Consider the following 144,179-nt stretch of genomic DNA (forward strand, 5'->3'; position numbering starts at 1 on the left):
TAATGCCCAAGAGTGATAGACACAAATACTAGCTAAAGTTCTGTGTGAAGAAGACAAGGCTAAATTTGGTTTCTTATTCGGCCAGTTTCTCATTCAGAGGATTTTTTCTTTTTCCTGTTTTAGCTATTATTCTTACAGAAAATTGATAATTTTCATAACCTGCTGTAAGTGGGCTGCCCTGAGGGAACTGGTGATAAACATGGCCAAAATGACCCCACGGTTGGCATAAACTGTGGGCATCAAACTACAAACACAAAATTATGATTTAAAAATAAAATTGACTTTGGGCCACTGATCTCACACTGACAACACACAGACAGGGATGCCCCACATCAAATCCAAGGGAATCCAGACTGGCCCAAAGTGGTTCTGGGTTTAAAAGCTGGCTTCAAAGCAGGCAGATGGGCATTTTTTCCTAATTTGAATAAGTAACAGGTGTTTTCAAAGGGTTAAATTAGTTGGGGCACTGATCTCACACTGATAATATGGAGAAAGGAATGTCCCTCATCACATCAAGAGAGACAAGAGAGTCCAGCCTGGCCCAAAGTGGTTCTGGGTATAAAAACTGGCATTAAAGAGGGGAGACGGGCATTTTTCATGATTTGAATAAGTATCAGGTGTTTTCAAAGGGTTAAATGATTTCGGCCACTGATCTCACACTGATAGAAGCTCCAGTGCTCCTGAAGCGTCTTACCGTACAGTGGAGCAAATGCCAAACTGCAGCATAACAGCATCGAGGATGAAGATAAGAGAAATACCTTCATCTATGGTGTCTCCCCTGCAATAGAGACATATCAGCAGGTTAGATTACTCTCAACTCCAGATAGTTCCCCTTTAAGGCCAGTTCACAAGGAGTAAAATGGGCAGAATTCTGCGTCGGAACTCTCCGCTGCGGAATACCACCTGCCTCAGTGACATACAGTCTGTCTATGGGAGGGATTAAGCACCTCTGCTCTCTGTGTCTCTCTGCTCAAAGATTCTTTGAACTGAGAGATGCTGAGAACGGAGGTGCTCGATCCCTCCCCGAGAGTTCCGACGCAGAATTCTGCCGATTGGAACTGGCCTTAAAGGGGAACTATCTGGAGGTGAGAGAAATCTAACTCGCTGATATGTCTCTATTGCAGCGGAGTCGCCATAGATGAAGGTGTGTCTCTTATCTTCAACCTCCATGCTGTTGTGCTGCAGTTTGGCATTTGCTCCACTGTACGGTAAGACCTTTAGGAGCACTGGAGCTACTCTCTGTGTATTATCAGTGTGAGATCAGTGGCCCCAACTCATTTAACCTTTTAAAAACACCTGTTACTTATTCAAATCATGAAAAATGCTCACCTGCCTACTTTGATGCCAGTTTTTATACCCCAAACCACTTTGGGCCAGGCTGGACTCTCTTTGATGTGATGCGGGGCATCCCTTTCTCCGTATTACCAGTGTGAGATCAGTGGCCCAAACTCATTTAACCCTTTGAAAACACCTGTTACTTATTCCAATCATGAAAAAATGCCCGTCTGCCCACTTTGATGCCAGTTTTTATACCCAGAACCACTTTGGGCCAGGCTGGACTCTCTTGGATGTGATGCGGGGCATCCCTCTCTGTGTAGTATCAGTGTGAGATCAGTGGCCCAAAGTCAATTTTATTTTTAACCTTTTAAGGACGGAGCCCAAAATGGCCTTAAGGACCGGAGCAAATTTCAGGAATATGACCTGTGTCACTTTATTCATTAATAACTTCGGGATGCTTTTACCTATCTGGCTGATTCTGGGAATGTTTTCTCGTGACATGTTATACTTTATATTTCTGGAAAAATTGAGTCGATACTTACAGCCTATCTTTATGAAAAACCCCAAAATAATGTGAAAAATGTAGAAAAATTGCATTTATCTGTGCTTGTAAGGAAAATGGTTATGCCACATAAATTATATATGAAATAGCATTAGCAACATGTCTACTTTATGTAGGCAGCATTTATTAAACTTTCGTTCAATTGTTTAAGACAATAGAAAGCTTCAAAGTTTAGCAGCATTTTTTCAAATTTTCACAAGAATTTAAAAATCTGATTTTTCAAGGGACCAGTTCACGTTTGAAGTGTATTTGAGGGGGCTGTATATTATGAAGTCCCACAAAGCACCCCATTTCAGAAACTGCACCCCCAAACTGTTCAAAATCAATTCCAGAAAGTTTTTAACCCTTTAGGCGAGTCACAGAAATAAAAGCTAAGAGTGTGAGAAAATTGAAAATTTCAATTTTCTTTGTAGAAATTATATTGTGATCCAATATCTCTCATAATAGAAAACCTATTTCCAGAGAAATGCACCCCAATTTTTATTGCCCCATTTCTGCAGTTTATAGAAATCTATATGTGGCCCTATTGCGCTATTTGACGCAACCACAAGCCACAGATGTAAAGGAGTGCCTAGTGAATTTTGAAGCCTCCTTACAATTGGCCAATTTTCAAAGTACCACTTCTGGTTGGCAGAGTCTCAGGGGTGCCAAAACCTAACAAACACCCCTAAAGGGATACCATTTAGGAAACTAAACCCCTTAAGGAATGTAACAAGGGGTATAGTGAGCACATGGACCCCACTGGTGACAGACACATTGTGCCGTGAAATTTAAAAAATATATTTTTTTACACTAAAACTTGGTCTAGCCTTAAATTTTTCAGGTTCACAAGGGGTTAAAAGAAAAAAAAACATCAAACTTGTAGAGAAGTTTCCCCCGAGTACAAAAATACCCCACATGGGGACATAATGTATCATGCGGGTGCAAGACACGCCTCCAAAAGGAAGGAGCACCATTTGGCTTTTAGAAGCTGAATTTGGCCAGAAAGGAGGATGGAGGCCATGTCGGGTTTACAAAGCCTCCGTGCTGCCAAAGCAGTGGAAACCCCCCACAAAAGACCCCATTATGGAAACTACACCCCTCAAGGAATGTAAGAAGAAGTATATTGGGCATATGGACCCCAATGGTGACAGACACTAATGTGGAACAATGTGCCGTGAAAATGAAAAATTTTATTTTTTACACTAAAACAGTGGTGTAACTTTGTATTTTTTATGTTCACAAGGGGTTAAAAGAAAAAATAAACCACTAATCATGTAAAGCAATCTCCCCCGATAACAGAAATACCCCACATGTGGACACATAGTGCAAAGCCGGCGCACAGAAAGCCTCCAAAGGGAAGGAGCGCAATTTGGATTTTGGAAGCTGGATTTGGCCAGAATGGAGGACGAAGGCCATGTCGGGTTCGCAGAGCCCCTGTGCTGTCAAAACAGTGGAAACACCCCACAAGTGATCCCATTATGGAAACTACACCCCTCAAAGAATGTAACAAGGTGTATAGTGGGCACATGGACCCCACTGGTGACAGACACAAATGTGGAACAATGTGTGGTGAAAATGAAAAATTAAATTTTTTACACTAAAACGTTGGTGTAACTTTGAATTTTTCATGTTCACAAGGGGTTAAAAGAAAAAATAAACCACTAATCATGTAAAGCAATCTCCCCCGATAACAGAAATACCCCACATGTGGACACAAAGTGCAAAGCCGGCGCACAGAAAGCCTCCAAAGGGAAGGAGCGCAATTTGGATTTTGGAAGCTGGATTTGGCCAGAATAAAGGAATAAAGCCCCCGTGCTGCCAAAACATTGGAAACCCCCCACAAGTGACCCCACCAAACTCAGGAATCTGTGGTTCATACGGGGTGGGGTCACTTGAGGAAGCTTGTGGGGCTTCCTGGGGCGGCGCCTTAAGGGGTTATCATCACTAAATGATGACGACGATAAGGAAGAAGAGGGAACGAGGGATCTATCTCTTCTCCCTCACTGGTTTTCTCAGTATCGGAGGCAATCCAGGCGAATGCCTCTTCAGCTGAGAACAACCTGTGGGCCATTTTTTAGTTTTTTTTCTTTAGGATGCCTTCACACACACCAGATCCGCACACTGGGGATCCAGCGTCAGTGAATCCCTATGATTGACATCCCGCTGCGTATATGTAAGTTACCAACTGCTGACTGGAGCATACTTTACCTCCTCCCCGCTCCGGCTTGCTTTGGGGCTTCCGGCGTCTGCTCATCCCGCGCAGTCAATTAGTGTGCTGCCCTGCCGCAGCCACTGATTGGCTAAGCTGGACGTCCTGCTGAGAACCCCCGAAGCAAACCAGAGCGGGAAGGAGGTGAGGTATGCTCCAGCCAGCAGGGGGTTAACTTACACGCAGTGGGATGTCATTCCCGCTGCGTGTATGTATTGTCATAGGGATGCACTGGCGCTGCACATGCAGCGGATTTCGCTGCGAATCCGCAGCGTGAAATCCCCTGCAGATCCGATGTGTGTGAAGCCATCGTTAGAGGGGGGTGTAAGTGTTATGCTTTTACACGAGTGTTAGTGTTTTATGTACAGTTTTTACATTTTATTCGTGTGTGTTTTTTAAGAGGGGAGGGTGGCAGTGGAGAGGGTAAGAGGAGAGAGTGGCAGGACAGAGGGGAGATTGTAAGAGGAGAGGGTGGCAGGGGAGGGGAGAGGGGCGGCAGGACGGAGGGGAGAGGAGAGAGGGTAAGAGGAAAGGGTGGCAGGGGAGAGAGGGTAAGAGGGGAGGGTGGCAGGACGGAGGGGAGAGGAGAGAGGTTAAGAGGAGAGGGTGGCAGGACGGAGGGGTGAGGGTAAGAGGAGAGGGTGGGAGGAGAGAGGGGGTGGCAGGATCGAAGGAGGGTGGCAGGATGGAAGGAAGAGGGTAAGAGGAGAGGGTGGCAGGACGGAGGGTGGTGGGCTGGCAGGACGGAGGGGGGGGGGGCTGGCAGGATGAAGGGGGGGTGGGCTGACAGGACGGAGGGGGGTGGCAGGACAGAGGGGGAGGAGGACGCCAGAGCAGGAGGTATCCCAAGGGGGGGATTGGGGGAGGCGATGCAGCACGGGGGGAGGAGGAAGCACCCGGTGCGGTCCTGGAGTGTGCCGGGTGCCTCCTCCCCCCGAGCTGCCTCCTCCTCCGGTAACAGGGAGATAGATGATTATCTCCCTGTTACTGGAGGAGGAGGCAGCAAGAGGGAAGGAGGCACCCGGCGCCCGGCACACTCCAGAACCGCACCGGGCACAGGACTCACCACCCCCATCATCACCTTCTCTGCTGCAGATTCTTAGCAAGCAGAGAAGGTGATGATGAGAGTAGTAGTATGGATTGCCAGTGATTGGCCGGCTGGCGGCAGCTGGCCAATCACGGGCGATCAGGGGCCGGCACCCACGGGCAGGTGATGCCCGGGCACTGCTGTGGTTGGTGCTGTCTCGGACACAACCAATCAAAGCTCTGTGCCGGGATCCAGTCCTGGAAACACAGCAAATCGCTGTGATTGGCCGATGACAAGTCATCGGCCAATCACGGAGATCGTCGTCAGGGCCTGCGTACAGTTACGTCATGGGTCCATAAGAGCTTAAATCATAATTTTGTGTTTTTACTTTGATGCCCATTTTTATGCCAACCGTGGGGTCCTTTTGGCCATTTTATCACCAGTCCCCTCAGGGCTCCTCATTTACAGCAGGTTATGAATATTATTAATTTTTTGTAAGAATAATAGCTAAAACAGGAAAAAGAAAAATCCTCTGAATAAGAAACCAACTTCAGCCCCGAATAAGAAACCAACTTCAACCTGGTGTGAAGAAGCCCATTCTTCTGGGGTCAGCTGGGAATACAAGTGCAGTGAGAAGTTTTACTGCAGTCACACTATCAGCACTTCACTGAAATGGAGTCACACTATCAGCACTAGGAATTGCAGTGCTCCTATATACCATGTTTTACGATAATAGCCAGGACTAGTTAGTTCCAGGCTTCAGAATGTGCCAGGAAGATCATAGGGTGACACCTACATGTAAGACTAAAGAATGTCAACTCTTAACCCCTTCAGGTCCATTCACCCACTGTTAACCCCTTCAGATCCACAACTGTTTAATTCCCCCACTGTTATCCCCTTCACATCCACTACAATCTAATTCATCCACTGTTAACCCCTTTAGATCCACAACACTTCAATTCATCCACTTTTAACCCCTACACATCCACCACAGTTTAATTCATATATTGTTAACCCCTTCAGCTCCAGGAATATTTAATTTTTTTCTAACTATATGTAATTTTTAACACCTGAAAACCAGACTCATTTAAATTTATTTCTCTTATTTGTCTTAGATATAGAAGAATCATTTTTACTGTAGGGATTTGGAGTAATGTGATGGTAAAGTGTCTATTTGGGGCTATATGTCGCACTATTTGAAGTCCAATAAAACCAAAGAATCAAGTTGTTATCCAATCACACTACCATATCCTAAAAGAGCGCTTACTCTTGTACAGATTCTGTGATTTTCAGACATTTTTTACTGTATGGATTCGGAGTGATGTGATGGTAAAGTGTCTATTTGGGGCTATATGTCGCCTATTTAAAGTCCAATAAAATCACGAAATCAAATTGTTATCCAATCTCCCTACCATATCCTACAAGAGCGCTTACTCTCGTACAGGTTCTGTGATTTTCAGACATTTTTACTGTAGGGATTCGGAGTAATGTGATGGGAAAATGTCTATTTGGGGCTATATGTCCCACTATTTGAAGTCCAATAAAATCACGAAATCAAATTGTTATCCAATCTAGCTACCATATCCTAGAAGAGCGCTTACTCTTGTACAGGTTCTGTGATTTTCAGACATTTTTACTGTACGGATTCGGAGTAATATGATGGTAAATTGTCTTTTTGGGGCTATATGTCCCACTATTTGAAGTCCAATAAAATCACAAAATCAAATTGTTATCCAATCACTTTACCATATCCTAGAAGAGCGCTTACTCTCGTACAGGTTCTGTGATTTTCAGACATTTTTACTGTAGGGATTCAGAGTAATGTGATGGTAAACTGTCTATTTGGGGCTATATGTCGCACTATTTGAAGTCCAATAAAATCACGAAATCAAGTTGTTATCCAATCACTTTACCATATCCTAGAAGAGCGCTTACTCTCGTACAGGTTCTGTGTTTTTCAGACATTTTTACTGTACGGATTCGGAGTAAGGTGATGGTAAAGTGTCTATTTGGGGCTACATGTCCCACTATTTTGAAGTCCAATAAAATCACGAAATCAAATTGTTATCCAATCTCGCTACCTTATCCTAGAAGAGAGCTTACTCTCGTACAGGTTCAGTGATTTTCAGACATTTTTACTGTAGGGATTTGGAGTAATGTGATGGGAAAATGTCTATTTGGGGCTATATGTCCCACTAATTGAAGTCCAATAAAATCACAAAATCAAATTGTTATCCAATCACTTTACCATATCCTAGAAGAGCGCTTACTCTCGTCCAGTTTCTGTGATTTTCAGACATTTTTACTGTAGGGATTCGGAGTAATGTAATGCTAAAGTGTCTATTTGGGGCTATATGTCCCACTATTTGAAGTCCAATAAAATCACGAAATCAAATTGTTATCCAATCACACTACCATATCCTAGAAGAGCGCTTACTCTCTTACAGGTTCTGTGATTTTCAGACATTTTTACTGTAGGGATTCGGAGTAATGTGATGGTAAAGTGTCTATTTGGGGCTATATGTCCCACTATTTGAAGTCCAATAAAACCAAAGAATCAAATTGTTATCCAATCACACTACCAAATCTTAGAAGAGCGCTTACTTTTGTACAGGTTCTGATATTTTTAGACATTTTTACTTTAGGGATTTAGAGTAATTTGATGGTAAAGTGTGAATTTGGGGCTATATGTCGCACTATTTGAAGTCCAATAAAATCATGAAATCAAATTGTTATCAAATCACGTTACCATATCCTAGAAGAGCGCTTACTCTTGTACAGGTTCTGTCATTTTCAGACATTTTTACTGTAGGGAATTGGAGTAATGTGATGGTAAAGTGTCTATTTGGGGCTATGCACCTGATAATTTGAAGTCCAATAAAATTACGAAATCAAATAGTTCTCCATATTGTTATTGTTGTTGGAGTGCTCTTGGTAGACTACTTCCAATCCCAGGAGGGACCAGTTTCATGGCTGATGGAGGATAACCATTAAGAGACTTTTTTCAGGACTGTTCTTCTATTCTAGTTTAATAAGTTTATGTTCCTTTTTTTAGGTTAGGGACTCGCAAGAGAATGAGGACCCTTGATGTGGGTTGCAAGCTTACGATATTTCTTGTATCCCTCAGTGTCCCCCTGCCATCATCCTCTCCGGCAGCCACAGCACGCACAGCTCTGGGAGTCGGGTCGTGACATCACCATGTTATCCAGGAAGTGACATCACCATATTATCCAGGAAGTGACATCACCATGTTACCCAGGAAGGGACATCACCTTGTTATCCAGGAAGTGACCTCACCTTGTTATTCAGGAAGTGAAGCCTTGATGCAGTAGTAAGTGCAGAGAAAAAAGCGCTTTATAAGCATTTCCCGTAATAGGTGTATATTGGGGATTTGTATAACTTTTGGGTGACAATACAATAACAATACAAAAATGTTTTAGCCAGACTTCTTCTATAAAAGCATAGAAGTCGGCACGGGGGAGGGGCATCAGCAGGCGCCAGAAGCTCACACAGGCCCCTCAGCACTCTTTATTAGGTGGCAGAGACAAGACCGCTAGGGCGGTAAGTAGCTGTCAGTCAGTGGCAGCTGCATGGCCCTATAATGCACTGGGGAAGATTTGCAGAAAAGTAAGGGTGCTTTCACACATTGCGGATTTGATGCAGATTTTCTACAGCAGATTTGAAACTTCAGGTTGACTTTGGTTTGGCAACAGACAATCTGCTGCAGAAAATCTGCCTAAAATCTGCAGCATGTGAAAGCAGCTTTAGTCTAGTGGGGCTCCTTGATGGCTCGATGTCCAATCTTCAATGAGGTATTAGTAGATATCTTTTACCGTTGAAAACTAGAAGAAAAAAATAGGCAAGAAATATCGTAAGCTCACAACCCACATCAAGGGTCCTCATTCTCTTGCGAGTCCTTAACCTAAACTTAAAAGGAACATAGACATTAAACTAGAATAGAAGAACAGTCCTGAAAAAAGTCTCTTAATGGTTATCCTCCATCAGCCATGAAACTGGTCCCTCCTGGGATTGGAAGTAGTCTACCAAGAGCGTCCAACAACAAGAACAATATGGAGAACTATTTGATTTCGTAATTTTATTGGACTTCAAAGTATCAGGTGTATAGCCCCAAATAGACACTTTACCATCACATTACTCCGAATCCCTACAGTAAAAAGGTCTGAAAATCACAGAAACTGTACGACAGTAAGCGCTCTTCTAGGATATGGTAAAGTGATTGGATAACAATTTGATTTCGTGATTTTATTGGACTTCAAATAGTGTGACATATAGCCCCAAATACACACTTTACCATCACATTACTAGAAGCGCTCTTCTAGGATAAGGTAGCGTGATTGGATAACAATTTGATTTCGTGATTTTATTGGACTACAAAATGTGCGACATATAGCCCCAAATAGACATTTTCCCATCACATTAATCCAAATCCCTATAGTAAAATTGTCTGAAAATCACAGAACCTGTACAAGAGTAAGCGCTCTTCTAGGATATGGTAGCGAGATTGGATAACAATTTGATTTCGTGATTTTATTGGACTTCAAAATGTGCGACATATAGCCCCAAATAGACACTTTACCATCACATTACTCCAAATCCGTACAGTAAAAATGTCTGAAAATCACAGAATCTGTACAAGAGTAAGCGCTCTTCTAGGATATGGTAGTGTGATTGGATAACAACTTGATTCTTTGGTTTTATTGGACTTCAAATAGTGCGACATATAGCCCCAAATAGACACTTTACCATCACATTACTCCAAATCCCTACAGTAAAAATGATTCTTCTATATCTAAGACAAATAAGAGAAATAAATTTAAATGAGCCTGGTTTTCAAGTGTTAAAAATTACACTCACCGGCCACTTTATTAGGTACACCTGTCCAACTGCACGTTACCACTTAATTTCTAATCAGCCAATCATATGGCGGCAACTCAGTGCATTTAGGCATGTAGACATGGTCAAGACAATCTTCTGCAGTTCAAACCAAGCATCAGTATGGGGAAGAAAGGTGATTTGAGTGCCTTTGAACGTGGCATGGTTGTTGGTGCCAGAAGGGCTGGTCTGAGTATTTCAGAAACTGCTGATCTAATGGGATTTTCACGCACAACCATCTCTAGGGTTTACAGAGAATGGTCCGAAAAAGAAAAAACATCCAGTGAGCGGCAGTTCTGTGGGCGGAAATGCCTTGTTGATGCCAGAGGTCAGAGGAGAATGGGCAGACTGGTCTGAGCTGATAGAAAGGCAACAGTGACTCAAATAGCCAACCGTTACAACCAAGGTAGGCAGAAGAGCATCTCTGAACGCACAGTACGTCCAACTTTGAGGCAGATGGGCTACAGCAGCAGAAGACCACCCGTTACTAGCATGGTGTACCTAATAAAGTGGCCGGTGAGTGTACATATAGTTAGAAAAAAATAAAATATTCCTGGAGCTGAAGGGGTTAACAGTATATGAATTAAACTGTGGTGGATGTGTAGGGGTTAAAAGTGGATGAATTGAAGTGTTGTGGATCTAAAGGGGTTAACAGTGGATTAATTAGATTGTAGTGGATGTGTAGGGGTTAACAGTGGGGGAATTGAACAGTTGTGGATCTGAAGGGGTTAACAGTGGGTGAATGGACCTGAAGGGGTTAAGAGTTGACCTTCTTTAGTTAGTCTTACATGTAGATGTCACCCTATGATCTTCCTGGCACATTCTGAAGCCTGGAACTAACTAGTCCTGGCTATTACCGTAAAACATGGTATATAGGAGCACTGTAATTCCTAGTGCGGATAGTGTGACTCCATTTCAGTGAAGTGCTGATAGCAGTGAAATATTGCCCTAACAGGTGCCCCACCTTGTACTGTAAAGAGCAATCCCTCAAACAGCTGAATAAACAAAAAAAAAAAAAAAAGTAGTAAAAACTGTGGGGAAAAGTAGAAATACCCATATAAACTTACTAAGAAAACCTCTTTAACCACCCTTGTACAGTAATGTTCATAGCATTACAGCATACAGCATGCACACTGCACATGGATTTAGTGGGTTCACATTACACACACCTCTACTGTTTGCTCCCCTCAGTGTACATGACAACCACACCTCTACTGTGCACACACAACCCTGCTGCACGCTTCCTGTACAGTCACCAATGTTATAAACAAACACACCCCACAGGCTGACACCTCCCACACGTGACTAATCACATGATCGTGACATAATCAAAGGTCCTGGTAGCTCGCTGGTGTGTGGATCTTCCCGTGTTGTGCCTGTAGCTTCTGCTCCCAGCCTTCCCTGTAAGGGAACATCCGGCGTCCTCGCTGCTGCCGCCGTTCGGCAGGTGAGTGTCCCTCTACTGCTGTACATGTCATGTGACCACTGGCTGCCTGGTAGCTGTAGCGCCGGGCTGTATAGAGCGCCCCTTTAATTCTGCCCATATCCCTGAGCATCGCCTGCACTGTGGAGAGCGTGCCTGGTGTACGGGGCTGTTTTATGTGTCTGCTGTTATAGGAATTGTTATCTATTGAAGAAGACTAGTTTATATTACACGAAGGGTTAATTTAAAGTGGCAGCCTATAGCTCTGTGCAGGCTGGATTTCACTGAAGTGACTTATACTGTTGACCTGTGACCTTCAGCTGCTGCAGAACTACAACTCCCAGCATGTTCTATCTGCTCCATCCGTCCAAATATAGCCTGAGACAGGCCAGGCATGAGCAGTGCTGCATCTGGGAGCCACAGCTGTCAGACATACCCTGTGTATAGGAGATAGATGGCAGTGGAGACTGTATATGTCACCCAAAAAAAATTTCATGTGTTTTTTTTTTTTTTTTTTCCTTTTTTTTTTTTCCTTTTTTTTTTTTATCAGTTATGATCTGTGTGTTCAGACTGCGCCTGATCAGGAGAATGAGCTGGGTGAGATACGGCTTGCCACATGCCTCTGTCCCTGCTCTGTGCCTATGGGAGATAGATGGCCCCATAGACATTATAGGGCCTTCTTGGTTACATTACACAGAGCTGAGAGAGGGGGTGACGCACATGGACATCTCCCTGCTTGTTCTCCTCATTGGTCATAGTCTAAACTACAGGTGTCAAACTGCGCTTCTTCAGCTGTTGAAAACTACAATTCTCATCATGCCTGAACAGCCAAAGCTACAGCTGGAGGGCTGTCAGTTTGATATCCCCTAGTCTAAACACTTAGCATCAAGAACATCAAGCTCTGCGCCTAGTGCAAACCAGAAAGAAGTTGCACATTTTTGCACAAGGATCCCCCCCCCCCCCTTGCACTAAAAAGTTGCGCAACTTTTTGCTGGTTTGTCACGTGGGTGGAGAGGGGGCATGGCATTTAGCAACATTTTGGCCGGCGGTAGGCAAAAATTGGGCTACAGACATTGTAGCCTGCTGCACAGAAGCCTCTGATGTGCTGGATTTATTAGGAGGCGTGCGCTTCTTGATAAATCCAGCCACACAAACCTAGAGAAAACGAAAATTAGGATGGTGGCCCCATAGACCCTAATCAAAATGTTTGGTATATATCTATTACTCCAAACTGTTTCTAATGTGACAGAGGCCATTTACAGCTTTGTTCCCACATTGCAGTACTATGGCGGTACTGCATTATTTCAGTGACACCACTGTAGTACTGCAACATGTGACAACACAGCTTGAAGTCAAGCAAGGAATATTCGGCTTATTGCACTGTTTTGTGTCTTGTGTTTTTTTCTTCCCTTTTGTGATCCGTCTGGTTCACAATCTGCACAACACCACAGCCTTATGCTGCGTTTTTTAAAATGATCGGCGTTTAGACGGAACAATATTTCATTTGGAAAAATCGTTATTGCGATTGTCTTAAGATCGCTTAAAGTGACTGTACCACCAGGCTGAAGCACTGGAGGCGGGCCGACCCACCCTTAGTGGGAAGAAACCCCCGCCCCTCTATGATAGGGTTCCATTGATTCTAATGAGTGAAGTCATGGAGGGGCTGGGGTTTCTTCCCACTGAGGGTGGGTCGCCCACCTCCAGTGCTTCAGCCTGGGCCTGGTGGTACAGTCACTTTAAGCCCATCTCACACATAGGGTGAATCTTTGAAAGACTGTTTACACGAAGCAATCTGCGAATTTTTAACGAACGACCACGACAATTGGAGAACTTGTTGAAAGATCAAAATGAACGATTTCTCGCTCGTCACTATTTACACGAGCTCAAATTGCTCAAATGCGATCGTTATTGCGAAAATTCGAACAATAATCGTTCTGTGTAAATGCAGCATGAGTCATGTGACTTGACGTTGGACACCATTAAAGGGAACCTGTCACCCCTCCCCCCCCCCCGTGCCGGGGTGACAGGCTCCCGACCCCCCTTTAGAGCACCCTATACTCACCTAATCCCGCCCGGTCCCGCTTCTGGAGATGGTCGGGTCACGGAGATATCGGCGCCCGGCGCGCGCGCTCCTCAGATGAGTCCAACGCTCATAGAGAATGACGGAGCGCTGAGGAGCGCGCCGGGCTTCGGGCACCGATATCTCTGTGACCCGACCATCTCCAGAAGCGGGACCCGGCGGGATTAGTATAGGGTGCTCTAACGGGATCGGGAGCCTGTCACCCCGTCACCGGGGGGGACAGGTCCTCTTTAAGTACAATCTGCAAACTAGAAGCTTATAATCAATATGGTTAGTATATAGCAGCTTATGCTCCTCCAACTCTGTATATTGTTTTGTATAAAGTTGTGTGTTTGTCTGCCATAAAATTTAGTGTAAGATATGAGAACGAGTATCTTGGAGCGCTTCCCTCACTTGTACAGTGGAGGCATGTGCCCCCTTATTGTGCTTTGTTTTGTCATTGTGTTAGATGTGCTGACTCGGCATAGCACGCACAGTCCTCAGTCTGTCTATTCATGCGGGGCTTCTGTGCCCTGACACTGGTAGGGAGGGGGGATTGTTAGGCCTTTAGCTGTCAAAGATTGCCCCCCCCCCCCCCCCCCCCCCCATCTAAGGGTTACTTTCTTCATTTAAAACATCAGAGGCGCCATCCAGAGTGTTTGACCCCATTGTAAGTGTGAACAAAGCAAGTAAGGATGGTGTGAATGTGCCTTCTGGATAATCCATCAGTATTAGATCAGTGGAGAGTCTAATGCTACGTTTACACGGAACGATTATCGGGCGAATTTTCGCGATAATGATCAAATTCGAACGATAATCGTACGTGTAAACACGGCGAACGATCAATCAATCGTTCATTTTGATCTTTTAACATGTTCTTAAATCGTCGTTCGCAAAAAATTTGCCGATCGTTCCGTGTAAACAGTCGTTCACTGATTTTACCTATGTGTGAGATAGGCTTAACCCTTAGACGACCCAGGGCGTATAGTTACGCCATGAAAGTCTGTCCCCAGACGACCTAGGGCGTAACTATATGTCCTGGGTGTTTCTCCGGCGGAGCGCGCTTCATAGCAGGTGGGGGCCGGCTGCAATCAGCAGCCGGGACCTCACCGGTAATGACACGCTGCAGCGATCGCGCTGCCGCGTGTCGTTAACTCCTTAAACGCCACGACCGCGGCATTTAAGTGTAAGTGACAGGGGGAGTCCCCTGTCACTTACCGATTGGGACCCCCACAGTGTGGCTGCTGGGGTCCCGATCGTTAAAACGGACCGCCGGAGGTCTCTCACCTGCCTCCCTGCGGTCCGATCGGCGATCTGCTGCACTGAGCCTGCACAGGCAGGCTAAATGAGCAGAGCGCCGATAACACTGATCAATGCTATGCCTATGGCGGAGCAATGATCAGTGTAAAAATCAAAGTACTGTATGTAAAAGTCCCCCAAAGGGACTTCAAATGTGTAAAAAAAAGTTAAAAACACCAATACACTACCCCAAAACCCCTCCACCAATAAGTCTAAATCACCCCCCTTTCCCATTATATAAATAAAACATATAAAAATAAATAAACATATAATATACCGTAGCGTGCGTAATTGTCCAATCTATTAAAATATAACAAGCGTCATTGCGAAAGGTGAACGGCGTACACAAAAAGAGGGAAAAAAGTGCGCGGATTACCGATTTAATGTTACATTATATATTAAAAAAAACTAATAAAGTGATCAAAACGTCCGATCTTCACAAATATGGTATTAATAAAAACTAGAGATCATGGCGGAAAAAATGACACCCCATACAGCCTCATAGGTGAAAAAATAAAACTGTTATAAGTGTCACAATAGGGTTATTTTATTTATAATTAATTGCCAAAAAAAAAGGATTTCATTAAAAAAAAATATATATAACATTAGAGAATCTGTGTAAACCTGCATGTGGTTGTGTTGGGACTGACCTATAGAATAATTGTATCATGTCGCTTTTACCATATAGTGCATTACGTAGACACAGGAACCCCCCAAACGTTACCATATTGCATTCTTTTTTACGATTTCACCTATTTATATCTTCATAAATAATATATTTGGGATTCCATCATACATGTGATGGTAAAATAAAAAGACGCCATTACACAGTACAACTACACTTACATGGCTTGTAGATAGAAAACTGAGAGTGCTAGAGCTCTTAGAAAGGGGGGAGGGAAAAACGAAAGCACTAAGATCAAAATTTGCGCGGTCCACTGGTACATTTTGGGCCTGGTCCTCAAAGGGTTAAGCGATCGCAAAACAAATTTTCTGTACGATGTATCGTTCCATCTAAACGCTGATCATTATGAAAAAAAAAACCTTCCTTCTAAATCATTAATCGTACGATCGGGCCAATTATCGCTCCGTGTAAACTTAGCATTAGGGACCTTTTACACAGAAAGATTATCTGCCAAAGATTTGAAGCCAAAGCCAGGAATGGATTTCAAAAGAGGAAAAATCTCAGGCTTTTCTCTATGACTTGATCTCTGTTTATAGTCCGTTCCTGGCTTTGGCTTCAAATCTTTGGCAGATGATCTGTCAGATAATCTTTCTGTGTAAACGGACCCTTAGCGCTGATCGTTATCAAAAACAAATAGTTATTTCGAAATCATTAATCGTACGATCGGGCGATGTATCACTCTGTGTAAACGCAGCATTACACAAAACTATTATCGACCAAACTGGCTGGTAATCGTGTTAGTGCTTCTCATGCACACTCAATATGGCCTCCATCCCATCCAACTTTGTAGCTGCTTCCTCAGGTTTTTCTTGTCACATAATTTTTTTTTTTTCTGCGGAAGGGTATTTTTCTATAGTAATTCTGGTTTCAGTTCTTTCTATACATTATTAGACTCCTGTGAATGTATGACAGGTTGTGTAATAAAGCATGGCTTCTGCCCTGTTCAGGGGAGAGGTCAATGACTGTCAGCTGGTGTTCCTATCTATGTCACACTCTGTTCCTTACAGATTGTCTAGATATATGAAGTCTGTCACTTATTTATGAAAAAGAACTGTAATCTTTATGACCCTATCCCCTTATTAGTACATTTCCTCTCATTCAGTGGTGTTATTCTACACTTCTTAACTAACTTAAACAATTACTTAACTAACTGATAGTTTAGAGTATGTCCACATGTATTCTGGCACTCCTCTGTCAGCAAGCCAGCAGAATGGAGTACCTGCATACGCCATAGCACACCTGTACCACAACCTGTGCATTTCATGGCAAACTAAGGGCCCTTTTACACAGAAAGATTATCTGACAGATTATCTGCCAAAGATTTGAAGCCAAAGCCAGGACTGGATTTGAAAAGGGGAGAAATCTCAGGCTTTAATGTATGACCTATTCTCTGTTTATAGTCTGTTCCTGGTTTTGGCTTCAAATCTTTGGCAGATAATCTGTCAGATAATCTTTCTGTGTAAAAGGGCCCTTAGTGCCCCAATCCTTCTGGATCTATGAGCATTCTTCCATAGTAGACTGTGAGCTCCATGCTGTGAATATGAGCGATTACAGGGGTTAGCATGGACAGTCAGCATGAATGCCATCATATACCCAGCAAGCTGCAATACACTCAGACCTCAGACTTCTTTCTGTAATAGCCAATATTAACCTTTTTAGCAGTTTGTTCTGTGGGTTTAAACCAGATGGACTAACCTGTGCTCCTCTCGTGCATTACCGAGTGTTGGCACTTGCCACCAGTTGCGCTATACAAACAATAGATACATATATAATGCATATCTTATTTCCTACTTTGCTATTTTTAACCATTTATAGTAAAACTATATTTTAATATTTTTTTGTAACAGATGCTGAACACAGAAGATGGGGTCCATAGTGTCTGCCTATACCAGCCATGTGACCTCCTCGAAGCCGGCTAGCAGCACACATGTAGAAGATGATGATGATTTGTTGGATGGGAAGGTTAGAGAAGAAGATATTGCTCAGTTTCCTTATGTTGAGTTTACAGGACGTGACAGTATTACCTGCCCATCTTGCCAGGGAACTGGATGCATTCCAACAGGTGACGCCTAATCTCTGCACATTCTTTCATGTCAAATTTACCTTTTAATTGTTATGAGAGCTGAATCTTTAACCCATTTGTGATGATTAAAGGGGTACTCCAGCAAATTTCTTTTATTTCAAATCAACTGGTGTCATAAAGTGAGATGCTGTATGTCCTGCAAGAATTGATATATTCTGCCCAGTCTGACACAGTGCTCTTTGCTGCCACCTCTGCCCATGATGGGAACTGTCCAGAGCTGTAGCAAATCTCAATAGTAAACCTCTCCTGCTCCCCAGACGTGAAAAAATACACCTACACCTGCAGGACGTACAGGAGCTCATAAGTACTTTCTGGCACCATCTGGTTTGAAAGAATTTTTGTTTTTGCTGGAGTACACCTTTTTTATCTATAAAAAAAAAATATATATATATATATATATATATATAATATTATTTTATTTATTTATTTTTTTTATGCACCCTTGATTCATTTGAGCTGTACATACAATTTGTATGCTAACCCCTTATCGTAACGTGAAATCAAGTCTGAACATCAGTAAAGTAAGTGGCATATTTGTACATAGGGTGGGAGGACCCTGCCCACAAAGGGCTACAGTCTACAAGGTAAAAAATACAATCAGCCATAACATTAAAACCACCTAGCTATGTAGATCTCCTTTGTGTTGTCAAAACAGCTATGACCCATCAAGGCAGGGACCAGATCACTGTAGGTGTCTTGTTGTATCTCACAAGAGGATAGCAGCAGATCTTTTAAAAAAACATGGCATGCTTTCTGTCATAAACAGCACCTTTCCTGTTATCAGTTTGGATATGATTATGCTGCTCTGTTCCAATGTAGTGAATAGAGCTTAATTGCAATTCCGCATATAACCTGAGAACAGGTGCGGTGCTGGTTTTGCAAGGAAATTCTGTTATGGTACTTTTACACGGTGCGATAATTCGCCCGATCGCACGATTAATTTTGAATGAACAATGTTTTTTTTTTTATAACGATCAGCGTTTACACGGAACGAAACATTGTACGGAAAATTCGCTATGCGATCGTTTTGCGATCGTTTAAGCCTATCTCACACATAGGGGAAATCGTTGAAAGACTGTTTACACTGAACGATCTGCGAATTTTTTGCGAACGATCAACGATGATTTGTGAACATGTTGAAAGATCAAAATGAACGATTTTGTGCTCGTCGTTTGATCGTTTGCTGCGTTTACACGTACGATTATCGTGCGAATTCGACCGCTATCGTGCAAAAACGAACGATCAATCGTTCTGTATAAAAGGACCATAAGTTTTGATGTGAGGTTGAATTTCCGAGAGATGATTTATCAGACTGAGATCTAGAAACATTAGATGCCACTTCAACACCTTAAACTCTTTGCCATGTTTCTGTGGACAGGCCATCAATAGTTTTAAACCACAAAAACCCCTTTGATATCGGGACCTATGGTTTCCCACAGAACATTACCCGCAACATCAAACTGACCTGGCCTGCTTGCCTTCTTCTCGGAGTACATTCTAGTGCCATCCCAGACCAGGCCACCTTTCTCCATAGTTCAGTTCTGATGCTGGTGGTAGATTACAGTGCATTGCTGCTTGCTATCATAGTCAACATTTGTTTTTTTGGAGGTTTTGCTACAGTTGCATTTTTGTGGGATCCTTTGTCGCCCACATGCATCAATGAGGCAATCAATGATGCCCATAACAATTTGGCCTTTATCACTCAGTTACATTTGCTAATTTTTCCTGCTTCTAAGACATTAACTTCAAGGGTTGATTGTTCAGATTGCCTAATATATCCCACCCTGTGACAACCGCCACTATAGCTAGATAGTGTTCTTCAGTTCAGCTGTCAGTGAATGTTATTGCTTATCAGTGTATATGCCGAGATGAGATCTCATAATTAAGGGGGTATTCCAGGCATGAGGCGTTTTTCAACTAAGGCAGGGGAGGGGGTAGATAAAAACAATGATGTCTACTTACCTCCATGACTCCAGCACTGAGGCCAACATCTATCCTACTGTTCTGGTCCCCAGTCCCCCCGCCAGTTTCTGACACTGGAATTGAGATGTGATGTTTCAGGTCCGCTCGGCCATTCAGTGCCAGAGGCGGCGCCCTACTACAGCCACTGACTGGATGAGCGGGCCTGAACTGTCATATATTAAGCTCCGTCTCAAACCAGGAAGGGATCAGGGACCGGAGAAGTTAGATGTCAGCCTTGGTACTGGAGTCGGGGAGGTGAGCGGACGTCATTATTGTTTATCCACCCGCTCCTCAGCCATAGTTAAAAAAAACCTCTCATGCCCAGCATACCCCTTTAAGCTTTTCACGCAGTTACAGTAGCGGGTAGTGCAGCATGTAAGGGCACCCAAAATACTTGCAAGAAAAAAATTGCTGTCTTCAGACAGATTATTGTAAATTGCAAGAAAACACTGTTCTAATTGTAAAAGCATAGGTACTTAGCACAGAAGCCTGTAATGCAGTCATATGGTTTCTGCTGCCAAGAAGTGTGTGTGTGTGTGTGTGTTGCAATGCCAGGGACACTCACCATGGGCCACTAAACATTAGATCGTTGTGACACACATAGGTTTTACAAGTATTTATTCTTGTATTTTTTTTGTAATTATTTATTTTATTTGAGTTCTGCATTTATTATTTTCTGCAATAACTGTGTGATGTCTGTGGCACTTATTGGTAATTGGGTGGAAGGGGGGAGATTGGAGTGGGCAATAAATGCTGTACTTTTAATCGATCTTTAACAATTAATCGATCTTTAACAATTAATCGATCTTTAACAATCAAGTCGATCTTTAAATGACTTTTCTTTCAGTAAAAAAATTAATTTTCAATAAAGCATTTTATTTTTAAAAATTACCGTTAATTTGATGTTGACAGAGAAACCTAAAAACACAAGCCATGTCCTCAAATGAAGAACAAAACCAAATGTTCTTCATCCCCTTCTACTCCATGCTTTCATACATGATCTCATTGAACCTGACACTAATACAACCTGCAGTGTTCTCAGCATGGTCCTTCATAGAAGATACTTTTTACTGCTTTTTACTTTTTTACTACTCTTATACTGGTAGTGCTCCACAAAATATTCCTTTATAATGCACTCACAAGGGCCCTAGTAATATGGGAGATGGAATGTTGAAGGAGATTGAAGCTCAGCATAAACTGTATCCGCTGCCCACTAGACTTAAAGGACAACTCCTGTAAAAAGCTTTTTCCCAGTAATTGAAACACATTATACACAACAAAGTTATATAACTTAGTAATATGCTTTAATCACCTATCTGCCCCCCTTCCCTATTTTCCCCCCTCAACCCCCACTAGGAAGTGAAGTAAACTCATTCTTACCTAATGACTGTTGACCCCAGGCTTTTCCGTGGCAGCCATTTTGTGACAATGACATAATCAAGAGGGAGGTGGGTCTAAGCCCTGTTAGGCCAGCCTCCCTTTGTCAGATGGCTGAGCAAGCTGTAAGCCGTCTAGTTCTACAAGTTAGTTAGGCATCACAGGAGACAAAGTGCATCATGGGAAAGCCCAAACCAGGAAGTGAAGAAAAAATGAAGCCACCAACTGGAGCTTCAGTTCAGTTTTTCTTTTTTATTAGCGCTGGAGTTGTCCTTTAAAGGAAATTTGTCACCTTTGAAAATGTGTGGTGTACTGTAATATACAGAGGGTATACATGCTGGTTGGTGTAGTGCAAGTGTGCAACCTTAGGGCTCACCTTTTGTAACCTTCCTGTCACGGTGGGGTCAGAGGGTGCCAGGGCCCTTCTCCTTTCAGCATATTCACAGGGGAATATCTTTACTAAAAATATATATATATATATATCTATCTGCTCAATTCTTCCTGCTCTATAACACAATGTCAATAGATTACATAGCATTGTCTTGGTGACAGATTCTCTTTTAAAAGAAATCTGTCAGCAGTTGTACTGCTATTAAATGCTGTTAAGTTATGGTGGAGTCATGCTTGTTTCTACTACTTCAGAATGCAATTTCTGTTTTCTTTTTTCCATTTTCCTTTCTTTGCTTTGTTTTAGAGCAAGTAAATGAGTTGGTTGCACTAATACCATACAGTGACCAAAGGCTACAGCCCCAGAGAACGTAAGTGACATGGTTGCTCTTCTCTTGACGCTATGTGTTAATGATTGAGTAATAACCTAGTATCAACACATGAAATAATGAATTTTAAAATTTACTAATTTAAAATAAATTTACTTTAAAGTTTAGAGTATATGTCTTGTGGGTAGACAAATTTCATAGGGTGTAAATGATGATGGTTAGTGTGTCATAAGTGGTTGGTAATCTCCTCTATTATAATGGCATATTTATTGAACCAGTCCTTTCGAATAAATGTCTGAATGTGAAGTACTGTAATTGTGCAAAGGTCGGCTGAATGCTTTCAGTAATGTTCCTCCACCCTGGTTTATATAATCCTGGACAACTCCCTAGTGCTGTCAGAGACGCCATTAGTACCAGGAGTGTGGGGAAAAGAGTTGCTGCCAAATTCCGCACTCTTTACATTCTTGTCCTCTTCCTTTGAATAGGCCCAGTGTAAAAAAAAAATTAAAAATAGCATAAAACATGCTCACTGTATGTACATTTTTTTTATGTGGGTTGGTTTACTTTTTTAAAAACTGATAGCTTTCACATTGCTTTATATACACCAATGTAAAATACAGTACTTGCCTATATATCACTTCAAAATCTGCTCTTTTGTTTTGCTTTTACCAGGAAACTCTATGTTGTCCTCTCAGTTGTGCTTTGCCTCTTAATCTGTGGCTTTGTGGTGTTTTTCCTGTTTCCACGCACTGTTCTTGTTGAAGATGGTGGCATCAGGATGGTACAAGTGTGGTTCGATAAGGAAAATAACGTTGTGAACATTGCCATGACGGTATGTCCAGTAAAAGGTGTGATGCCCTTTGACCATCTGAAGATTGTACTGTGACATTCTGATATATTGTGTTTTCTCTTTCTCCATTACAGAGCACCCTACAGATCACCAATTCCAACTTCTATTCAATATCTGTAGACAGTCTTATAAGCCAAGTACAGTACATGAACACAGTCATTGGAACCCAGCAGCAGACCAATGTGTCTGTCATTCAGTCGCTCAGTGAGAAACTGGTACTGTTAGCACATTATTCTATTATCTGGTTGAATTGTTAATTCTGCCTTTTATATATGTGCATAAGTATGACAACTAGTCGCATGTACTTTATGTTCAGTGCTTTGTGTGGTTTGAGAAGCGCTGCTCTAGAGGATTTGAACATGTGGTCCTTTGTACAATACTTCAACACTTCTGTTTTTCTCATAGATCTCACAGAGATAAAAGAGTAGCGTCACTCACCCAGCGGTGCTTGTATTTCCAGCCCCAAAATATAAGCTTATTCCCTGGGCTGCAAAAACCCAACAACGTTCTGCCTGCCAGTCTAAATAGAGTGAGACTTTGCATAAAGGCATAGTGATGTTGGCTAGGAGAGATGGATCTGAATATTTCAGGGCCTTTCCTGCCCAAAGGAATGCTCTGTGAGCTATATCTCCCTGTGAGCTTTATCTCCTTCACTTTAATCAGTAAAAAGCTGCAGACAGGTCCACTGTAATATGACGTATTCCATGTACTAATTCAGCCATGTATCGTATACCTCTAAATGCATGATGAACTCACAGATGTATACATCCCAGAAGACATTATTTTACTGTGTACAGTGTTAAACGTGACTGTGGAGTAAATACAAATAACTTGCGTTTTAGGTGAATTTCACAGTCAAGTTGGAGTTGGGCGGAATCCTATCTTATTTATAGTAAGTATGTGATTTCTTAAAAATCTTTATATAGAAAACAGAACAGGTAATCTCTATAATATAAAATATAATGTGGAGGTAACAACACAGTGGATTGTGTTCTTTCTTAGAATTTGTTGCCTGCATGTCTTAATTGGGTGGCTGCACAGGTAACTTGTCCCTACATCCTGATTTCTACTGTATCAGCTTACAGTCTGAAGTACCTGGGGTCTCCAGACTGTGAATTGATGGGAGATGTTTTAAGGGATTTTCCTTTCTTTAGGTTAGTGCAGCTCAGCTCCCATTTACTTCTGTGGAAGCTGTGCTGAAGTGACCTGGCACAGCCACTACACCAGAGATGTCAAACTATGTCCCATGATGCAGTTAGTTTTGGCCTGAAAAAAAAATATCTGTTACAGCTGGCCTGTCAATACAGCAGCCGCTTTCCATCTTATCCTGCTATGTTCTCTATTGGCTGCCCTCCTAAATGTCACCTGGTTGCTATTCTTCTTTTGCCTGCCTCCTACATTCCATTAGACTGTTTTGATGCATTGCTCCACCCTCCGCTCCCATACACCTAGTAATGTAACTGTACTGCACTATGCCACTATTTTTAGGGATCGAGACATTGTTCTCTTCATACAGTGGGTTGTGACATCCAGGTATTTTCAGAAGCCAGTAGCCATGCTCCAGTACTTAATATTTTATATTGAGAAATGCCACTCCAGCCTGCATACACCACCCCTGCTGGAGGGGTTCACCTTCAGCGGCCATGATGCACACAGGCCACAGGGGGACAGGGAGCCTCCGATGCTAAAATAGGTGTGGAACCCACATCTAGGAGACACTTATGGCATATACCCCTTTAACTTTTTAGATGCTGCAATCAAAACTGTCAGCTGAATTTATATGGCACTGCCACATATTATTAGTTGTCCAGTGGTTCACATCTGGTCACTGAGAGCCGTTCCAATGTCTGTGCAGCCTGAGGCCCCTTCTGTGCCCCTGTGGCTGCCTGACTCTGAAGTTGATTCAGCCTGCCTCCAGCAGGCTGTACTAATAGAGCACCGAGGTAATGGATTAATGACGTAAATAAGTTATTGCTCATAGAAGGAGGACTACATCTATCTATTGAATTGTATCACCGCATGCGGAATTGCTCTGACAGAAAGAAATTCTTAATTATAACAGAATATTAAAGCATATGTTTGTGTTTGGCAACCACGGCCCTGTTATATGGTACCCCCAAATAATGTAGGCAGTCTGACAGATTGCATTTACAGTTCTGTGCATTGATCACTTCCCTATAAATTTTGCTGTGTATACTTCATATGTTGTTATCATTGTAGCAAGGACCTTAAAATGTCCTGCTTTGCCTTTCGTATTGTCCAAGAAAAAGAATAAAGCCCTGTAGACTTTACTTTTCTTTTAGGTCTTCTTGCAGGATCTGCCATTGCTTTAAAGAGGATGTACCACCTGGTACATCCTCTTTAACCTGAACCCACCTATCGAACAGCGCCGGCAAGGGGAAGCCGGTGCCGCAGTCCGTTTTTCGGACCGAGGCCCCGTTCCCGTGCACTGCGCCGCTTTATGCACGGGAACCGGCCGGTGCTCAAGCAAGAGAATTCTCAAGGAAGAGAATTCCCTCCCCTGTATGACACGGCTCCGTTCATTCTAAGGGACCCGCTTCATACAGGGGAGGGAATTCCCTCCCACTGGGGGCGGACGGGCCGGCCTCCAGTGCTCGAGCACCGGACAGTTCCCGTGCATAGAACGGCGCCGTGCATGGGAACGGGGCCTCGGTCCGAAAAACGGGTTCAGGTTAAAGAGGATGTACCAGGTGGTACATCCTCTTTAATGCGGAGATGGAAAAGTTGGGCTTACTGGCCTCCTCTTTTTGCATAACCAGCATTTAAGGGACTTGTTTCTCCTAAATAAAGCTGTTTTCAAGTCCTCTTGTGAGGAAGTAATGTACTTTTTTACTTTAAGACAATTTCTTAAAGGATTGCACTCAGGTAAAGTGGCTTAGTGGAAAAGGAGCTTGTTGTTCAGTCAACATCCACTTAGTAGGCCCAAAATGAGTACATAAGACTCTTGTACAATTTTCAAGAGGTTTTGTGCATATTTCTTGACAGGTACTTGAGTTACAGACCATACGTTTTCCTGACGTTTCGGTATTTAAACCTTTGTTAAGGAGTCTGACAGAATGAATGAGAACAAAATGACTTATCCTGGCTATATGTGAAGATCAGAGAATAACATCACTAGGATCACAGGATCTAAAACTGGAACTAATACTTTTTAGTATAGCTCTGAAAAGTAGCTGTTTTCCAAAAGGAAAGGAACTTACTCTCTGGTACAGCCTTTAAATGTGGTAAAGGATACATCACTTTTACAGTAGGGAAGTCAGTAAACCTATGGGAGCAGGATTAGAGCACTAGACAAGAATTAGATTTCTTTGCCGGTCCTTACAGCAATCTCCTTTGGTTCCCAAGGAGTGTAACTGTTTTGGAGGCAGCTGAGGCTACTGTACATTGTATGATATGGCTAAAATAGTAAAATAGCAGAAGTACTGACTCCTGTCTCCCACACATGATCACTTTCTTCAGCTGTACCTGATCACAGTGGATTTTACATTATTTTTTTTTAGATTTTTGCCTGTAGTGTACAATATAGTAATGTATGGTGAATAATGAAATTTCCATTCCTTTTTTTATTACAGTAATTTCTGCACACTGACCACAGTTAAAGTGCACAACATTGTTGTTTTTGTGAGGTAGGTACAGCTCTTTTGTGTTGTTTATTTTTCATAAGGGTATGTTCACACTGAGGAATTGGCGAGGAAATTAAAGCGGAATCCTTGCCTAATTTTTATTCGGATTCCGCTTAAAATTCCACCAGTGAAATATGTACAGAGCAATGTCCTATTGTGTTCAATCGTATTTCCGCTTGTTCACACAGCGGAATTTAGTGCGGAGCGTTCCGCAATGGAGCCACTTCCTGCCTGAAGAACTGACATGTCTATACTTTGGGGGGATTCCGCTAGAGAAATCCCGTAGAGGTAATTGGGGCTTTTAATTTCCGCATTCCGCTCAAATTTCGTGCCTATTTGGCCAGAGCTAAAAATGAGGAAATTTTTAAATATCAAGCAGAAAGCTTTCCTCTTCAAATCCTTGCCTATTCCTTGGTTTGAACGTACTCTAATAAAGGTATCTGAAGTGAAGCAAGCATTATCCCCCCCATACCTGAGCCTGATTGGGACTCAGATTCCAGGTCTTGATCAAGCACAGTGTGGTGGTGGTGGGGGGGGGGGGTATTGGAGTAAAGATAGGATTCCAGCTTGTAGCTATTCAGAAGCTTGGAAAAGCCTCTTTGACTCTTCGTGCCAGAGAATAAAAGCATGTCTCTACATCCTGGAAGTACAGACAGATATATCAAAGGTACCATGTGTGTCTCTTACCTAACAGCTATATAACAGATTCAGCAGTTTGCAACATGAATTACAGCTGAACGTTTTCTTTTAAGCAACCCTTCCTTTTCATACACGAGGAAAGGAAAGTGAAGACAGCAGATATTTTGGAAATGGTATTCATGTCTCCTATAGTATAGGGATTTTTGGAGCAGATTAAAATTATTTTTTATATAAATATAAAAAAAAATAGTTGGCGTTCAAACATCTTGAAAAGTGCTGCACCTGTCATCAGGTTATGTGTGGTATTACAACTTGTTTCCAGTGACTTCAGTAGTACAGTAGCACTGAGAACAAAGGTCTTGCTGTTTTTTTCTAGTTATAGAAAACCCTTTAATAAAGTTTTTAATTTGTTACTAACTTGTCCTCTCCTTCTTACAGAACATCGGTGAAGTTTTCTTATATTGGACACACCTCACAGAGCTCCCTGGAGACTTACCAATATATTGATTGCGGAGCAAATTCAACAATACTTACCGACCACTATGCTTTATAGACTAGCATAAGGCGTCACCCGCAATATGCTGTCTTGTCCCTATGTGTCACCCACAGAAATAATGAAGTTGCACCAGCTGAGCACACGTGTTTACATGACAAAGTACTGGATTTTGCACTGGCGCTTTCTTTTGAGCATGCAGTGTTTGCATGATCACCGAATATTGAAGAGAACCGATCACTGTTTTCGAGTGGCATTATTTTTATTGCACTGGTGCTTCCCATCCCTTCTCTGTACTATATTTTAACCATTGAGATGTTTTCTAGTCATTAAAGACTGGTATATTCACACCTTTTAAATATTATTAAATTGTACAGTGTATAGCACAATAAATGGCAAGAGGTGCCCCAAGCAGAAAAACAAAATGGCATTAATGGCTGAAGTACTTGTCAGGCAAGGCTACAGGTACTTATTACTGGTACTTGGCTTTGTTTTCATAAGGTTTTGAGTATCTTTTATTTCCGTTATGTTGTGCTGCAGTATTAAATGTTACATTCTTGCTGTAAGTGGAATTAACTGAATCTTCAACATAATAGGAGCGGAAAACACAAAGTACAAATGCAGATTTATGTATTATTTATTAGTTGTTCATTTTATTCTGCAAATATAGGAAATAAGTTTGCAAAACCTAGAATTTAGACTGTAAATGTAAAGAGTTATAAGATTGGGTAAATACCAAGAAAGAATGGCAGTCATTGTATAGTCGAGGCATTTAAAGAGGTACTCCAGCAAATGTTTTTTTTTTTTTTTTGTTTTTGGAAGATTCTTAAATTAAAAGTAAATTACAAATCTATATACCTTTCTGACACTAGTTGGTTTTAAAAGATATTTTTTTCTTTGGAGTACCCCTTTAATTAAATACTTTGTAAAAAAAAAAAAAAAAAAATCTGCTTTTACAACCATACTTTTTATTTTTATTGTTGCATTGCTTACAAAATACAAAAAATTAAAAACTTTACAAAAATCCCTGATTAAATATTTGCTACCATTGTGTCTGTTAATTCACTGGGAGGATCTCTCCCCAATGCTTATACCTAGTTGTTTCCCAATAGCATTAAAAAGAAGCTTTTATTATACCTTATTAAATTATTAAAATATTTGTAACAGAAATCCCAATTGTAGAAAAAAAGGCTATCACAATGTCACCTATTATGTGGCTGATTCGGCAGATCATCACTCTGTGTAATAAAAACAGAGCTCTATATAGTCCTCTAGATCCTGTGCATCTAAATTTCTAGAAACCAGTATTGGACATAATTTCAATTTATAATCAAAAATTAATGCAATTTAATGATAAAAATGAAAATAATTTGTGATTATAATTGAAATGATGTCCAATATTGATTTCCAGTGTGTTAGAAGTACAGGATCTAGAGTATCTATAGTGCGTTGTTTGATATTCTTCGTAATTGTCCTTTTAAAGTTGGGACTATCCCTAGTTAACCTCCGCCCTGTACTTCACCTACTGGGAGCTGCACCAATTTACTAATTTTCAAGGTAAAATGTTACTTTTTAATGCCAGTGGGGAAAAAGGTATAAGTATTGGGGAGAGATCCTCACAGTGAATTAGTCTGAATCAATACCTCCCAGCCACAGTCTGGGATCGATCATCATAACCTTTTTGTGTCTACGGCTTCTTTACAGATCTGTGTTTCCATGGTTACAGGGTACGAACACAGTCATATGGTACGTTTACACGGAGCGATTATTGTTATAACTTTTGCGAATATAACGATCGCATTTCAGCGATAATTGGCTCATGTAAACACTGCGAACGATAAATCGACGAGCGAGAAATCAATCATGATCTTTTAACATGTTCTCAAATCTTCGTTGGTCGTTCGCAAATCTTTGTGTTAACAGTTTGGTACAGATTCATTCTAATGTGTGAGATGGGCTTAAGTGATCTTAAAACGATTGCAATAATGATTTTTTCAAACGATTTATCTCTTTGTCTAAAGGCCAATCGTTATATAAATCCAATCGTGGCTTTAAAATCGATAAACGATCGATTGGGCAAATTATCGCTCCGTGTAAACGTACCAATGCTATATTCCACCTGACACCCCTTTCTTGTTGGCATACATCTGGTGGGCAAAATGATCCAGACTAAGTAAATGGGGGCCAGTCCATGCATGTATACATAATCATTCCATTTTGACAGGTTGTTGATGTATATGTGCATTAGAAGGCACAGTCGCAGTGCCCTCATCTACCCAGGCGTAGCAGTTGTTGGTTACAGACTACAAGAAAGATACATTGAGTTCATAGGAGCTGTAGACACAAAACTGTAGAAAATATTTAACCAAAAATATTAGCAAAATGCACATGGAGCAAATACATAACTTATTTATGATGGTTTAAGAAGTTAAGTTCAAGAAGTGCAGATGAAATGTACCATTATATGTATGAATAAATATGGGTATGTGGGGGAATCTATCAGGGATTCCTGCTCTAGTTATGACAAGTTCAGAACCTTGACAGTTTGGTTAGGGTTGTGGATGCTGTATTCTTTACTTGCTGGTCGCTGGACATGCGTGCTAGTCCTTCTATAAGAACATCTTGGATAGAAATGCTCTCTAGGGCACACAGAGGTAGCATGAAGGAGTTGCTGTCTCTAAATTGTGAATAAAGAATCTATTGCTTTTAACCACTATACAGATTGCTGCCAATGTCTCTTCTATTGTGTTATATTAAAATGCATACAACAATCACTTTTCAGCTGCCTTTAGCTTGAAGGAAACAATACCTGTACTATGCACAAAGCATATCATAGTGTCCACCCCTCTGATGTTTTGTCCTTAGGCCCTGTTTGCGCGTCTGTAATATTTGGTCTGTACCACAGACTCTATACTATGGAGTGGGCATCGGAACTCCTGACATCACTCTTTATGATGCAGTGAACTAAGAAATGCTTAATTCTCCATGCTGCTGTACGGACATGGCTGTGACAGTAGCGCAAGGATTTAATAATAAAGCTCCGGTCTGTAATATACAGTCTGCATGGGACCGTATATTACGGATGTGTGAATAGGGCCTTACTTCCTTTGTTTTGAAGCCACGTGAAATTCTGGTGGTGTTATCAATAGGTCAGTCAATATACCCTATTTTCCGGTGAATAAGATGACTTTTTAACCCTGAAAAATCTGCTGTAAAGTTGGGGGTTATCTTATAAACTGGAGTCGTCTAATGTGCGGATGCCTCATATGGTGGGGAGAGCTCAAGTATGGCCGCAGCCGCATCCCCGCTGTATGCGACGACCATGTGATAGCAGCTCCCGGCTCCTGCCTGCTATCAGCCAGTGTTCAGCTCTGTGGCTAATAATCCATTAAGATGCAGCTGACAGCTGCATTTAAACAGCTATAAAACAAGCCATCCCTGCTTCTTACCCGGCTGGGCCTCATTCTCAAAATGACACTGATCCCAGCTCAGTGATTGATTGCTTCAGGCTCCACAGCCCAGAGCAATCCAGCAATGATCTCATTGATCATAGAAATATGTGTACATTAATTATCTATTTGAGAAATCAGTAAAGTGTATGTTGGCACCCCCTATTGGAGATATCGGAGCTATACAGTAAAAAAAAAAAAGTCTTTTTAATAAAAAAATGCCCTCCCATATTAAAAGTGTAAATCTCCCCCCCCCCTTTCCCATTTTATAAATATGAATAAAAAAAAAAAACATACTTGATACTGCCGCGTGCGGAATCCCCAGAACTATTAAATTATGGCACTCCTGATCTTGCTCGGTAAATGACATAAGCGCGAAAATTGCACTTTTTTTGGTCACAAAAAAAAGCTGAAAAATTGTACTAAAAGGTCGCATATACACAAGCAAGCTACTGATAGAAAGTGTAGAGAGGGGTGGTCTTATACAGCAAGTATATCACAAACTCAATATTTTAATTGGAAAAGCTGGGGGGTGGCATCTTATACACTTGAAAATACAGTAAATCAGATCCAACCTCTTTGCCTTTTTTTTAATTTACATTTATTTTTTTGGTTTTTCAGCTCAGACCTATTTACTTGTATGGGAATTAACTACAATGCCAAAACAACCCATGTTTAGAAAAAAATAATTCCAATGGTCAGCAATTTTTTCAAATATAATATTAGTAAATCAGAGAGGTTGTTGGTGTCCATAATTAAGATGACCCATTTTTATGTGATCTATTGTTTTTTTTGCATTTTAACCCTTTGAGGACCAGGCCCAAAATGACCCAGTGGACCGCGCAAATTTTGATCTTAGTGTTTCTGTTTTTCCCTCCTCCACTTCTAAGAGCTCTAGCACTTTCAGTTTTTTATCTACAAGCCATGTAAGGGCTTATTTGTTACAGGAATAGTTGTACTGTGTAATGGCGTCATTCATTTTACCATAACATGTATAATGGAATTCCAAATATATTATTTATGAAGATATAAATTGGTGAAATCGCAAAAAAGGATGCAATATGGTAACGTTTGGGGGGTTCCTGTATCTACGTAATGCACTATATGGTAACAGCGACATGATACTATTATTCTATAGGTCAGCCCGAACACAACCATATGCAGGTTTACACAGATTCTCTAATGTTATATATTTTTTTTTTATGAAATCCTTTTTTTTGGCAATTAATTATAAATAAAATGGGCCTATTGTGACGCTTATAACGGTTTTATTTTTTCACCTATGGGGCTGTATGGGGTGTCATTTTTTCCGCCATGATCTCTAGTTTTTATTAATACCATATTTGTGAAGATCGGACGTTTTTGATCACTTTTTATTAATTTTTTTTTATATATAATGTAACATAAAATCGGTAATCCGCGCACTTTTTTCCCTCTTTTCGTGTACGCCGTTTACCGTTCGCAATGACGCTTGTTATATTTTAATAGATCGCTACGGTATATTATATGTTTATTTGTTTATTTATTTTTATATGTTTTATTTATATAATGGGAAAGGGGGGTGATTTCAAATTTTATTGGGGGAGGGGTTTTGGGGTAGTGTGTTAGTGTTTTTAACTTTTTTTTTTTTTTTTTACACATTTGAAGTCCCTTTGGGGGACTTTTACATAGATTAGTTTGATTTCTACACTGATGAATGCTATGCCATAGGCATAGCATTGATCAGTGTTATCGGCGATCTGCTCATTGAGCCTGCCTGTGCAGGCTTAGTGTAGCAAATCGCCGATCGGACCGCACGGAGGCAGGTGAGAGACCTCCGGCGGCCCGTTTTACCGATCGGGACTGCGGGGGTCCCGATCGGTAAGTGACAGGGGACTCCCCCTGTCACTTACACTTAAACACCGCGGCGTTTAAGGAGTTAATGACACGCGGCAGCGCGATCGCTGCAGCGTGTCATTGCCGGTGAGGTCCCGGCTGCTGATTGCAGCCGGCCCCCACCTGCTGTGAAGCGTGCTCCGCTCCGGAGCACACTTCATAGCGGGAGAAACACCCAGGGCGTACAGTTACGCCCTAGGTCGTCTGGGGACAGACTTCCATGGCGTAACTATACGCCCTGGGTCGTCTAGGGGTTAATGATATTGAATGCCCTCCCAGCTTTTACTCATAAAATGTATTCTCATTTTCTGGCTATACTGTGTCCTTTAATAGCAAATAAAACCCTTTTAGTTTTAAGTGTTGCTTTGGCAACCCTGCTAAGCAAATATAGGTACTATTGTATACAGTTTACTTAGACTAGCACAAGTTTAATGCTGGTGGTACAAAAGGCAGACAAGCCATCATATTAACAAAAATGTTTTTCAAATATTTCCACCTTAATGTGCACTCCATTAGGCGTTCCTGCACAGCGCTAGATCCATTAGATGTTTTCCTCTTGCAATAGCATTAATAAAATGATGCAGTAGCCTTTGAGAGGTCTCAGTGAGCAGTTGGTGGACTACATCAGTAAAACTTAATGTTTTTTGTGTATATGTGCGATATGTGATTCTCGCAAGGAAAAGAGAACTCAACTTTATTTAGGAGTAGTTTTGTTTTTCAGCCCTTCTTCTTTAAAGGGGTTGGCCACTTTATAGTAAAATAGATCAGTGTATAGTATTAGTAAGTGTACTCCCTGTATATACTGACAGCAGCTCCCTGTGTACCTTAAAGAGCTAAAATCAGACTCTCCATCCTCCAGACTGTGCAGCCCTGCTCTGTGGTGTTTTGGTCCATAAGATTGCTTACATGGAGGAGCATGTGACCATGCCCCGCCCCCCAGTGTCCACCACTGAGCCTGTATATGCCTATGGAGGACACAGGGGACAGGGCATGGTCACATGCTCCTCCATGTCAGCCATTTTGTGGACTGAAACAAAACAGAGCAGGGCAGCCCAGCCTGGAGGAGTGGGGTCTGATTTTAGCTCTATGAGGTACACAGGGAGCTGCTGTCAGTATATACATTGAGTACACTTACTAATACTTTGTACTGACCTATTTTACTATAAAGTGGCCAACCCCTTTAATGGGTTATTTGGACGTATGCTTGAGTGTATGCTAAAGGGAACTTGTTCAAATAAAAATGCAGTCCAGTCTGATGGCATCGTAGAGCAGGAAGAGCAGAGCAGATTGATGTTTAGTTTCATAGGATAAGTTCCAGGATAACTTGTTATATTCATGCAAATCTCTATTCACTCTATTCTCAAGGCTTCCATTCTTATTAGAGCGATGAACGGTATGAAGGGTTAGTTTTAAAATAGCTCTTAATGGAAAACTGACAGCACAGATATCCATATATTCGTGCTGCCATTTTCCAGATGCCTAGCACATGAGCATCGCATACAGACGTTTAGCTGTGTTATGTGATCCGGCATCTTAACTAAAATCAGTGACACGTTCAGCTCCTACTTCACTCTCCTCGGCTACTGCTGTGTCTTCAGGTTGTTCTGCGCCTCCTCCAGAATGATTGACAGCTGGGTTAACTTTGGTTGTGCTCAATTTCAATGTGAGCTGGAATTGAATCATACTGGAGAAGGCGGAGTGGCGGCCTGAAGATATAACACCACCCAGAGAGCAGACTGGTTGCTGACAGTGTCAGCCCCGAATAAAGATAATTTTTACAGAACATGCTGGATTCCACAGCATCACTAAGGGCCCTAATACACTGAAAGATTACTGGGCAAAAAATTGTTATATTCTAACTAACTAACGACTATTTTTCCGTACGTTATGGTGAACAGTGATGATGCTGTTGATAAAGACCAGTTTGGTCGATACACGTGCAGCGTTGATGTAATAAACATCCTTTGAAGCAGTTCCGATGCATCAGTGCGGACACCAGGATGCATCGGGAGCCGGTATAAGAGAGCGGCGGCCAGGCGGGGAGTCAGCAGTGGTATAGGTGTAAAAGGTGTCCCGGAAGAAGGAGGAGGAGGAGGGGGGCGCTCCTATGTACTGAGCGGCTCCCCCCTGCACCCGGCGGCATAAGCAGTGGCATCAGCGGCGGCAGGCAAGTCAGCCATAACCCAGCTACAGCTGTAGTTCAGTGTATATAGTCCGGATCGGTGGGAATGCGGCAGATCGGCAGGCTTACTGTGATATCCTAATATATTGAATGAATACATTTATGCAATACTTTAGGGAGCAAGTACCCTTGCTCCCCAAAGTATTCCATAGATGTATTCATTCAATAAAGCATACTGTACACTACACTACATTACATTACTTTACATAGACATCTATAGACACAATAAAGTCCCATAGACTTCTATATATAGATCGCCCTCTGCTGGACACTCCATAGGAATTACACCTTTGGTCGTGACGTCACTGGATCTGAGAGAATTCTAAGGGGGAGATTTATCAAACATGGCGTAAAGTGAAACTGGCTCAGTTGCCCCTAGCAACCAATCAGATTCCACCTTTCATTCCTCACAGACTCTTTGGAAAATGAAAGGTGAAATCTGATTGGTTGCTAGGGGCAACTGAGCCAGTTTCACTTTACACCATGTTTGATAAATCTCCCCCTAACACTTCCTGATCTACTAAATTAAAGAAGTCTGGCCAAAATTAATTTTTGATATGTTGTTACTTATGAAAAGTTATACAAATTTCTAATGTACATTAATTATGGGAAATGCACATATAGGGCTATTTCCCTTAATTTAGTAGATCAGGAAGTGTTATGGTGCGTTTACACAGACAGATTTATCTGACAGATTTCTAAAGCCAAAACCAGCAACAGACTATAAACAGGGAACAGGTCATTAAGGAAAGACTGATTTCTGCTCTTTTCAGATCCATTCCTGGCTTTGGCTTCAGGAATCTGTTAGATAAATCTGTCTGTGTAAATGCACCATTAGAATTCTCTCAGATCCAGTGACATCACGACGAAAGGTGTAATTCCGATGGAGTGTCCAGCAGGGGGCACTCTCTATATAGAAGTCTATGGGACTTTATTGTTTCTATGGATTTCTATGTAATGTAATGTAGTGTACAGTGCAAGTGTCCCTGCTCCCCAAAGTATTGCATAAATGTATTCATTCAATACATTAGGATATCACAGTAAGCCCGCCGATCCGCGCATTCCCGCCGATTCGCCGCATTCCTGCCGCATTCCCGCCGATCCGGACCATATACACTGAACTACAGCTCCCATCATCTGCTTATAGTATAAACAGGTGATGGGATCTGTAGCTGGGTAATGGATATCACTTGCCTGCGATGCCACTGCTTATGCCGCCAGGCGCAGGGGGGAGCCGCTCAGTACACAGGAGCGCTCCCCCTCCTCCCCCTATAGCACTGCTGACTCCCCGCCTGGCCGTCGCTCTCCGCTCTCATATACTGGATCCCGATGCATCAGCGCGGACACCAGGAAGCACCGGTATATGAGAGCGGCGGCCAGGCGGGGAGTCAGTAGTGCTATAGGGGGAAGGTTCCCAGAAGGAGGAGGAGAGGGGGGAGCGCAGATGATGGGAGCTGTAGTTCAGCATATATGCGGCGGATCGGCGGGCTTACTGTGATATCCTAATGTATTGAATGAATACATTTATGCAATACTTTGGGGAGCAGGGACACTTGCTCCCCAAAGTATTCCATAGATGTATTCATTCAATAAAGCACTGTACACTACACTACATTACATTACATAGAAATCCATAGAAACAATAAAGTTCCATAGACTTCTATATAGAGAGCGCCCCCTGCTGGATACTCCATAGGAATTACACCTTTCGTTGTGATGTCACTGGATCTGAGAGAATTCTAACACTTCCTGATCTACTAAATTAAGGGAAATAGCCCTATATGTGCATTTCCCATAATTAATGTACATTAGAAATTTGTATAACTTTTCATGAGTAACAACATATCAAAAATTAATTTTGGCCGGACTTCTTCTTTAAGGGTACAAACCCACACACCGTATACGCAGCAGATACGCAACAAATACACAGCAGATTTGATGGTGCAGATTTGATGCTGTGTTCAGTTATTCAGATCTAATCTGCTGCGTATTTGCTGCATATCGCACAGTAAATACGCTGCGTTTACGGTGTGTGGGTTTATACCCTAAAAGGCCATAGCACTTGCATTTTTTCACCTAGAGACCCACATGAGCAACTAATTGTACTTTGCAATGACAGGCTTAATGTTTACATAAAGTAAGCTACAAAGCCAAAAAAAATTAAATGTGTGGTGAAATTGAAAAAAAAAATATATATATTTTTTTTCATTTGGGGAGGTTTCGTGTTTATGCCGTTTGCCCTAGGGTAAAACTGACTTGTTATGCATGTTCCTCAAGTTGTTATGATTTCAACGATATTTGTAACTTTAATTTTATTTGATGGCTTTAAAAAAATGAAAACCTTTTTTAAAGAATATATGTTCTTATAGCGCTTTTATCCTTTGGTCTATGGGGCTGTGTGATGTGTAATTTTTTCGCCATGATTTGTTCTTTCTATCGGTACCTTGATTGCGCATATGCAACTTTTTGATCGCTTATTATTACATTTTTTCTGGATTTAATGCGACCAAAAATGCACAATTTTGCACTTTGGATTTTTCTTGCACTTACACCATTTACTGTGAGTGATCAGGAACTAAATAAATTAATAGTTTGGGCGATTATGCACGCTGCAATACCAAACATGTTTATTTATTTATTTATTTATTTATAAAATGGGAAAAAGGTAGGTGATTTAGACTTTTATTAGGGGAGGGGATTTTTTTTTATTAATAAACTTTTTTTTTTTTTAAACACATACTAGAAGTCCCCCTGGGTGACTTCTAGTATTACTACTCTGATCTCTCAGTGAGATCTATACAGTATAGATATACTGCATAGATCCATGAGATCACTGTTCTATTTCTTTCGTCTGCTGCAGCTGAAAGCAATAGAATGCCGAGCCGGGATTCCCCCCGATCACGTTACACTAGAACGCTGGGGACAGGAAAAAAACCTTTTTAAATGCAGCTGTCAATTTTTGACAGCTGCATTTAAAAAGCTAATTAGCGGGCACAGCGATTGGACGCTGCTAATAACTGCGGTCCCTGGCTGCAAAAGCACACAGGATCGCGGTGGTTCAGAGCAGGGTCGCCACACAGCCCCCCTCTGAATGCCCTTAATGACGCATGGGCATACATTTACGTCCTTGGTTGTTATGGGGTTTATGTCTAATATTGATCCATCAGGTATCTATCTGGATCCCCACGTTTTTTTATTGCAAATAGTGCTGCAAACATTGATATTCTTGCCATAAAGCAACACATCAGTGGGAGAGAGGTGTTTATCTGTTGCTTAGTTTTAAGTTTTGATTACACTACTATAATTACTGTCATTATTTACAGTCATAACAGCTATGATTATATCCATTTTCAAACAGTTCCCTTGGAGTTTATGCAATTCCATTGTTTTTAATGTTTTTTTTGTGTGTGTGTTTGAGCTCGGTTACAAAATCTGTTTCAATAGCGGGACCTAAGCAGACAATAAAACCACTGCAAATGTATTTAGTTTTTTCTGTCTGTTCACATCCTGCTGGAAACCGGACAGACCCCATTAAAGGCAATGGGTTCCATTCAGCAAGTCCATTGATACTGTCTGACTCCCCTTTTTCTGCGGTGAATATTCTCTGTCATGGAGGCCCCAAACAGAGTCTCGTAAAATGGGCCAAAAATAACGAACATGCTGGTTCATTTAATATGTGTTAAAAAAAAAAGGAATTGTGAGTTAGTATGCGGCAAAAGTTTATTGGCTGACACCTCCAATCTGTAGTGCTTAGTGAAGGAGGATGACCTTGTTGACGCTCGGTAAATCCTTCCAGTGCCGTGTATCTATATGCTGCCCACGAGACCGACGGACGTTGCTCGGTTATAATGTGCTCTCACACCCTGAGGAGTTGGCAAACCCTAATTTTCATAACAGAAAACTTTGGAACCTATCAAATAGCAAAAGAGATTTTTTGACTTCCTCCATAAGTTAACCACTTGTACATACATCAAGACATCTAAGAGAGCTAAATTAGAGTCACTGCGATGGTCATTGAAAGCGATAAGCACTATCTCCTGATTGAGATTATGAGGCTTAGGTAGGAAACCTGGAATAGTTCTGAGGACCAATGAATGTCCCATTTCCCTTAGGTATGACTCTCGGCTAGAAAGTGCTTGTATTTAACTTACTCTTCTCGCGGAAACAATCGCCACCAGGAAGAGTGTTTTCCAGAATAGGTATTTCACATCTGCACCATCCAAGGGTTCAAATGGTGGTAAGAGGAGATGCTTTAGGACCATGAAGGAATAGACTGATGTACAGTAGGCTGTATGTTTTTGAAAAATCTGGATATCAGATTAAGGGTCTATTCACACGTCAGTATATTTTTCCAATCCGCAAATTTCAGTCAGTATACAATCCGCAAATTCAGTCCGTATTGCATCCGTATTGCATCCGTATTGCATCCGTATTGCTTCAGTAAAATACAGACCCCATAGAGTTGTATTGGATGTGTCAGTTACTGTCCGTACTAGGGTCTGTCCTTTTTTTTTTGCGGAACGGATTGCAGCCCAGTACACAACACGGATGTGTGTATAGGTCCATTGAAATACATTGGTCCTATATTATTGCGGATCCGCAATTAAAGGACATGAACAGGACGTATGAATAGAGCCTAAGGCTGAGTCCTTTTTGAATACCATTTTATAGTACCAAATACTGAATTGTAGTATTTCTTTAAAATAATTTGATAAGGATCCCGATGGGAAGATTTGAATATCCTCCATAATCTTGAGTACATTCTTTTGGTGGAATATTTTCTGGAGTGAGAAACCTCTCTGAAAGGTATCAGTTCATCAACCACACCGTAAGGTGAAGTCTGGCAGGATCCAGATGGTAAAAACCTTTCTGTAACAGGACATGTTGTTGGACAGAGTTAGCAGGAGACTGAACCATGCATGGCGAGGCCAGTATAGTACTATGAGAATGGCCTTGACTTTTCCTCCCTCACTTTTTTGAGAGTCCGATGTTTTAATAGAAAAGGGGGAAAGCATAGACAAATAGAATTTTCCTCTCCTCTCCGCACCATCTGCCTTATGTCCAGAATTGTTAAAGATGAGCCCCCCCAACCCTGAATGGTTTGCGTCCGTGGTTAACACGATTTTCTATTAAACTATCATTGACCTCCCCTTCTCCAGATGAAGTGAAGTAAGCCACCAATGAAGTTCTTGACATGTCTTTTTGAGAGGGAAATATGAGTGTCTAAAAGTCCTTTTAGACGGGTCGATGACGGCCCAATCAATAATGTAGAGGTGCGCCGATCTGCTAGATCAGCTCTCATTTACAGAGCCTATTACACGGCTCGATTATCGTTTAGCAAGGGCTGTACGAACATACTTAGCGATGTCCGTGCAGCCCTTGACCTAAACTGTTATACATCACCTCTCCACACTTCAGGTCTTCTACTGCAGAGGACGTTCACTTCTGGCTCTGTGGCTGCAGCTTCAGAGTGGCCTGTCTGAGCTAATAGGCAACTCAGCCAATCCCTGGCCGGGGCCAGTGCTACACCTGTGGCCCCGAAGGTGAAAGCCCTCTGCAGGAGAAGACCTGGAGCACGAAGAGGTGATGTCTAACAGTTTATTTAATTGTTAGCCATCAGCCGCACATCACTATTACCTACATAGTAACATAGTAAATAAGGTTAAAAGAAGACAAGAGTCCATCAGGTTCAACCTAGGGAAACCCTACTGTGTTAATCCAGGGAAAGACAAAAACCCCTATGAGGCAGACAACAATTGCCCCATAACAGGGAGAAAATTCCTTCCTGACTCCAATGGCAATCAGAATAATGCCTGGATCAACATATCACTGGAAATCTAATGCCCATAACTTGTAATATTATGTTTTTCAAGAAAAGCATCCAGTCCTCCCTTGAACTTATTAATGAATCGCCATGACAACATCATGTGGCAGAGAGTTTCACAGTCTTACCACTCTTACAGTAAAGAACCCGCGTTGATGCTGATGGTGAAATCTTTCCTCTAGATGTAGAGGATGCCCCCTTGTCATGGTTACAGACCTAGGAGTAAAAAGATCACTACAAAGATCTCTGTGCTGTCCATTCATATATTTGTACATTGTTATCAGATCACCCCTAAGATGTCTTTTTTCTACCGTAAATAACTCCAAGCTTGATAACCTGTCCTGGTACTGTAACCCACCCATTCCCTTAATGACCTTTGTTGCCCTCCTCTGCACTCGCTCCAGTTCAGCTGTGTCCTTCTTATATACCGGTGCCCAAAACTGTACACAGTATTCCATATGTGGTCTGACCAGTGATTTATAAAGAGGCAAAACTATGTTCTCATCTTTAGCATCTATACCTCTTTTGATGCATCCCATTATTTTATTAGCCTTGGCAGCTGCTCCCTGGCACTGATCACTAAAGTTGAGTTTACTGTCCACCAATACCCCCAGGTCCTTTTCGGAAGTAATTTTACCCAATGTTTTATTATTTAGCACATAACTGTACTTATTATTTCTATGGCCCAAATGCATAACCTTACATTTATCCACATTAAACTTCATTTGCCATTTCACTGCCCAAGCCTCTAGCTTCTCCAAATCCCTCTGTAATAAGATATTATCCTCCTTTGTGCTGATTACTCTACCCAGTCTAGTATCATCTGCAAAAATGGAGATTCTACTCTGTAGCCCCTCTACAAGATCATTAATAAAAATATTAAAAGAAACCCAACACTGACCCCTGTGGTACCCCACTAGTAACTAAAACCCAATATGAATATGTTCCATCAATAACCACCCTCTGTTTTCTGTCACACAACCAGTTATTTACCCATTTGCATACGTTTTCCCCGAGTCCCAGCATCCTAATTTTTTAGACCAACCTTTTATTACACATAGCGATGCAAGGTTGGCGGATGATGATTTTACATCCGGACCTAAAAACACAATTAGCCGATGACACGATCATCAGCTGAATAATGTCTCTATTACACAGATTAATAATCGGCCGATTCAGCCGACTATCGCTGCGTGTGATAGGGCCCTAAGGAAGAAGTCTTTCTGTTCCAGGCTGTTAAAATCTCCTTTTGTAGAAAGCGAAACCTTGCCCAGGTAGCTGCATCCCCCACGGAGACTAGGCTGCCCAGAACTGTAGAAATAAAATCTCTAAAGCTGCTGTCAGGATGGTATCTTTGTGGAGCGTTATGCGTCCCTCTGCTCGTGCTGTGCGGCCGAGAAGGCGCTGATATTCTCTTATTCTGTTCTGTGTTTTGTTTTGCTGTGTCTGAACACTGGTTTATTTGCTCCCTTTGGGAGACACACCCGACTTCACCTGCTGAGTTCTGTCTGGCCATGTCAGGGTTAATCTGTGTTCTGGTTCTGCTGTGACTGACAGGTCTTCCTGCCAGTGGATCTGTTTTGTTCTCAGCTGTCTGTGCTTGGAGATCAGGGGGATGGTCCAATTACGTTCTGGACCAGAGCCCTGGTCTCCTATATAACAAACCTCAGCCTGTGCACTTATTGCTGGTTATTGACTTAGTCTCTGCCTGCTTGTGGATTCTGTTTCTTTGTATCTCCTGACTACTGCTTTGTACCTCTGACCTCCCTTGCTTGCTGCCTGCCCCTGATCATATTGCCTGTTTTCTGATTACGCCTTTGGATCCTGATTTTGTACTTTTGCTGTCCGACTGTTGTGACCTGGCTTGTAGACTATTCTTCATTGTGTTTGTCTGTCTGTTTTGTATTTGTGTTTCACCTAGCCAGTGCAGGGACTGCCGCCCAGTTGCTCGCCGCCATCTTAGGGCGGATAGTGGCAAGTAGGTAGAGGACAGTGGGTGGGGCTGAGATTAGGGCTCACTGTCTTGTCTTGTCCTGCTGTCCGGTTCCTAACAGAATAACCAGCCCTACTTTTTTTTTTTTTTCCTTCTCTCTCCCCACCTGACTATGGACCCCGTGAAAGCTCTTGTGGAGCAAATGCAAAGTCCCAACCAGCTTGTTCTGGACCTTACGCAACGGGTGCAGCAGGTAGAGTCTTTCCTGGGCCAAAATGCTATGCTATCTGCTGCTGCTCCCCCAGAACCTCCAGTGCAGCTTCCTGATAGGTTCAAAGGTGAGAGAAGGGCCTTTCGAATCTTCAGAGAGGGATGTAAGTTGTTTTTCAGACTTTGTCCCCGGTCCTCTGGGGATGAGAGCCAGAGAGTGGGCATTATTATGTCACTCTTACAAGGACCTCCGCAGGAGTGGGCCTTTTCTTTGCCTCCAGATGCCACTGAGTTATCTTCTGTGGATCAGTTTTTCTCTGCATTGGAGTTACTCTATGATGACCCTGACAGGGCAGCAGCAGCTGAGAGGCAGTTGACAGTTTTGAGACAGGGCAAGCGACCAGTGGAGGAGTATTGTGCTGAGTTCCGCCAGTGGTGCGTTCCATCCGGATGGAATGATCCTGCGCTTAGATGCAAGTTTAAGCAGGGGTTATCTGATGGCATTAAGGATGCCTGGACAGGACACCCAAATCCTTCCACCCTTAAGCAGGCCATGAATTTGGCTATTCGCATAGACCGCAGGCTCCGTGACAGACATAGGGAGAGAGTAGGCTCTGACTCTTCTAAAATATCTGTCTCCTATTCTGTCAAAAACCCTCTTGTTACCCCTACTATTCCTGAGGATGAGCCCATGCAGCTGGGACTATTGGATGCCAGGACCAGGCGAGAACACCGGAGACACAATGGTCTATGTTACTACTGTGGTGACAGTGGCCATTACATCAGTTTCTGCCACAAGCGTCCCAAGCGGCAAGAAAACCTACGCCCAGATCATCAGCGTTCAGGTGACTCCCAGGAAGGTCACTTGGGCGCACAGGTACCCTCCCGCGAAATTAATATTTCTAGTTCTGTTGTACCTAATTTGCCTGTATCTGATGTGAATTTAACATGTTGTTCTGCTCGTCCTGTCAGTAAGCCTGTTCTCCATGCCATGGGCTCTTCTTCTGATGAATGGGAGTCAGATGGCAATCTTCTAAGTGAAGTTGAGTCCTGTGAGGGTCCTGAGGCCCCTCATAAAAGGGGGGGTACTGTCAGGATGGTATCTTTGCGGAGCGTTATGCGCCCCTCTGCTCGTGCTGTGCGGCCAAGAAGGCGCTGATATTCTCTTATTCTGTTCTGTGTTTTGTTTTGCTGTGTCTGAACACTGGTTTATTTGCTCTCTTTGGGAGACACACCCGACTTCACCTGCTGAGTTCTGTCTGGCCATGTCAGGGTTAATCTGTGTTCTGGTTCTGCTGTGACTGACAGGTCTTCCTGCCAGTGGATCTGTTTTGTTCTCAGCTGTCTGTGCTTGGAGATCAGGGGGATGGTCCAATTACGTTCTGGACCAGAGCCCTGGTCTCCTATATAACAAACCTCAGCCTGTGCACTTATTGCTGGTTATTGACTTAGTCTCTGCCTGCTTGTGGATTCTGTTTCTTTGCATCTCCTGACTACTGCTTTGTACCTCTGACCTCCCTTGCTTGCTGCCTGCCCCTGATCATATTGCCTGTTTTCTGATTACGCCTTTGGATCCTGATTTTGTACTTTTGCTGCCCGACTGTTGTGACCCGGCTTGTAGACTATTCTTCATTGTGTTTGTCTGTCTGTTTTGTATTTGTGTTTCACCTAGCCAGTGCAGGGACTGCCGCCCAGTTGCTCGCCGCCATCTTAGGGCGGATAGTGGCAAGTAGGTAGAGGACAGTGGGCGGGGCTGAGCTTAGGGCTCACTGTCTTGTCTTGTCCTGCTGTCCGGTTCCTAACAGCTGCTTTTATTAACCAGTTGTTTAAGTATCCCTTACAGGTGTAGAAAGGCAGCTATGACCACAGCCACTTTGGTGAAACTCCTGGAAGCAGCTGACAGGATGAAGGGGAGACACGTGAATTGGAGATTTGCCAGACTGATGACTCTACTTAAGGAGCTACTCTCAAGAATTTCCTGTGACAAGGAGCAATCGGAATATAGAGATAAGCGTCCATTACAGGTCCATTGATACCATGAAGTCATTGGGCTGTATGACAGAGATCACTGACTTGATATTGTCCATTTTAAATTACTTGTCCTGTAGAAAAGTGTTCAGGTAAGTAAGGCCTAAAGCAAGTCTCCACTTGTTGTCAGGCTTGGGAACTCTAATAATTTTTTAGTATACACCTCGATATCTCTGGGTTACAGGTACTGCTTTTAAGGCCCTTTTTTGAAGAAATTCTTTTACTAAAGGAAGAAGATGAAGGCTTGAGTTGAGAAGAAATTTTTCTTTGGGCCTGTTCAAACTCCAATGTTACCTGAGAACAAGGAGCAAATTCTCTGCCTCAAACTCATGAAAGCTGAGTTCTGGCATCAAATTTCACCTTCAGCATTGTCAGGAAGAGGCTGATGACAGGAATTACACTCTGTAATGCTACGTTTACACGGAGCAATAATCCGCCCGATCATACGATTAACGATTTCAAAGTAACGATTATTTTTTTTTACGATCAGCGTGTAGATGGAACAATATATCGTACAGAAAATTTGTTTTGCGATCGCTTAAGCCTATCTCGCACATAGGTAAAATCGGTGAACGACTGTTTACATGGAACGATCTGCAAATTCTTTGCGATCGACAATTTAATAACATTTTCAAAGATCAAAATGAACGATTTCTCGCTCGTCGTTCGATCGTTTGCTGCGTTTACACGTACGATTATCGTTTGAATTCGATCGCTATCGTGCAAATTTGCAAAATCATTTTGTGTAAACGCAGCATTAGTCTAGATTTTTTGCTCCTTTTACATTTCTCAGGAGACAGGGACATCTGTAAAAGATACACATAATGAATACATGCTTCTGTAAGGATGCTAGAATATAGGCCAAGACAGTTCAATAGACATTAATCAGGATATGATGGCATAATCTTGCAGTCTCCCTCTGGACAGACACTTACTTTGTGTCGGGTATACTGTAGTTCTGCTGCCTGGCAGAGTGCGCAGGGAGATTGAAACTGGTGCACGCTTTAGATAACACCAAGTGCGTCATCTCTGGAGTGCAAGCCGGAAGCATGTCCTGCTCAGCCACATGTCATTTCCAGTGATAACAAGAAGAAGGAGAAATGCAAGGGCACTCACTATTCTGTGCAGTCTTCTTTATTATAGTGTGGACATTAGTTCACATAACTGTAACAGGGGGCGAGGACACCAAACACTTCCAGCAGACAGCTGTTTCGCGTTCTGCCGAAGTGTAGAACGTGAAACGGCTGTCTGCTGGAAGTGTTTGGAGTCCTCGCCACCTGCTACAGTTATGTGAACTAAATTCCACACTGTAATAAAGAAGACTGCACGGAATGGTGAGTGCCCTTACATTTCTTCTTATTCTTGTTTCAAGTGAATACGGTACAACATTTCTAACAAGTGAGCACCATCAGTATAAGTGTGGACTTATAAGTGCAATACTCCACTCATCCTCCTAATCATTTCTACCTGATGGAGGTAGTAGTGCCGGTAGCTGTATATTGTTCGGGTCATTTCCGGTGATGGCAATGCCACAGTGTCCCTGGAACAAAGCAGTGACGTGATGACATCATTGCGTCCTTGAAGCGTGCCCCATCTGTGACAACAGAACCGCAATGAACCCGAAGCAAAGTACTGGGCAGAACATCATGACAGCGTGTTGGGACGAAAAGAAGGAGGCGTGATCAGGAAAAGATTAGAGCTGCTGGCAAATAGGCAGAAGAAGGGGAGCAGACCACAACGTAATGTGTCTGACTGGTACTCACCATGCAGCAGAGTCAGCAAACATGCAGCAGGAATAACTCATCGCTTATAAGCAGAATGCTGGAGTTCCTAACAGAAACTCACTGTATAACTGCACACAGTCTGTAATGTTCTAACAAAGAATTTCCATAATCTTGACCGAGGGAGGCATCTAGTGTCAACAACCTCCTGAAGAAGAAAACTCAGTGTCCCTGTGTTTCCTGTTGACATTTATAGAGGGAAGTGGTTTATTAACCCCTTCAAGACAGAGCCCTTTGATGCACAAAAATTTGGGTCAAATTAATGCAATGTTCCTCCCTGCCTTCTAAGAGCCATAGCGCTACAGGGCTGGTTGGGGAGTAATTTTTTTGCGCCATGATCTCTAGTTTTTAATAATATCATATTGGTGTAACAGAAAAATTTTGATTGCTTTTTATAAATTTTTTTGTGATATATAATTTAATAAAATCAGCAATCCTGGTGCGTTGTTTTTTTTTTTATTCCGTTCACGCCGTTCACCGTGTGGGAACAATAATGTTATATTTTAATAGATCGGACAATTCCGCACGCTACGATATGTAATATGTTTATTTATTTATATTTTTATTTTTATAATGGGCAAGGGGGTCTTTAAAAATTTTATTGGAAGGGGGTTATAAGTTTTTTTTTAATACTTTTATTAAACTTTTTTTTTTTTTTTTACTCTTATCACTAAAATATGCAATCATTAGATTGTATATACTGATCTATGCTATGCCATAGCATAGCATAGATCAGTGTTATCGGCGATCTATGTATAGAGCCTGCCTAAGAGCAGACTCTACACATAGATAAACGATCTGACAGGATGGAGCTTACCCTTGCCTGTCAGCACAGACCTTACCCCCCGCCTGACCCCCGCAGCCATGCACGGCTGCTGGGGTCCTGATCACTCAGTGACAGATGCTTGATCTGTCATTGAGCACCTTAAATGCCATGATCGCTGTAGATCACGTCGTTTAAGGGGTTAATAAGAGTCGGCTGCGGGATCGCAGCTGACCCTCATTACCTCCAGGCAACGTATATATACATTCCTACTGCACAGGGTATGTACTGTAGGAATGTATATATACATGTTACTGACAGGAAGGGGTTAATCAATCTATGCTAATTAAATGTGTCTTCTGCCTTGTTTCTAGGAGGAAACTTTAATAGAGAAGTCCGGCAAAAAATTTTATTAAAGTATTGTATTGCCCTCCAAAAGTTATACAATTCACCAATATACACTTATTACGGGAAATGCTTTTAAAGTACTTTTTTCCCTGATCTTACTACTGCATCAAGTTGGCATGAGACAAGACTGGTGGTAGCGCTCACCTCGTCTTCTCCGAATAAGCTGTTTTCCAGATGTCCCAAACAATCGGAAAGGGTTTCATCAGAGAAAATGACTTTACCCCAGTCCTCAGCAGTCCACTCCCTGTACCTTTTGCAGAATATCAGTCTGTCCCTGATGTTTTTTCTGGAGAGAAGTGGCTACTTTGCTGCCCTCCTTGAGACCAGGCCTTGCTCCAAGAGTCTCCGCCTCACAGTGTGTGCAGATGCACTCACACCTGCCTGCTGCCATTCCTGAGCAAGCTCTCTCCTTGAAGTTCTTGATGATGCGATAGATTGTTGACTGAGGTGCAATCTGTCTAGCTGCGATACTCTTCCCTGTTAGGCCATTTTTGTGCAGTGCAATGATGACTGCACATGTTTTTTTAGATACAACCATGGTTAACAGAAGAGAAACAATGATGCCAAGCACCAGCCTCCTTTTAAAGTGTCCAGTAGTGTCATTCTTACTTAATCATGACAGATTGATCTCCAGCCCTGTCCTCATCAACACCCACACCTGTGTTAATGGAGCAATCACTGAACCGATGTTAGCTGGTCCTTTTAAGGCAGGGCTGCAATGATGTTGAAATGTGTTTTAGGGGATAAAGTTCATTTTCTAGGCAAATATTGACTTTGCAAGTAATTGCTTTTAAGCTGATCACTCTTTATAACATTCTGGAGTATATGCAAATTGCCATTTTAAAAACTAAAGCAGTAGACTTTGTAAAAATTAAAATTTGTATCATTCTCAAAACTTTTGGCCATAACTGTACATTATTCTAGTTTGGGATTACTAACTGGCCTTTGGGTGAGGCTTAATTGAAAACTCCATTGAATTTAATAGTAAAAACAGAGAAAGAATGGTGACAAAAGAAAAACTGTGTGTGAACAACCAATACAAATGTTCACTGTTTGTACAGGATGTCAGAAAATAGTTGTCATGATCATTATTTCGACGTTCATGATGATAACGTCCGTTATTCAATACATTGTGTGCATTTGGCGTTCGTCCTCTCATTGACTGCAATGCATTGCATTGCAGTCAGTTAAATCGCGGCAAAAACAGACGTTATTTTCACAAGCAAAATCGCCCGCCTTTTGTCTATTTTTGACGTTGTGTGAACATAGCCTTACTTATAACAATTGATCAGTAAAACAAGTTTTTAGGTTTTTTAAAATAAAGTATTTTATTTCTCAAATCTTATTGGATGTCTGTTTGTTTTAATCTCACAAAGGTTTGTTCATTTGTTTGGTGCTCTTCATTAAAGGGCAAGTTACTTAGGCCACTCTTTCACGCTGTGGCAAGAGTCTGTGGCTACCCCATTCCTTTAATCATTGCAGCAACACAAAGTTGCCACTTTAAACATTGTAAAGTCTTTAGTAGAAATGAGTGAATCTATAGTAGAAAGGAAGGGAATTGCTTTGTTGCTATCTGCCTTCTGCTCATCTGGCTGCGGGGCTTTAAGATCTGCTCTGTTCTGTGCCGCTCCTCCTCAGGTGCTGGGAAATGCTGGATCCAGTCCTGGGAAACTTTCCCAGGACTGGATCCATCTTTTCCCAGCACCCGGGGAGGAGCAGAGCAGACTTCAAATCCCGCAGCCTGATAAGAAGAATGCAGATAGGATCAAAGTGTTCCTGTAAATTCGCTCATCTCTAATCTTCAGCACAAGTGGTCAGCTGTTAGCGATTCATGCTCAAGATTCCTGAAGCCGCCACCTGGACTTTACACTGTTGAAAGCAGCAACTCTAGGTGTTTGCTGCTATGACTAAATGCGTAGGCCAACGGCAGGCCGTTACGATCAAGAGCCACCTTTTGGCTGCCGTCACACATGCCAGTTTTTTGGGAAACTGCCACTGTCTGCAGCTTTTGAGCCAACACTGTGGGTATGCTTTCTTTAAAGAGAACAGAGAAGCTGAGCAGAATGATGTATGACTTACATTGTTCTGTTCAGTGGTCCAGAGATATCCCCCTGAATAACATGGGCAATAAGTAGTCCTCTCCATTTTAAACACGAGCCCAGTAGTCCTGGATATTCATGAGAAGCAACTTAACTTCTGATTGGCAGTTATCTCACCATATTGTGTATAGGCAGTTAACTGTCAATCAGCGGGGTAGGGGTGTGACAAGAATCCCATTCTCCTGCATATTACAAGAGCGACTGCCCTCATTTAAGGCAACATAAACCTAGTGACAGATTACCTTTAATATATTATGTTTATTTTTAAAAAATTATCTCTGCATGCAGCAAATAACAGGTTTCTGTTTGAAAGGAAATTGATGTCATTATAACCCATCAAATGTTTTTCAAAACTGCACTCTGCATAATTTTAAACATATTTTGTGTTCCATTCAGAATATATGTAACGTCATTGCCATTACTAATACCTCCACTTTTAATAACATCTACACTGTAATATAACTGTTGAGGATAAAAGAAGTTCTTGCACAGCCCGACCATTTGGAAAAACAAACAAAGATGGCATGTGCCTAATCATTTGAAACATAATGTAGTGCTCTTGAAAAATAAAAGCTGTGCTGTGATTGGTTACTATAGGAAATAAACATATTTTCATTTATACGTCTTAGTGTGACATAGTTCAATACATTTTCAATAATAAATATAGATATATTAAAATGTTAAAGGTAAATTGGTAAGTATTTCCTGGGCAAATTAAGTACTGCAAATGTGTCAAAATTTTTGCTGCAATTTATGCTAAAAAAGCTGGTGGTACATGGCTTGCGCCACAGGGATGCCATCACAGAATGCCATCTGTTTTATTCCAGCACAGTTGCATCCATGCATTTTATTACCTTTACTTGGTCATGTGATCACCAGTCTGACCCACAAAAAATCACAGTGCTTAATGTGTCAGAGGAAGTAGTCTGTCCTGGCAGTCCAGCTGACTTCCTGTAAACTACATGACATCATAACCTATTAGAGCGCTTTACATGTTTACAGTTGTTTCTGAGAATCCTAGTATTGAATGTCATTTGTCTGCACTTTGTATCACAGCAAGAGCTTATTGAGAAATAGTTTGCACTGCACCAGGCACATTAGATTAGCAACATCAGCCAGCCATGTGACACATACAAAGCACTACTGCACCAAGCTAGCCTTGCGCTACACCATCTGTTGCACCCTCTTATCAGCTTGGTAAAAGCTTGGTGCCTTGGTTAAACAAAAAGAATTAATTATTTTAACCCCTTAGCGACCCATGACGTACCTGGTACATCATGGTGCCGCGGGGGGTGTTCAGAGCGGGGTCCCGGCGGGACCCCGCTCTGAAGGGCACTGCTCCCGGCTGTGACCTGCAGCCGGGCAGTGCCTCTATTAGCCGGCGCAGGTCCCGTTGCCGCGCTGGCTAATTAAGCACTTCAATGCAGCTGTCAAACCTGACAGCTGCATTAAAGTGCTTTATGCACAACATCCCTGGTGTCTGGTGGGTCGGATCTCCCCCCCCCCACGATGCGATCGCAGGGGGGAAATCCGTTCTTCTGATCCCGGCTCCGCAATAGATTGCTGTGGCCTGCAGCAGGCCACAGCAATCTATCACCGATATGAGAGATCAGTGCTGTCTATATACAAGTCCCCCAGGGGGGCTTCTAGTTTATGTAAAAACAAAAATTAAAAAAGTGTTTTTTATTAATAAAAAATCCCCTCGCCTAATAAAAATCCAAATCGCCCCCCTTTTCCCATTTTATAAATATAAATTATTAAATAAACAAATAAATAAACATATTTAGTATCGCCACGCACGTAATCGCCCGAACTATTAATTAATCACATTTCTGATCGCGCACGGTAAACGGCGTCAGCGCAAAAAAATTCCAAAGTGCAAAATTGCGCATTTTTGGTCGCATCAAATCCAGAAAAAATGTAATAAAAAGTGATCAAAAAGTCGCATATGCGCAATCAAGGTACCGATAGAAAGAACACATCATGGCGCAAAAAATGACACCTGACACAGCCCCATAGACTAAAGGATAAAAGCGTTATAAGCCTGGGAATGGAGCGATTTTAAGGAACATAATATTTGTTAACAATGGTTTGAATTTTTTAAAAGCCATCACATAATATAAAAGTTATACATGTTATATATCATTGTAATCGTAACAACTTGAGGAGCATGCATAACAAGTCAGTTTTACCATAGGGCGAACGGCGTGAATGCAAAACTCCCTGAAATCAAAACAAATTCGTTTTTTTTTTTTTATTATTTGACAGCGCAAATGATTTTTTTCCAGTTTCGCTGCATATTTTATGGAAATATAATGCCTGTCATTGCAAAGTAAAATTTGTTTTGCAAAAAATAAGCGCTCATATAAGTCTCTAGGTGAAAAAATGCACGCGCTATGGGCTTCTAAACATAAAATGGAAAAAGCAAAAGCGCAAAAATGAAAATTGGCTTTGACCTTAAGGGGTTAAAGACAAATTATCAATTATTGATAACAAAGATTAAATGTATTTATGAAGACAAATTAAAAAAAAAAAGAAAACGTAAAACAAAAATGTGCACATTCTTAATATTAAAATTTTTAATAGGCATAACCAAATTGCATAATACTACAAGTGAAGATAAGGAATTTGGTAATCTGTCTTATCAGAAAAAAGTGCCTCTTCCATTTATCAGATTTCTTTTCTCCACCGAGCCCAAAACTCATCATTCATTCTGCAAAAACTGTTTAAATATGTCTCAAGATGAATCAACTTAAGTATCAGTCTACACTACCTATAGAGATCAATGGCGAGTGGAGGCAAGAGGAAGGGGAGTGGCTGGAAAGAGACAAAGGCAAAGAGACACAAAGAGCTTGTAGTGAATGTTATATCCCCCCTCTGTGTATGCAGTGTATGAGAGACATAATAGTAGCTAGTCTCCATCTATCAACTCATTGACAATTGGAAATTAGATCTGGAACCTGCAGAATAGGAAATTGGTGAAAAATGCCATATACATTTTATATAATGGAAAGAAATAGTGAGACATAACAGCTTCATTTTGGGCTTCACAAAAGACATGGTGAAAGATTGATTTTTGTATTGACTATATTGCGATATAAGGGGGAAAAATTGGATGCAACAATATTTACCCACCTTGGCATAAGGACAACAATGTATTATACAAATAGCCACATTGTTTAATAAAGAAAATCCAGGTCAGTCATGTGTATTACCCATTAGTTCTTCATTTTGGCTTCTTATTATTACCTGTTTATCTCTCTTCAACATTTATTAACACAATAGATATGATCATATTGGGAAACAGAATAAACAATGACATGGTTACCTTATGTGTTGTAACATTTAATACTTATTTTACAAACCATATAAAACTATTCTCAGCTTTTTTTATATTAATAATGTGTTTATTAAAACAGTCCCTGTCCTTATACCTGATGAGGGTATAAAGATGAGGCTAATGCTTACCCAATTGGGACTCCTTTTCTATGAACCAAAATAGGCCTTCTCTAGCTCTGGCAGAGGTGGCCTGTGCATGCTTTTTATGGCTTGACATACAAGTGAGCAGCCAGAATTCCCTCGCTCATAACAGCAGGGAATCGGAACCTACAATGAACAGCTGTTTTGTCGAATGTATGCTTTATTTCTCAATTTTTGGGTTAAATAAACAGCTTTCTATCACATGTTGACTGTGGTGCAGGGGGACAGTTTTCTATAGTTAAGGTGTACTCCAGAGAAGAAAAACACTTTGAGGGACATTTACTAAGAAGTCTAATATGTGCAACTATTCTAATGGGGATTGGTGTGTATTTTGTTCCAATATCTTGTGACTGATTTTTTCAACATGTAGCACTGCCATAGTAAATGTATCTAAGTAAAAAGTTGCAAAAAACCTCAAAAATGCAAAAAATTGCGCAAGCATATTCACCTGGTACTGACCAGACGTAAGCCTGCACCTGTTTGTGCAAGTGATAAATTGGGCGCTAATCCCGGAATGTGTGAACTTTTGGGTGAATACCCAATACAATACAGGCAGAAGTTGCATCTAAATATTGCATCTAAAGTTGCATCTAAATATTCGCCTGTCGAATACTGGTTCATAAATAGAACTTAGACCAAAACTGGGTGAAAAATCCAATTATTCACCTAAAAATAGGTGCAAAGCCCTTGATAAATTCCCCCCATTGTTTTTAAATCAACTGGTTTCAGAAAGTTATACAGTTTTGTAAATTACTTTTATATAAAAAAAAAACTCAAGTCTTCCAGTACTTTTCAGATGCTGTATGTCCTGCAGTAGGCGGTGTATTCTTTCCAGTCTGACATATTACTCTCTACTGTCCAAATCAGTATTAAATTCCCACAGAAAAGCTTTCCTGCTTTCGACAGAGGTGGCAGCAGAGAGCACTGTGTCAGAGTGGAAAGAATATACCACTTCCTTCAGGACATTCCTACAGTACTTAATTTCTGAAACCAATTGATTAAAAAAATTCTAAATTTCTCTGAAGTACCCCTTTGAGATACTCATGAGATTTATTCTTCTCTTATGTTAGTAATCTATGTTGCAAGTCTCTAAAGAAAAAAATAAAAAGCCTTGTGAATTATTTTTTAATTAAAATTTTTATTTGTGTTGTTTCGTTCTGTCATGAAATATCCCAGATAAGATTAACATCATTCAACAAAGATTACATCATAGGATGGAATTTAATACAAATAAAAAAAAAATCAAACAAAACGGGTTTTATTTTTATTTTTTTAATAGAAAAAGCTTTCTATCTTTATTGCGGAAAAGTAGGAGGGATGGGAAAATGAGAAAAAAAAGTACAGTAAGACAGTTATTTCACAAGAAAGATTAGTGTTGGTGTTGGACATGTTTACTAGCCTACCATGCTGAAAATCAGTATTGCAAAATAAAAAAAAAAATCTATTTTACATATACAAAATAGTACATATTCTTATTTTAATCCGTTTCGGTCTTGCTTCCCCCTCCCCCCAACCCCCTTTGGCCAAAATGTCTACCTGTTTGTCCCTTGAAGTCAGAAATACTTATATTTTTAGAATAAAAATTCAGGGATCAACAATTTACATACATAATTGGGAAAACAACAAAGATATAATTTTGAATGGCTTTGACCTAAATAGTATATATCATCCACTTGCCCACTACAATACTGATTTTATTGACTCTAGCTGCTAAACTTTGGCATTGTCCACATTCAACCACAAACAGGCAACATTTACGTCACCATATTCTATTCCACTGACTCCTCATGGTCCTTGATCTTTGATCCATCTCTTAGACTTCTACTAAATAGTGAACCCAGAAGCATAAGGGAAGCGCCTTATCTTGATGTAACAAGCCACGATCTCTCCATTCATGTCTGTAGCGTCTACTGTGTGTTTAGTTCAGCTTCAAGATTAGACTTGTGTCTTAGTTGTTTAGTTAGTGTGAGGTAGCTTAAACCCGGGAAGTTTTAGATTTTGCCCTAAACTTCCTTCATCATCTCATACTGGAAATATAAAAACAAAGGGCAGGCGAACTTGAAATCCTGGAATTTTTTTTGTTTTGCTATCTACAGTATAATAAAAAAAATGTAAAAGAACAAAGCTCAGATCGACTTGTACTTTCCAAAAAAGTTATTTTTATATCAGTTGATGTTACAAAATACAAACTTTTTTACAACAATAGCACCATTTCATTCAATGACACACAGTACTTCTGCTGGAATACACTGTGAAGGGGGAAGGGTTGCTTTAAACTGCACTTCGTACATCGGTTAGGAGGGGGGCCTTCAATCATGCCAGTTAGTGTCACACCTTCACCTGACCCATAGGTCTTACAGGAAGACAATAAATAAATAATACCATGATTTTATTCCGCAGACTGCCCAGTTCTGGCCTTGCAATACAAAATAGAATGTCCAAAATGTAAGCGTGTGGATGAATGGAAATTTGGGGTCGGTTCAGCCATTCAGTGCAGAAGTCCTAAAAGTGATTGGAAAGTACTCAGGTCCTTAGGGTTTTTATTTATTTTTATTTACTTTTTTGTTTTTACAAGAAGCAAACTGGGCCAATGTCAACGCCAAATTCCTGATCAGCTCCACCAATATCCATAGGTGCAATATCTACGATGGGCAGGCGAGAAGTTTTCTGTGTCCTGTATTCTATAACTGTCTTGCCCCATTTGCCAGTGTGTTTCTGTAATAAATAAGAAATTATACATTTAATTACAGTTAATGAAGTATTATACTGTATATCAATATAACCTCCCTGACTTCCCTATAATGCAGATTCAATTCAAGTCTGTTTTAGCAAACACTTGTATTCCCCATAAAATAACATTTCCTGAACATCTTTTTTTCCTCTATTTGTCTTACTAGAGATATGAGACTCATTAACCAACTGGGTGTTACCAGTTGGGGGCGTAGCCCTACACAGTCTGGCAGTGTCAGCTCTGATTGGATAGTGTCAGACAGTGTAGTGACACACCCCTAATTGGTAACACCCAGTTGGTTATCGAGTCAAGATTGTTATTGCATAGGACAGTGATGACAGGTCCCCTTTAATAACATGCTAAGAGGTACTCCTGCTGTTTCTTCTATTTCTACTATTGCAAGTGTCTACTTCTGCCAATAGATACATTCTATAATTAGGAGGAATACAGCTTCTATTTACTATGGTACACTTTACATTGGCTTGAAAAATACATATTTTTCTTTTGCTTATCACACATTTATATGGATTCTGTGGTTTATACTACACTCACCGGCCACTTTATTAGGTACACCTGTCCAACTGCACGTTAACACTTAATTTCTAATCAGCCAATCACATGGCGGCAACTCAGTGCATTTAGGCATGTAGACATGGTCAAGACAATCTCCTGCAGTTCAAACCGAGCATCAGTATGGGGAAGAAAGGTGATTTGAGGGCCTTTGAACGTGGCATGGTTGTTGGTGCCAGAAGGGCTGGTCTGAGTATTTCAGAAGCTGCTGATCTACTGGGATTTTCACGCACAACCATCTCTAGGGTTTACAGAGAATGGTCCGAAAAAGAAAAAACATCCAGTGAGCGGCAGTTCTGTGGGCGGAAATGCCTTGTTGATGCCAGAGGTCAGAGGAGAATGGGCAGACTGGTTCGAGCTGATAGAAAGGCAACAGTGACTCAAATAGCCAACCGTTACAACCAAGCTAGGCAGAAGAGCATCTCTGAATGCACAGTACCTCCAACTTTGAGGCAGATGGGCTACAGCAGCAGAAGACACCCGTTACTAGCATGGTGTACCTAATAAAGTGGCCGGTGAGTGTATATCTATATCTGATATAAATGGCTAAGTAATCCTGAATTTTAATTTACCTTGCAACCATCTTCCAAGGCAGTGTATGTAAATCTGCTGTTGCCCTCAGCTCTGATCTCGACGTCATTGGATCCCTGGAGAAGGAGAGCCTTTTTCAGGTTGCCTGAGGCCTCATCCATGAAAGCAATGCTGTTCTTGCAGTGGTAGGTTATGTTCTGTGTTGCATCAGTAGACAGCAGGCGCAGGAAGGTCATCTGAATGCTGGCAGTGTTGGGTGCAGAGCTGTCATCACCATAGCTGAACTGAAGTTACAAAAACAAAAATAAAAGTCAATTAGTGGCCATTCAAGAAATAGGAACTAAAGAGACACTAAAAGGGAAATGTATCCTTTGCGCAATAATTTTTGCACTTGTGCACTTTTCACATGTTGTGTAAAAATCTCTGCTCGATGCACAAAAAGTATTATGAGCACAGGCCTTGAAAAATATTGCACAATTTTGCAGGGTTTTTTGGCTAAAAAAAAGGGTCTGACCAAAGTTCTCCGGCACAATATTTTTTTGCACAAAATGAAAAATCGCACATGGTAAATCTACATTAAAAAGTAGCTAATTTAAATGGTGCCCCTAACACGTCCACTTTGAGAGACACATTTTAAAAATGGCGCAGCCAGTGCAAAATGCTCAAAAATAGCACAAACTGCTTTATGAATGATGCACAAAATGTTACACTGCGCAAAAACACAAAATCTGCCAAAATAATGGCACAAAAATAATGATACATATGCCCCTAAATGTTAGTACTGGTCAATAAACTATTGTACATAAATAAACTTGACATAGATAAAGGATATTTCCATTAAGATTCTATTTATTTAGTGAATTTGTTAGCAGTCATGATTATGCCAAAGATGAAGATAAAACAATACTCACTTGGAAGCCACCGTTGACGGTCTCTCCAAACCAGACGTGCTTCTTGTCCTTTGTCTTGCTTGTCCACCAGTTCTTCTTGGGAATCTTGCTTGGGTTGGGGTATACGCATGTTTCTCCAGTTTCCATGTTACAAAACACTTTAATGGCATCCACAGTGCAACCCTGGTTGGGGTCAATCCAGTAGTCACCTGCAAAGAACGAACATAATATTTTAAAGACATGCTTCTCTTGTGCTTTACATGTGCATTAATATTTGCACAGAAATTCAGCAGAACAAGCAATTATCTAGGAGAACACATGCATGCTAAACCACAAATTATCAATTAAGCCCCTTGGAGATTGTCCTTTGAATGTTAGAGTGGAAATGCTTTAGAAAAAGAGAAGGGAAATGCAAACAAGATTCAGAAAATATATATTTTTTTATACATACCGCTCTTCCAGTCAGGGTGGCACAGTTTCAGGTCACGGCAAGTACGAGCTGGGTTCTTCTTAGTTCCATCTGGGCTACGGATGCTCTCGATTTGGTTGTTCAGTGATTTAAGAGTGGCATCAACCTCTACATCGTGTTGGCGGAGATTGGTAGAAGCCTGGTCAGCACGCATGTAACGGAGAGGATCAGGTCCCTTTTCAGGTTGAGAAAGGCCAGCAAATGCTGACATGTCAATGCCAGGGCCAGGAGGACCAGGAGGACCAGGTGGACCAGGTTGACCAGGAGGACCCTATTAGCACAAACACAAGAGACAGTGAATTATCAGTATCAAACTTAAAACAACTACTTTTATGTAGTTCAGAAAAACATATAAATTCTGCATACTTACAGCAGGACCAGTTTCACCACCACGACCACGTGGACCAGGTGGACCAATTGGACCAGGGAGACCATTAGAGCCATCTTTGCCAGAAGGACCAACAGGGCCAGGAGGACCCTAAATAGGTTAAAAACAAAAATTAAGTCATGTTCAATTGAACCATTTTGTTAATAATGTTTTGGTTTGAGATTCATTCAATACTTACTCTTGGACCACCAGGGCCAGCAGGACCAGTAGCACCTTGATCACCAGCAGGACCCTAAAAGTAATGAAAACAGTAAGAATGAATTATTACTTATATTTTCAGAATTATAGCAATTACTGTATTTCCAATTCAAGTCATGCCAATGCACCAAATGGCAGATATATATTTAGAGCATGTCGCAGCATACACAAATAAGTAATTTTTTTTTATTTAATATTCTGGTGGACAGGGCACTCTGACCAGTCTGTTCCTACACAGCCCTGACCAGCCTTCACTCTAGACACGCATCTGTGATTCTTGGACACCCATAAAACTGTTGCCAGTTCACTAGTTGTCTTTCCCTGAACCACTTTTAGGTATTAACTTATGCCTGCCCGTACCTGGTTCAAAAACTGGCTGTTCACTGGCCCAATATACCTCACCACTTGGCAGCTGCCATTGTAACACGATAATAATCTATTCTTCTCACCTCTGAATAGATTTTTTGTTATGGTTGGTGAGTAAATGATAACTAAGGTTTGTGGCCTGTTGCTTAGAAGAAATGAATGCTAAGATGCTAAGACAACCCTTTGACCTATCCTTTTGAATGGTGTAATTACCGTACAATGTTTTTATAATAGCCCAGCAGTCATCTTTAGCATATCATACTTTGGGGCAGATTTAATATTACAAATTCTCCAGAATTCTGGTATTATTAGTGCCACAAAACTGGTTTACATGACTTTTGTCAGATTTTTTTATGAGGATTAAGAACTTATTAGACACTATTCTCCCATGTCTGGCTAGCGGCATGGCTTCGACAAAAGGGGCATGGCATCAGTACATGGGAGCATGGCTTAGGACGCAACTCTGTGACTCCAAATGTGCTAGAATTGTGGAACAAGATTCCGGCACAGTTTAAGCCAACTAATAGTTGGTCTAAACATAGACTAGACAATCTAAGAATGCAACAGATTCATCAATCACTTTGATAAATGTTGCACTGTCTCAGACCATTCAAAGCTTTTAGTAAATGTCGGCCTATATGTTTCTTATTTGCGCGAGCATTCCAGATTTCTCCAGCAGTATATAAGACTATTATTCTACTTTGAGGAAGAACATGAACCACTTGTAGTGGTAGCATATCACAAAGACATATAAACATTTCCCACAGTTCTACTTACTGGAGGTCCGGGCAGACCCTGAAGACCAGTGAATCCTCTGTGTCCCTTTTGTCCTCTCTCTCCAGCTTCACCAGCCTCACCCTTGTCACCACGTGGACCTTGAGGACCCTTAAATAAAGAACAGAGTTACCAAATCATCAATAAAAGTAAATGGGCCCTGGTGTAATTTATCTTGATCCATTTTGACTCCCAAAGCATACACTTTGGTATTAATCTTTTTAAGATTTACCAATTTTAAAATCATTTTAAGCAAACAGCAAGTATGGAGCCCAGTGCCAATTTACTAAATGTAGCCAAAGCAGTCTTAGCCTAACATTATTATATTTATATCCCAGCAGCGCTGCTATTTCAGTTAATAATGTCTGTATTTACAGTAAATGTTATTTCTAATAAGAAAAATGACAAATAATAGTACTTACAGGCAGACCACGAGCTCCAGCAGGACCAGATGGACCCAAAGGACCTTGAGGACCCTATAAACGAAAACAAAGAGATATTGTTAAAAGGTATTTTAGCGATTTGTGATTCAATGTGGAGAAAGTATTTCACCACTAAATTCCTTTTTTCCTTTTCGATTCAATTAAATATAAGTAAGGATACTTTTTGTTTCTTAAATACTACCTAATGAAGCAAAAATTGAAGGTAATAATCATTTTATCTGTTTTTGTTGTCTATGTGAGAAAACGGAAGGAGGTAGTGGTGGGTAAATGGTCATAATGATGTTGGTGATGATGACTATGTACATGTGCGTTTAAGGGGATCTATAGGTTTTTAAAAAAAGTTACTGACTTTTTTTTCCAAAAACAGATCCACACATGTCCTTAGGTTGGGTGTTGTATTAAAAATTAGCTCCATTCACTTTAATCGAACTGAGCTGCAATACCAAAAACTAACTGAGGACAAGAGTGATGCTGTTTTTAGAAAGAAAGCAGCTATTTCTAGATATGTATAAGATTATGGTTGACTAACTGAATTGTAGGTTAGTCAAAATACTCTGTCAAGTACCTCTTATCTCTTACTTCCCTATGGTTATATATAAGTAGTTTTCCTTATTGTACTTCACATATGTTCCCTTCTTTAGATCTGATAAGCTTATAACATGTCATTTTTATAAAGAAAAACCATGTCAGTGCCATTTTAAAATCATACTTACAGATTCACCTCTGTCTCCTTGTTTTCCAGTTGGGCCAACAGGGCCAGGAGCACCAGGGGCACCAGGAGCGCCAGGAGCACCAACAGGGCCAGTCTCACCACGGTCACCCTGTAGGGTTAATGAAAGTGGTTTTGCATCATTAGAAATTCCAAACATTAAATTTGTTTACGTAGTGTGTATTTTATACTATATCATATACTATGTCAAATGTAAAATAGAATATAAAATGGTTTATTAGAAACATGATATGTATGATAGTAAAGTAGGTATCACGATTGTCAGACTGAAATAAGTATTGCGAGATGAGCTATACTGGTTGTAATCTGACCATGATAAAAACTACAAGGTACTATGTAATAATTCCAAACACATCTCAATCTTACCTTCACACCAGCAGCACCATCACGACCAGGAGGACCATCAGATCCAGGGTTACCCTAAGGAAAAATGATAGTTTGAAGATTAGTGTTATATCTGGTTTACCTCTATATTTACATCTTACTATTTAAATTTACATCCACTTAGTCTAGGTTACTAGATGTTTATAGCACAGAGCTATATAGCCAGGTAAAACAAAGAGATGTTCTTGAACTCATGGTCAGTAGTCCAGGATTTTTTACAGTGTGTCTATAGGCTTGGTGGCCTAAGGGTAAGCATGCCACTCTTTATCATCATGTAAAAATTGCTGCTAAGAATATGGAATAATTTATCTGTTATGGTGGCAATACCAATCCAGTTTCTTGCATGTCATGTTGTATATTGATGGATTTCTGTTATGTGGTTAAGACCACTTGGAATAATTCTATTTGTGTCAGTAGATTTAGAACTGTTACTGTATCCAGTATTTAGCATTATGTTCATACTTCACGTCCAGGCTCTCCAGCAGGGCCAGTCAAACCAGGTGGGCCAACAGGGCCAGGGGGTCCACGGTCACCAGCACCTCCTGGGCTTCCTTGTTTTCCAGGCTCACCCTAAAAAACATTTGATAAATTAAGTTAGATCATTCCGAATAGAAGCAAGTACAGACACAGACAGTGAATATACTGCCTAACATGGCTCAGTATGACTTACAAGACTGCTATTTAGGGTCAAAACTTTCCATACATTTACTGTCATAATATTATTCTTATGTGTTTGATGAATCTATAGAGGTCTTATATTAATAATACAGTTGCACTTCTTTACATGGATATTTATAGTAACTGCAGTCCTAGTGCTGGATTTATCAGTTTAGATTGGAAATGTATTGATGTATTGAGACTTGATTATTACTACCAGGAATACTTTATTCAACATATAGGATATTATTTTAAAATGAGCACATAAATAAAAAATATGTAATACAATTTTGAGCAAATAATGATATATGAAAAATTATCAAGAATCATGTGGCCTAATTGGAAACCAATAGAAATGTCCATGTGCACTGTTAAAATTAATAGATTTGTTGCAAATGCTTGCAAGTTACAGAAGGAGCCCTAATGCGCATGATTATACCTATAGTATATATTTATAGGGGGTGATTTACGTAGTTTTTATGACTCTTGCAAGTTGCAAGTTCACGCTGTGCTGTGCTTGCTAAAATCGTGAGAGATTATACATACAATTTACGCATAATAAAAGGTGTAAGTTATAGCTTAAAACTACACCATCTCAGAGAATGGCTGCTGAAGGGACAGGATCTGGTGTGCCCGATTTACTGACCCAGCACAGGCTTTTACATAAGACTGGTGTATAAGACCAGTATAATTCAATCCTCCCTTAATGTTTAATGTAATTCTAAGCCAGGGAAGGATCACACAGGGCTTAAAGACTGTGGATTTTGCACAGCTGATTTGCTAAGTATTACAGTGGATCTTGTCCGCTGTATAATCTTCAACTGCAGATATCAAATACAATGGCCCAGATTTATCAATTTGCGTAAAGCAAAAACTGGTGTATTTTGCCCACAGCGACCAATCACAGCTCAGCTTTTATATCTTAGTGATCTCTGGTAATGAAAGCTAAGCTTCCTCACCATCTAATACTATATGGTAAAAAGAACACAACATTGGAACAAAGTTGGAAAGTTGTATGACTCGGTATAGCCACATATTACAGCACTTGCACTTTGTAAAATGTATACTTACAGAAGGCCCAGGAAGGCCAGGGAAACCTCTCTCACCACGCTGACCAGGCAAACCAACAATACCACGCTGTCCAGCCAAACCTTGGGGACCAGGAGGACCATCAGGACCCTAAAAAGTGGAATAATATTTAACGTTAGAATGTATCTTGTAAATATTCTATCTGTTTAGTAGCAAGTAGCTACTGACTAAGAGTCTGTTCACTTCACACTGAGCAAAAGAGGAGAATTTTCAAGTTGAGCCCACACCGTGGACACCGCCTGTCCCACTGATTCAATGGGATTTCTCATGTGCCTCCGCTCTGTCAATTCTTTGAGCAGAAAGTGGAGGCGCACAAGAAATCCCATTAAAACAATCGGACAGGCAGAATTTAAAGCGGAATCCACAATGCAGGCTCTGCTTGAAATACTGGCAAGGTATTGGCCAATGGTGCCCAAGATTCATTTGGTTTATGTCAAAAGTAGCATGTAAGTAACCAACACCAAAACCAACATGATAGTCCTGTTTTATGTTTAAGGTTTAGATAAGACCACCACTGGGCCTATTTCGTGGGATCATCAGTGATAGGGTTATACCAGTATATATGTGTATATACTCACAGAAGGACCATCTTCACCAGGCTCTCCCTTCTCCCCAGGAGCACCAGCAGCACCCTGAAGACCTGGGTCACCAGCACGGCCAGGAGGGCCACCATCACCGCGAGCACCCTTGGGTCCATCTTTTCCAGCAGATCCAGGTGGGCCAGGGGGACCAGGGTTACCCTATAAAATATAAATAGTTGTTAGAAAATATATTTACATCTTTGTAATGATAGAAGCATGGTAGCTCAGTGGACAGCATTGTTGCCTTATAGCACTGAGGTTCTGGGTTCAAATCCCACCAAAGACAACATCTGCATGGAGTTTGTATGGAGTTTATGTGGGTTTCCTCCCACACTCCAAAACATACTGATAGGTTAACTTAGCATTTCCATTGTGAGCCCCAATGGGGACTGGGATCCATGTGAATGATGACAATCTCTTGCACAGCACTGTGCATTATGTTAGCACTATATAAACAAATTAAGAATTATTATTATAGAAGTAGCCATGATAGTTTAAGTAAATGGCATCTTTTACATCTAGAAAACTATATAGTGATTATATAGCTCAAGTCCATATAAGTATTGTTACTGAAGTGATCTAAAGGAAAAAGGAACAATTTCTTTGTACTTCAGATTCATCTTTTTAAACCAAGATCTCTCTATATATATAACATAATAAAATGAGTAATAGTACATATAGTGCAAATAGGAATATACAGTATAAGTTATATAACAGTATGCATATTATTCATGACATATAAATAAAAACACATTTCTTACATTGGGGCCAGGGGGGCCAACTCTGCCTGCAGCACCTGGGAATCCAGTAGCACCCTATAAACGAGAAGAAATGTCAATTAAAATCATATCCAGTCTTTATGTGAACATATTGTATCAAAGGTTTAAGTTACACCAGAGAAGAAGACTCTTTTCAGCTTTTCCATCAGAATCTAATTCCTTGTAAAATATACCAAACTTTGTAACTATGTAAAGTTGTAACTAACTTGTAACTACTTGTAACTACCATTATTATTGTTAATATTATTATGCAACAATGGCCGTCTGAGCTCACACTATAAAGCTACCTTTTTTCTATAGCTACAACAATATAGTAGCGAAAATACGGCTCATTGAATTGTATATAACATGTATATATATTTATCAACAAAAAAGACCAATTAAGAATAACAATTATTGTCTGTAAGAAGGGGATATATGACTGGATGAATTAATTTAAGACCTATTTCAAGTATGATCTTATGGCTGAGTGCCATGTCTCTCCTCTGCTGCAGTACCTAGAGTTAGGACTATGCACTACCATGTTTTTCATTACAGATATTTAAGAAATAATCTATCAGTCAGTTTTCCAAGCTATTAAATATACTTACAGCTGGACCTTGGGCACCACGAGCTCCTTTAGGACCAGTAACACCAGTTGGACCCTAGAATGAAGGAAACATTGGCCGTGTTAGAATGTGGAATTGTGTTTGTTCCCTCTGTCTTCTATTCTGTTTGGATGTAGACAACAAATGTTTATGTATAAATAGAAACCCTATGTTATTCTATGATATAATAATAGGTATGAAATCATTATTACTGGTACATAAACATTTCATTTATTAAAACCTTTTAGTATATTTGTAATGGTATAACAGAACAATGTAATCATTCTTAGGTACTATACATTCTTGGTATGTGTAGTTTATATTTATTATTACTAAATTCATTTTCAAGGAATTGAATGAATAATGATTTTTGAAGGACTGACCTGTGGACCAGGAGCGCCAGATGGACCTTGTGGACCAGGAGCACCAGCATCACCCTTCTGACCAGATTCTCCTTGCTCACCCTTAATACCAGGTTGACCATCAGCACCCTGAAACACGAAGGAGAAAGCATGCTAGGTCATATACTAGGAAGGCAAAAAAGTAGAACATTGAGAGGTTACAACAGGTAAAAAGGATTACATGTAAGTTGTTCACCTTTCAACAGCATATGGCATATGTTTGTGTCTTTACATCATAATGTGTATATGTGTTTTTGTTTATCTATGCATACGTGTCCCCATTCCTGGTTATGAACTGCCAATTAGGATCTATAAATAATGTTGGCTTGATATACCCCAGAATCTTTCATGTGTTTAGTAATTCCAAGGGATCAAAGAACCTGCTAATAATTATAAGTAGTATTAGTCAAATTTCACCTGAAATGGGGTTATTCAGGCTTAGAAAAACACTACAATTTTCTTCCATAAACAGCACACTTTTCCTCAGTTTGGGTGTGGTTTTGCAGTTCAGTTTCATTGAAGTGAATGGAGCTGAATTGTAACACCACACACAACCTGAGGACAGGAGAGGTACTGTTTTTGAAAGGAACTAGCTGTGTTTTTTTTTCTCATCCAGGATAACCTCTCTAATAATTAATATATTTTAGTATTGTACTTACAGGTGGGCCAGCAAAACCAGCAGGACCAGGTGGACCAGTCTCACCACGATCGCCCTACGAAAGAGGAAATAGTGTTTTATAAACCTTTTAGCATAAAGTATGGATACATCATAAAAAATATAATTTAAATAATAATGCATTTTGTGGTTTGTTTCTTTTCTATTACGCTGACATATTTGGGTAATTGCTAAATGTTTATAAATCCCAAACCCTTACCACATGGGCCATAGGATACAATAGCCAAGAGATAACCTCATTGACTTCTATTGGCGAATGGTCTAGGCATGCTCTGTGCCCTGTGCAGAGGTCATTGTACAAGAAAGGGGGGGAGGAGAGCTGTCACAATCACCTTTTAGGGGTGGTACAGTCTTTGCTATCTATTTAAATGTACCTGTCTTTGTAATCCAGCCTGAGATGATAAGGAGGTGAATGCTAAAAGGTGACCTCTATAGAACAGGAATTGTCAGCGAAGTCTTAGGCTTAGTGGCCAGAATCAAAATGGCTAAATTTCAGGAACATTTTATAGGATCAGTATAGATAGTAAGAAATTAAAACAAACACTGCATTGCTAATGATGTAATATTCTGTGCAAAATGTACTTACAGGAGCACCACGGGCACCAGCAATACCAGTTGGGCCTGGAGGACCTGATTCTCCCTAAAAGATAAAGAAACATCAGTTTAAATCTTCAGTCAATTTTTGGGGGGTTTTCCAGGACTAGAAAAGTGTAGCTGCTTTCTTTGGGAAACAGCACAAGTCAGTTTGGTATTTCTGCTCAGCTCCATAGGAAGATGTCATCTATGTATCTTTTATTTGGAAGACATGGGTACGGTTTGCAAAACAAGTTAGTTCAGAGAATACAGAATATACAGTTTAAGGCTATGTTCACACAAAGTTTTTAATTGGATGTTTTACAGCCGTCTTTTTGAATGGCTGTTATTTTGAGACACAAATATGGCTGTATTAAGCAACTTTGCATAAAAAAAGCTTTATTTTTGTCTCTAAAAGATGTTAAGTGAACATAGCTTCAATATATGTATTCTATTTTCATCGACTATTGATACTATCAAAGGGGCTGCCGCAGCCTGGTTTAGGAACCCCATTTACCTGGAGGAAACAGAACATCTGTATATAAGTTATTGTTCTCATTTGCATTATCCTTTCTGTCATAAATGAAAACCACAAACAGAGCCAGATCCATCACACAATGGACACTGGCAGTGACCAATGGACCTCATGTACTTATAATGGACTCTTTTGGGTTGTTTGACAGTGACCATTATTTTGGCAGGAGAATCACAAGAGTTGCTTATCAATTCTTTCATAACTTATGGCTGATTGATGGGGATCCCAGCAATGGGACACCCATTGGTCATTTTAGCACTGGGAAAGCCTTCAATGAAAAAAGCATTGTTCAAAATAGATCACTTTAAGAATTTTTTTTTTTACTTGTGTGGAATAACAGTCTAAAGGTGGAAAAAATATGCAGATATAAAGATATAATGATACATACCTTCTCACCGTTAGGACCAGAAGGACCAGGTGGACCAATTGGACCAGTCAAACCCTGCAAAGAAGTACAATAATTTATTATTGTAAGTTATTCAGTGTAAAGGTTCAAGTATCTCTTCCTACAAATGCAGATTCCCAATACTATTTTATTAACTGTATTCCAACATAAAGATCTATACTTATTCAATTCACCTACATTATCAACCCATACAGAAACTAGTTGAGCACTATAGGACATGGTGGTAGAACACTACTATTCCAATCAACATTTCTAAACCTTGACCATAGGTAGAATAAAACTCTACAGTATGCTATTTAGATGTAGGATCCTATACTTAACAAACATAATGCATTCACTGTTAAACAAGCAATTTTAAATTATGTTGCTCTAAACATTTTCTTAACATTGGACACTCTCTCTTTAAGCATAACTTCACTGGAGCACTTGAGACTTATAAAGTCTGACAACTAAGAAATTTTAGTGTTTTGGTGTTTATAATAAACAGATTATAGTGATATTTTATACATACTCTAGCACCATCTTTTCCAGGAGCGCCTTCTGGACCCTTCTCACCAGTGTCACCCTATTTGAAAAGAAAACATAATATTGAATACATTATCAACATTTGTTGACTATTGTTGCAATGCAATCAGTGTAAAAGACCATTTACACAGGATTACGATAACCAATAATTAGCGTCAATCTTAGTGATCGTGGCTCCTTTATTTGGCTGACAATCGCCCTGCTTAAAAGGGTCTTTAGAACTAGTAAGTAAATGGTTGTATGAACCACTTTTTCACAAAGAATTCATTAAGAGTTCTCTTTCTTATTCAATAATAAAAGATACATTCCACAAAAGGCTTGGAATAGTGCAGCCAATTGCAACCTTACACATATGGTGATTGCTATATTATGTTGGCTAGATATCATTTTAACAATATGGAGAGTATAAAAACATTTTCTTCACTTACTCTGTCACCTTTAGCTCCGGGAATACCAGCAGTTCCTCTTTCACCAGGCATACCTTGAAGACCAGGTGGACCTTGTGCACCATTTGGACCAGATGGGCCAGTAGCACCCTACAGAATATATATGGCACATAACCAAATAGCTCAAATATATCACTACTGCTTTCTAGTGATTAATATGGAGATATATTTTAACTTATCCTACCTTAGGGCCATCAGTTCCAGGAGTACCAGGAAGACCACGAGGACCTTGGAGACCTTGAGGACCTGAGGAACCACGTTCTCCTGGGAAACCACGTTCACCCTACAATGAATTGGCAGCAATGGTGAGTTGGTGGATGCTAACTTTATAGAAATACATCATAAAAAATACAAGTGAATAGTCTCTATAGTTTTTGTTTACTTTTATCATTTTTTAATTAAAGAGAGATTAAACTTAGACTAGACAGTCTAAGAATGTGCCAGATTTATAACAGTGACACATTCTGTTTAAAAATATGATGCACCTTTAGGCCAGGTTCAGACTATGTAACTGTGCGGCTGTATTTGCGACTGTAATTGTGCGGCGGTATTTTTGGTGGTTCATGCATACGCTGGAAAGTATAGGATATACGGCTGCACAGTGCACACTATGTATGAATCTACGGCCCTATCGTAAACGGACCCGTAAAAAATGAACAAGACCTTAGATTGTCTAGTCTAAGTCTGCACAGGTAAGCATAGTTTTACACAAAAATGTGCAGAAATTTTTTGGCACTTTTAAGTCAGCCCCCTTTTCAACCAAACCACACCCACATGTCAGTAAGTCCCGCCCCCTCATCACACTAAAAATGGGGTGTAAGTCATTTACTTTTGGTGAAGGCTGTTTTATGTATCATCCCCATAATATCCTGAAGTAAAGTGAGTAAAGAACTAGAGTCATGACTTACTCTTGGGCCAACAAGACCTGGGGCACCAGCTTCTCCAGGAACACCCTAAAAGGGAGAAACTAAAGTTTAGGATTTTTGTAACAGTACAGAACACAGACAACAATGATAGTAAACCTACAAGAAGTGAAGATGCAGACATAGGTAAAAATCTAAAAACATCTGATTATTATAGCTGATAAAAACTACAGTACATTGTTCTAAATCTTGGACTAGTTTGGACAACACACACACATTCTGACAATATTCTATACTCTATTGTAGACAAAAAAAAAGTTACATTTTTTTCCATTTCACTTATCTTTCCTGATAATACTATTCAGTTATATTATAAAGGTAGCCTAGAAAATCATGTTACACATACAGTACATGGAAACTGTGGGTCAATCAGCCAAAAAACAATTCATTGTGTAGTGGTTGTGCTGGGTTACAGCAACTTAACTCCCATTGAAGTGGTAGGAGATTAGCTGCAGTAACTCAGCACAGCCACTACACACAGAATGGAGCTGCCTTCTCCCATCTCTGTTTCTCTGTGTATGCCAATGCCAAGGTTTGGGCAAACAGCTGTTCAACAAAGATGCTGTCCCTGAATATTGTTATAATGTTGCATATAATAATTATGGTGTTTTACTTTGGACTCATAGCTTAATTTTTAAGATGTTCAACACAGTATGCATGACCTCAAACAAAACTAAATACAAAGTGAACTTTACATAACGTTTTATATTGTAAGTAAGGTTTGACCAAGAGATTTCTTGGAAAATTGATGTAATATCATTTATAATAACCATAAGTCAAATTCTTATTTGGTGGTCTACACAAGGAAAGTTAAAGAACTTTTTACTAGATTATAGTTGTTGTCTTTTATTTTGCTTTTACTATGATGTTGTTTAGAACTATAACAGGCTTTGTTAGTAATAATAAGATAAACAGTTGGCTTCAGAAATACACATTTTACTCACCTGGTCACCTGGTTTGCCACCCTCACCAGGAGGACCTGGAGGACCGGGAAGACCCTGGTAAATTAAAAGGAAAATAGTAATTAAATATTATAATACACAAGTCAGTGTCTACTAGAGAATATACATATATCAGCACATGAACTCCATAATGTGCCATAATGCACACACTGTCATACCTGGAAGCCAGATGGACCGGGAGGACCTTGTTCACCTCTCTCACCAGCAGGCCCCTGTAGAGACACAATATTATTATTATTATGAGAAGGTATACAGCAAATCAATAAGACTACAGGAAATATACAGTATAACATTCTTGAATTTCTTCTCTTTAGTTTGCAAACCAGAATATTCAATGTTTAAATATGGAATAAACTACTGCATTGCTTTAAATATTAAGTTAAGACTCCTGAAAACCAGTGATATGAAGTGACTTTGACATATGTCAAGGGCTATGATCAATCGTACAATGTGCTCTCTATTAGAAGCATAGCATGAGCAGAGCACAGTGGATGTGCCCTTTAGTTTCATAGCATTTTCCCGTAGTGAACATCTACCATGGTTTAAGAATTTAGGATTAAAAGCAATAAAAGTGGGAGGACATTTACAAAGACAAAGACATTTACAAAGTTATGTCAGACACCAGTCTTAAGTTATTGGGGTTATCTAGTGCTACAAAAACATGGCCACTTTCTTCAAGAGACAGCACCTCTCTTGTCTCCAGTTCAGATGTGGTTTGCAATTAAGCTCCATTCACTTCAATGGAACTGAGTTACAAAACCTGCACCCCAAATGGACATGAGTGGTGCTGATGTTAATTCGTGTTGGTGTTAGATTTGCCTTTGTCCCGCCACCAAACTGTAAGCTAGTGTAGATTTCGGCTATGATTTACTCCAGTTTACCTAAATCATATTAAATTTGCCAAACACCCCCTGTATACCAGTCTCAGCCTACTTTTTGCTTTTTGTACCTGGATTATAACAATACCCCACCATCACCCAGCCCATCCATGACTTTTAAGATAAATACAATTTACTTACAGCTGGACCATTTGGACCTTGAGCACCAGTTTCACCATCTTTTCCGGGCAGACCCTAAAATAAAGAGATATTGTCTTACTAGTCTTATTCTGATTTATCAATATTAAAATATACCTGTTAAGACTAAACTTCATGATTATATAGATACTCAATGCAATATATTAACTAGTACAATGTGAAACTTAAAAATGTAACTTAAACTTGTAAAATTACTAAAATGTGTGTACCCATTTACCATTTACTATTAGATAATGGAACATACTTATATATTAAACCTTCTAAAGTGAACATATATAGTCAGTATACATGCATTATTAATAAAGATTATTGCAAAGAATGAAAAGTAAAGTGCTTACTCTTAGACCAGGAGCACCAACCAATCCTTTCTCACCAGCTTTGCCAGGTTCACCCTATAATGAATAAAAAAGTATAATGGTCAATGTACATAATTAGGCATTGGTTGACCAAGTATAGTTGTCATATGCAAAGTCTTAAGGTCCCCATACACTTTAAATAACTGATGGATGACGGCCGTCAGTTATGTCTCCCGACCACTGCCCATCCTCCCCATACACAGGAATGTTCGACACAACCAAGTGTCCCTGTATTATCTAGAGGGAGGGGAGTGGTAAGCCATGGTGAGAGAGCTCTTGTTGCAGCTTCTCTTTCCTGAAACAAAGGAGTCTGGAAGTTATTTTCCATTATGCCCGACCCCTATCACCACCTACATCATCTGTCGGTGGACGGTTGGGACAGCCTCTTAGATTGAGGGCTGAACCCACCACAAGCAGAGGGTATGGCTGACTATAGTCTAAGGTATATGAGTCCTTAACTAAATGATAGGCATGGGCATAATATGAAAAGATAATAAAATTTTGAAGTATAACATGTGTAAGATATAAACAATTCAAATTGTTCTGCCACAGTTACTTAAATAGAGTATAAAAAGTCTTCTTGCTGGTCATGCCATCATACCCACCCTTACCATTACCCTCCGGCCATTTCCCTTTACTTGATTACTAATGTTGCTGTAACTATGGAGAGGGGGACTGGTATAGAGGCTCACATATGGTATGGGTAATATGCACCATCTTGGACTTCTGTTTTATAGTTTTTTTGTTTTTGGCTATTCCTTTCTTTCCAAACCCTTGTCTTCCTCAGCAAAATGACTGCACATAATCAAGAGTAAGCTCAGTGAGCAGAGTTTTCATTGCTATCCACTACATAGTGCTTCTGCCGCTAGCCAGATTTACACTTTAAGAATTCTTGTGTGTACAAAATTGGTAGGTAAATGAAGTATCTTACATTGGCACCCTTAGGTCCTGGGAAACCCATGACTCCAGGCTGACCACGGGCACCCTGAGGACCAGGAGGTCCAGGGCGACCATCTTCACCAGCAGCACCCTAAAAGTGAAAAAAAAGGACAAATCTATTAGATTGAAAAGATAACCTTTATATTATATCTATCCACAATGGAGCACTGAGACGTACTCAAATTGTATGAAAATGAAAAAATACTTACAGTTGCACCAACTTTTCCTTGGGGACCAGCATCACCAGGGCGGCCAGTAAGACCCTGAAGAAATAAAAAGGCTAAAGGTAAGAAACTTGAAAAGTCTCATGCAGACAATGTGTCTGTGTTAGTTGTGAAAACATTTTATAAAGTTGTTTTCCATCATGAGATTTTTATGTGTCTAGACATATATAAAAGTCAGAGGCATAACAAATAGCCATTGTGTCCAATAGTAAGATCTGGAATGGACCACCACCACAATCTCACAAAATTAGTTCAGGACACAGAAAGCATATTATTATTTTTGTCTCCACTCTATACATATCTACTTAACTATCTTTGGTCTCCCACAGAACTGCATTAATATTTCCACTGCCCTTCCTATGGCAATCACTAACTGTAACCAACCTTAATAGAGGATGGCCCACTTGGCAGGTGGGCCCAATTTTCATGCAGTATTATGCTAAATTTTATTTTTATTACTTCATTTACCAAAAATGATATGAAAAACATCTCTAAAAAGTGTTGACCACTAGGTGTCTCCCTTCCCAGCAACCTGCTCTCCACTGCGTGTTGTTAGGAGAATTCTGTCTCTAACTACAGCTAGATCAAGAGAGAACACAGGGGGTGGCTGTGCATCATGAGGGAGGAACTCTCAGGGGCTCAATAACAGCAGTGAGAGCCCAAAAATCATCTTGTCAGCACTCTGAAAGGGTTGATGGAACCAAACCATGCAGGTTTCTAAAAATCTTTTCCATTTATGTTAAGTGCTTAATACAGCTAGGTTTTATAGCTCACATATCAATGGAATCAATAAAGGCAATTTAAATATAAATAAATTAGATATTGGATAGGTTACATTTTGGATTTGAGATTCTTTTGCCAAATATCAAATACTGGCAATATACTGTAAGACAAACTTAACTGTATTGTTTAGATCGAGCTATTGTCACAATTAGGGATGGTCCGAACTGAAGCGGGTGGATACAGCGGGAGGACCGCCTGGAAAACTGGCATACAGCCTATGGCTATGGCTGTATCCCAGTTTTCCAGGCGGTCCTTCCACTGGATCCGCCCGTTGCACGGAGCAGGCAGACAGTGGGAATCATTACCGAGAGTTCGGGTTCGTACGAACCCGAACCGAACTCGGTTCGGACCATCCCTAGTCACAATATTTTGGCCTATGTTTGTAAACTGCAAGTTCTATTAAAAGACTTAGAGGATCCCCAGAGACCATTGATCTGTTGTATCTCACTTACTCTGGCACCAGGAAGACCAGGTTCACCAGGACGGCCAGGATCTCCATTAGCTCCCTTTGGACCACCAAGACCAGGGACACCACGGTCACCAGGAGCACCCTAAAAGAAAAAGAATGTAATCATATTACAATTTATGCAATAAATGTTCTTAATATAGTCAATGTTGAGCTGCAGCTATGTGTATTTTTTATATCACCAATTAATTTGATATATCCCTTTTAATGGAATTCAATGTATTATACTTAGGAAGGTAAAATATTTAGCCATATTTAGATAATATCTTTTACATATAGAGAAATGACAAATGAATTAATAATATATGCCAACCAGGCAACATTTCTACTTACTTTTGGACCAGCAAGACCATCTTGACCAGGGAAACCACGGTTACCAGGAGCACCCTGATGGCAGAAGGAAACATTAATATGGTTATTACTTATAATAAGTTGGTACTTATTATTACCTGGAAAGATGCCAACAGCACCACAATAAGTCAATACATCTTCAGTGTGAATATGGTTAAAATATGTAGTGTAATGGCCAAGTAAAATGATTTATAGAGATAAAAGAGGAAAAAGGCCTGTATGTCAAATGTAGTTGCACAATGAAAACCATATAATGGCTCACCTACAGCTTCAAGTGCAGATTAAAGTGAAGCTGTTATTAGACTATGTAGGACGGACAGGTACACTTTCCTATTAACCAAAACTATATAAAAAATATTGTGTTTTTGCCTAATAGGAGCAATAAGATAGGAGTAATTATAACATACAATGGATGCATAGACTATGTACTCATGAGCAGAGATTTCTCCCCAGCCACTTCAAGCCTCTCCCTGCCCTCCTCAACCGTAACTGATGGCTGGCTGAGGGGAGGCAAAGAGAAGTAGGGAGTGGTCCTCTCTCAAATAGTGGATAGGGCAGCATGGTCTGATGACATATCCACCTTTAGTATGGTGTTCTTCTTCTAGAGAGTTATTTTAGAACAAGTTAGAACATCACAGATGCTTAAAAGTCAACATTTAGGGGTAGATTTGCTATTGCAAATTTACCAGAATTCTGTCATTATGTGCACCCAAGGGCTGTATTACACGGGATGATTATCATTCGAAAAAACTCGTTAGATGGTTCACATTTAAACTATAATAATTTTGTGTAAAAGCAAGCAACAATTAAACGAGTAACGAGAATAGTTTGATTGAATCTGGACCTATCGTCATCATTGATCCTTCACAAATCGTTCGAACATTGTTCAGTGTAATAACATGTTGTTTGGTTGTTAGCTGGTCTATCAACCAGGAAAGGTAGAGCGCAAGAACGACCATAAGTATCGATCATCCTCCTATGTAATAGGATAAACGATTTAAGATTGTTCCTCATATCGGTCGTTTGAGATAATTTATCGTTAATCGACGAAAAATCAGCCAGTGTAATACCACCCTTACATGTGTTGAGCCAAATTTGTCACGAGTTTTAGACCAAAAGTTGGTCTAAACTTTGACACTTTCTCTCCTTGCCTGATATCAAACAGCCTGATACACTGTTTGGCACTGTATAAACATAGACAATATTAGTAAATCTACCCATTAGTTGAAATAATAAAGGTATGTATACTTATGGGCTACACTTACATACACATATCTGTGCTGATTTTCTAGTGACTATACTACTAGTAAACATACCTTGGGTCCATGGGTACTTTAAATCGTACCTGTCATTTCAAGAAACTCATGTCCTAGAGATATATCAAAAGTTTTGATTGGTCAGGGCCTGGATGCCCAGACCCCCATCACTTGCTAGAACCAGTGAGGAAAAACAAGTGACTGACTACTTCTCTGACTATCGTCCCATCTTACTGCAGGAACTGGCCTTTAAAGTTACTGAAACCTGTCTCCTGCTACTAGGACAGAGTGGGAAGAGAACACGCCTAGTGGGCGTTTCTCCCCACTAATTCTAAACACTCAGACCCCAATCGATCAAAACTTTTAAAATGTCTAGGACAAGTTTTTTGAAGGACGGTCCCTATTTAAAGGGGTTCTCTGGGCAGATACTTTTCAGATATATGACAGTTAGTGGTTGGGATTAGACTAATTGACTGGATGGGCCTATGATATCACATCCCTGAATCCAGAGGCAGCAGCACAGGGGGGACCAGACCGGCATGATAATGATGTGATGAAGAAGCTACAGAGATGAGCGCATGGGTTTTTTTTTTCACCCCCATCCCTGGGCATATACAAAAAAAAAAGTCCAGCCCGGACAATCACTTTCAGAATGGAAAGTTACTAACTATGTATAGAAAGTACATCATGTCATTCCTAGTTAATTCTTATGTTGTTTTTCAGTATATAATGATCTTTTTAGTGTCATTGGAGAGAGCTAGAAAGTGGTAATAAACATCATAGACGTATTGTGCATGATACAAACAATGAGCAATATAAAACAGGTGATTTGTGTTAATGATGGGAAGCAGATGGAGGATTGCATGAGTGTGTTAACCTGCATGGCACCAGTACTCTTATCCTATTATAAGTATCGTATTGTGATTTTATGTGGCTGGTTCCTTTCATTGAACAGACAGAGTTATACAGAACTTTATATTTAATTTTTAATTAACTTACTCTTTCACCAGGTGGTCCAATTGGGCCAGCAGCACCAGGTTCACCACGGGAACCTCTCTTGCCCTCCTCACCAGCTGGACCAGGAGCTCCCTGAGGACCTGCAGGTCCCTATAAAACATAATGAAATCTGTATCAGTATTATGCAAAAAGCTTAGTCATAGTATAAATGGTAACACCAGTAAAGTGAGTTATGTTATTTTCTTATCACAAACAATAAAACCCTGTAAAAGATAAATGTTTATCACTACAATAAAGGACTATATGAGTAAGGCTTTTATCTTCCATGTTTACAGGAAAAATGCATTGGCCTGCTAACATGATACCAGTCAGTATTAAAGCCAAAATAACTTTGTAATCTGGAATGGATCTGTCAATTGTTTACTAGCAATCTAGTATCATAGTTCCCTGCAAGTAATCTATGGCATACCATCTAATGGCGTCCAATGCCTTCTATGTTGTATAGGACAGTGATTGTAAAATGTAACATAGTAGATGTAGGTTGGCCATTCCTGTATTTACTGCATGGTACTATAGGTGTACTAGAATGGCATTTTAATCAGTACTTACAATTTCACCCTTGGGACCTTGTTCACCCTTAAAACCTGCAACACCAGGGTCACCCTACAGTGAAGACAAAGAACACATTAACAATAAGCAATTGTTGACATTTGTACTATATGAGGTGAGGTACACAATTACAGCTCCAGCTCCTAACTATGGCTTACCTATATCTGCTACTTATAGTGCTAAAATACAAAAAGATACAGCTTCCAGGCTGCCATAGAGCATGGCAACCTCAACTTTACTAGGCCTACCAGCTACAGGTATATTCGAAATATTATATGCACCATATCATATTCTTTCTGCATATTTGGTTGATTTGAGTTGAAAAAAATTATATTACAGAATTATCAGTATAATCTAAGGATCTAGAAAAGACTTACCGATTGACCTTTTGGACCAAGAGGGCCAGTGGCACCCTGTGGCCCAGGTGGACCACGTGGACCAGGGAAACCAGGAGCACCGGCAATACCAGGACCACCCTAGGATGACACAAACAAAGATTATTGTACTGTCTGACTGCATTGGATACTAGGCCACATCATATAAAGCGTGGTAGAATCTGTTGGCGTTATCCAAATAAATATTATTATTTTATATTATATATTATTATAAACTTAAGGGACTTATTGAAAGAGTACATCTAGATAAGAAACCTAATAAAATAAACACTATATAAACAGTGAAGGCCCTAACATGTAGTTATAAAAATACTGTATACTGTAATAATCATAGTGAATTTTTCAATAATTTACCATTTAACACTGCGTAAACTTTTTGTTACTTACAGTTGAACCTTTAGCTCCAGGGATACCATCAGTACCAGGGTTACCCTAAGAAGACAGAAGAAAACAATGAATTAATACAATACATATTGGTTGGTATGGGTATAGCTTTACATTGTCAGAGTGCTTCACAATGATTAAACACAGCTTTCCATGTCATTCAGTTCAAATGATGCGAGTATGTTGATGATTTAGGGCGACAAAGTTATCAGTGTAATGTTTAATGCTGATAAAACATCATAGGGATTATCCAGCTTAGAAACGGATGATCTATCCTCAGCATAGGCCATTAATATTAGATCAGTGGAGTCCAACTCCCAGCACCCCCACCAATCAGCTGTTTGAATGGGCCACATGGCATGGTTAGTGCCACAAGCTCTTCAGTGTTTGTTTCTACACCTGCATCGCTGTTCTATTGGTGGAAATGCATAAGGTACTACAGTGTTGTTCACTTTAATAGGACAATGCTGCGGTAGCTTGTACCGCTGCTACAAATACTATGGAGACTCAAGGAGTGCACTGGTAAACAATGAGATGGCTGGAGAGCTCCCAGGAGCCCCTTCATCCAGCAGCTGATCAATGGGGCTCTCAGGAGCTGGACCCCAGGTAATCTAATGTTGATGAACATTCTGTGAGGATAGGCAGGCAGTTTTAAAAGCACAGATATCCCCCCCGGTGGAGCCACTTATGCTTTCCCCCCTCTCCAAGTCCCAGTTTTCTTCCCGCCACCGAGAAATCCCTGTTGGAAGCCGTGCGCGCGCTCACTGAAGCAGTCATTCTCTATTGGTGTCGGACTCATCTCTGGTGAGCGTGCGCACGGCTTCCGACGGGGATTTCTCGGTGGCGAGACGGGGTCCTGGACCGAGAATTCGAGGAAGGCGTAAGCATAAGGGGCTCCACCGGGGGGTGGATCTTTAATCCATTAATATATTGACAAGTGTTCATTAATGATCACTTTTTCTGGACTAGTTTATATATTTTATATATTTTCTAAAATATTACTTGGAATTGATCTATTAGAACATATCCAGTAGTTGCAGTACCACTCATGGACACTAGGTCAAATCTTAGCTCTTAGAAGAGGCCTGATATTGTTTGAAATTAGTACAGACTAGTTAAAGGTGTTATCAAGGACTAAAAGACACACCTGTCCCCAGGTTATGTGTGACATTACAACCAGTTCCATTCACATTATTGGAACTTGGGTGCAATACCCCAGACAAACTGAAGACGAGAGTGGTACTGGTTCTAGAACAAAGCCGCCGTATATTGTGGATAGCCTGGATACACCCTTTAATGATAGTGCATGATAATGATGAGCATGAACTGCAATTTTCTACTCTTAGGATATGTATAGCTTTCTCCCAGGAAGGTTAACATTCACTTACTCTGGATTTGCAGCAATCACATCTGCTGGAAGTTTGCTCCAAGCATCTACTTCTTTTTCAGTAAAAGAGCATTTATAAATGATCTTTTGATCTTCTGATCTTTCCCCTCTAACTACCCATTAGATTGTGCCTAGAGATGAGCGAACCGGGTTCGGGTTCGAGTCGATCCGAACCCGAATGTTCGGTATTTGATTAGCTGGAGCTGCTGAACTTGGATAAAGCTCTAAGGTTGTCTGGAAAACATGGATAAAACCAATGACTATATCCATGATTTCCACATAGCCTTAGGGCTTTATCCAAGTTCAGCAGCCACCACTAATCAAAGTTCGGGTTCGGATGGACTCGAGCATGCTCAAGGTTCGATCATCTCTAATTGTGCCCTCTTGTTCTTGTGTTTAGTTTCTTTTAAAAACACTTTCCTGCTAAACCTTATTTATCCCTTTAACATATATAAAAGTTTTATTCATGTCTCCCTTTTTCCTTTGTCTAAATTTACATCTCTACTTCCATTGTATTATCATTCTTTATAATGTACATTTGTATTTGACCAATTTGACCAATCTCTGTGGATTTATAGATTGCTCAGCTAAAACTGAAGACACTTACAGAAGAGCCAGAGGGTCCAGGTGATCCAGGTGTTCCAGACTCTCCCCGGGGACCTTGGGCACCCTCAGGACCACGAGCACCAGTGGGACCAGCTTCACCCTGGCAAGGAGAGATAAGTAATTAAGAAAAAATATACCCACAATATTAATTATAATAATATAAATAATGGTGATGATGATAATAATAATTATAATAATAATACTCATGAGTATCCAGATTGAAAAAAAAAATAGCTGCACGGAGACACAGAAGATAGAACTTCTTTACCTTTTGGGACCTGTATTAGAAATGTACACACAAACTACAACAGCATTTAGTAATTATTTTAGTATATATTGTTTATTTATGTACATAGTATTTATTCTATTGTTTATTTATATAGTATATATTTTAGTGTATAGTGTTTATTTCTATAGTATTTATTTTAATGTATTTTATTTAAGTATATTTTTAAGTGTATATTGTTTCTGTATTTCTATAGTATTTATCTTAGTGTATATAGTGTTTATTTATGTATATAGTATTTATTACTAATAAATTATTTATTATTAATAGAATTACTGTATTATATGCAGAAAAAAAGTGTATCTGTTTGGACTGTGTTGGTCTGATTGTTTTCCACTTCTGCCACCTAGTGGCTGGATGGTTGTTTTGCACTTTTAAATAATAATAAAAAAAGTTATGTGGTTAACATACATATGGACTGCTTGTGGGGGATTGGCATTGCACATAGTACAATTTTGGTAAGCTTTTTTTTTTTTAGAGGGGGTCTCTTTGACTATTTTCTTTCAAACTTTTTCACACTAATCTATTTAAGTCTTTTAAGGCCTGGGACATAAATTGAATTTCTCAGGTAAAGCCCATTAGTCTATGAACTTAACATATGAACTGAATGCATATAGTCAGAATTGAGTAGTGAGCATCATAGTGCTAGTATTGTATCTATTCTGTCTACGTGCCTCCTTTCAGTATTCAGTATGTAGGACCATTGTGTTATTCATGCACTGATGCATTCTTTCCTGTCTCCTTTTCACAAAGGGCCTTGTTTACCGAAATTCCAGACTGGACCCCTGTGAGTTCCAGTTACCCAGGCAACTGCTGCAACTAGTACTCCTGGGAATTGGAACTTCAGAGCTAGGATAACAAGGAGCTTTCTATTGAGATTTCCTCTAAAATTTTTAAGTGGCTTGTAATAAAACATGTGCCCATCCTCCCCATACTTCTCTTCTTTTGTCCTTAGCCTGACCTCCTCTGCCCCCTGCTCTTTCCTAAGCCTTTGAAATGCTCACAAGTTTGCCAGGTGTATGGAAAAAGGCTTGTCCACTAAAGAAACTAATCTAGTTTAATATTGTGAGATGCTTATCTTGTGGCCTTCACATAAAAGTACATAGGAAGGTCATTGACAATATGTTGTCCACATTCTTTAATATAGATATTTAGATATTGTAATGTGTATCCATAGGGCCTCTGGAAGTTAAAATCTGCATTACATGCAAATTTGTTGCGCTTTGAACTTTAACTTTTTGTTATTTTTAGTGTAATCTAGTTAAGGCTCATCAGCATTAATAAATATTGGGCTAAATTTACTTATTTTAGCTTTTTAGGAGGTATTTGCTTGTACAATATGCTAGTCTTCCCAGATAGCACATATAACAATCAGCACATTCTAATGCAACACATTTGTAACCATTTACAGCCCATGTATTAGGTCTATCCTGTTGTCTGTACATACACATATTGGCTATGTTCACACTACGTCCAAAAAAGGAAAAAAGCGTCTGTGTGTTTAAAAAGATGTCCGTTATTGCATCATTTTAGGTGAGTTTACTAAAATGAGTTGAAGTCTATGGAATAACGGACGTCTTTTTCACACATTGTATTGAGTGCTTCTGCCCCAAAATTCAATCATTCAATATGATGTGTGAAAAAGACGTCCGTTTTCCCATAGACTTCAATGCATTTTAAGTCACTTAAAGTGATGCAATAACGGACATCTTTTTAAACACAAAAAGCGGACGCTTTTTCTTTTTTTGGACGTTGTGTGAACATAGCCATTGCATGAAATATTGGTGGCATTTTCTGTCCTGAACAGATAATTCCCTATATGCTATGGTGTGTCTATTCATATAGTATACCTCATTCATGATACAATTTCTGTAAATTCTATCATTGCACATTGTAAGACCCTCTTCACACGTTCATGTCAGTTTTTATTGTCAGGAAATCATAGTCAGGATGCCTTCAGAAAGGCTTCAGAAAACCATCAGGATTTCCTGACAATAATCAGTATTTTCCCTTAGGAAACCATCAGGAGTGCCTTCAGGATTTCCTGATCAGAAAAAAAATTTATTGTAGCATCCGGAATTCCAGACGCTTTCCAGATGCGCATCATGAAAACGTCCAGAATTCCTTATGTTCCCATAGACTCCTGTGGGACAGGTTCTATAGGACAAGTTCTATAATTTCTTTACCTATTTCCTTCCCTCTCCTTCAGGTGATTTTAAGAAACTTTGTAATTGAGTTTATTAGGCAAATATGCCATTATCTGCATTCAAAAAGACTTTCCCCAGGTCCCCCCACCCTCCTCTCTCTCATTCACTGCTCATTATCAGGAAATCTCAACTCTTATATCAGTCGAGCCCTGTCTAACATATGGAGAGTGGAGGGGGGAGGAGGGAGATTAGTCGCCAGCACAGAGCAGAAAACAAAGGATTACACAGTGGGAGCTGTGTGAAAGCCGTCTTCAGAGGTCATAGAGGTCAGTGCTGACTTCAGAGGAGATAGCCTGGTGATGTAGCTGTAAATTAACTCTTTGTTGGCCTGTTTTGGTGCCTCATCTCCCTTAACCCCTCCCCTCTCCATAGAAAACCATGAAGACAGGATGGAAAGCTTTAAACTGCTTTTTCATGATAAAAATGCATTTTTCAGCTAATAAACCCAATTAAAAAGTTTCTTAAAATCGCCTGTACTATTGATTTCTGCAAAAAATTTAAATGACAGTGACACTTTAAATGGTGTCTGTGACTAGTGTAACCCTATGTGTCTGGAAATCAGACAAGATTTCCTAATAAGAAATCCAGACACATTTTCCTGATGTGTCAAGGGGGCCTTAGCATTTTCAAACCCATGTTTGATACTTTCTATGCACACTTAGCTTTTAGAATCAAATAACCACAGTCATATGATGCACTGCAGTGATGCTTCATATCGTATATCCTCCTGTATCATATTTATCCTTATATGTTGGTAATTTCATTGATTCCTGGCTACTTAAGTGGTGTTCACTGATCCTCCAGGAAACTCAGTTACCTGTCAGACCCGTGAACTTGACTGTTTTAGTACAAGTCTAATGTCTGATTGACTCGGCCTCCTGACAAATTGCTGTTAGTTGACACATACCTTAGAGCCAGGGGCACCAGGGAAACCAGGAGCTCCAGCTGGGCCAACAGGTCCCTGTAAACAAAAAGAGACTGTGAGTAATTTAAAGGCAGTAAAAAATCTCAGTTTAGCTTAAAGTATTTTGACAGCTGTAAAGGAAATGGAAGCTTTGCTAGCACTGTATACAATGCAGATAAACAGTATACATTGCAACTAAACAGACAATTACAGGGGGCAATTTACCTCCAAATAATGGGACAATAAATGTGTTTGATTTTAATTAGCGACTGATGGATTTGAAATTGCTGAAGATTATTCAGGGATTGCATACAACAATAGGAAAATGATTGTGACTCCGACTGGTACTGAATTAGATTTCAGAAGGAGTTTTGAACATTTCATTTAATAAAAAGATATAAAAAGCAATAGGAAACAAAATGTAGATAAAATGAGCAAACTGATTGGATGACTTACAGGAGGACCAGCGGGACCGGGAAGACCATCATTACCACGAGCACCCTGAAAAGGAGATATCATGATATAGTAAGTAACAATAATAGATTGCAATGTTTTAGTGTATAGTCATTAAGATGTAAAATTTATACTCTAAAAGTAAATCATATAAGCAAGGCAGATCACTTAGGAATCACATACACATTTGGTTTATGTAGTTTAGCTCTTATAATATAACTTACCTACACCTGTATACCATAATTTAATATAGACAGCTACATTCTTTAAATTCTGTGGTCTAAAGAGGCATACCGCCAACACTATAAATCATGTAATATCAGATAGCATAAGGCATTGGACTACTAGATTGTTATTCATAGTTCAGTGACACCTGGTGGACAACATATTACATTACTTATTCTGTATTTTATTGGAATAATTTCATCAGGCTAACTACTATCTAGATCTCACTCAATACTGCCACATGGTGGTAGCAATCTTGCACTGCATCCTTTATGCAGGTAAAATTATTTGGTGAGAACTAACGCCTCTATAATGCCACCCAGTGGATGAAATGTGACATTGCATGCCTTCCTGGACACCTGCATTACAGAGGTATTCTGGGGAGTGGAAAGAATGTAAAGGTCATGTAGTTCATGATAGATATACTGTGGACATAGCTGCCATAGCGATACACCTTCACAGCTTAACAAAATTATCATTTCCAATACAATACTTTACTTTTTCCTCTATGCAGTTCTCTCTTTATTACTTATAAGTATTGTAAGAAGGTCTCATTTTCATGCTATGGCTATGCTGTATTATTATTTACATCATATCTTTTCTAGGTTACAAGCTGCCAGGAGCATTTGAAGTGGCACTTTTTTTTCTACTTTTTTTTTCTCCCAGGAGCCTGAGGGTTGTGGGGGATGTCAAACAATTACTCATTCTGTAAGTTTCCCAAATACCAGTCATGCACATTCTGCTTTCCATTTACTTATTCACTGTAGGAATGAAACCAATTTTATAACCTTATTGTTCTACTGGGCGCTGTAAAGCCTGTTAACATATTGGAGTTAACATGGATTTCAAAGTGAATTTTACAATTGATTGATAATGTATGTGCATGGTGTTTCCACAACCCCATTGACATGCAATGGAAAATTTCCATATGGTTTTTTGGCAACACCATATTCTTCTTATTTTTACAGTTTGCACAGAGGATTAGCCAATTGAATTACAACGAGTTTAATCCTGATATGGATTCTCAGCACTGCAACTGCTCATCTGCAACACATCCAAGGTTCAAGCTTGGAACTATGTGATTGAAGGTGACATGGAAGCATACCCTTACTCAACTAAACCAAGGTTATACTCTCCTGGCACTCTGTATTTTATCTTTTATGTATTAGATGCAGTAGTGGATTATAATAGGGGTGTTCCGGACGGCAGCCCGGGGCCCTGAGCTCCTGGGGGGCCCATGACCCCCCAAAAAGACTTATACTTTCAGTGGTTTACTGTCTCCTGGCTACACTTCCGCCATGATTTACAAAAAAATCACATTTTTTTTAATAGCAATTTTGCACAAATCAGGACATCATGACATTATCTGTCCTGTACTATGAACGCCAGGCTAGTGCCGCCATAGTTACAGTGGGGAGGGGGGGCCCAGGCTTGGTGAACAGCCCGGGGCCTATGATAAAGTTAATCCGCCCCTGATTAGATGGGCAGTAAATGAAGGTAACCAAGTTTGCTATTACCATTATTACTGCATTATATACTATTGTCCAGGCAAATCTATGGGATTTGTCTTCTTACATGTAATCTGGTACTAGCCATGCAGATGCTTTATCATAATAGTTTGCCTTTCCCTGGGACTGTAACCTCACATTGTGGTTGAGTTGTGGTAGTGTCACATTTTTTGCCACAGTTTCCTGCAGCAAAAACCACATTGTAATCGCAACACAACCGCAATGTGTGAACACAGCTTGAATGATTGGGTCATTACAAAAGAATTTTCCCATCGGAGTGTTTTCAAGTATTAAGAATGCTGGGATTCTTGCTTTAACAAGGCCTCTGCTCTTTTCATCAGATTCCAATGATCAGATTTAATCAGGCCTGATACAACTTTGTGGTTTTGTTCTAAATGTTTTTCAACCTCCTGTAAGTAAGAAAGAAAGTCTAGACAAAGCTTGGGGACTATGAAATTTCATGTTAATTCTCAGGGCTTATTATAGGGCAGCTGTGAGCCAAGGAAAGCTATGGAGGAGGAATGTTGGAGACAAGCCTAAACAGAGCCCATCCATAGATATGCAGCCATGGTCTGCTATTACTCCAGGGTATTAAGGAGAAACACTGATCACTTCTATTTCCTATATCTGCTTTCATATATGTACTTAGATATGCCTCATCACAGAAGTTCTGTTTTCCAGTGAGTTAACTTAAGCTTATACAATGATTTGTATCAATACGACATTAACCTCGGAAGTTTACATTGAATTTTTCAATCTATTTTCTCCAGTGACTGATGTGCTGCCAGTCAGTACATGTAAGCAGTAGACTACATGAAAACATAATCCTTATTCTCTCTCGTAATTGTTTTCACTATGCAAGTCATGTCAGGTTTCTCGGACAGATGTGACTTCAAAGATTCAAGCACTTGAGACACTCTACCTACATTTACAGCTGCTGAGGTGTCTGGGTGCATGGGACTAAAGAAAATCTTGGTGTCTTGGTTAAGGCAAGGAGGCAAATAGGAAGCCAACTCTTATGGTGTCGACAATGGGTGTACTTAATTTAATCCTTAATGTCTTATCTCGGTAATCCTTGTCATGTCATGTTCTGCAGACAAACATGACATCAAAAGAAACCAACACATGTAATCTAAGAAGAGATCATGGAAACATACTTGGGGCAGTCTTCTTCCAATTACAGCTGCTTATGTGTCTGGCTACATACAGTAGGTTTAAAGAAGATCTTAGTGCCTTGGTAAAGGCAAAAGGGCACCTAAGAAGTCAATTCTGCATGTGTAGATGCCAAATGTCCCTAATGGAGATGAGAAAATTGATCTAGCATGAATTGTATTCAGTCCAGAATTCAGTTTAAAACTCAGATTTGTTAGGTTTAAAATTCTTTGATTTGTTTCATCCCTGCTCCTGTACAAGGGTATTACAGCTTCCACTCATTATATTTGCTGGGCCGGGTTTTCTGCACCCAACCCAGTCGCTGAGTGTACTGTAGAGGAGCAGGGACACCTGCATTTGACAAGCGTCCCTGTTCCTGAACATATTTTTCATCTGCAGTCACAGACCAGTCAGGACTCTTCAGACTTGAAATGAATCTTTGGAGATTCAGTCATCCCTACTCCTTAATGTAATCCTTAATGTGTGATGATGGCTATATGAATTCCTGATACCTGCGAGTTAATTTTTGCACTCAACATGCAATGAAACATAAATGTATAATATTTTCTAGATTTAACACGTACAGCAGCACCAGAAGGTCCAGGACGTCCTCTCTCACCAGGCAGACCACGTGGACCCTAAAAGAAATGAAGATATGAGTCAATCAATGTGCCAATGGGAAATGTGGATATTTATGATTACAGAAAATAGCAAAGTTTGCTATTGTTACAAGCCTACATGACCATATGTGCTATTTTGTTAGCAACCAACGAGTTCTTTCAAATGTCATAAGGTCTAGCTAATATGATTGGGGGCGGTGGTGGTTTGCTGGCATATCAGAGCATTACCTCTGATTGTCTTGAAATTGCTGGCAGCATTTTCTACCAACCATTAGAGGAAACAGAATTTGGACACAACAGTTTATTATTTCCAATCTTGTTATTCCCGTGGGGCATAAGATGACTGGGGAACAACTATATGTTCCTGCATTTATACATATACTGTAGTTTTACAACCATGGCAGCAATATAAAGGTTATAGTGTATTAAGAGAATTATATGGCCATGGTCTTAACCATTTGAATATCATGTAATGCCATATTTTCTAACCTGCACTGAATACTGATGCAAAGGGAACACAGGTAACTACAACTAACTCTCTGCTAAAAGAAGATACTTACCATTGGGCCAGGAGCACCAGCTTCACCGGGAGCACCACCTTCACCCTATGGAATAAATGAGCAAAAGGTCAGAGTCAGTAAATGCCAGTCACCTATTAAACATACTGAGAACCAAAGCAGGCATGGGCTATAGAAGATGTGTATTGTCAATAAGTATTTTGTACATATTGATCTTTTTCTATTCATGCATTAAGCTTAACATGTGCAAAATATATCACAAATGACATATGTTTTATAGTGAGCATCTTACATTATACTAGACTGTGATTTTTACATAGACTGTGGCAGTCACAGTCTATGTAAAATAGTGCAAATAAAAGTAGAAACTAAAATTCCTTCATAAACAGGACCTTACCTTGGCACCAGCAGCACCAGCCTCTCCCTTTGCGCCATCCAAACCAGGGTAACCCTATAGAAGAAAAAGTCACATATTACTATAAAATAGACACAAACTGGACAGTATCTATTCTTACAACTAATGGAATTCTATATGTTATGGTGGATTATACATTTTATAATGATAAACAATGATTTTATTGTCAGATACATACTCTGTGTCCTTTTACTCCTGGAAGTCCTGGGGTACCGGGGAATCCACGAGCACCCTAAAAAAATAAGATTATGGTTAGAACAATGTTCAAAGTATAGGGTCAAATGAGACAATAAGCTAAAGGTAATGTGTTTGTATAGAATAATGTACTGTGAATAAGGCATTCATTCTTCCCTTTGTGTCTAGTACTTGTCTTGTAGGTCTTGGAGCACTGTAATGATGTTCTCACCCCTGTGCAGTATGATATACTCCAGCTGTAACTTCAGTATTTCATAAGTAGGACATCATATGCACATGTGTTACTCCATCAGCAAGATATGGCGTCCTTCATTCAGTGTCTCACAAGTAGGTCATGATGTGTCCCATAAATACCGTCACTGTTTAACCAACAAGACGTGACATCCACCATTGTATGAATGTTCCAGTAGAATGCCTTGTCAACTCCCAATGGCAGAGCTGCGACATGTGGACCTGATCTTCTCGGGTTCCAGAGTTCCAGTGATGCGTGATGGTTTCCATTGTTAGAAACTACTATATTCCAATAGTTGTAGGAGTTATTTTTCATGCTGTATTGTTCATCCAGTAGAACAATGTGTCATCCATTAACCGTATCAACATCCCAGAAGTGATAACTCCGTTATTAGGGTGTAAAGATTTATTGTAGTTTCCATGCATCATGATGTATTCCGATAAAGTTTGAGGTGCAGGTCACAAATCTTCCTCAGCAGCAGTGATTTATGAAACCAATGTTCCACTTGTAACTCCAAAGACCTTAGTGTCTGGATTATGTGCTGGACTAATATAATACATAAAGTTGTAGGTATCTACCTACAGGAGTGGGGCTTGTATCTACCATATATACTGCTAAGTGGTGGTGACAACTACTGGGAATAGGTCAATGACTTTGTCAGTCCAATAATTATCTGTACATGTTTCTGTGTAAAAGTGTGTAATATAAGGGGGATTGATGGCCAAAAGCTCTTACCTGTGGTCCTGGGGGTCCACGTTCACCAGCTTTACCAGGCTTTCCAGCTTCACCCTAATAAAACATCAATTTAGTTAAAGACTGGAGACAATAGTTCACTCAATTGTGACCCAATCAATGCTAATGTCTATTACCAATATATATTATGTATTACTCTATAGCAGGTATATCTAAGGAGGTTTAGCAACAGAATTATGTTATTTGGGAGAATTATGTGACTAATTATTGTGCTATGTTTTTTCTTTTATTAACAATTACATTTCTGAAATTTTGGACAATAAGTTTTCTTTTCCAGTATATATTAAATGCATAAATCTGATTCTTACATCATCACCAGGCTTTCCAGCGGGGCCAGGAGGACCACGGGGACCCATAGGGCCCTAGAAAACAAAGCAGAGTTACAATCAATGATAGTCTGAAACAAATCTAAAATAAACTTAATAAAGATCATGCCCCATCAGAGGATAGCTACTGGCTCACATTTCATTTCATATTAAGGGTATTGCTATAGCTTACATCTGTCGCTTATCCAGAAATAAGGGGGTTTACACTCACTTAAGGATAGTGGATGGAGATGTGGAAGTTGTTTCTTTATTGCCATTTGTCCATCTACAGGACATGTGCCAGGGCTATTTTGCCTCGGCCAGGGTATTTAGATATAGAGCCGGGGAAGCAAACTCAACCTCTGCCCCGACTTAGATTATGCCTTGCTGTAATTCTGGCTATTTTTTTTAAATATAATAGAATTACTTCAAAGGGTACAAAGTATGAAGTCTTCATCCGAAATACAGGATTACTCCTGCCCATGATCTGTGGTACTGTAGCTGAGCTCCATTGAATTAAATGGGGCTGAGTTGCAATACCACACATAACCTGTGGGAAGGTGTGGCGCTGTTTTAAGAAATCAGCCATGTTTTTTTAATCCTGATCAACCTCTTTAAAAGTCTGAGACAACCTACTTCCTCCTGAGGATACACATAAAGACCAAAGCAGTTCATTAGTAAACCATTGTTTGCTTTTATCTGTACGCCTACACTTTTTATATTATAGACACAGACATTCCTTTACATAACTAAGCTGTCTGTGTATGGGCGAATCTATTCTCTACTGGCAATTTAAATGTGACATGAAGTTTCGGGACATCTACTATAATCACAGATCTATAAGAGATACAAACATGGCTCCAGTCTTCTGGGAATGCACCATTTCACTTCTAGAACCATAGACATAACATCATTATAACCACATAATAACTTCCAGGGTCTGACTGTAAAGTGATGGAGGGATTCCTACAAAGAACAACTATTGGCTAGTAACAAGATAAGGTAGATATATAACAAGACTGAAATAACCGCATTACTTACAGCAGCACCAGATTCGCCAGGTTCACCGGGATTTCCTTGGAAACCTTGAGGTCCCTTAAATTAAAACCAATTAGGGTCAATAAGAAGAAGTTAATGAGACTTCAATGAATGTAATACACATAAGCAGATACTTACAGGAGAGCCAGATGGTCCAGGAGGTCCTCGGGGTCCCATAGGGCCCTACAACACAAATAACCCATGAGTAAAATATAAATGATATAGTAAAACATCACTGTAAAGGCAATCAATGGGCTTCTGTGCAGCCAGATAGTATGGGACTGTATGCTTCTTGTTTGTGCTAAGTAACACATCCATATTTATTTAAAGCGGCTTCTTAGAGGCTTTGAGCTGGAAGGCAGCCATGTTTACCAGCTCTAGATTTCATTTACTGCCTGCCAAGAGGGGCTGGAGAGCAGACGTTTCCTGGAGGAATTCTATAAAGCAGTAGCTGTAGTCTGCACGTTTAAGACTTCCAGTCCAAGCCCAAGTCTAAACAATTACTATGTTATGTATACAACTTTGTGTGGATTCAATGTAGGCATAGAAAATTTTTATATCCATTGCAGTCTCCTATACAACATTAAGGTCGTATAGGAGATATTAGACTTTAAATTTGCTAAATTTGTCCACTAGGTGGCTCTATACATGTTAGCATTAATTCAGGTCTAGAATATTGCAGTCTTACAGGAACCTGTCATCACTTTCATGCTGCCACTGTTCATTGGGGCAGCCCCCCAAAGTTTCTCCCCACCCCGCCAGCTTCGATAGATGGGTAGATTGCTGTTTAGGTATAGGGAGAAATCTATCAATCAACGCTGGCTGGGCAGGTAGAGACCACCAAGTACTGTACCAATGACAGTCAGTTGTTTAGGCAGCATGTAAGTGATGAAATTTTGGCAACGTAGTTGAGATCCATTCAGTTGCCACAACATGGCATATCTAGTTTTACTAGTAGTAATACTCAACAACGCTAATATTTTACATCAGGTGACTCTAGATTGGTAAACCTCACGATTAATTGTCCAAGTAGGCCAGATCCAATTTTGCTTCAGTTACTGTAAGTAGGGTGTCTTGGTAATACTGCCCTCTAGGCGTTAATGCAAATTCTAGACATGAAGCTATTTCTTACCATTGGTCCTTGCATAACGCCCATTTGTGCACCTCCAGCTTTCTCATCAAATCCTCCTGTCATCTGAGCAGCAAAGTTCTGTGGAGTCAAACATTGTTATCAGTATTACATTGCATTCTGAGGTATCAAGACAAATGCATTATGATTCGGCAACAGTACAAGGGCTTGAGCCTTTCTGTAACCTCTACTTTCCCTAAAATAATGTTATGGTCATGGCATGCACATAAATGAGCGTAAAGAAAAACGACTATCATCCATGGAAATAAGTAGTTTGCTTTACTATGGAGACTACACTGTTATTTTGTATGTTTTTTTTATGACTACTTTATTTTCCAAGAGATTGTAAACTTTCTGCCACAAGTTAGAATTTTTGTTGGACGTTATTCAACTAAACCTTTAATACTGAGATAGTCACAAAACTGATGGAAAATGGTTTCTCACAAAACTTAAATCTGTGCTTTACACCTAAAGGATCTAAATTATTTTATAAAATATAATGCTGCATACTGTTAAAAGCATTTGTATTGCATTATATCCTATTTACACAGACAGCACACTGCCACCTAGTGGAAAGCTTTGGAACAAATTCTTTCACAATTTGTGTTTATTCTCTGCTTCGTGTTTTATTATGTGTTTAATCCAAAGTATATATATATATATATATATATATATATATATATATATATATATATATAGAAGACTGGGACTAGGCCATGTTCACATAACGTATATTTTCATAAAATAGCAAGACTGGGAGAGAAGCGCTTTGTCATACACTTCTTCTGGCTCTAACTAATGACTGAGGCTGTCTGAATACCCAGCTAATCATTACATGCCTGTGTGACAGAAGTTTTTTTTAAATGACAGGGACACAATATTTGCTAAACTTTTAACTCTATATTGGTTCATTATAAGGCTGTGTTCACAAAACATACTTTTTATGAAAAGAACGACTATGGTTTTCACTTAAAACAATGGCTGTTCTTTTCATACTGCAAGGATTTGCATTGAAGTCAATGCAAACAACGGCCATTGTTTCACACAATGTGCTGAACAACAGTCGTTGTTTGGCTACGGTGGTCGAAATGATGATCATGTAAATTTTTTCCGGCCATTCTCCATAGACTTGAATGTAATTCTTATTCAAACAACGGCTGTTGTTTTAATCCTCAAAACAACACCCTTTGAGTTGAGTGGCAAATAACAGACGCTATTTATACATTGTGTGAACCTAGCCTAAAGGTTACTTTAGAATAGTGGATTGCCTACTGCCAAAACATGTCCGCATGAAAGGATTATCTATGAAACAAATATTTGCACAGTAAACTAAGGCCTAATTAAGATGTCCGCAATGCTGTTCACAATCGCTGAGCCGCAGTTCTGGACAGCAGTTTGTGCCTCCATAGTGACCCGCAATTCATGGACCACTACATTCTAGACAATGACCTATTCCACAATTTCTGATCCGCATTACATCATGTTCTAATTTATTTTGCGGAATGCAAATGCAGAGACAAACAATGCAGACTTGTGAATAGCCATATTAAAAGCAATGTAATCTAGCTTTGCCAACAATTGCGGATCCGCAAATATGGACACTTTTTGCGGATGTGTAAATTAAACCTAAAGGACTGTCCCTGTTTGGCTAAACTTATTGTTCTGTGCTTATGCATATAGCATACTCTATTAACAAGCTTAAAGGGGTTATCCAGCGCTACAAATACATGGCCACTTTTCCCCCTCTCTTTTCTCCAGGTCAGGTGTGGTTTGCAATTAATCTCCATTTACTTCAAAGGAACTGAGTCCCAAACCCCACCCAATCTGGAGACAAGAGAGGGGGGAAAATGGCCATGTTTTGTAGCGCTGGATAACCCCTTTAACAAAATGAGCTGTGCTGAATAAGAAATGACTTGTCCACTGAGGGAGCTATATGAAGGATGTAGGATTGTCCATACAGCACTGGTCCCCAGGAACTCTGCTACAGGACCAAATGTGTATATAAAGTAATCTGCAAAGTTCATTGTAACTAACACTATGAGGGAGATTTATCAAACTGGTGTAATGTAAAATTGTCTTAGTTGCCCCTAGCAACCAATCAGATTCCACCTTTCATTTTCAAAGAATCTATAAGGAATGAAAGATGGAATCTGATTGGATGCTAGGGGCAACTAAGGGTCCATTTACACAGAAAGATTATCTGACTGATTATATGCAAAAGATTTGAAGCCAAAGCCAGGAATGGATATGAAAATAGGAGAAATCTCAGGCTTTCCTTTATGACCCGATCTCTGTTTATATTCTGTTTCTGGCTTTGGCTTTAAATCTATCTGTCAGATAATTTTTCTGTGTAAATGGACCCTAAGACAACTGTACTTTACACCAGTTTGATAAATCTCCCCCTATACCTATTCTGTAATACAATGATTTCATTTATGGTGTTAGAATACTAGGAACATGCATGTTGCTCATAAATGATATGATAGCATACATAAAAGATGGCCCAGTCTGTATAAGTGGAGACCAATAGCACTTTCCCTATACATAACATTGTATGCCATGATTCCATGTGACAGTCTGCTTGGGGGATATCATTACTTTTTCATAGCACTTAGGATAACAACACCATAGTACAGTAGGTTGGTGTATTTCCTTGTGCTAGGGTCGCACAGGAAGCACACAAGCATATTATACACAGACTAGAGACTGGCTGTAGACATCAGGATTTTCAGCAACTTGAAAGACTGCTTAAACATGTGTCTTCTATGAGTATTACTCATACATTATTAACTATTTACTCATATATCCTATGGTATAGTGTAAATATAACTATAATATCAGTGTTGACCTGGTGGATACATTCCACGTTATGTGATGCTTGTCTGTATTGTGTTCACAAACCACATGAGTGTGAGTAGTATATATTCTCACAATGTATAATTGACAAGGTACAAAACAGCTTGTGAACTGCCTCTAACACTCTTGTTTTTGCGATTATAGATCTAAATTATTTTATCATTTATACTCCACTTACTTGGATTGATATTTGACTGTAAACTTACGTTTCATTATTTATTGCTATTTAAATGTAAAGTTTAAGTTTGTCTTTGGGGTCACTTCTTACTTGCAATGTGATATTCTGCTACATTGTCTTGAAGTATGGCAGGCACCATTACCATTCCTTGCAGACAGGGCTGCGTTGTAGATGGATTTATTCACTATTATTATTATTTATTTATTTATTTTTTTAAATACCAGTGCAACCTTTCATGTTGCAAAAAAGTATTTTTTTTAAAGTCCAAATTGTTGCTTATACTTTGCATTGCTGTATGAGTTCAGGTTCTAGCCCTGAGATAGTGAGGGCATCTCCTTTGCATGTCTCTGATGTAGGACAGTCATCTACTTGTACGGTGTCCAGCAAAATAGGAAAAAACACATTCTGGGCAGAGAAGATATTTTGTGTCAGAGGAATGCAAACAAACTGAAGGATTACAAAGAGTGACTGTGTATGAGGTACTTGGTAACAGTGAAGCCTTTCAATGCTGTCAGCTCCATTTAGAGATGTAGAGCAAATGTGCTGTGCGGATGTGAGCCTGGGATGTGAACTCTACAGACTGGTGACAAAGGTTGGGTGTCAGTGCTAAGCCTACTTACTCCGCCAAGGCCAGGGGGTCCGGGAGGTCCAGGTGGGCCAGGGGGTCCTGGGTTTCCAGGAGTACCGGGTTCTCCATCTCTTCCACGGGGTCCGGGTGCACCCTAAAATAAAGACACAAGACCGGTACATTACTTCTCCATCTACATAATATGAACACATTGATTTCCAAGCATACAGGATAGTCTCTAGACATACAAGGTGGACACATTATCTCCTTGATTCATACAATGGACACTTTCAAATTACATAAGGCAGAAACACTATTTCCAACTCATTAAATGGATATAGTGGGGGCATTCATGAGGATGGGGCCCCCAACAATAACAAAAAGTTAGACATATGCTTTTATTGATTACCTAGATCAGCACTGGCTTGACTATATTTAAGTGTTCGCTGGTTTCTGGGTGTTTGCATTGGTTTTTACTGCCTTCCATTACTCCAAATCATATTATACTCTAATCGTTCACTGCAAGTTCATTTTGTCACATATTTTCAACTTACTTTTTCACCTTTATCTCCGCGATCACCTCTTGGTCCTTGTTCACCAGCAGGTCCCTGATAAAAGCCAATCAATATATTAATATCATTCTTATCAAGATAGATTTTAAATATCAATTATTTTTTTTTAGGTTTGCTATACCTGTGGTCCTGGAGGCCCTCTTGGTCCTAATACCTGTGTTATTAAAAAAAAAAAAAAAAAAAAGAAGATAATACAATGTAAAATTATTATACACAGTATAAAAATATAGCACATCTGATTATCTTATTTGGCATATCTCAAACTTTGAGATATGCCAAATAGATAGGAAGTAGATAGCTAGATAACAGATAGATGATAGATAGATAGATAGATAGATAGGAGATAGATAGATAGATAGATAACAGATAGATAGATAGATAAATGATAGATATGAAATAGTTAAGAGATGCATGAATGGATGGATGGATAGATAGACAGACAGATAGATAGTATTACTTATATCTAAAAACTAAAAATCATATACTTACATCTTTAATATCACCAGGTTCACCTTTTTGACCCTAGAAAAATAAAACGGAAAAGTCAAAATACGTCAATGTCACTAGATGGCTCTCTAGTATTCTATACTGTAGCACCATAGTGTGAATGAAAGATTTTTTTTTTTTATTCAGCACGTCTAGGATTAGGGACATATATGAATGTATTTATTACTATACAAGTGACATATGGTAGCACAAGATATGTATATTACTTGATATATATATATATATATATATATATATATATATATATATATATACACACACAATAGGGCCTTTTGCTATAGTATTTTATTGTATAAAGCTATTCTAATAGGAAATTATGACAACAAATTACCTTTATTCCACTTTGCCCTATTTATTGGAGAAGAGTAAAAAATGATAAAAGTTAGCTGACAGAAATTCAGTCAATATTTTGTGACATAAAAAAAACATAAAATACACAAAACAGACTATGAATAAACATAAGACAGGCAAACATAAGACACATTGAAGGCCTTCTTCTCGCGAAGAAGTTATGTGTTAAATCACATGACATAGAACTTCCTCTACTTGAGACAGAGTTCTCATTCGCTCACAGGATATGTTACTGCACATTACCACTACCCTTAAACTCAGTACAAGACAGCTACATGTCTAGGAGAAGGGCTCTTGTTTAGGAAGCTGGTTAGCAAATGTTGGAAATGTTTCTTAGAATTAGTTACAGAAGAATGTATTATGGACATGGGTTAAGACACGTTAAATGAAGACTGCATATAGCATTGCTAATCATACAGCCTATCCTGATATCCTTGAAGATGGACCTCATTGGCCACAAGAGCTTATAATCAGGTACAAGTGCTGTTTATAACTGCAATGCTAATGGTGCAGGACCAGTCATTATCAAGGGGGCCTCACTGGCGCTTTGACTTCTGCCTCTTTGAACATAAAATGATTGTTTTTATTTCCTCTTTTATGTGAAGAATTAAGAGGTTAATGTGCGTCTTATATTTATAGCTGCACGTGGTCTGTTCAGCAGGAGCTTCCAGATTGACTGCCAAAAGAAACCGCAGGAGTGAAGACCTGTGGCTTCAACTCCAGGCAGAAAAAGGACACATAACCACTCCTCTCCTTGTGATGTCTGTAATTAAGATGTATCAAGGCTTTGATCTTGTGTCTTACTGTACTATAATACATACTATACACTATGGTCATCATATATAGGTTAGAGAGTGGGCACATTTTGGCACGTATATCATCAAGGCAGAAATCGAAGCAAGAGGCTCCCTTAACTGCAGCAAAGACCTATGGTTGCCCAGTCTGTTAGGAAATGGGATGTTAGCCATAGGTTTGCACAAGTAATTTATTTATAACACATAAATAAATAAATTACGACCACTGGTGGTGGAGGACTGCTCAGTTGGGCAAATGGGGCAGCACTCTCCAAAGGGGATTTCAGCGTTAGGGCAGTCTTTATTTTCCTCGCAGATTATCTCGTCACACAGAATAGTCCCAGTGTCACAGACACAGATTTGGCAGGGTTCTGGTTTCCACACATCTTTGTCACTATATCTCTGCCCATCCTGTACGCAGCTCCCTGTATCCACTGTGCCACAGGGTAATAAGTATAAGCGAGAGAAGAGGATGCAAAAAAGAGAGGAAGCAGAAATAAAATCAAATGCACATCACATATTATTTATATACAATTGTCATATATTGCAATGAGTACAGTTATACAGGTATATATATACATGGGTGTGTATGTATATATACATATATGACATATTGGAAGAGCCAAAGATTTATATTTGCTAAATGATTTACTTTTCTTGATAAAATTGGTTTCATATTAGTATAAAAAATGTCATACTACTCATAGTATAGTGATACATTAGTAGAGTAGTCATTATATTGAAAGATGCAATATTAAATATTACCAGACGGGGGCAGTGTTGAGCCAGACAGATTAAGGTGATCTGAGTTCAGAAAATAATGGGGCTGCTTGGGGTAAGGGGGAGGAGATTGCCCTAGCATAAAGTTTTCTGGCTTGGGTTATAGGAAGTTGTAATATAATGTTACGACATGAACTATGGCGAATTGTTATTAACAGCAGGTTTCCCTAAGGTCATTCAGTGAAAAGCGGTTTCATATTGGTATCCAAAGAGGTCTTCTATCCGTGGTATGTTAAAAATGTGATAATTATCTTAAGCTGCAAATAAAATATATTATTCCATGTACACATGAAGTTAATATAGCACATATCCTTATATATGATAACCATGCCAGTAGGATGTGATAAAATAAATCCTAAGAAAAGAGGATGCATATTTGCATAACTTATAGTAAAAGCAAATAAAATAAGTATAAACAATATAAAATGACAAAAGGGTATGTGGTGGGCCCACAGCTACTCTTGATCTATGTTACATTATGCTCAGGTTAGCTCCCTTTGGGTCTCATGCCTAGGCTTGGGTAGCCCAGAGGACCCTTAATGAATGGGCCTTTCTGTAAAATACACAGAGGTTTCAATTCACATTTCACTGTCGGGGGCCAGTTTAAATAAATATGGGCAGCATTTCAACTCCATCTGGAAACCATTGCTGCCAATCCTCCTAGTGCAAATAAACTATCACAATAGTCTATTGGGGTCTTCAAATCAGGCCACATCTTTACAACATATTGACATATCTTAAGAGTTCCTCCGCGTGCATAAAAGACATAGAACTCCCTATAACATTAGCCCTAGTCAATATTAGCATGACCCCTTACATTTAAGTGTTAGATTTAACTCTATTCCATCACAGTCTGGGCCTTTATTCACCTGAAGGGTTAAATCATGCTACAGATATCTAGAAGGCCAATATACCAAGTATCTGCAATTTTTGACACTGAAACCAATGAAACTACCACCACTTATATGAGCAGCATTGGATCTATGTACATTTTAGTAAAACACTGAATAGTTCTGCCTGAGTTCCTCAAATTTTCACGCACACATTTCCCCCTCCTTTTTACAGATGTCAGCTACAGAAAATGGAACTTTCTTTAAGGAATGGAAGAATGATTCCAACAGAAAAAATGGCAAAAAGTCAAGGGAACATGCCTTTTCCATACTAGCAGTGCAATGGATTTACAATCTGTAGTATGCAAAGACTTAAAAGGCTCGTAAAGGATTTTTTTTTTGTACCATTGGGGACCTGCCCAAGCAAGTTAAAAAATTTCTGCTAAGAAATAAAGCTTCAAGCATTTATCTAGAAGAATTGCCCAGTCCCCGAATTAGCCAGGTGTTTTCTCATATATTCCACTATTTTTGCCAGTTTAAAAAATTTAAAACTTATTTAAGCGACATAATATAATATAGGCGATTAAATATTATGTACATTTGTGATGTTATAATATTACATTTGTATAGATAATATGAAGATGTGAATTGTAGTCTGGCACAAAACTTTGACTTAGTGAAGCTATTTTAAGGTTCTTTTGGATTGTGTCGCAGGAATGCTTTTCAACATTCACACGGCCTCTTAAGGGAAAGTTCCCTTTTTTGTGATCCTTAAATACTGCGAGAGATCAGTTACTGAAAAGAATGCAGCTTTTGTGCCTTGTACGCATAGGACTCTAACACCTTGCAGACTGATGGAACGTCTCCTCCTATGGCACTGCTTTAATGATTGCAATGGGAATTGCTAGTTAAGCAATTCTCCTACCATTTTCTTTAAAGCCGTGACCCTTTAAGTCTACTTTGCTACAGTAGGCTTTTACTATCAATCAAGGTTAACATTTGCAGCTCTCAGTGGAAGCACAGGAATTTCACTGTCTAGCAATGTGTCATTAACTCTCAACTCTTGCTATTTCAGCTGCTTCTCCCAGGAGTGGAGCTTCTTAGTATACCTCTAATATTTTAGGATTCAGGAGATAAGGTAAATGAAAATCACTAAGTCATTTAGACCTAATTGCCCTAGCTCTAATCACAAGACACCACATTATTCCAGAGCTGCTACTTATTAGACTCACATATTGTGAATTCATTGCATACTTATACAGCACTACTCCTAATCTGCACTGCATGTGCCAAGTAAGTAGGGGAACCCGTCTGGATGCTGTGTCTAGTAAGGATGCAATAACCTTGAAATTACATTTACACACTGTAATGAATTGCAATTAGCTACCCTTGAGCTACAATGAATAAATGTCAGATTAACAGGTGAGACTAGATTAACCCTCTAGCTGCTGGATGAGAAGTCTTAGCTCTCTATGCAAGTGCAAATACAAGTCTACAGGATGAATTCTAAAAAAAATAAAATAAAATGAATGATTTAGAAAAAAAAAAGTTGTCACTTACGGATGTCTTGCTCTTGGCATCTTACAACTGCTAATAATATCACTTGTGTGGCTGCGAACAGCACTAGTGTCCTTGAATCCACAAAGTTAAACATGTCTAAATGTTAGACATGCAAAAGCTTTGTGGGAAGAAGTGAAGAAGAGAAGGGGAGGAGAGGAGGCTGACTGTCCCCAAAAGTTATCTTGTCTTCATGCAGCCGATTTCTTGGGAAAAGAAGGAGAATCCAGTACCAGGCCCCAGCAGAAACTTAGTACTATCTGCTCTGGGCCAAGGTACTGAAGTTATAGTCCTGACTGCCTTGAAGTCAATGTATATGCCCACATCTTAGTCCTCCCCTGCCCCCAGCAGTGCTGAAATCTGAGCCCCTCCACTCCTCTCTGCCCTCTCCCCATCCCACCAGACCCCTCCTTCTCCTGCAGGGTCCCTTTGCTAGACTTGCCACACTCTGTCCCCCTATCTCCCTCCCCTCTGAGTGTCTCAGCCTCCCCTTCACTCTGTCCTGCCTCCCCCATCACCTACACTCTTTCATTTCTCTGTCAAGGAAAAAAAAAGTACCACTATTTAGAAAGAAGTAGTGGAGGAAAAAAAATCCCAGTTTGCTAAAACAAGACTCCTATCCAGAGTTTGCTGAAAAGTTTGCTGGGGAGTCCTGGTGCAGGAGAAACTTTTAGTTGTGTGAGAGGTGATCTGGGGAGGTCTGGCAGGTTCTTACGGTTCTTGAGATTGTGAGGCTGTGGATGGTTCCAGCTTTGTCAGGTGGCTCTGGCATATTGCACTCTTTACAGGCTCAGGGCAGTGTATGGGAGAATTAGGATTCTTTCTGCTTTTCACTTATTTTTTAAAACGCTTGCTAAAAATGTTGAGGTGTAACCATTACTGTATTCACAAGTATTTTAGGTATATGAGTAACATAGCTATTGTCTGCTGTGCGATTCTAAAAAATATATGATTTTAAGTAGCATTTTAATAGATTCTTCCTAATTATCTATTCTCTCTGTCTCTATTTCTGTGGATCTTTGTAATCCATAATCATTATACAAGCATGTATGCATTGATATACAGTTTATTTCCTTCTTTTTTATTTACTGTCTGTATGTGTGTTTCACTGTATGGCTGCTGCACAGTTTGTTTCATCCTCATTTGAATCCTGATCTTTTATATTGATGTTACATTGTGTCAATAGTCAACTACGTATTTTATCCTTGATTTTTATGTATGGGTGATGCATTATGTTTGTGTTGCACAGTATACTTGACAATCTTTGATTCTTTATGTTAATGTTAAAGAGTATCAGTTATTCACAATCTACTGATGTTGCATTGTATCAATGCTGCATAGTTTATCCAACCTTTAACTGTCTCTTAGCATTGATTTTACATTGTATGGCTGCTGCAGACTGTGCTTGATCCCTCTTTGTCATCTACCTCTTTCCATTCTACATTGTATCATTGCTTTATATGCTTCAAGATAGGTTACATTGTATCCCTGCTGCACAGAATTCCTATAGTGTGATCAGAGAAGTGTAACTGACTCATGAATGATCTTTCTATTCCATCCCGCACATTCTAAGGCAGGGAACTGGTTTTCAGTGTGATGCTGGGGCTGGCCAGGTGGTCCTGCTGAATGAGATCTATGTTTGTCTGCATTTCCCTTTTGGGCTCTAAGTGTTATAAGGGAGGGTCAGAAATTGAACTTTAAGTTCCAGCTTAAAGTTGGATGTTCATTACAGTTACTGTAATGAATTAAAAAATGAATCTCCAAGCAGCAGATTGATTTACTGCTGATCCTGGATGTGGCTGTATACAGTACTTGGTATATGCTGTGCGAATACACAGACTGACCTTCTCATTGAATTCCTCAATCAATTACTGTAATCATTGATTTCAATTGGTACCAGTTATATTCATGATACATACTCAAAATTACATTAAAAATACCTTCTGTTCTCATATTACATATTTATTCAAGCGCAATATAAAATAGATCTTTCATTTTCTAAAAAAAAAAAAAGTGAAATTCCATAGTCGAGACCTATAATTTGAGGGAGGAGTTTCAGTGAAGATGGGCATTAGCATATCGGGTACCATCAAACAGGTATATGTAACCAATAGCAATTTATGTCCTTGACACATTTCATTGGACTAAGCAGATTTAAAGGGTGTGCTTGGGACGGACCAATCACAATAAGAGTTGTCCAGCCAATCTATGGCTTCTCTCTTTACAGGATAATGGTGCTTCCGAGCCACTCTTTAAAATAATTTATTGTAGGGGGTTGTCTAAAATTTTAAGGAAATTACCTATGGGCTGGAAATGTGAAGAAAAACAAAAAAAAAACACCCATTAAAGGGTCTTCTGTACCCTGATCTGTGTGTTATAGCTGAGCTTTGCATAATAAATACCCTGGACTCCCACATGGTATGCTTAATATATATTTGTTAAATTAGAATATTTTTCATAAATTTGGATAATTTCCAAAGTGATATTAAATAGGCCATCAAAATCAGATAGGTGAGGGTCAACAAAATCCATGGCGCCATCCCTGGTAAATACTGAAGAGACCACTGTGTACCTAAGACTCTTCAATCAGCTGATGGGAGTGAGTGCCAGGAGTTGGATCTTATATTAATGGCATTTTCTAAGGAATGGGGATTCATATTAAAGTCTTGGAGATCATCTTTAATGGGTTTTCCCAAGAGGGAAGTTCTCCCCTGTCCAGTGTCTGACTGCTGGAGCCCTCATGTTCTCAAGAATGTGGAGCTGAGAATAGAGTGGCAGGCCACACATGTGTGCCACTACTGCATTCATTCTCAATGGGAGCTGTGGAGGCAGCCCTAGTGGTTGGACCCCTCCCCACAATGAGGTAGTTATTCCCTATCCTGTAGATAGGGGATAACTTTACTAGTTGGAAAAATCCCTTTAAGGGTATAAACCCACACACCGTATACACAGCGTATTTACTGCTGCGATACGCAGCAAATACGCAGCAGATAAGATCTAAATAACTGAACACAGCATCAAATCTTCACCATCAAACTGCTGCGTATTTGCTGCGTATTTGCTGCGTATACGGTGTGTGGGTTTGTACCCTAAGGCATTACAAATCTAAGCCAATTCCTAGCTAAATTTGTCTAAGAGAATATTGCTGCCCATACAGTTTAAGTTATCACAGGAGTTTCCCTGTTTCCCTGTCTGTCTAGACAAACTGGGAATCATTTGTTAGTGATTTTTACTTTGGAAGGTAAAGTAACTTAACAGAATAGGGCAACTCATGGACTAACACAGAAACATTACATTTGCCACTCTAAGAAGTTTATGGAGCTCCTACAAACATGGTGAACTTTTGATGAATAAATGAATTGTAAGCTCATTATGTTACAACATATTTGCAGACCACAGGTTCTCTCCATATATAAACAGGGCTGCTGCTAAAAATGTATGATTCCCCTTTCAGTCCGGTCATGGCTCCATTAAACAGGGAGTGTCTAATTGGCTATTCATGCAGTATGATGATGTGATGTCACATACCACTTCCTACTAGCTGCAGTCTGGCAAACTCTTCCAGGAATGTGCTCCAACAATGCAGCACTGTGCACAGCTGATCCCAGGAGCCAACCTTCTGTAGGCTGCTCACCAGCAGCAGCAGCACTGACATGGATCGACTAATATCTGATCCAATATCTAAATAAAACACAATAGATTAAATCTGTTAGTAATGTCAGTGCTGGGTTTTAGTGCTATTTACATGATCACACTGTAGCTTGGAGCAGTTTTTATAATTTATTTGTTGTTTTAAAGCTACATATCCCAGCATGCCCTGACATTTTGTGCTGTTAAGGGTATGCTGGGAGTTGTAGTTTTACAACAGGTTGATATATATGGTTCTATACTAATCTAAACACATTCTATTCTGACCTGTCGTACGTGTGCTTCTCAATGTAATAACATAATATACAAACATTAAACGTCATGTTTGGACTGTTCATGTGTATTCCAACCAATTATCCATACACTTTATACAGAAATGAGAATCGTCAGGCAGACAGCCACTGCAGGAGGTCTACAGATGAAGCAAGGTTCAAAGGAAGCCTGGCATGAGCTAGGTGGTGGATTGTGGAGTGTGGAGTGTTGAGTGTTGAGGTAAAGACAGTAAGAGCTTATAGAGGGAAGAGCCATTTGAGGAGAATACAGTAAGCCACTGAACATGCTGAACCTAACCGCTATGGAGGTAACAGACACTGGAGGAAGGAAGTTGATCAACTACATGGAGTAACTGCAAGGCTGTACTGATGGTGAACTAAGAAGTGACCATGGTCTGGGGCTGATATTGTTCTGCCATAGATTAAATGTAGTTAAAGGGGAACTCCAGAAAAGAAAAACTTGTTTTCTATTAAAAGTACATTAAAAGTTATATAGATGTGTCTATACAATGTATTACTGTACCTGTACGGTTCTGTCACACTGGTAGCTGATAGAAATCCAAAAAGTTAAGAAAAATGGTCCCTGTGCCAATTCACATTGTCTCCTGCTCCCTCTGCTATCCCCCCTCAGGAGACAGAGACTCCATGCCTCTTTCTCACATTGCGTGTGTCTGCTGAGCACAGGCTGATGATGCAGACAGGGGGCAGGGCATGATGTCACAGGAGGCTTGGCTGGATCCCCCAATCCCCCAAGTGATTCACCATCTCTGAATGGCTAGAAGCAGGTGCAGCACTAATTTTACTGATTGTGATGGGTGGGGGACTTTGATGATCAGCTGAGAGAAAGCATTGCATTCTGGGAACTGTTCAACCAGGAAGGACAGAAACACAACATAGTTACATAGTTACATAGTTAATACGGTTGAAAAAAGACACATGTCCATCAAGTTCAACCAAGGAGGGGATGGATACAGGGAAGGGGGAGGGGTGATAGGTTCTATACATATGCATCTATATTATTTTGGTCTAAGAACTTGTCTAGGCCGGTTTTGAAGCCCTCTACTGTTTTTGCTGTGACCAGATCCTGTGGTAGACTGTTCCACAGATTCACAGTTCTCATGGTAAAGAAGGCTTGTCGCCTCCGGAGATTGAACCTTTTTTTCTCCAGGCGGAGGCAGTGCCCTCTTGTCCTTTGAGGGGGTTTTACCTGGAACATCTTTTCCCCATATTTCTTGTAGGGGCCATTTATATATTTAAATAAGTTAATCATATCTCCCCTTAAACGTCTCCAGACTAAACAAATGTAATTCTTTTAATCTCTCCTCATAACTAAGATGCTCCATTCGCCTTATTAGTTTAGTTGCCCGTCTTTGTACCCTCTCCAGCTCTAGAACATCCTTTTTATGAATCGGGTTCCAAAACTGGACGGCATATTCCAGATGAGGCCGCACCAAGGCTTTATAGAGCGGTAATATTATATCCCTGTCCCGTGAGTCCATGCCTGTTTTAATGCATGACAATATCCTGCTGGCCTTAGAAGCAGCTGACTGACATTGTGTGCTGTTCTGTAGTCTATTATCTACAAGTACACCCAGATCCTTCTCTATCAGTGACTCTCCCAGAGTAACTCCCCCCAGGACATATGATGCATGCGGGTTATTAGTACCCAGGTGCATAACTTTACATTTATCCACATTGAACCTCATTTGCCAAGTGGACGCCCAAACACTCAGTGTGTCTAAGTCATCCTGTAACATCTGCACATCCTCCATAGACTGTACTGTACTACAAAGCTTGGTGTCATCTGCAAAGATAGAAACATTGCTGTTAATTCCATTCTCAATATCATTAATAAACAAGTTAAACAGAAGAGGGCCCAGTACTGACCCTTGGGGTACACCACTTATTACCGGGGACCATTCGGAGTAGGAATCATTGACCACCACTCTCTGGGTACGATTATTAAGCCAGTTTTCAATCCAGTTACACATTAAATTTTCCAAACCGATAGACTTTAACTTACCCATCAGACGTCCATGAGGAACTGTGTCAAACGCTTTTGCAAAATCCAGGTACACTATATCCACAGCCGCGCCGCCATCCAGGCTTCTACTTACCTCTTCATAGAAACATATTAGGTTGGTTTGACAGCTTCTGTCCTTAGTAAAACCATGCTGGTTATCACTTATAATACTATTAGCCACTACATATTCCTGGATGTAGTCCCTTATAAGCCCCTCAAATAGTTTCCCCACAATGGACGTTAAGCTTACAGGTCTATAGTTACCTGGGGAAGTTCGAGAGCCCTTTTTGAAGATCGGCATTACATTTGCCTTACGCCAGTCCCTCGGCACAATACCAGTAAGCAAAGAATCACGGAATATTTCATACAAGGGTAGTGAAATTACAGAACTGAGTTCCCTAAGAACTCTGGGGTGCAATCCATCAGGCCCTGGAGCTTTGGTTACATTGAGTTTGTTTAATTTATCTTGGACCATATCTATAGTAAACCAGTTCAGTACATTACATGTATTAGCAGCACTGGCCCCACCCACCTCAGTACTGGCCCCACCCACCACAGCTCCATCCTCTTTTGTATATACAGAACTGAAGAACCCATTAAGTAACTCAGCTTTCTCCTGATCCCCAGTTATTAATTCCCCTTCACCATTATTTAGGGGTCCTACATGCTCTGACCTTGGTTTTTTTGCATTAATATATTTGAAGAATTTTTGGGGGTTTCTTTTGCTTTCTATAGCTACCTGCCTTTCATTGTGAATTTTTGCTGCTTTTATTACATTTTTACAGGTTTTGTTGACTTCTTTGTAATGTTTAAATGCTACAGCTGACCCCTCTGATTTATATTTTTTGAATGCCTCTTTTTTCTCATTTATAGCCCTTCTAACCTCGGTTGTAAGCCATGTGGGATTGGATTTTAACCGTTTATATTTGTTACCCATAGGAATATATTTGGCAGTACAGTTATTTAATGTGGATTTGAAGATTTCCCATTTATTAGCTGTATCCGTATGTGACAGCAGCCGCTCCCAGTCTATGCCCTGAAGTTCTGCCCTTAACCCAGGAAAATTGACCCTTTTAAAATTAAGAGTTTTTGCCCTCCCAACATGTTTTTCTTTTCTACACTTTAAGCTAAAAGTCACTATATTGTGGTCACTATTACCCAGGTGTTCATGGACAGTGACATCCCCAACCAGCTCAGCGCTGTTAGAAATAACCAGATCCAACAAGGCATCACTTCTAGTTGGCTCCTCCACAAACTGGCCCAGAAAATTATCCTGCAGGAGGTTAAGAAATTCCCTCCCCTTTGTGGTTTTAGCTGAACCGTGACCCCAATCTATATCTGGGTAGTTGAGGTCCCCCATTATCACTACTGTTCCCTCCCAGGCAGCCCGCTCTATTTGTCTATTCAACTGGCCATCTACCTCCTCAGTAATGTTGGGGGGTCTATAGATTACACCAAGAATAATTTTTTCACTCTTTACCTCCTTCTGTAGTTCTACCCATAATGCTTCCACATCATCACAGTCATCTCCCACTATTGCATCTTTTACACTCACTTTAATATCATTTCTGACATACAGACATACTCCTCCTCCCCTTCTGCCCACCCGGTCCCTTCTGAACAACGTAAATCCCTGAATATTGACAGCCCAGTCATGTGAGGAGTCCAGCCATGTCTCAGTCACACCAACCACATCAATGGACTCCACCAGAACCAAGGCCTCTAGCTCCCCAATCTTGCTGGCTAGACTTCTGGCATTAGTAACCATACACTTTATATTACCATCGAGTTTAACCGCTTCATTATAAGAAATGGGATTTATTACTGTGCTGTGGCTACAATCATCCCCACTGTTCATCCGCAACATATGGATCTCCCAGTTTTGGTAGTTTCAAAACTAGGATAGACAGGTAAGTAATGCTATATGCTTCTGCAGAAGTTTCTTTTTTTTAACCTCTACCTGGAGTTCCCCTTTAACTATTGTATCATGTTTTTTTTTTTTCATGAGAGTTACTGAACAATCCTGTCTTAAACTACCTATATTGCATCCAGAAGATATTTCAAGGCTATGTTCCTGCAATGGGGTCACTTTTTCAAACACGCCCCTGGCATACCTTATTGAAGAGTGGCAGATTTGCCCCTTTTATGTGGTGTATTCCATGTCCCCAGCAACGGTGCGGCAAGGCAGGGAGGAGTTGTGGCCTTCTCCTGTACCTCATTTATCAAGCCTGGAAACCTGTAAACTAGCCAAAAAATTTACACCTGCTCCTGCGCCAAGCAGTATAATTGGGGCCGGGGCCTAATTAATACTGGTGTACGAGTACGCTGTTCCCAATAAATATTCCCCAATGTCTTTTTAATTGAAATAATGGCCGTTGTCTTCAAAATAATATTTTGTAATGATGGCTGTAAATAATGATTATGATCATTATTAACAGCCATCATGATAAAAAAAAATATGTTGGTCCAGATATATCAAAGGGTGTAAATATACACTGGTGTAAACTGGCCATAGCAACCAATCACAGCTCAGTTTTCATTTTACCAGGCCTTGAAGCCTCCCTATAGAAGAGGGGGAAGGAGGTACTATCACCATGGAAACCTGATCTTTTTGCTATCATGCTATCATGTACATAACCTATTGTTAAAAAAGTCAAGGGGGAGATTTATCAAACTGGTGTAACGTAGAATTGTCTTAGTTGCCCCTAGCAACCAATCAGATTCCACCTTTTATTTTCCAAAGAATCTCTGATGAATTAAAAGTGGAATCTGATTGGTTGCTAGGGGCAACTAAGACAATTCTTCTTTACACCAGTTTGATAAATCTCCCCCTAGGTGTTACCTCTAGCAATCATACAGGTCCCACTGACTTTTTAAGTTTTTTTTCTTATCCTCATTTGTGACAAAAATAGAAAATGTAACTTACATCAAGATATAGAAATTAAGATGTATCTTATCAGCATAAATCATCTATGTATCTAGTGTTCCTCTAAATGTCCATTGCATCCATTAAACTATACATAATGGACATGGTACCATTATAGTTGCCAACATTTGAAAATGTTTTGCAGGGACACTTTAGCGTTGACAGCAAGGGGTGTGGCTTATTGTGGGTGTGGTTTGTCACCTGCTTTTTTCCCCCCAAAATTTTCCAGTTACAATTTTACAGCCAGAACAACACAAGGCATTACAGCATTACACACCCCAGTATCAGGTCCCCAGTATATAACACACCCCAGTGTCAGGTTCCCAGTATATTACACACCCCACTCAGAACAGGCTGTGTCTCAGAGATAGCACTCTACTGACTGGCTGTATATACTGGCAGTTTGTGCCCATATGATCCAGCTACACCCAATATCATCATACTACCCCCTTCATCCTCCTGCTCCTCCATCATCCTACTACTATCCCCTTTATCCTCCTGCACCTCCACCATCATACTACTACCCCTTTCATCATCCTCCATCATCACACTACTAACACTTTCTTCCTCCTGCTCCTCCATCATTATACTACTACCCTCTTCATCCTCCTTCCCCTCTATCATCATACTACTACCCCTTCATAATCATCCTGCCCTTTCATAATCATACCACTACCCCCTTCAGCATCCTCTTGTCCCTTCATCATCATACCACTACACCTTTCATCTGTATTTAAAACAAAAAAAGCTATACTCACCCATATGGTTCCTTTAGTCCTTCAGCACTCCTCTCCCTGCTTTGCATGAGTGATGTCACTCACGTTCGCAGGGGCAGGGCTTCCCGTGGTGGGGGCGGAGCTTCCCGGAACATGGTTTTGCCAGGGCTGTCTCCTCAGAAATGGGACAGTCTCAGCAAAACCGGGACTGTTGGGAACTATGTACCATTGAGAATGGTAACATTAAGGGTAAATCTCCAATCTAAGCTTTCTTTCTTTTCTGCTTTTCTTTTCTTACTGAATTTGCTTGTTGTGAGATTGCAAGAGAATTTGTACACTATGGCAAAAAATATCTAATAGAGAGATATCTCCTACAAGATAACTGATTTAAAAGATGCTAGTGGATGCATTCTAGCAGCATTGTGCCAGGGTGAGATGCTTCTTTGGACACCAGACAAGGGCAGCTCAAAGGGCTTTTCCAGTACACAAGACCCTGAAGAAGTTCCTGTCTCCATTATAAAATGTGATTTACAGATTCCGATTTTCTTTCTCTTTTTATTTTACTTTGGGATGACATTTTAAAAACCAACGCCAGAATGTTAGTTCAGTGTTAGTTCAGTGGTACCAGCGCACTGATTGGCCGGGCGGGCCGTGAAGACACCGGGAGCCCCGAAGCAAGCAGGAACAGGGACCGGGTAATGTATAATGTCCGGCGGCCGGGGGGTTAATGGGGCGGGCTGCAGACAAAATGTACATCCCTGCTGCGAGTTTCTCTGCTATTGAAAGTATAGGGCCGGGATCTGCAGCGAGTCTCCCTGCAAAAACGCAGCAAGGAGACTCACTGCAGATCCGGCAAGTGGGTTTGTAACCTTAATAACACAAAATCCCCTCCCCTAATAAAAGTGTGAATCACCCCCCTTTCCCCATTTTATTAATAAAAATAAATTAATAAATAAACAAACATGTTTGCTATCGCCACTTGCGTAATCGCCCGAACTATTAATTAATCACATTCCTGATCTCGTACGGTAAACGACGTAAGCGCAAAAAAATCCCAAAGTGCAAAATTGCGCATTTTTCGTCGCATCAAATCCAGAATAATTGTAATAAAAAGCGATTAAAAAGTCGTATATGCGCAATCAAGGCACCCATAGAAAGATCACATCATGGCGCAAAAAATGACACCTCACACAGCCCCATTGACCAAGGGATAAAAGCGCTATAAGCCTGGGAATGGAGCGATTTTAAGGAATATATATTTTCTTTAAAAGGTTTTAATTTTTTACAAGCCATCAAATCAAATAAAAGTTATATATGTTACATACCGTTGTAATCGTAACAACTTAAGGAACATATATAACAAGTCAGTTTTACCCTAGGGCGAACGGAGTAAAAACAACCCCCCCCCCCCCCCCCCAAATAAAAAATAAAAACATTTTTTTTTTTTTTCAATTTCACCACACATATAATTTTTTTCTGGTTTCCCGGCACATTTTAGGCAAAAATTACACCTGCCATAGCAAAGTACAATTAGTTGCGCAAAAAATAAGGGCTCATTTGGGTCTCTAGATGGAAAAATGCAGGCGCTATGGCCTTATATACACGAGGAGGAAAAAACGAAAGCGCAAAAATGAAAACTGGCTGTGTCCCCTAAGGGTTAAACTCAAGGAGAAAAAAAACAAACGTGCAAAATGAAATTTGTCCAGGTCAATAATGGGTTAAAATTAGTCACCAGATATCCAATAAGCTTCAGCTGTACAATAATTACTTTAAAGATGACGTACAGAAAAAGGTGTGGGCCCTTGAAATGATTTCCTCTGGAGGGCCCAAGGAACTTTAGTCTAATGCTGATGTGAATCCTGTATATAGCCAATGGCATAAGCCTTCCAATGGCCTCAGCGTATCTATCACTTATGAAAAATAGACCCACAATGGTCGAAGGGTATGAGCATAACTTGGGTTAACCAATAACCCTCAATCTTATCTAGGTCTACATTATCTGATGTCTTATTTTCTATCATGACATTTTACACATTTGTATAATTGTTCTAGGATTGTGGAGAAGTTTCCAATCGCTGTTTGGATCAACCAGGGCCAGTGTCAGCTAAATTGTGCCCAGTGCCCACTCCATAGCTCTTTTACCAGGTCAGAGCTGTGGGAACAATCCCTTGTATTGTGTACCTTCACCAATGGGCAAAACAGAACACAACCAGCCCACACAGTGAGGGCATTGTGCTACAACACATGGTTATGTCATTGTGGTTATGTCATTTTCCAAGTAATGACCTATAACATATATTGATGTATTTAATATAAAAGTAGAAATGTCAAGTTGTTTCTTACCATAAGCATTCTTTACAGTATAATATGTCTTTGTAAGAGGACTGGCTTGGGAAGTTATCATTAGGCCTGTAATAAATGGATTCTCTTGACATTTTAGGTTCCAGCAAGTTTAGGTTTGCGTGCTTTTAGATGCACTATGTTTTGTATTTTACAGAGTTGAACAAACAAACAAAAAAAAAAAGCTCCATACTTGAAACGAATATTTCGGGTGCTAGTTTCGAGTAACGAACTCTTTTGAAGTCAATAGGAAACTCGAGCATTTTTTCAGGGGACCAAAGCTCTGCACAGGGAAGGTTGCCTGAAAACCTCAGAAAAAGATGTAGACACCATGGAAATGGACAGGAAACAGCAGGGGCAGCATGCATGGATGCCTCTGGGGCTGGCTAATCGCAACATTACACCAAATTATGGACAACAGCCGGGTGGCTGCCCTCAATACAATTTCGCTGACCCAGACCAAGATAGGCAAGGAGTATGTGTGTAACTGGTGCTGTTTTTTTAAAGGCACCATGTGCACAGGACACTGCACAGTGAGCATAGGTATAGCTGACTTCTAGGAAAACAAACAGCCACCGGCACTGCTCTATCTCCGCTCACGATATGGGATCCCACGGGTGAACGGTTAGGGAGGACAGATCACTGGTTGGTGCTCACTACGAAGTTAAGACTGCGTCAGGTACAAACATCCATGAAGAAAAAAGATGAGGGCACTCACCAGGTATTGTGATCTTCTTCCTTTATTTCGTCTTTATACGTGCATAAAAGTTGCTGGCTTCATCGGGCTGTAGAAGCGCGCATGCGCGTGAAACAGCTGTTACCCGGTCTGGTGGGTGTCTGGCGTCCACGCTAAACCCGATGAAGCCAGCAACTTTTATGCACGTATAAAGACGAAATAAAGGAAGAAGATCACAATGCATGGTGAGTGCCCTCATCTTTTTTCTTCATAGGTGTAGCTGAACTACAGATCCCAGACAGCTAAGAGAATGTCAGCAACAGGACAAATTGACTACTGACAGCTGCACAACAAGTCAGGGCCAGCAGCCAAGAGTAGCAAAAAAAAAAAAAAAAAAAAGGTTTTAAGCCCTTAAGCCATTAGAAAGACTGTTGGGTTCTTCGTGTTGGATTCCTGCCTAACCGCACACTAATTCCCTGCCTAACACTCTCCCTGACAGACAGAAGCTCTCTCCCTATGCTCATCCAGCCTGCGACTGAAGTGAGCATAACAGGACCTGATTCTTATATTTTGATGCCGATCTGCCCCATCTGCGCCAAAAAAAGGCATATTTGCCTTTTCATACATGTCCCCCATAGTGTACACTCCAGCCTGTATACCTAGCGGCCGCAGTGAAAACTGACATGAAACTTAATTGAATGGCAGCTTCACAGAACTGTCAGTTCACACACTTTCCATTGTGTGCAATGGTGAATTGGGATGCTCAAGGATGCGCTGCATCCCAATTCAATATAAATTACATTTATCGGGCCTGTACTGCAGTACCGGCCGGGATGATCTTCACTGACACTGGCCGTTCTGTGACACGGCAGGGTCACAGAACAGCCAATGTCTTACGTTGTGTGAACCCGGCTTTAGACAGCATGATAAATCTCTCCCCATAGAGTGTTTGTTTTCTATCCGTCTTTTATGTGTGTGCGCTCCACTTTTATAGATACTTTGTATAATGTAGAAGAGAATTAACACACTTACAATTCAGAAGGACACTCAATAGTCCAAAATTACAATGTTACAATCACCCCTGTTTCTAGTCTATACACTGTATACTATATCCTGTCATGACATATGAGCACATTTTTTAAATTGTTAACACCTTTTTTATGAGCTGAATGTTATAAAAGCAAAACACTCAGACCAAGTACTATACCATTCCTCCAACAGAAGGGTTTATCAAGGGGAAAATGTTTATGGCTGACAGGTGCACCTTTTCCAACCATTTACCCTTGGTCTGTAAATAGAAGGTTATGATACAGCTACAGGTTCTACTATTCTTATTGCTGCTTGCAGTGATCCAGCGAAGCACACGTATAATAGAGCAGCTGTGGCAGGCTTTCTACATAAAGTTTATTAGTCATGTGCCAAATGCTGTAATTGTACATGCAGATTTGATGCTAGCGCTAAAGGTTACACACATGCAGCGAAATGATTGGAACTATTGCGTCAGTAATAGAGATGAACAACTTTCCAAAAATGTATTTGTTAGAATCAGCCATCAGATTTGAGCCAGGCAGGATCCGAAGTGTCATGCCAATTGCCATGTATGACATGTGTCACTCTGAGGACTTCTAGGTTTCTGTTTTTCTCCTGGTTAGTTGTATGGTTCCTAGTAGCAGCAGTACAGTATGGTACACGATAAAGCCTCAATGCACACTTCAGGAAACTCTGTCTGGATTTCTTATCAGGAATCTGTATAGATTTCCTGACGCATAGGTTTCTATTGGGCACAGACCCCCCCACCCCCCTCAGGATTTCTCCAGGTGTTCTTACTGGAAAATAGGCTCAGAAATTATAGGACCTGTCATATAATTGTCTAGAATTCTGGCATGGATGCCCCATAGAACCCTATAGGAGCACCCAGAATTCTGGTTAGCTCTGGATGTGAATCCAAAAACTGGTTGGAATTTCGGATTCGCTGCTAGTCAGCCCAGACCAATGTCAGCACCCAGGCAAGTACTGCTGGGTGATGACACTGGCCCTTTTAAATACGCAGCTGTCTTTTATTGGCTCCCAGCCTTGGAGATCACTTTTCTGGCCAGAGCCAGTGCTATGCCTCCGGCCACAAGAGGCTGCCCTCTCCCCTCAATGTTGTTGCACACGAGTGACGTCTCTTCTCAGAGCCAGCGGAGAGAGCAAGAAGCCGGGGCGAGCATCGCTGCAGCCTGCAGCAGGTGAGTATTTTTCTTTTCTATTTTTATTGTCAGGAAATACTAATGGTTTTCTTAAGTCTCCTAAAAGACTTCCTGAACAGTATTTCCTGACCAGAAAATGGACTTGCATGTGTGAGGCCTAAGCAAGGAAGAACATGATGGATAACACAGGGGATGTGTTAGTATTAGCAGTTGCCAATTGAGAGATTCTGTAAATCAAATCTCAAAAGTTTCAGATTTGCTGAATCAAAGAACATTTTGAAATGTATCCAGTCAACAAACTTCATGTGTACATCTCCCCCAAATAAAGATAATCAGTTAGGTGAGCACCATTTTCACCAGATTTCTGCACCAAACTAAAAATAAATTTGACTGAGCCATGCTAGCAGTCATACATGTTAAAAAGTAGGCCTAGCTGTAGTAGGCTGTAATAGATTTAGACTTCCTGTTTCTGTGGGGTCCACGATGCAACATTCTGTGATAGATTACTTTTGACTTGCAGATGGTAACCACCTATCTGCAAGTCTTGTGACCTTATCTTGGACATCTGGGAGTCGTGTTGAGGTTCATCAAAACTAGTTTGAGAATCCCAGTGTTATTACATCCGTAGTTAATGAAAAATACCTCCAGTGTGTTGTAGACAGCTTTGTTTTAATGCTCATACACCTTTTGCCCTGAGAGCCATGTTCTATGATCTTTAGAGGAATTATTTATCCATTTATTATCTAATCTTTATACAGCACAAGGAAGAAACCTATACGAACGACATAACGTACATCCTTGCAGATGTCGCCCTGGTTGACCCCAGTTCAGTACTCAGCTGATGACTCTTACTATGTTACAGTTACTATGCTGCCAATTAAAAAAGTCCTGTGCGTATGAACAGAAAGTGTTCATCAAGTTGGGTCTGTGAGCCTAATGTCAGTGGGTTGTGCTAAAGTCACAATTACATCATGTCTGATATTCCAGAACATTACATCTACTATCTGTATAAATATCCCATACAATTTACATTGTTTTCATTATTATCTGTATTGTGTTTCTCATGTAGGTATATTTTGTAGGGCAAAAGTTTGTGGTCCTCCAGGACAAGCTTACTGAACATATGGTATTGCCTATGCTATGGCTCTTCTCACTTTCCTTTCCGAGCAATTTCAAATATTCCCTTCTAGTGTCGACAAGAGGTTTCCCCTTCACATATGTCTCCTCTATACACATAGGACTGTGTTTACTGTTTGTTTTCTCAGTTGGCTTCATCTCCAGTACAAAATAATGCCCCACCGCCCATTGGTAGCTTACTATACCAGTAATATCCTTATTTCTTATTTTTAATTTCTAGCATGGTTTGAAGTATTCTCAGGTATCAATGGTATAACTGCAAAGTGATGTTACAGATACTGGTAAGGACCATAATGATATGAATTTTCCTCCACTTTAAAGCTATGTTCACACAACGTTCAAAAAAGAAAAAGGCGTCCGCTTTTTATTTAAAAAAAGACGGCTGTTATTGCATCATTTTAAGTGACTTTAAGAAAATTGAAGTCTATGGTATAACGGACATCTTTTCCACACGGTGTGTTGAATGACTTCCGCCTTAAAAGACGTCCGGCATTCAATAAAAAGATCTCCGTTATTACATAGACTTCAATGCATTTTACTGAAGTCACTTAAGATGGTGATAATGTCTTTTTTTAAAACAAAACGCCTTTTTCCTTTTTTGGACGTTGTGTGAACATAGCCTTACACTGTTTAATCCTGTTTAAGGCTATGTTCACACTACGTGAGAGACCTGCCGTTCCGTGAACCGGCTAGGTCACGGAACGGCCGGTCTCTGCAAAGATCATCCCGGCCGGTACTGCAGTGAAGATCTTTCTGACTGCAGTGTTTTGATGCGAGCGCTTCACACAGCACACAATGAAGCTTGCGGCCGGAGCCATTTACTTCATTGTGTGAACTGACAGGTCTTTCTGCGGCCGCAATTCACTGAATTGCGGCCGCAGAAAACTGACATGTCAGTTCTTTGCGGTGCCATATGGGATCCCGGCCGGAGCGTATACTATGTGTATATGCTCTGGCCGGGATCCCATAGCAGATAAGGCAGTGTTCCACACCGTACAAATTACAGCCTTTGTTGCCATTGTACTTTTTGTTGCCACTATGTACTTTTACGTAGTGTAAACATAGCCTTAGTCTGATAATTGTTTTGTACAATACATTCAGAAAGTCTCCAGACCCTTTAACCTTTTTATTTTTCACATCATTCTGCGTTTAATGTCCGTAATGACAAAAAGAAAAACTGTATGTTAGAAATGTTTGCTAATTTATTGACAAGGAAAATTAAAATAGTACTAAGAAATAAGTTTTCGGAGCCTTTATTCAGTGTCAGGGCCGCCGCCGTCGGATGCCGGAGCCCACGTGCTGGGGTCCGGTGCCGCTGCCTCTTCAGCTCCAGAGAGCGCCTCACCTCGCCGTGCTCCTGCTTCCGTCCGTCCCAGCCAGCGCGCACGTCCCTGACTCTTAGGGCGCACGCGTGCTGACTGTCACAGATTAAAAGGGGCAGTGCGCCCCTAATTAATTGTGTGCACCAATCACTCCCTATAAATCCCAGCATGCCCTGTCCCTTGTGTTGGAGCCTCTACATTCTTCCTAGTGTGTGGCCCAGCTCTCCTGCCCTGTCCATGTTGGCTATTATCTGTGACTGCTAATCCGGTCCATACCGTGGTCCCTGCTGTGTTCCTGCCTACCTGGTTCCTGCGACACCTCCTCCGCCGCCTGTAGCAAGCCAAGCCAGAGGTAGCGACCTGGGGGTCGCCTGCTGTAGCAAATCCATCCCGCCTTGCGGTAGGCTCTGGTGAAAACCAGCGGCCCCTCAGACTCCACTTCCTGATGCGGCTTACGTCATCGCTAGACGTGGTCCAGTGGATCCACGACTCCAGCCATTACACTCAGTACTTAGTTGAAGAACCTCTAGCAGAGCTTACAGTCTCCAGATTTCTTCTTATGATGCCACAAGGTCAGTACACCTGGGATTTTATGCCATTCTTCTATACAGATTCGCTCTGTCAGGTTGGATTGGGACTGTCAGTGCATGATCAGCTCTCCAGAGAGAGAGTACATGATTATTCAATAAACTAGCATTGCATCAACTTTTGTGGGTGCTGTATGTTCTATACACCCTTTCATTTTTTATTTAGAGCGCTTATTGTGTTCTCAGGCTTAGTCACTTGACCACTTTGCCTATGTTTTCTTTACTTCCTTTGATGTCATGCTCCTTGTCTGTTTCCTGTTCCTGCCAGTGAGGGAACAGTGAGTAGTCAGGTGGGTGGGGTTATGTATCCACATTGATTTAGCTCCACCCCTGTAGGAGGAGCTAACATCTGAGCCCAGTAGAAACTGCAGCAGTAAGGGCAGCCTGACATGGAGGAGAGCAGGAGCTGATAGCTGTGTTGTGACAAAGAGGTTAGCCATGTTGTTTTGTAGTGCTGGAGTCCTGGGATGAGATGCATGTATGTCCCCCAGTGTTTGCATGGATTTTTGATCACACACTCCAAAACATTGTGAGCCCCATTGGGGACAGGGACCAATACGAGAGACTACAATCTCTGCTCAGCACTGCAGAATAAGTTTGAGTTATGTAAAGGAACAACATGGTTATTTACTGTACAGATCTACAGTGGCCAGTCAGTGTAATATGGAGAGGAGAGATGCTACTTTATATCAGTCACCATTCTATTTCTTGCTGAGGGAAACTTGCAACACAATCCTGGCTCAGTGATACCCCCCCCCCCCCACACACACACCTGTAGGATGGCTACTGTAGTGTATATGTAATCCAGGACTACAACTCCTAACATGTACATTTGTGCTGGGGTTTGTAGTCCTACAACAGATAAAAGATTTAGAACTCTAGAAAAATAATATGATAATATAAGTAACTGACAGACAGAGCCACCATGTGTCAGGAGCTAGATTCAGAGAGGAGGGGGTAGAGCAAAAGGCTTACAGAGCACGTTCCGGAGTTTGCAGCAAAATCCGCTGCGAATGCTAGTAGTGTGAAGTTCTATGGGGTTACATATCAGCAGCAAAATTTTCATTCTGCTGCAGATATGTAACCCAGCCCCTTTAACCCTGCAGCCCCGGCCCGGAGCATACATTACCATACATTACCTGCTCAGTACCGTGGCTTTGTGTGAGGCTACTGGCTCCCCTCGGTGCCCATCAGCCAATCAGTGCACGGCAGCACTGATTGGCTGATGGGGGCCGACGGGAGCCTCACACACAGCCGCTGCGCCGAGCAGGTGATGTATGCTCCGGGCTGGGGGCAGCCCTGGAGCATTCATCACCTGCTCCACGGTCCTGCTTGCTTCAGGGCCTCCCGGCCTCTCCCGGCGGTCAGCCAATCAGTGTGCTGCGGCGGGGCAGCTTACCCAAGTCCCCCTAGCAATTTCTGCTGTGATCCACTACGTTTTGGGGCCACTGTGGTCGTTTTTCTGTTCACCCATATTTTCTTTACTTCCTGGTTTGGATCATTTCAGCACAGGACCTGCCAAACTACATAGACCAGCATTCCCTGTGTTTTAGAGCCTGCGCCATTCCACCAGCCTACTGCTTGTAACTCCTCCCACATTCCCTCCCCCCAGTGACCACTAGCCTATCTAAAGTAACAACCACAAAAACACCAGCACCCAGCCATCATTCCTCATATGATTCCTCCCCATATCCCCAGATGCTGCTGCCTCTGCTGTAACATGATAGAAGCCGCCAGCACAGGCAGTCAGCTCTTCTGCATTGTATAAATACAGTATCTATAGGGAAGAGCTGACTGCCAATGAGCTCCAGTGATGTCCCTGCATGTATATGACTGCCACTGAGGTCCAGTGATGTCCCTGCATGTATATGACTGCTACTGAGGTCCAGTGATGTCCCTGCATGTATATGACTGCCAATGAGCTCCAGTGATGTCCCTGCATGTATATGACTGCCACTGAGCTCCAGTGATGTCCCTGCATGTATATGACTGCTACTGAGGTCCAGTGATGTCCCTGCATGTATATGACTGCCACTGAGGTCCAGTGATGTCCCTGCATGTATATGACTGCCACTGAGCTCCAGTCCCTGCATGTATATGACTGCCACTGAGCTCCAGTGATGTCCCTGCATGTATATGACTGCCACTGAGCTCCAGTGATGTCCCTGCATGTATATGACTGCTACTGAGGTCCAGTGATGTCCCTGCATGTATATGACTGCCACTGAGCTCCAATGATGTCCCTGCATGTATATGACTGCCACTGAGCTCCAGTGATGTCCCTGCATGTATATGACTGCTACTAAGGTCCAGTGATGTCCCTGCATTTATATGACTGCCACTGAGGTCCAGTGATGTCCCTGCATGTATATGACTGCCACTCAGCTCCAGTCCCTGCATGTATATGACTGCCACTGAGCTTCAGTGATGTCCCTGCATGTATATGACTGCCACTGAGCTCCTGTGATGTCCCTGCATGTATATGGCTGCCACTGAGCTCCAGTGATGTCCCTGCATGTATATGACTGCCACTGAGCTCCAGTGATGTCCCTGCATGTATATGACTGCCACTGAGCTCCAGTGATGTCCCTGCATGTATATGACTGCTACTGAGGTCCAGTCATGTCCCAGCATGTATATGACTGCCACTAAGCTCCAGTGATGTCCCTGCATGTATATGACTGCCACTGAGCTCCATTGATGTCCCTGCATGTATACGACTGCTACTGAGGTCCAGTGATCTCCCTGCATGTATATGACTGCCACTGAGCTCCAGTGATGTCCCTGCATGTATATGACTGTCACTGAGCTCTAGTGATGTCCCTGCATGTATATGACTGCCACTGAGCTCCAGTGATGTCCCTGCATATATATGACTGCCACTGAGCTCCAGTGATGTCCCTGCATGTATATGACTGCCACTGAGCTCCAGTGATGTCCCTGCATGTATATGACTGCCACTGAGCTCCAGTGATGTCCCTGCATGTATATGACTGCCACTGAGCTCCAGTGATGTCCCTGCATGTATATGACTGCTACTGAGGTCCAGTCATGTCCCTGCATGTATATGACTGCCACAAAGCTCCAGTGATGTCCCTGCATGTATATGACTGCCACTGAGCTCCAGTGATGTCCCTGCATGTATATGACTGCCACTGAGCTCCAGTCCCTGCATGTATATGACTGCCACTGAGCTCCATTGATGTCCCTGCATGTATACGACTGCTACTGAGGTCCAGTGATCTCCCTGCATGTATATGACTGCCACTGAGCTCCAGTGATGTCCCTGCATGTATATGACTGTCACTGAGCTCTAGTGATGTCCCTGCATGTATATGACTGCCACTGAGCTCCAGTGATGTCCCTGCATGTATATGACTGCCACTGAGCTCCAGTGATGTCCTTGCATGTATATGACTGCCACTGAGCTCCAGTGATGTCCCTGCATGTATATGACTGCCACTGAGCTCCAGTCCCTGCATGTATATGACTGCCACTGAGCTCCATTGATGTCCCTGCATGTATACGACTGCTACTGAGGTCCAGTGATCTCCCTGCATGTATATGACTGCCACTGAGCTCCAGTGATGTCCCTGCATGTATATGACTGTCACTGAGCTCTAGTGATGTCCCTGCATGTATATGACTGCCACTGAGCTCCAGTGATGTCCCTGCATGTATATGACTGCCACTGACCTCCAGTGATGTCCCTGCATGTATATGACTGCCACTGACCTCCAGTGATGTCCCTGCATGTATATGACTGCCACTGAGCTCCAGTCCCTGCATTTATATGACTGCCACTGAGCTCCAGTGATGTCCCTGCATGTATATGACTACCACTGAGCTCCAGTGATGTCCCTGCATGTATATGACTGCCTTTGAGCTCCAGTGATGTCCCTGCATGTATATGACTGCCACTGAGCTCCAGTGATGTCCCTGCATGTATATGACTGCTACTGAGGTCCAGTGATGTCCCTGCATGTATATGACTGCCACTAAGCTCCATTGATGTCCCTGCATGTATATGACTGCCACTGAGCTCCAGTGATGTCCCTGCATGTATATGACTGCCACTGAGCTCCAGTCCCTGCATGTATATGACTGCCACTGAGCTCCATTGATGTCCCTGCATGTATACGACTGCTACTGAGGTCCAGTGATCTCCCTGCATGTATATGACTGCCACTAAGCTCCATTGATGTCCCTGCATGTATATGACTGCCACTGAGCTCCAGTGATGTCCCTGCATGTATATGACTGTCACTGAGCTCTATTGATGTCCCTGCATGTATATGACTGCCACTGAGCTCCATTGATGTCCCTGCATGTATATGACTGTCACTGAGCTCTAGTGATGTCCCTGCATGTATATGACTGCCACTGAGCTCCAGTGATGTCCCTGCATGTATATGACTGCCACTGACCTCCAGTGATGTCCCTGCATGTATATGACTGCCACTGAGCTCCAGTCCCTGCATTTATATGACTGCCACTGAGCTCCAGTGATGTCCCTGCATGTATATGACTGCGCTGAGCTCCAGTGATGTCCCTGCATGTATATACAAGCTCTGCTGGATGGGGGCAGATGATGGGGGGAGTAGTGGTCACTGTTCTCTCCTTCCATAGAGCACAGATGGTCCATTTCTTCTCCACAGAACACTGCACTATTAGGCAGCAGGGTCCATTTCTGTGATGCTATTGGCTCTGAGGGACCATGTGATGGAGGTCCTGAAGAGCACTGTCAGTGGCTAAAAAGGAACATGTGACCCTGAGTGTAACAAACTAATAGGAATCTCTCACTGCCAGGACCGCCCAGTGCTATGACACCTTCTGTGATGTATTGGCACAAAATGGAGGACAGTAACATGTATTGTGACAACAGTCATAGAAATTTTTAGAACTACAGAACTTCCTGTGCAGCTTTAAAGGTGGACTGGAACTGGAATCACATGGGTGGTATATGGATAACTTTGGGAAAGGAACAGAAAGGAAGAAAAAAGTTTTAAACTGGACAACCCCTTTAAGGTCATTGTTTGGTTGGAGCTGACCCTTCAGCACTCTGGATCAAGTTTTCATTAAAGGGGTACTCCAGCGGGGGGGGGGGACACTTTTTTGATGGGACGTCCACTCACCTCCCCGGTTCCAGCGGCAGGTCCCGCATCGCGGCGCTCCGGTGCCCGGTTCACGGCCGCTTCCTGGTGATTGACACTGCCCGAGACGCTACGTCTGACACAGATCCCGCCTCCTTCACTGAGTGGCTGAGCGGACCTGAGACGTAGCGTCTCGGGCGGGGTCAGTCACCAAGAAGAGGCCGGGCACCGGAGCGCCGCGATGCGGGATCCACCGCTGGAACCGGGGAGGTTAGTGGACGTCTTTTTCCCCAGCCACGCCATCAAAAAAGTACCGCCGCTATCAATGCTGACCAGTCTATGTGTCCCAGCTGCTGACAGCACCCCCTATATTATGATGCTGTCATCATCATGCTTCACTGTAGGGATGGTATTAGGCAGGTGATGAGCAGTAGCGGGTGTTTTAAGGCATAATGCTTAAAACTGAGGCAAAAAATTTCAGTCTTGGCTTTATCAGACCAGTGTCTCAGGTAAATAGGAATAGTCCTGCCTTGCTTTTACCCACAACCCCTGTCCCTACCTAAATTATCTCCCTTAAATGTGGCCTCCAACTGGGCGACAGACCCTACACTGAATTTCTTGCAGGAGAAGTAGGGAGAGCATGGACACAGGTCAGGAAAGGAACAGACAAATACACAGAACAGAAGAAGATGTAACTAGTTTAACCAATGGTCAAAACCTAGATCTTAAAATTGCTGGGAGAGATTTAGTTAGGAACCTTTCTTCTAATATATTGTATATCACAGTCTTTTTTTTTACCTGTTTGACCAGATATATGCAGTGTTATTATAGAAATTCCGCCATATTCCAGGTGACTCTTACTGGTATACTGGAGTTCATATGCTGGAATATACTGTAGCTTTCTGTGATCACAGTGGTGTCCATTACGCAAAAGATAGATTTTCCCAGGAAAGAGGAGGCACGTAGCGTCTTCATCTTGTTCCTCGGAAAGTTAAAAATTATTGAAATAAAAGAAGACTGGAGAGGGACATGCTAGATGTAACTCCCTCTCAAACCCTGCGAGAAAGTAGCCACTGCCTACTTATCCCATCAAATGCCGGGATTTAAACAAACTGCCCGTACTCCCACCTGCCTCTCTGGCTCCTGGGTCACTGAAATACTGCTTAGCCAATCAGTGCACTGTCCCACTGCAACCACTGATTGGCTGATCGGGGCGTCAGTGACCCAGGAGCCGGGGAAGCAGACAGTAGTAGGCAGTGGCTACATGTACCAAACATTACAGTGGATTTCGCTGTGAAACTGCGATGAGGTACATGTCAAACCAGACTGATGGAGGAAAATGATCTATGTAGAGCAGATAGATATGCCTTTTTATAAGGCAGTGAGGCTGCATTCTTTAAAAAACAGTGTTAGCTCCACTATTGAATCACAATATACAAACACCTCAAAAGCTCCACTGAGCTCAGTAGTGTCATGTCTGAGGCATATGAAGTGATTGCTTCCTTACATATCTACAGCCAGCAGGTTACCTCACATCTTATGTGAGCCTTAATCCAGAGGTGGAACTAGAAGCTGATGGGCCCCAGGGCACCTGAACTATAATGCTTCATTTATAGTACTGGCCTCTTACAGGAAGAAAGCCTTTATGGGCTCCCTCAGGCTCCTGGACCTGTAACTGCACCCTCTGCACCCTGTATAGCTACACCCCTGACTAGATCTATTAAATTTTCTTTGGTATGGTTATAAATTTGTCCATATTTCCCCGTTAGGTGAGTTCCTGCAAAACCTGTAGAGGCATGGCTCTCAACTGTCCCGGATCCAGCAGGATAGTCCTAAATTTCCAGGCCATATTCCATTGTCCCATACTGCTACATGCCTCACAGTCTCCTTAAAGGGGTATTCCCCCAAAAGCTTAAAAAAATGCTCCCAAATCTCACTCACCAAGTCCCCCTGAGTATTTTGAGCCATCTCCTGCCTTTCTAGCTGCTTCTGTTCCATGGTTACAAGCTGATCTATATCCAACATGGCGCCAGCCAGAAAACTACATCTCCCATCATGCAATGCTTATGCCTGATTGGTCCATGATGGGGCAGAGCTGATATCCACAAGATACAGCAGAGTTGAGGTGAGGTAGTGACATAGCAGAGTCGAGGTAGTGACATAGCAGAGTTGAGGTAGTAACATAGCCGAGTTGAGTTGGGGTAGTGACATAGCAGAGGTAAGGTGGTCACAAAGCAGAGTTGAGGTAGTGACATAGCAGAGTAGAGTTAGGGTAGTGAAATAGCAGGGTTAAGTTGAGGTAGTGACAGCAGAGGTGAGGTAGTGACATAGCAGAGTTGAGGCAGTGACATTGCAGAGTTGAGGCAGTGACATAGCAGATTTGAGGTAGTGATTTAGCAGAATTGAGGCAGTGACATGGCAGAGTTGAGGTAGTGACATAGCAGAGTTGAGGTACTCTGCTATGCTTCCAGATAATAAGGCAGAAAGGGCTGAACTGACATTGTTAGCAATGTCTGTGCAGCCCTTGTAAAAAAAAATAAACTCCTACATACCTCTCCATGCTCCCTGACGTCCTGTTATCTTTGGCCCACTCCTGGCACTGAAGTCACAGGCTGCTTTCACAGTGATTGGCTGAAGGGCCTGTCACTTTAGACAGTGTCAGGATCGGGCCGAAGCTAGCAGGACATCAGGGAGCGTGGAGAGGTATGTAGGAGTTTAGTTTTTTGTTTTTTTTTCCCACAGTCACCATCAGTCAGCCTTGTATCGCTATTACACAATGCGTGCCTGATGCCCCATGATTTTAGGACTGGACCTCAAGAAACAATTAGCCGATGATTTTTCATCAGCTGATTGTTCTATTACACAGAGCAATAATTGCCCAAATCGCTCTAATTCAGCCAAATATCGTGCCTTGTAATAGGGCCCTAACACTGTCTGTCAGCGTGAGCATGTCACAATGAGCAGCTCATAATCCTGGCTGCCTGCTTCTCCTCGCATTGAGAGTTACAGTAAAGACTGCCTGCTGCACAGTCAGAAGAAATAGAGGACAGGTTGCTGAGGATGGGAACCCTGGCTAAAGCTTGTAGTTCTCCTCCAGTTGTGTGCAAGGTCCAGCTATCCTCCTTCTCTTTATGTGCGGTGGACTGGTGCCATTGTAAAGCACAATCTTATCTTAGTGACTGAAGGAGCCTACAGATAAGGGAGCCTCAGCAAAGAGCACAGGGAAATAAGAGGGCTGTCAAGAAGACTGGGAAAATAAACACACAAAGCTTAAGGCCAGGGCCCTGTAAGTGTGTGTGGAAGGCATCTAGAGTGTCGCAGTGGCATTTAACCCTATACTTGCAAGGTTTTGTTGATTTTAGGCATACTTACTGCACATTCTTTTTGCAGCTAGGGGTGGGATGTTTAGGACATTGGGGAAGTATAAGGTCTGTACTTTACTCCTATTTTATGGATAAATACAAGTTTTGATACACCAGAAGCATAGTCTACATGCAAATTTGCATTCATATGTTGTCTATATATCAATGTGTATTAATGTATATAATAATGTATACCTGCATCGTACAGCGCTTAATGTTCACTGTAAGCACCAGGTCCAGAGAAAACTCTGCCGCAGGTCAGCGTGCCACCTAGTGTAAATGATGCAACTGGTTAGTACACAGCCTAATGTAAATGCCCCCCCCGGTCCGTCCAAAATCTTGTGTACAAGGTAAGGCTAGTTATAAGGTAATTCATTAGTTATGTTATTTTATGATTCTTTTGTTATTCAATTAATCTAAAGAGGAGACAAATTAGTTATGTGGTTAGAGTAGTTTCTTTCAAACAAAAAAAATTGCCACAACACAAACTTAACCACCTAAAGTGACTCTCTTTAATTTAATTTAAAGTTGGGAGTTGTGTAATGGGCTGCCTTCTATTATAGCTGTAATAGGCAGTCGTAATATGTGACAGTCTCAAAGGGGTACTCCGGAGAAGAAAGAAACATCTAAGTCAACTGGTGTCAGAAAGTTGTACAGATTTGCAAATTACTTCTGTTCAGAAATGTCAAGTCTTTCAGTACTTATCAGCTGCTGTATGTCCTGCAGCAAGTGGTGTATTCTGTCTGACACAGTGCTCTCTGTTGCCATGTCTGCCCGTGACAGGAACTGTCCAGACCAAATGCATATCCCTATAAAAAACCTCTACTGCTTTGTCTCGTCAGTCTCGTCAGTTACAGATCAAATTATTTCTATTTAACCTGTAGACTACCCTAGACGTACCTGTACTCCTTGGCCGCCTGTCACCAGACGACCCTGGGCGTACAGGTACGTCCTGGATGTATATCCCGATTTGAAGCGCGCTCTGGAGCACCGCGACCGAAGCATTCAAATGTAAGTGACAGGAGCAGCTCCTGTCACTTACTGATTCGGACCCCGAATGTAACAGGCTGTGAGCGAATTCTTTGTACCGGTACCAAGAAATAAATCTCTGTTGTATGGACTAATAGAGTTTGTGGATTCCTTTCATTGAGTGATCCAGTAATACAGAGCACTACTGCCTTGAGGTACACAGGTACAGGTGTACTAAACATCAGTTTACTCTCACAGTTTTTTCATAATACGTTGGACTGAGAAGAATTTGGTGGAAATCCTTTAGTGAGAATTATCGTTTGCATGTATACGGTGCAGTTTGTTATTTCATATACTGAGGTGTTCTACTCTAGCCATCAGCTCTTCTTAGGTGTCTGCCCCTGAAAAAAAGAGAGTTTGCAGGAATCTATGACTTACAAACTACATTTTCTCAAGTGAAACAGCAGCCACCTATCAACACCCCTCAATTCTCCCTCCCTCCTCTACTCCTACAATTAGTCTCAGACTTGCATCCACTTACCAGTGAATTTAATAAAGCAAATAAAGTACAAAATCATTATATTAACTTTTATTTGCCTAAATGCAAATGCATTGGAAGTACTAACTATTCAGTTCCAAATAAATTTTTTTATTTATTTTGTGTTACAGAAAGAAAATGAAATATTAGGCTCAATAAAGGTTTAATAAAATAGCTTTAAAAATGTAACCTATAAACTAAAAAACAAAGTTTCAGATTTAAAATTACTTTGATAATTATTTAGAGGCATAAACATTGTTTCTGAGAACTTCTGATATTCCAACATATCTGTCTGTACTAGGAATCAACTAAAGATATGATCATTTGTGTATTAAAATAGTATATAAAACTATTTTTATAAAAAGTTTTGTAGAATAAGTCATTCATGCCACAAGGTCCCTTTTGGTTTACAATCCACATCAGGGTGTTATATCCATAGGCGGCAGGACAGGGAGAGATAGTTTGTTGTTGTCATCATATCTCCCATTAACCCCTAGACGACCCAGGATGTAGAGTTACTTCATGGAAGTCTGTCACCAGACGACCCTGGACGTAACTCTACGTCCTGGGTGTTTCTCCGGCTATGAAGCGCGCTCCGGAGCGGAGCACGCTTCACAGCAGGTGGGGGCCGGCTGCAATTAGCAGCCGGCACCTCACCGTTAATGACACGCTGCAGCAATAGCGCTGCCGCGTGTCATTAACCCCTAAAACCCTTAAACATTAACCCCATTAACCCCTTAACCCCTTAAGTGTAAGAGTCCCTTGTCACTTACCGATCGGGACCCCCGCAGTGTGACTGCGGGGGTCCCGATCGTTAAAGCGGACTGCCGGAGGTCTCTCACCTTCCTCCGTGCGGTCCGATCGGCGATCTGCTGCACTAAGCCTGCACAGGCAGGCTCAATGAGCAGATCGCCGATAACACTGATCAATGCTATGCCTATGGCATAGCAATCATCAGTGTAGAAATCCAAGTAGTGAATGCAAAAGTCCCCCAAAGGGACTTCAAATGTTTAAAAAAAAAAAGTTAAAAACACCAATACACTACCCCAAAGCCCCTCCCCAATAAAAGTTGAAATCCCCCCCTTTCCCATTATATAAATAAAACATATAAAAATAAATAAATAAATAAACATATAATATACCGTAGCATGCGTAATTGTCCGATCTATTAAAGTATAACAAGTGTCATTGAGAACGGTGAACGGCGTAGACGAAAAGAGGGGGAAAAAGTGCGCGGATTACCCATTTTATGTTAGATTATATATTTTTAAAAAATCATAATAAGTGATCAAAACGTCCGATCTTCACAAATATGGTATTAATATAAACTAGAGATCATGGCGGAAAAAATGACACCCCAGACAGCCCCATAGGTGAAAAAATAAAACTGTTATAAGCGTCACAATAGGGCCATTATATTATAAACTAATTGCCAAAAAAATGATTTCATTAAAAAATATATATATAACATTAGAGAATCTGTGTAACCTGCATATGGTTGTGTTCGGACTGACCTATAGAGTAATGGTATCATGTCGCTTTTACCATATAGTGCATTACGTAGACACAGGAACCCCCCCAAACGTTACCATATTGAATTCTTTTTTACGATTTCACCTATTTATATCTTCATAAATAATATATTTGGAATTCCATCATACATGTTATGGTAAAATGAAATGACGCCATTACAGATTACAACTATTCCTGTAAAAAACAAGCCATTACATGGCCTGTAGATAGAAAACTGAAAACGCTGGAGCTCTTAGAAGGGGAGGAGGGAAAAACGAAAGCGCAATGATCAAAATTTGCGCAGTCCACTGGGTAATTTTGGGCCTGGTCCTCAAAGGGCTAATATGTGAACCAACTATAATGGTGTAACTTGCCCTTGAATTGCCCATTATTTATTTGAGTAATTATCATTTTTTCTGCACTGGAGGTGCATTATTTTTAGGGATTAATAATAAAAGATTTTATTGGGGTTTTTCTTTCGATGTTTAGTATGAAATATACAACCATTTTGGCTGCAGCCTTATGAAATCTACTACTAATCAATTTAGCATAGGCACTTATCTGAGTGAATTGCATATTATACATGTTGTGATTGTAATAAAATTAAGTCTTCTAGAAAAGTCTTGGGGCCATCCCAAATCAAAATAATGTTGTTGCCATATCTATGCCAAGTATAGTGAGGATAATAACTATTTCCCAAAATGCCATAAACAAATTGGCATAACTTCAAACAAGCCTGGTGCCCATGGCTGTCCCAGCGGTATGATGATAGAAAAACTAATTTAAAATAAAAAATAATTATTTGAAAGTCTGAGCCTTATTGAATCAAAAATAAATGTAATTTATTCAGGATCCAGTTCACCTTATCCATTTAGAATATGTTTCACTGTTCAATTCCTTGTCGCAGGTAATGATTTTATATTAAGAACTTAAATCAAGTGTACATAACAGCCAATTTGGACTCCAATTAATGGTCTCTAATAGCCTCCTAATGGAAGAAGTAGTGTAGAAGAACTGGCAGCCATATAGTTTTATAGATCTTACCAAAAATAATAACTCTTGTAAATTGTGACATTTCGTAAGTAGCAGCTGTGCTCTTACGCTGTGGCAACCTACACAGCAAACTATCTTAGCTGCCACTAGCAACTGAATTTCAGTTATGACTGTTTTATAATATTTACAGGTCACAGTCTTTGGCCCCGTTCACACTGAGCAAGAACGTTAGAATTCCGCAGCGGACCTCTCCAGCGGAATCCTGCCGTGCTCAGTGTGCTGCTTTGAGTGATGGAGAGGGCGTGCGCACGTCCGCTGCCACCGCTCTCCGCTCACAGAAATGACATGTCATTTCTCAGAGCAGAGAGCGGCGGCAGCGGACGTGTGCATGCCCTCTCCTTCATTCAAAGCAGCACGCTGAGCACGGCGGGATTCCGCCTTTAGGTATGTGCACACTGAGGAAAATGTGAGAAATTAGGTGAGAAATTGAAGAGGAATCAGCTCTTATTTCAGCTTTAAATTCCTGCCGCAAAATATGAACAGAGCAACGTCCCATTGTGTTCAATGGGATCTCCACTCTGTTGTTCACACTGGAGAATTTCAGAGCAGAAATTTCTGCCGCAGATCTGCTTTCTGCCCAAAGAATTGACATGTTAATTCTTTGGGCAGATTCTGCTAGAGGAATCCTATAGAGGTCAATGGGGGCTAAAATGCTTACATTCTGCTTGAATTCCGCTTGCATTCTGCTCAAATTCTGCTCAATTTCTGCTCAAATTCCGCTCCTATTCTGCCAGAGCTGAAAAGACAAGGAATTTCAAGAAAACTTTCCTCTACAATTCCTTGAGAATTCCTCAGTGCGCATATACCCTTTAATAGTAAAAGGGATACTCTGTTATAGTGATTGACGTGTAGAAGCCAGTTTTTAAAGTGTACTTTGGTACTATGGCTGTGTTGCAGTACAGATCTGTCACTTCCTTTTTTCTACCCAGGTTGTCAGCACCTTGCTGATGCTGCCAACTGTTAAAGGGGTAGTGCGGCGCTAAGAAATTATTCACAGAATATTACACATTACAAAGTTATACAACTTTGTAATGTATGTTATGTCTGTGAATCGCCCCCTTCCCTGTGTCCCCCCACCCCCACACATGTACCCGGAAGTGTGGTGCATTCATACCTGTCACGTGCCGACACCCTTCCCTGATCTTCAAGATGGCGGACGGGCGCAACACGGATCAGGTAATGTATAATGCACCAACACTTCCAGGTACGCGTGCGGGGGTGGGGGGACACAGGGAAGGGGGTGATTCACAGACATAACATACATTACAAAGTTGTATAACTTTGTACTGTGTGTTATTCTGTGAATAATTTCTTAGCGCCGCACTACCCCTTTAAGTTGCAATGCAACTGTTAAGTTCCAGTTACCCAGTCAGAGTATTCCTGCCATGGTATGGGAGTGTTGCCAATCACTGTATGGGGGGGGGGGGGGGGTATTCAGTAGCAGTCTTGTTGTCCAATCATAGTATGATGCTACTTTCCAGGTACTGTATTGTGGTAACATGTAGTCACTGCTTTTCAGGGGTGGACACAGACTGCAAAGGGCCCCTGTGCAAAAAATGTGTTTAGGCCCCCATATGCGCACATATGTATTCCCGGGTATCCGGTAAATGTGTCCTGGTTTCTCGGGAGGGCCCTACAGTACAGCACAGATGTCAGGGACAACTGGAGGACTGTACTGTAGACTGTGCAGGCCCCAGTGTGGGACTGGGGTACCTGTGGCCAACCAATAGAACTGATCATGGGGGGCACCCAAATAAAGAGCCCATCAAAAGCAACATGCTGACCTGGTCCCATCTTGGACTGATGTATTATGGTTAATCCTTTTCGCCTGCCCAGTAACACTCCAGACAGCATGTACGGCCTCCATTTCTTTTTGCGAATTTTCTTAACGAATTGGCGCAAAAATTGACAGCGCGTATCACCAGATTTGTGACGCTCATATCTAATTACAATAATGCAGCATATAAGGCAAGAAAGCGGCAAAGGGCGACTGACATTTTGTGGCACCACTGCTTCCTCCTGGCCCTAGAATACTGATGATGACTGGTGATTGTAAATAGAGCTTTAATGGAGATGCACTTAGCTTAGTGCTTTGGGTAACAGTAGCTGTAAATGCAACCTTGAACATATTGAGCTTTCAATCTCCTTTTTTTAGTTTGTTATTTTATTAATACTTTCATGAATAAATCAAGTCAAAATGTTCCAGACTACAGAAATGTGAACAATGATCTTTGGATTCTTAAAATTAATATATTATGCTGTGATTCATCATTGTGACTCTGAACACCAGTAATAAAGCCATAGAAACTGAAGACAGAGTAAACCATCCAACATACACAGCAAGTTATGATCAAACAATCTATGGCTTTTCTCAAGATAATATGGCCTCTTTTATAAAACCCAGTATTTTAGCTGATGAAGGAAGATATTTAGTACAAGGCAATCTCCAATTGTGTATTTGTGTATTAATACACAAATATTTCTATCTATAATAAAGAGGCCATGTGGTAAGACAGAGGATGTGTGCCCGGCCATGATTTTGTTTTGTTTTTTTGGTATAGTTTTGTACACTTGTCTGAACACAGTTTTCTTCCTCTCTGTTGTGGTAATTGCATCTCCACCACACCCAGCTCTTCTCCTGCTGAGTTTGCTGTGGCCTTTAGACAGTTACATTGAATTTTTCCTCTGTGAATTACATCTTTCCTTTCCACTCTTGTTTCTCCTGTTCCTTTCTGTGTGTGGCTAGGCTGTCAGAGACTGGTTCAATCACTGTTCAACAGTTCCTTAGCCTAAAATCCTGTTCTTTTTTTAATCTCTCTTTACCTCGCTGGTGCTTTCACCTCTATTATTGGTCCTAACTATTCTCCCGGTTCTGATTTTGTACTTCATTGCCTCATAGGTTCTGACCCTTAGCTTGTTTACCATCTGTACTTGTTCGTGTGTCTTGTCTGCGGTTTGTGTTTCCACTTTTGGCACAGGGAGGGCACATCGCCCAGTTGTCCCCTACCACTGTCCTTGTCTTCCCACTCCCTCCTAGCTGTACGGCAGCAGCTGTTAGCATTACACCAGCACTACATAAGATGTGGACACAGTATAAGTGATTACATACAGTAACCATATTTCAGTAGATACCAGCACTACGGAGAGTCTGGAGGCTGAATAAGTTATTACATACAGTACAATGATCTTATATTGGTTAATACCTGCATTACACAGGATCTGTACAAAGTATAAATGATTACATACAGTGACCATTTGGCAGTAGACACCAGATCTACATAGGCACTGCAAAAGTGATTACATACAGAAACCAAATAGTGGTAGCTACCAGTGCTAAGCAGGCTATACAGACCATACAAGTGATTACATACAGTGCCAAATATAGTAGTAGATACCAAAAGTGCACAAGGTGTGAACAATTGACACTACTCTGTTTTTCATCCATAACAGAATGTGTCTCCCACAATTTTTTTGTATTCAACATGTGTGTGGTAAAGGGATGGAAAGTGGGTAGTCAGGAGGTATAGTGAGATATCTGAAGGGGACTTCCTTGTATGTATACGATATACTAATCTAATGATTATACAGCATACATATGTGCCACATGTGACCAAATCTGTAAAACAAAATGTGAATTTAAATTATATTTTTCTTCTATGATTTATAGGCACTGTTCTTAAAGAATTTCATCCAATTATCTTCACAATGGCGTCTCTGTATACAAGCAATAAGTATTTAATTTATCCCATACAATTTGTATTCCTTAACATTTCCTGTCAGTAGAAGCTTACCATTGTATACCCTGATCTGATAAGGTGACAGGTGGAAGAGTTACTTGCATGGTTTAAGGTTTCCTCTACTACATTCTAAATAGATGATCTCTTTGAAGACATTGTGAAAGTTTCTATCTCAGATATTGTATAGGGAACTGCAAACAGAAAATAAATGAGGAGCACATAAGTAGACCATAAGAAGACTTGTTTGTACATGTGGTTTCTGAAAATATTTAAGAAAATATAGCCTATTCTTAGTAAAGACCATCGTGTTGTGATGTGAGGGTCTAATTCCCTGGTCAGGATATCAGATGAGTAGGGGTCAGACTGCTGAGACCCCTAACAATCACAAAAACGGGAGTCCCCCTGCCGATCCTTTTAACTTTATAAGCCAGACGGAGTGCACATTGACAATTAAAGCATGAATATCTAAGATCTGTCTTTATTATTTATCTCCCCAAAAATGTTTTTTTTTTTAATTCTTAACTAGTTATAATCAAAATAAAAGGAATTATAAGAGGTTTGAAAATAGAAATATGACTAATTTAATGAAATTTGCCATAGAAACAAAGCAAGAGGCTCTGACCAGCATGAAGAGAGAAAAACAGCCGTTTTATTAAGGTATTTCGGTGTCAATATTAAAATAAAACTAGTAGAAAAAAGTTGATTGTGTACAATCATTTTATTACTAAATTGAAATACCTTTTTTTCTTCTTCTTCTTCTTCTTTTTCTTCCAGTTTCTCCCAATTTTTTTTACAGCCCGAAAACCACTTTGCACACAGACTCTGTTCAAAAAGCATTTCGAAGCCTTCAGTAGTGACAGTTGTGCTAAGCTAACTCGCAGGTCCTTCATTCAGAGCCTAACAACATGTACGCAGTCACATGTCCCCTATTGGCAAATAGAAGATGGCAAGTGCTTATGATTTTACCGCACTGACATAAATACAGATTTCAACAATTTGAGCAATCTTCTTTACCATCATAAGGGCACTGTGGTTGTCATTATTAAGGGGTCAGTATCAAAGTCACTCTTAAAGGGTCTGTACCAAATTCTCTCTTAAAAGGCCAGCACCAAAGTCACTCTTAACCCTTTAAGCACCAGGCCCAAAATGACCCAATGGACCGCGCAAATTTTTATCTTAGTGTTTTCGTTGTTCCCTCCTCCCCTTCTAAGAGCTCTAGCACTCTCAGTTTTTAATCTACAAGCCATGTAATGGCTTGTTTTTTACAGCAATAGTTGTACTTTGTAATGGCGTCATTTCATTTTACCATAACATGTATGATGGAATTCCAAATATATTATTTATGAAGATATAAATAGGTGAAATCGTAAAAAAGAATGCAATATGGTAACGTTTGGGGGGTTCCTGTGTCTACGTAATGCACTATATGGTAACAGCGACATGATACTATTATTCTATAGGTCAGTCCGAACACAACCATATGCAGGTTACACAGATTCTCTAATGTTATATATTTTTTTATGAAATCCTTTTTTTTGGCAATTAAATATTAATAAAATGGGCCTATTGTGACACTTATAACAGTTTTATATTTTCACCTATGGGGCTGTATGAGGTGTCATTTTTTTCGCCATAATCTCTAGTTTTTATTAATACCATATTTGTGAAGATCGGACGTTTTGATCACTTTTTATTGATTTTTTTAACATATAATGTAACAAAATCGGTAATCTGCGCACTTTTTCCCCTCTTTTCATGTACGCCGTTCACCGATCACAATGACGCTTGTTATATTTTAATAGATCGGACAATTACGCATGCTACGGTATATTATATGTTTATCTATTTATTTATTTTTATATGTTTTAATTATTTATAGGATAGGGGGGGTTATTTCAACTTTTATTGGGGGAGGGGTTTTGTGGTAGTGTAATAGTGTTTTGAACTTTTTTTTTTCTACACATTTGAAGTCCCTTTGGGGGACTTTTACATACACTAGTTTGATTTCTACACTGATAATTGCTATGCCATAGGCATAGCATTGATCAGTGTTATCGGCGATCTACTCATTGAGCCAACCTGTGCAGGCTCAGTGTAGCAGATCGCCGATCGGACCGCACGGAGGCAGGTGAGAGACCTCCGGCGGTCCTTTTTAACGATCGGGACCCCCGCAGTCACACTGCGGGGTCCCGATCGGTAAGTGACAGGGGACTCCCCCTGTCACTTACACTTAAACGCCGTGGTCGCGGCATATAAGGGGTTAATGACACGCGGCAGCGCGATCGCTGTAGCGTGTCATTACCGGTGAGGTCCCGGCTGCTCAGTGCAGCCGGCCCCTACCTCCTATGAAGCGCGCTCCGCTCTGGAGCGCGCTTCATAGCGGGAGAAACACCCAGGACGTAGAGTTACATCCAGGGTTGTCTGGGGACAGACTTCCATAGGTTTTGGGGTAGTGTAATAGTGTTTTGAACTTTTTTTTTTTTACACATTTGAAGTCCCTTTGGGGGACTTCTACATACTCTAGTTTGATTTCTACACTGATGATTGCTATGCCATAGGCATAGCATTGATCAGTGTTATCGGCGATCTGCTCATTGAGCCTGCCTTTGTAGGCTCAGTGTAGCAGATCGCCGATCGGACCGCACGGAGGCAGGTGAGAGACCTCCGGCGGTCCGTTTCAACGATCGGGACCCCCGCAGTCACACTGCGGGGGTCCCGATCGGTAAGTGACAGGGGACTCCCCTGTCACTTATGTCCTGGGTCATCTAGGGGTTAAAGGGGCGGCACCAATGTCACACTCAAAGGGACAGCACCAAAATAGTTTTTAAAGGGACAGTACCAAAGTCGATCTTAAAAGGATGTTACCAAAGACGCTTTTAAAGGGACAATACCAAAGTAGCTCTTAAAAGGATGGCACCAAATTCGATTTTAAAGGCACACCACCAAAGTAACTCTTCAAGGGGCAGTTCCAAAGTCACTCTTAAAGGGAGGGTACCAATGTCACTCCTAAAAGGACAGCACCAAAGTTGATTTTAACCCTTAGGCAACCCTGGACGTACCCGTACGTCCAGGGCCGCCCACAGGTGTTCAGAGCGGGGCCGCGGGGCGGCCGCGATCTGAACCGCTGTGGTCCCGGGTGCCGCATGTAGCCTGTGACTGCGGCTATTTGCCTAATTAGATAATCGGATGCAGCTGTCAAAGATGACAGCTGCATCCGTTTATCTGATGCAGCCTTTCCCTGGTGTCTAGTGGTGAAGATTGCCCCCCCGGGACGTTGTCTTGGAGGAGCGATCTCCGTGTCTGTTACCTGCCGGGGTCTCCGCCAAAATGGCGCTGATCCCGACTCATAAGCCTGGGAATAGAGCGATTTTAACCCCTTAACGACAAAGGGCGTATAGGTACGCCCTATTGCCGATAAGGGCATTCAGAGCAGGGCCGCACGGCGACCCCGCTCTGAACCGCGGCGGTCCCGGGTGCCGCTTGTAGCCCGGGACCGTAGGTATTAGCGGGCACGGTCCGATCGCCGTGCCCGCTAATACAGTAATCAGATGCAGCTGTCAAACATGACAGCTGCATCCGATTACCGGATCCAGCGTCTCCCTGGTGTCTAGTGGCGTAGATCGCTCTTCCGGGATGTTATCCCGGAGGAGCGATCTCCGTTTCTGAAGCCGGCTGGGGACCGCTCCAAGATGGTGCCGTCCCCGACTCGGCACTCGTTTACTTCCGGCTGCAGCAGCCGAAAGCAAATGAGTGCCAATCTCATGGATCTCTGCAGCATATCTATGCTGCAGAGATCTCAATGAGAGATCAAAGTGTATATAATAGAAGTCCCCTAGGGGGGCTTCTAGTATATGTGTAAAAAAAATATATATAGTGTTGTTGTCAATAAAAAGCCCCCTCCCCTAATAAAAGTCTGAATCACCCCCTTTTTCCCAGGTTATAAATAAAAGTAAACAAATAAATAAATAAACAAACATGTTTGGTATCGCCGCGTGCGTAATCGCCCGAACTATTAATTTATCACATTCCTGATCTCGTACGGTGAACGGCGTAAGCGCCAAAAAATCCCAAAGTGCAAAATTGCGCATTTTTAGTCGCATCAAATCCCGAAAAATTGTAATAAAAAGCGATCAAAAAGTTGTATATGCGCAATCAAGGTACCGATAGAAAGAACACATCATGGCGCAAAGAATGACATCTGACACAGCCCCATAGACCAAAGGATAAAAGCGCTATAAGCCTGGGAATGGAGCGGTTTTAAGTGACGTATATTTGTTGACAATGGTTTGAATTTTTTACAGGCCATCCGATACAATATAAGTTATACATGTTATATATCGTTTTAATCGTAATGTGCATAACAAGTCAATTTTACCCCAGGGCGAATGGCGTAAAAACACATTTCCCCCAAATAATTGCAAAGTACAATTAGTGACGCAAAAAATAAGGGGTCATGTGGGTTTCTAGGTGGAAAAATGCAAGTGCTATGGCCTTTGATGCACAAGGAGGAAAAAACGAAAACGCAAAAATCGAAATTGGCTCTGTCCTTAAGGGGTTAAGGAACATATATTTGTTAACAATGGTTTGAATTTTTTACAAGCCATCACATAATATAAAAGTTATACATGTTATATATCGTTGTAATCATAACAACTTGAGGAAAATATATAACATGTCAGTTTTACCCCAAGGCAAATGGTGTAAAAAAAAATACCCTCCAAATAAAAGAAATGCGTTTTTTTTTTTGTTTTGTTTTTTTCAATTTCACTACACATTGAATTTTTTTCTGGTTTCGCAGTGTACTTTATGAAAAAAATCAGCCTGTCATTGCAATGTACAATTAGCGACGCAAAAAATAAGGGCTCATGTGGGTTTCTAGGTGAAAAAATGCAAGTGCTATGGCCTTTGAAGCACAAGGAGGAAAAAACAAAAACACAAAGATTGAAATTGGCCGGGTCCTCTAAGGGTTAAAGGGATGGTACCAAACTTGCTTTTAAAGGGCAAGTACTACATTTACTCTTAACGGGCCGATACAGAATTTGTGCTTAAAGGGTCAGTAATGATTTCTCTTTTAAAGTGTCAGTAATGAATTCACTCTTAATTGGTCGGTAACCAAATTCTCTGTTAGGGTAGCTTCACACGTACCGTATCATTGCGTTTTTTGGTGCGATTTTTAGATGCGAGTTTTGATTTTCACATAATTTTCATGTGAAAATCAAAACTCGCATGTAAAAATCGCACCAAACACGCAGCGATAAAAACGCAGCGATAAATACACAGCGTTAAAAATGCAGCGATACGGTACGTGTGAAGCTACCCTTAAAGGGTCAGTACTGAATTACCTCTCATAGAGATTGTACAGAATTTGCTCTTAAGGAGCCAGCATCAAAGTAGCTCTTAAAAGACTGGTAATAAAGTTACCCTTAAAGGTCGAGCACCAAAGATGCCAGTACCAAAGAATACACAAATTTACCCTTAATGGATCCATGAACATGTGCCGTTAAAAGGTTAAAGTTTCTCTTAAAGGGTGCATTTGCATCAAGACCTAAATTGGTGGGTCGGATGAAAGTTTCTCTTTTATTCAAATTGAGGTAATTATATTAATTCTTGGTTACAGCAAGAAGTATAAAGGGTTTAAAGAGAAACCACATTAATTGCCTGGTCTTATTATAAGCCATGAATTTGTGATTGGTGGGGTCCAATATACTGCACCTCTGTTGTTTAGCAGATTGAAGAGAGGATGACAGACATTGTCTATACAGGCAGTTGTTTCTTGTACTTCGACATTTTATGTACTGGAGGGGTGCTTAGCTGCAGTTCTAGGCATAGCAGTCAGCAAGATCATTCATAAATGCCCAGTTCTATAGAGCTTTATAAAGTGTTGCAGTACCTTTGTTCTAATTATTAATAGTATTCCCTGCTTACAGACTCCCGTTACTACATAATGTTTTGGTTAGCATAATGTTTCCTCTAATCCACTAGCTGTAAACTAAAGTTAAAATTATGTAATCATAGTTAAACTGACTAAAACTAAAAAACTAAAATTAAAAAACATGAATATGTTTTCTCTTACAATAGCAAAGCAATATTCTCTTTTTACAATATAGAGTTCATCTACATTTTCTAAAAGATTTCATCTATTTTCTTTTAGTGTTTTCATTCCACATGCCACTTGTATCATCTTAAAGCGAATGTACCATCAGGTACATCACTTTGGGTTTTTTACATTAACGGATCGGCGCCCGCAAATTGATGCCAGTTATCTCCTACCTATAATCACAGCCTTAGCAGGAAGTCTCAGCTTATTTTTAGGCTTAGAGGTGAGAATGGAACCTGCAAGATTTCATAATTATTATACAGTATAATTATTAAAGATTTAATAATGTTTAACATAAAAACCTGACTAAAACCATAGGTTATTTTTTTGTTGACACTTTTCCTTTAAAGGACGCCTGTCATGAAGAATCCCAGTGTATATCAGTGTACAGCTGCAGCTGATGTCAGAAGGTGCATAAACCCTATTATTTAGGATAAGGTTCCTGCACAGAACTCATTGTGGTGAGAGGTGATGCAAATATACAGATAAGACATGATCAGACCATTCACAATTGTCAGGGATTATTAGAGCTCAGCTAATCCCCCCCATCCCCACACACACACCTCCTATACACTAATCTCTGCATTGGTTGCAGACTATGCCCAGAAAACTCTCCTATAGAAATAAATAGGTTCAGCTTCAGTCTATTGTGGCTATGTCCATGGGCCTTGCTGTAAAGCATATCACTACATGCTATTAAAAACAAGCAAGATGGCAGTCCCCATTAAAGGGGTAGTGCAGCATTTAACATTTATTCACTAAATAACACACATTACAAAGTTATACAACTTTGTAATGTGTGTTATTTAAGTAAATGGCCCCCTTCCCCGTGTTCCCCCCACCCCAAAAGTGTAGTATACTTATTTAATTACTGTCGACCGTTCCAGCCATCCCTCATGCCGGCCCCCCTCTGCCGCATCATCAGCTGCTCAGCCGCGATTGGCTGAGCATAACTCAGCAACTGAGCAGCTGATGACGCGGCAGAGGGGGGGCCGCATGAGGGACGGCTGGAGCGGTCCGGCCGGCCTCACAAAGATGACGTCATCGACCCAAGGTCGACAGCAATTGAGTATGTATACTGCACCACACTTCTGGGGTAGGGGGAACATGGGGAAGGGGGCCATTCATTCAAATAACACACATTACAAAGTTGTATAACTTTGTAACGTGTGTTATTTAGTGAATAAATGCAGCACTATCCCTTTAATTGTACCTAAAGTAGAAACATTAGAAAAAAATTACTTATTTTAGGATCTGGCTCTAATCTGAAAGAAAAAAAGAGGGGGTCACACATTCACTATAGGACTAGAAACTTGTAACATTTGGATTAAATTTTATTGTGTTCCTCTCTCCAGGGTACTGAGCAAATGAATGAAATGAATTATGGGGAAAAGTCATATTTTACTCTATTATATTAACTACTGTAATATTTACTATAAAGAATTTTGTATTGACGAGTTTTTGATGAAATATGGATAGAGCCTTTACAAAATTACTAGTCGGTTTGCTAACTGTGACAGATGAATGGCATAATTTTCACTTCTAAATATTAATATTGACAGGTTACAAGTAGTTAAACTGTATTTTACCTGACACAGACAAGAATATTCTCAATAAGAAAATAAGGCGGCACTCACCATCATACTTGTGCAGAATTCTGTGTTCATTTATTATGAAATAAATGCAATATAGTCATGTCAGCAGGTAAGACGCCATACGGCCATGATGTTCACATCATGGCGTCTTACCTGCTGATATGACTATATTGCGTTTATTTCGCAATAAATGAACACAGAATTCTGCACAAGTATGATGGTGAGTGCCGCCTTATTTTCTTATTGAGAATCATGATGGACACTGTATGTATTTCGGCTGAGCACCCCATCTAGCAGATCTATTCACCTCCACTCCACTCCACTTAAGTTAGTGGATAATCAGGTGGATGCATCTATTTAGCTCCTAGGGGATAGTACTTGCTGTGCCGGTGTGTACCTTTTTGAGTAAACAGACAAGAATATATTTTCAAGAGAGTCCTGACATCAGTAAAGGTGTTGTCCAGGATTAAAAAACACAGCCACTTTCTTGTAAAAACAGCGCCATTCCTGTCCTCAGGTTGTGTGCAGTATTACAATTCAGCTCCATTCACTTCAATGAAACTGAGTTGCAAAACCCAGACCGAAACTGAGGACAAGAATGGTGCTTTCTCTGGAGGAAAGTTGCCATTTTTTTGCTAATACTGGACAACACCTTTAACCTATTATATATACACAAATGTATTATAAACAAAAAGGAGGTCAATCTGTAAAAAGGATAGCAAATGAGAGTTTCCTCTATCACACAGCTGATACACTGTGCTCTATCCCAGTATTGTAAAAAAAATTCTATTATAACTGATTGGAAAGAAAACTTTGCAATATCACAATCTCCCAATAGCACTGAGGTTTTATAGTATACAATATAATGCATGGAGAA

The 144,179-nt window shown here is 40.7% G+C and overlaps 2 protein-coding genes across 3 annotated transcripts; one reads left to right on the forward strand and one right to left on the reverse strand.

The window, feature by feature from the left end:
- The first annotated feature begins 11,275 nt into the window (after positions 1–11,275).
- TMEM106C (transmembrane protein 106C) lies at positions 11,276–29,899 on the forward strand. The gene is made up of 8 exons (XM_069970268.1): positions 11,276–11,398; positions 17,265–17,479; positions 21,534–21,597; positions 22,228–22,387; positions 22,480–22,620; positions 23,248–23,297; positions 25,999–26,052; positions 27,127–29,899. The coding sequence occupies exons 2-8, from the start codon at positions 17,281–17,283 to the stop codon at positions 27,239–27,241; spliced, it is 783 nt and encodes a 260-aa protein (XP_069826369.1). The 5' UTR covers positions 11,276–11,398; positions 17,265–17,280; the 3' UTR covers positions 27,242–29,899.
- Positions 29,900–54,390: 24,491 nt separating this feature from the next.
- Positions 54,391–101,842, reverse strand: COL2A1 (collagen type II alpha 1 chain). 2 transcript variants are annotated; one of them, XM_069970269.1, is made up of 54 exons: positions 101,514–101,842; positions 98,568–98,777; positions 97,530–97,546; positions 97,181–97,213; positions 96,813–96,845; positions 96,674–96,727; positions 96,172–96,273; positions 92,521–92,598; positions 91,527–91,571; positions 91,392–91,445; positions 90,354–90,407; positions 90,028–90,081; positions 89,044–89,097; positions 88,848–88,901; positions 88,493–88,537; positions 87,897–87,950; positions 84,431–84,475; positions 83,978–84,031; positions 80,579–80,677; positions 78,588–78,632; positions 78,183–78,281; positions 77,806–77,859; positions 77,239–77,346; positions 74,966–75,019; positions 74,619–74,717; positions 73,369–73,422; positions 73,152–73,250; positions 72,203–72,256; positions 71,847–71,900; positions 70,986–71,039; positions 70,810–70,863; positions 69,851–69,895; positions 69,127–69,225; positions 68,925–69,032; positions 68,483–68,536; positions 67,954–68,007; positions 67,044–67,097; positions 66,441–66,494; positions 65,764–65,871; positions 65,384–65,437; positions 64,776–64,829; positions 64,012–64,173; positions 63,416–63,523; positions 62,150–62,257; positions 61,670–61,723; positions 61,287–61,394; positions 60,553–60,606; positions 60,134–60,241; positions 58,971–59,024; positions 58,775–58,882; positions 58,387–58,675; positions 57,957–58,144; positions 57,087–57,329; positions 54,391–55,928 (listed from the first exon to the last, which is right to left on the reverse strand). In XM_069970269.1, exons 1-54 carry the CDS (start codon positions 101,605–101,607, stop codon positions 55,782–55,784), a joined length of 4,476 nt encoding a protein of 1,491 aa, XP_069826370.1. In that variant the 5' UTR covers positions 101,608–101,842; the 3' UTR covers positions 54,391–55,781. The 2 variants fall into 2 exon arrangements, with proteins under 2 accessions (XP_069826370.1, XP_069826371.1); XM_069970270.1 differs by lacking the exon at positions 98,568–98,777.
- Positions 101,843–144,179: the final 42,337 nt, after the last annotated feature.

This window comes from Dendropsophus ebraccatus, chromosome 5, assembly GCF_027789765.1.
Source record: "Dendropsophus ebraccatus isolate aDenEbr1 chromosome 5, aDenEbr1.pat, whole genome shotgun sequence".
Taxonomy (NCBI): Eukaryota; Metazoa; Chordata; class Amphibia; order Anura; family Hylidae; genus Dendropsophus; species Dendropsophus ebraccatus.

Coding starts and splice junctions, on each gene's coding strand:
- COL2A1 (XM_069970269.1), bottom strand. CDS start 101,607: ATGTTTAACTTTGTGGATTCAAGGACACTAGTGCTGTTCGCAGCCACA. Junction 80,678..83,977: donor CTGGTGCCCCTGGCTCTAAG/GTATGTGTCAAC, acceptor TCTCCTTGCCAG/GGTGAAGCTGGTCCCACTGG. Junction 64,830..65,383: donor GTGGTGCCCAAGGTCCAGCT/GTAAGTATATTT, acceptor TCTCGTTTATAG/GGTGCTACTGGATTCCCAGG.
- TMEM106C (XM_069970268.1), top strand. CDS start 17,281: ATGGGGTCCATAGTGTCTGCCTATACCAGCCATGTGACCTCCTCGAAG. Junction 22,388..22,479: donor TTGTGAACATTGCCATGACG/GTATGTCCAGTA, acceptor TCTCCATTACAG/AGCACCCTACAGATCACCAA. Junction 23,298..25,998: donor GGAATCCTATCTTATTTATA/GTAAGTATGTGA, acceptor TTTTTATTACAG/TAATTTCTGCACACTGACCA.